This window comes from Pangasianodon hypophthalmus, chromosome 25 (genome assembly GCF_027358585.1).
Source record: "Pangasianodon hypophthalmus isolate fPanHyp1 chromosome 25, fPanHyp1.pri, whole genome shotgun sequence".
Taxonomy (NCBI): Eukaryota; Metazoa; Chordata; class Actinopteri; order Siluriformes; family Pangasiidae; genus Pangasianodon; species Pangasianodon hypophthalmus.
In genome coordinates, this window is record NC_069734.1 from 9176391 (window position 1) to 9320569 (window position 144179).

Sequence of the window (144179 nt, forward strand, 5' to 3'; positions counted from 1 at the left end):
GACTACAGGGCATCCGCATACTGAACTATATCGACGACTGGTTGATTTTAGCTCATTCAGAGCAGATGGCGGCTCGGCATCGAGATGCCGTTCTCGCCCATATGAAGGAACTGGGGTTAAGACTAAACGCCGAGAAAAGCGTGCTTTCTCCAGCTCAGAGAACCGCTTATCTAGGCGTCGTGTGGGATTCGACCACGATGCAGGCACGTTTGTCTCCTGCTCGGATCGAGTCGGTCCTCACAGCGGTCGCGAGAGTGAAAGTAGGCCGGTCACTCACTGTAAAGCAGTTTCAGAGACTGCTGGGCCTATTGGCAGCTGCGTCCAACGTGATACCGTTTGGCCTGCTGCACATGAGACCCCTACAGTGGTGGCTCAAGACCAGGGGGTTTTTCCGAAACAGAGGAAACCCGCTCCGCATGATCAAGGTCACGCGACGATGCCGCCGTGCCTTAGCTGTGTGGAGAGAACCTGGGTTCTTGTCTCAGGGCCCGGTCCTGGGAACTCCTGGTCGCCGCGTAGTGCTAGCGACGGATGCGTCCCTCACCGGATGGGGAGCGGTCATGAGTGGCCGTCCTGCCCGTGGTCTGTGGAGCGGCCGCCATCTCACTTGGCACATCAACCGCCTGGAGATGCTGGCCGTGTTTCTAGCTCTGAAACACTTTCTCCCAGACCTAAGAGGCCGCCACGTGTTGGTGCGCACCGACAACACGACGGTGGTCTCTTACATCAACCGCCAGGGAGGTCTGCGTTCGCGCCCCCTTTACAGGCTGGCGCTCCAGATCCTTGTGTGGTCCCAAGGGAACCTCCTCTCATTGAGAGCGGCCTACATCCCTGGTCATCTCAACGTGGGAGCGGACGCCCTGTCGAGGCAGGGGCCGGTGCCCGGGGAATGGAGACTCCACCCCGAGGTGGTGGAGCTCATATGGCGTATGTTCGGCAGAGCCCAGGTGGATCTGTTTGCGACGCAGGAGACATCGCACTGTCCCCTTTGGTTCTCTCTGATTCATCCAGCTCCTCTTGGACTGGATGCCATGGTACAGCCGTGGCCGAGGCTGCGTCTGTACGCCTTTCCTCCGGTCGCTCTGCTCCCGGGAGTTCTGGAGAGAGTGCGCCGGGACGGAATTCGTCTACTGTTAGTAGCCCCGTTCTGGCCGGGCCGAGTATGGTTCTCGGACCTGATTTCCCTCCTAGACGGCTCCCCATGGGAGATTCTGATCAGGAGGGATCTCCTCTCACAGGCGGGGGGCCATCTTCACCCCCGCCCGGAGCTGTGGAAGCTGTGGGTGTGGCCTCTGAGGGGGCACAACTCCGCGCTTCCGGTCTCTCAACCGAGGTTGTGGAGACCATCCTCCAGTCCAGAGCTCCCTCTACGAGGAAACTGTACGCCCTGAAGTGGAAACTTTTCACTTCCTGGTGCGGAGACCGCCGGCTTGACCCTGTTCACTGCCCAGTTGGTACAGTGCTGGAGTTCTTGCAGGCCCGCCTCTCCGCGGGACTGACCCACTCCACCCTGAAGGTGTACGTGGCGGCTATTGCGGCCTGCCACGCCCCTCTCGATGGCCAGTCAGTGGGCAGGCACCCCTGGGTGACACGTTTCCTCCGCGGTGCGCTGAGGATCAGACCTCCAGCTCGATCTCGGGTCCCCTCGTGGGACCTGGCCGTGGTTTTAGAGGCTCTCTGCAAACCCCCCTTCGAGCCCATAGAGGAGATTTCGGACCGTCTTCTGACGTTGAAAACTGCCTTTCTCTTGGCAATTTCCTCTCTTAGGAGAGTGGGGGATCTTCAGGCCCTCTCGGTGGCCCCTTCCTATTTAGACTTTGCGCCTGGTTTGGCCAAAGCATTCTTGTACCCCCGAGCGGGGTACGTACCGAAAGTCCCCTCCTCGGCACCACGGCCGGTCATGCTGCAGGCTTTCTGTCCTCCTCCCTTTAGGGAGCCCGACCATCGGAAGCTCAATTGTACGTGTCCAGTGCGAGCACTGGACGCGTACGTCCACAGAACTGCCCTGTGGAGAAAGGCGGACCAGTTGCTTGTTTGCTTTGGTCCCCCTAAGAGGGGTTTTCCTGCTTCTAAGCAGACCCTCAGCCGGTGGATTGTAGAATCCATTTCTCTGGCTTTCGAGTCCTCTGGTCTCCCCAGTCCCCTGGGGGTCAAGGCTCACTCTACCCGAGCGGTGGCGGCCTCTAAGGCCTTTCTGGCGGGTGTGTCCTTACAGGACATCTGCAACGCGGCGGGATGGTCCACGCCCCTGACCTTTGCTAGGTTTTATGACCTAGATACCCGGGCCACTCCCAGCTCCTCTGTCCTTGTGCCTTAGGCTTGCCTCCTCCTGGAGGCAGGGACTTGTAAGTCTGGCGGCGTGGGTATACTCGTTCCCATAGCGTTTCGTGACGCAGCTCGAGTTCCTGAAGGGGAACGTCTCCAGGTTACGTATGTAACCATGGTTCCCCGAGGGAACGAGACGCTGCGTCTCGGTGCCACACTTCCGGCGTCCCTGCGGCGCTTGCTTCATTTTCCAGTAAGCTAACGCGGGGCTCGCCGCTCGGGCTTTTATGCTTCCGGGTCGCTACGTCACCCCGCCCGTGACGTCTCGCCCATCCATTGGACGGATTAGACACGTGATTCAGAGCGCGGTCACGCGGGGGCGTTCCCATAGCGTTTCGTGACGCAGCGTCTCGTTCCCTCGGGGAACCATGGTTACATACGTAACCTGGAGACGTTTTCTTTAAGGACCTTTCTATTTTTGGCTGCCTTCCCTCAATTCTGACCAGTCTCCCCATCCCTGCCACCGAGAAGCCCCACTATAGAATTATACTGCCATTCTCTTGCTTCACTGTAGGGATAATATTAGTCAGTTAATTAGCAGTACCTGGTTTTTGCTTGGAGTGCTTGGAGTTCAATTTTTGTCACATTACACCATTTTTATCTCATCTTTTTCCTCATGCTCTGTAAGTACCACAAATGCCTGCCATATTTCTTTTAGTCAGGAATGACTTCCGTCTACCCATTCTACCATAAAGGCCTAAATCATGGAGTATTTCTGAGAAGGTTGTCCTTCCAGCAGGTTCTCCCATCTCTGTGGAGGTGGAGTTCTGAAGCCCAGTTAGAGTGGCCATTGGGTTCTCGGGCACCCTGACTAAACTCCGTGTAGCCCAGTTACTTCCATTTCACAATGTTGGAGCCCACTGTGCTCCTGCTTTATAAAGCTCTAGAAATTGTTTCATACCCTTTCCCAGATGTTTCCACATAGTCTGATCACCGACATCTACAGAGCTCCTTGAACTTCATGGATTGGTTTTTGGTCTGATATGCACTGTGAATTGTGGAAATTTAAATTAAATCTATAACAGGAAGAATTGTGCAAAAAGTAAAGGAGTCTGGTGCCAAGGAGCCTGAGTTCTATATGCCCCAATCATGTGATTGCTCAAAATGAATCTTAGCAAGTGCAGACAGCAATGCAGTAGTAGTTATGTAGTTTCCTCCAGGGCCAACTTCTGAACTTTTTTTTTGCACACCCCAGCAATTTAAGGCCAGATGAAAATAAATGCCAGAAGGGTAAAAGAATGTTTTCATCTCTGGCTATTTAAGGCACCATGTTCTGCTTTTTTATCGAATAAACATTAAGAACAATGATCTCCACTCCAAAACAACAGCAAACTACCAAGGCATGTGTTTTTCTGCCAGATACTAAACATGTACTTGCAAAACTAGCCTAAGGAACCTGATAAATGCAGACATGAAAAACTCAGGAAAATCTGACCTGAAACACTTTAGATGGATGATCCTTTGGTCTCTACAACTCCCTTTTTTGCCACTGGCCTGGGGAAGGTCTGTTACCCAGAAAAATAACATTCACGTATAGGTCGGCCTTGATTGTTGTGAAGCCTTAAGCCTAAATACTGTAGACTGTAATCAACCGACTAGTTCTCTTCTGTTCTTCATTTCTTCATTTTCAGTAAGGCTAGACTCAGTAAACCTAGTAAACCTCTAGCTTACATGCTGTGAACTGAACTATTTTAAATCGTGTGTATGCACGATGGTTGTTTTCCTAATAGACCACCATAATGTATAGTAGATAAGAAGCTTGAGAGAGATGATGCAAAATATGCATTCGGTTACAGAAGCTGGATGGAAAGCTGAAGGGAAATTGGATGGAAGTTCAGCTTATGTTACTTTCTGCTATTTTCAGGCGAGACAGCACCTAACTGAGTTGTCCTTATATAATAGTGAAGCCTGTAGTGCTACATAAATAGAGTAACTATATACAGTATGACTGACAATAAACTACCATGAGGGAACATTTACAGTGTCATTACACATACATGTACCTGTGAAGCTGTTCATGTATACCAGCTGCTGGATTCAGCTTCACTGCTCTATCAAAGCTAAATTAATTGGAGGTAAGATGATGTAAATGACACCTAAGACTTCATTTTTATACCAGTATAAATGGATTCCAGCTGCTGCTGCAACTTAATGGTCTTTGACAGAGTCAGTAGTAGAGTAGGAGTTCACTGTAGTGCTGCAGTTGCACAGCTGGACAAGTTCCTTTACACATTAATTAATTGAACAGAATATAATGATAAACTGATATGCAGCATCCCTCTGTTTCAGCCTTCAGTGTGGTTTCAGAATGAATTTCTTTTGTAAATTATCTGTGGCTTATTTCATTTTAATTAAACTCGCCTTGGTGTGGTTTATGAAGTCATTGGAGAGGCGATATGCTAAGAGGATCCATCCTCATTAAAGTCTATTATATGAAGAAAGTCATTATCGATGTAGAAAGATACTTGAGCTGTTAGAAATCCACTGCACTGATGAGACTGGTATATACTATAAAAGAGGAAAAGAAAAAACAGCCAAATAAATTATTTGTATCACTTACTTTAATGGTATACTGATGTGTAAGCCTCTTGTTCAACACCGATTACACCCTAAACATACTAAATAAATGAAAGTTAACACATTAATATCCAGCTGCAAGTTCTGGAGTTGACAGGAAAGTCTCTGGTGCCCCCTGCCTTCTAAGAAAAAAAAATAATAAAACCTATTTTTTCTCCCTATAGTGAAATGGTTTCAGTGTTTTTCATGGCTTGTCACTGTCAGTGGCGTCTCAGTGCTTTCAAAGCCATTATGTTAGCCATTATATTTTAGCAGGGATTGATAGTCATAAGTTAGCCATTTCCTTTTTTAAACTTTGATTATACAACATAACGATTTCATAAGGTTGATTTATTCTGGAGGCTTTAAAATAGATATTTCAAGCGGGCAAATTGTGCAAGTCCAAAATATTGAGTGGGTTATTTAATATAGCACATAAACATTAAATCATTCTTTCCCTCAGAACACAGAGTACCCAATCATTTTCTGTCAAATTTAAACATGATTGATTTCAGCAGTGTGCTTCAGTAGTTCAGTGCTTCAGTAATTACACAATTGACTGATGAGGCTTTCCGGTGTTTCTGCTTGCCATGTCTCATTGTGACATTTGTGCTCTGACTTCCCAAGCAAACGTTAAATGGCACAAAAGAAAATTACATCAATGTGCACAAACACACACCATTTAAGTACAACTTTTATTAATACTGGGATCATCACAGTGCGTTTTGTTACAATAGCAGTGACTAAAGTTAACAAAATGAAGAGAATAAATCTTACAAAAAAGGAATATTTGTCATCAGCAATAGAGGCAGATTAGCTTCAGAAAAGAAAAAAAACAACACAATAAATTAAAGTGAAAAAGGACAGAGATATAGAAGCAGAACAGAGACGAGAGCACCTGTAGTCTTACTTGACTCCATTGGAGGAACTGCGGGGGTTTTGTACAAAAAAAAAAAAACAAAAAAAAAAAACGCACACTTTATTTCTCTTCACAAGTATGAGAACTAGGAAAGTGGTTTAAGGACAGTGGCTAAAGTCAGGTCACATCGATGCAGTGTTCTAGTGGTCAGAAGTGTCAAAGCGAAAGTGTTTCTGTGAGAGAAAACCAAGGAATTTAGAGGTTTTGTGCAGGAGACAGAAAGGCGCTGTTCAGAGATTGGGCCAGGTTGCCATGGTACCTGCTTGCATCATGCTGTCTGTTTGGCAGCGCTAATGACAAGAGGAAGCATAGGTTCCACTGATGGCTGATATTTCTGAGCTTGAGTATGAGTGGGTGAGAACGAGGGGGCATTATATACGTAAATCAGGCCTTCAGCAGAAATATGATGAGCAATGCAAGGCCAAGCGGATGAAAGACATGCTGCACTTTTAGTTTGGGCATGGCTGAGTGATTCTTAGACTTCCAAAGCACATTTAACACAGGATATTTAGCTTTTTTCAGAACTGCAGCTACTCTTTTCCCACCACTGGGGAAATTAGGTCACAAGCATTAATGGCCACATCTGTCCTACCACTGTTAATCAGCTTTTGGTAAGTAAATAAATGGAAACTTGCAATGTTTATATGGATAATCTCATAAACAGGCATTTCTGAAGTAGTAATGAATGCGCTTTTGTTACACATTTCTATGTATAATAATTCAGTTATTTTCATACACCTGTGTGGCTAAGAATGTGTTGCAATTTAATTGAAATCAAGGAAATGTATGGAAGTAAGATAGTCCTAATCAGCAGGAAAGAACAAGCAAAAGAGGAAGCACAATTATTAAGAAATTCATAAGTATGTACAGATGCATGACAGCAAAAGCAGACTATCATGTAGTTTGAGTGTTGCTTTACAGACTGTAGTCTAGTTCATGTACAGTAGAATAGATTGCTAAAGTTCATATCCCAAGCCACTGAAGGATTTTGCAGAGATATAGGAATGAGTGAGAACAGAGCTTCACTCAGTCGCCTGTGCTAACGCAAGATATCAATTTTCATCAGAAGGATTTCATTAGCTTCTTAGGCAGAAACAGTGTGTAGCTCAGTCACACCATCCACAATCAGTGTGCTCTTTAAAAAGTACTAGCATAAAAAATAAGAAATAATAGTATAAAAAGATCAGTGTTTGACTGTTGGCTGCATATGAATAATGCATGAAGAAGGAATTTTAACAAGCACAGCCTATGGTGGAAATGACTGAATTGTTGAATGATGCAAAGAGGTCTGTTAAAGAAGAGGAAAAGATAGACAGGTGAGTCACCTGAGCACCGAGACAGGTGATACAGCAAGTGTGTTTTTATGCCTGTGTGTGCTGAGTGACGGTTTAGTTCAGTGGTGCCAATAGCCAGGATTCCATCCAATTTATCTGAATTAGTTATACATAGACCCTTCTTGTTCACTGCCCCTAGCAGATCTGGTTCACATTTTAGTTGCACAATACATGCACAAGTTTAATACTGCATTATTTTCTGTTGGAACGGAGTTTTGTTACTGTGATGCAGTGGCGCATGTAAGCAAATCAAATTAGAAATGGATAACTTAATTCAATATGCTGAAGAAAGCTAAAGAAAGCTGATTTTGTGGACAGGCTGGATAAACAAAGTGACTACGTCACATAAGGTTAAAAAATATTAGGTGAAATGCCTGACCAAATCATTTATGTCCACTGAAAATACAATAAACATGACTGATTTGGTCATTCGGCCATGCTGTGCACAGTATTATAAATATTACACACTGCTCTACTGTGCTCGTCTTTCATTTGTGCGCATATACAGTAGTTGACAAACAGAGGGTTGCTTTGAACAACTTATACACCAGACTCATTTTAACTGGGTTCTTTAGGCTACTGGCTAAGTGCTGAAATATTTCTGAATATACCTGCAAATGTTCTGCTTGTTGTCTATCAGTCACTAAGTCTGATGGAAACACCTTCACTGGAAAAATGGCAAATTGTCAGGTTTTGTATTTGATTTTCAAGCAGAGGGCTTAAGAAGAAGAAGAAGAAGCATGTTATAATAGATTACTGTGGGGGAGATCAAATCGTCACTCTTTGAGGAGCACAGCACTAAACAGTTTGAGATTTTCTGCTTTAACACACCTGATTCAACCACAGTTACACATATTAGAAACCTATATAGCCAATAGAGGGCACAATACTAGCTTAAGTGGTGCATACTCCCTTAAGATTTTCACCTTATATTAAAGGCCCCTAAAAAAATCCCACTGAGTCTGTAAAATAGTGTCACCACGTGAATTACACTCATAAACATGCTAAGTGGCTATTTGTTCCAATGTGTCACATTATTTGCTTACCAAACAGTCTCACCAAATAGTCTAAACCAGCAAGTTAACATAGCTGACTAAACTTTAGCGACAGATCTCTAAATAACTTCTAGAACTGCTGGACAATATGTTCCCAAACATATGACAGTTATGCTTTAGGCCAAATAGTCTAAACTAGCAAGCTAACCTAGCCAGCTAAAATTTTGAGACGGTTTTCTAGCTAACCTCTAGAAATGCTAGACGATACATTCTCAAGTGTACAGCAGTTACACATTTAAATATTGATGCAATTAAAGAAGTCTTACATTTGAAATGTCTTCCCACAACAATATTCTTATAATTTGTCCACAGATATCTGTTCATTTTACAGCACAGAGTGGGAGCAGTTATAGTGTCTGTGTACTGAATGACTTCATTAGGTATCTAGGTCTCTAATATGTATATTTATTGATTTATCTTATCAGATAATTGAGATCTGGTTAAGTTGTGCAGGAAAACAAAATTGTTCAAATTTAGCTCCTGGAATGGAATTTGACACCCCTGATACAGAGAAACAGTGAGGATGATAATTCTTTACTTGTTTTGTTCTTCTTCTTATGTCTCCATCTCCCAGTGCAATTTAATCATTCCTTCTTAGTGGTTTCATGTCTCAGTACATTTCTGTCTGCTATATTTTGCTGTTTTGCATCCCCATTGTACTGTGTCTTTCTTCTTCACTCAGTTCTCTTTCTTTCATCCTTCCTTCCCTTGGTCTTTCTCACACTCACTGCATGTGTTCATATCAGGGTCAGTATGAAATATCAGAGCAATGTAAGCATGACAAGAAATTAGCATGTTACACAGTCAAACAGTATAATAAATACTGACTTATTATTAGACATGATCTTTTTTTTTTTTCCTTTTGACTAGAAACTCTGCTATATTGCTGTCACAGACTTGACCTTTACTTTTTACCCCTTCTCCCAAACTTTTGGACAATGTGACAGATGTTATTTTAACCAGTGAGAGTAGTACAGTTACTGTCCACCTCCTTTTATAGTATATGTATCTACTGTATATATGTGATTATATATACAGAGCCATACTGTACTTCCTGAAAGAGTGATCATCATTGCACCTGGCATATAATACCAGTCTCGTGCCCCTCTCACGCCATTCCTTCTGGTACAGTCGTATACACTCTTGCAAAGCAGATAGATACACTTTTTTTTAATTCCTAAAAGACAGGCATTCCTAAAACAGAGTGCTCTATTTATGCAAAATAAATAATCCCAAAACAAACAGAAAATATTAATAAGTATTACGTGTCCATTTAGTCGCACATGTAGTGGTCATTTCGAGCGACAGAACTATGCGAGACGGCAGGGGTTATAGTGAACCATGGGAGCACAGAAGGTCACTCACAGACAGATACTACAGGACTAAAACAGTGTTTTGGCCACCTATCACCCACTCCAAATCCAAAAGGCATTCTTTCCCGTCACACTTTGAAATGGGTACTCACAGGAAACTGCTGCGTCCATGCGATATTTTATAAAATGCCACATTGTTTAATTTCATAACATGTCCTATTTTCTATATCAGGCAGTGGAATGCTCACATTATAAAGCACTGGATGTCTGTCCTTTGCCTTCTGTGTTTCTCATCCTCATTTCTCTCTGTGCTTCCACACCAGACTCTACACAATCTCTTTCCTTTCGTTTTCATATGACTACCAGGTTTGTGCCTTCATCTCAGCTCATTTACCAACCTCCAGGATTTCTAGCTGAGTCAGAGCGGTGTGGTTGGAGGCTCAGGATCTAAAGGTGAGACCACCTCACCTCAATTCATGAAAAAAGGATATATTCTCAATTTGGAAGAGTTTAAAAAAAAATCTAATCACTTACCACCCAAACTCACTCCTTCATTTACACATCTGATTCACTTTCTTTTCCACTCATTTCAATATCACGCCATCTGTAAAGTCTTTCTGTATCCGTAGGGCAGGGGTGCTCCACTATAGCTGTGTTAGGCCAGAGGTCAGTCCAGTGTGGTGATTTCTGCTCTAACACACTTGCTACACCTAGTAGGTATTTTTATACCCTCGTCTTTTTCACTTGGTAATGACTGATGCACTAAATCGGTTTTGAGCAGGAAAATGTCTTGTCTGATCTTAAAACATGCCCTTCAAACATTTCTGAGTGGGCATTCAAGCCTTCTACATCTACATTCAAAGTGGTCTCGGATATCTTCCCAAGTTATATATTAGCCAGCTAGCCAGTGTTATCCTTGATTTGACTTGATTTGTTGATTTAGCATTAACTATTATTGAAATTTATAAATACAACTTTAAAATCCACTCAGAAATACTGCAACTCATGCTAGACTGCTAACTAGCCTTAGCATTGTGGATTATGAACATTTTTATCAACAGTATTACCTAATCCTTTGAAAAATCCTGTCAGGTTTGCTTATGGTAAACAGCTAGCAAGTGTTAGCACTGAAGATTATGAACATTTATGATAGGTAGGGTTGCTCTTCATAGCCAGTTGGCTAACACATTCTGTAAGAACAGAGCCAATGCTTTTAAAAATAATGAAAAGTTTCTGTTTTTTTTTTAAAAAAATCGACCACCCTGAACAGTAGAAAGCTAAATCAAATCAGATCATCCTTGTGACAGTTGTTCATTAGCCTTTGGCTATATCACCTGCTTCTCTGTAGATCCTAGACAGCTGTGTAAATAGGCGATGTTTTTATCTAAAAATGGTCGATTGTTTAATATGTTACTTTCTTTAACAGCATGCACAAATCACCAAACTGTGCTGGACTTTAGCCCTACATGCCCTGAGTTTGGCCCCCTGCTTTAGGGTAAGCAGCTCGTCTCCTCTCAGCATTTACTGTACACAGTGCAGCTACACTGACCCCTAATGGCCAATACTGTGTCTTCAAAGTGCTTGGCTTTCCTATTTGCTTTTCTTGGCCTCCACTTCCTTCCGCTAATATCTTAACCAGAACCAAATTACCCAAGGCTTTGCCCTGTCTACAACCTCTGCACCTACTTGCATTAAAAACTATTCTTCTAATTCTGTCTTTCTTCAACTCTTGAACAGAAAGATTATTGCTCCACATTATATTGGCATTTTTTTTAGGTCAGTTCTAAAAAATACATACACCTGATATACACACCTTCAACTTCAGGTTCTGCAATCAAGATTAATTGCTTAGAAATAAACAAACAAGCTAAAAGAGGTTTGCTAAAAGAAGATCATTTCCAAAACCACAAGCTGACCTGCAGCAGAGCCCCGCTCATCTTCAGCCTGATTGACAGTCACACTGACCAATCTCAGACAGCTCTGTTGCCATTGTTTCAGCTGACAGTGTGATGTCACAGAGCTGGAGGTGGCAGTTGGGCGAAATACAGGGAGAGTCTCTTTACGAGACTATGCACCCCGACCGTCCTCCATTCATTAGACGAGCTTTTCCAGCACTAATTCCTGGAGTCCAGAATTAGGGGATGTTTGTGTTTTCGAAGATCCTTGTCCCCTAATGTCCCGATTCCTTGTTCTTGCATCTGCCCAGTGTCTTGCTAGAGCCTGACTATCCTGCCATGATGGGTAGTGTTAATAAGACAAACATGCGTCCAGACACGCTACAAGTTACAGTGGCCTGAGCCTGTTGTTATTTAGAATTTTACTTCTATTTTTTTTCTCATGATCGTTACTTACTATAACGACTTCTTTTAAACATTGAACTGAATTTTTTTAATCCTCTTCTTTTCATAGGTGGTTCTCTACAGAGTCCGCGTGGAGTGCTTTTTTTTTTAAACTGCACCTTCATTTATCTCTCTAACAGCTGTCACAATATGCGTGGTGCTGAACGGTCATTGGAGACGGTCTTGCGCAGTCGGACACCTCGACGGATAGATACCAGCATGTCCTCTCCTTCCTGCGGGGGACATTTACTCTGTGGATCGGTCTGGCCCTCTGGTGCCAGTGAGGGAAAAGGGTACTGGCCATCTCCCAGGGCTTGGGCACTGGCCACCAGCTCACCAATCTTTTCCACCAGGCTGTGACGATTAGCGGCTAGCAGCTGGTCTTCTTCTCCCGGCTGCCCGTACACACTCATCTCAGCACCCGCTGTGCCCCAAGCTGCGTTGGGCAGGCTCAGGCGCTTCGGTGAAGCCTTGACATACTCCATAGCAGCAGGAGAGGCATCATCTGCTGCGTAGAACACACACTCCTCACTGCCCACACGCGCTGGAGGCCCTGGGTAGCCACCAGGCGAGTCAGGCACGGTGGGTGTCTTAACTGGCACTATGGGTGGCCGGATAGGGATGGGGCCTGCATTGGAGAGGGTGCGCCTCACACCTGGCTTTGTGGAGGGTGTCCGGCGGATGGTGGCTGTGCCGGGAGTGCCCGATCCTCCACCCCCACTACCAGAGCCTCCCTGGGCAGCCATGGCGCTGGGCAAGCCAGCTGTGCTGGCTGGCCGTTTGGTCTGGATCATGCGGCGGTAGTTCTGAGCAATATTGCTGTGGCGTGGGATTGTGGACGATTTATCAAATTCAGACTGGCCATCAGCTTCAGCATCACCATTTACAGAGTAGCAATCATAATCAGAGCCTGAAGGGGCACAAGAAAGACAGAGGAATGCAAAAATGGAAAAGCAAACACACTTATATTTTAGTCATATCATTGCATTATTAAAATTTGACCAACAAGAGTGAATAAAAGCATTATACTCCAGTTTTTCTATCAGTTCTACAGAATATATATGTAACCTGGCATACACTCTTTCTGCATAAGTGCTTTAGTTGCTTCGATTGGAAGAATTGGCACCAACCATGGCCTGCAGACTTCTGTTCCATTTGAACACATTGCAAAGACGACAGCTGGCTACTTCAATGTGCAGTTAGCTCTGATAAGTGCACACTAGTTCCAGCAACGTGAGATACAGCACAAAAACAATATCAGTGGTCAACCACTAATGCTTCCCACAATCTGATGGCTGTCATTGGGCTTTCTTACCACTGTTTTATTTGCCAATTTGATCAACTAATGAATGTCTATGTTAGACCACAAGTCCAGTCTCCTGGACTTACTAGTGGACTCCAGTCATCCCTCTGTAAGAGGTGTGTGTGTGATAAACATGTGCTTTACCCTGGGAGGGAATAGTGTCCTCAGAGCATGACGGTGTGGTCGTCTGAGTGCTGTATCCACTAGAGTATTGAAGGGAGTCTCTGCTGCTCTTCTGCTGCTCCATACTGAGGCCACGAGTAAGCACCATGGCCAGGTCACTGGCTGCTGGGGACACCTCCTCACCATGCTGGAATATTGAATAAATATTTTCAACAAAAAAATACTGAAAAAGCATTATTTTATCTCCATTAAACAGACACATCATACACTATATGGCCAAAGGTTTGTGGACATCATGACCCATAAATGCTTTTGAACATCCCATTCCAGATTTAGTCTCTGCTTTGCTGTTACAATAACCTCCACACTTCTGGGAAGGCTTTCCAATAGATTTTAGAGTGTGTGTCACAATTCGAGGGAGTCGGACGCAAATGCAGAGTGTCTTTAATGGTAAAACAACTAATAAACAAAGACAGAAAAAGAACCAAAAAAACTAGAGCAACTAAAAGAAAAGGATGAGATTAAGGCAAGGAAAAGAAAGGGGAGGGAAGGGAAGGGAAGGGAAGGGAAGGGAAGGGAGGGGAGGGGAGGGGAGGGGAGGGGAGGGGAGGGGAGGGGAGGGGAGGGGAGGGGAACTCAACAGGAACAAAACCACTACTCATGATGCAAACATAGCAGTAACAATACAGCATAATGCTTAGCAACTAAGGAGGGAAAAACACAGAACTTAAATAGGGTACGTAATTAGGGAAACACAAAACAGGTGTGCCCAAACACAGGAAGTGAGGCAGACAACAAAGGAAGAAATTCAAAAACTGTGACTGAGGGTGCCCTCTGGTGGCCCGGAGGGAAATTATTCATAGTGAATGTGACAGCATGACTGTGGGAATTTGCCCATTCAGCCACAAGAGCATTAGTGGGGTACAGCACTGATGTTGAGTAAGGAGGCCTGGGGTGCAGTTGGGGTTCCAGTTCCAGTTTATCCTTGTCAAGGATTGCAGTGGATCCAGAGGCTATCCAGAGTGTCAGGCGGGAAATACACCATGGACACGACACCAGCCCACCACAGGGCACCATGGGCACGCATTTACACACTCATGCACACCTATGGGCAACTTCAAGTCACCACTTCCCCAACCAGCATGTTTTTGGGAGGTGGGAGTTAGCCAGAGAATCTGGAGGAAATCCATGAGAACATAGGGGGAAAGGAGAGAGATCAGGAACAAACCAGGGACCCTGCAGCAGTGAGACGGCAACACTACCTGCTGCACCACTGGGCTACCAAACTCACCAAAATGTTTTATTTCAGATACATTATATACGTTTTATCACTGTGGATCTGAAGGGATAATGGCTATGTCCTCTACAGTGAGATCTCTGAAGGGTTCCCCTCTGTACGTATCCAAAGTAATGGTCGTCTGTAGTGCACCTTAATGTCACCATCAGTTGACTAAATCTAGGGGCCTGTTGTTTTTTACAACTTCAGTGTGGAATCAAGGTGCCTGTATAGACTAGTATAAGAGTCCCTGAGTATCAGAGTTCATTAGCATCATACGTCTATGCAGCACCTTCACTGGAAGGGGAGGAATATTACTGCAATCATGATTAGACTGGCATTTTGTTAGTCTTTATGAACATTACCTTAGCTGCAATGGTGGCAGGGGTCATCCTGGGCCTCTGGGGATCATCAGGATGCACCGCAGTATAACCTTGAGACTGGGGCGATGATTCTGATTCTCTCGTCTCCTTCCTCCTCTGGAGCGTGTTGGCTGCTGGCTGCTCATGCAAGCCTGCCTTGGACCAATCCTGAAGGAGTAAGAGCGGTTATTTCATGGTAATAAACCACCTATCCATTTTCTCTTGGATAAGAAAAAAACCCGCCCACTATCCAGCAGTTTGAGTGTCCTTTCACGCAAATACTCTTGATGTGTGCATTTAGCACTGGCCTGTACAATAGGTATTAGAGTCGAGTGAACTCAGAAAGGACCGGAAAGGACGTACCATCCTTGGCCTGCTCCGTTTATCAAATCTCTTAGCACAGAGATTTGAACTCGGGATAGAGGAAAAACAAAAGGCTTGTGTTAAGGAGCAAAATGAGGTAATGAATGAAGTTAAGCAGGAAATGAAATTAAAGCAATTGAAAATAAGCATTATTCAGGACAAGCGAATTAAATGCAAAGGTATAAGCAAAAGAAACAAAAAAATATCTGCAAAGAAATTGTGCCCATGGGAACAAACCTTCCAGCAAGGAACCTTTGATGTGGGAGAGGAAGTGTTGGATCCGGGGGAGCGACTATAGGGTGGGGACGCAGGAAGTATGACAGAGAAAGGCCTGATGGAGCCAGTGTGAGAGAGAGCAGGGCGGAAGGTAGCGAAGGACGAGCCAAACTGCGGAATGGAGAGACAAGATTCAGACAGTGAGAGTAGGTAGCAATCCCATAGTCTTGTGACCCGGAAGCAGAGGCCAAGTGAGGGGACCAAATATTTCAGTGGAAAAGACAAGAAAGGTCAGAAGGCACAGAACAGATATGTCGAGGTCAAAGCATCCACTAATTCCTTACCGCACCATAACCATCCACATTTTCACGGCAGCATACTTAACATTAATAAATTGAAAGCACAATGGAATGAATATATAAGGTTTTATGAATAAATACCTTTATTTCCTATTTTTGTCTAATTATAATTCTTAAAAAATATTATATCCCTCTTTATATGTAAGAAAACATGGTTGTTTTTTCTGAAAGAAGTAACAAAAATACTTAAGTCAATATGAGGTGTTACGATTGTTAAGACAAATTGTGGAGAACTGTGATAATTAAAAGGATTGCGTTAGGATGTGCTACCATCTGAATGACATACCTACAATTTGCCATTCTATCAACACATTTACAAATGAAGCAAATAGTGTGTGAACAAAATATATAAACAAATTGTATATTATATACATATGATATTGAAATATCTCAACTTAAAAAGATTTTCTCAGCTTTGAGTAATATACTATAGATGAGATAATATTTGTGCAAATGATGGGTTAGTAGTAATGGGGAAAAAAGTGAATATAATACACCATGGATGCATAAAACTGTTACCCTAGTGCACATAGAATGAAAGATACATGCTAATGAGGTAAAAAAAAATAACAGCAAAAGAGGATGGGCTAATGGAACATGTGCTACTTTACTTTTTTGTGAATAGTTTAGTCATTTGTGAGGACCAAATATCCTCATGATGATGGGAATACATGACCTTGTGAGGACATTCAGCTGGTCTTTATAAGGAAAAGACTAAAAATTAAAAAACGAAAATTGTCCGAATGTTTCTTTTTGTACAGTTAGGGTGTTAGACTTGGCTTGACCAGCAAATGGCTTTCATACATGGCCCAAGTTCACTCGACAACTACTGATTTCAGGTGGATCAGAGATCAGCTTTCAAAAACAGCTCTCACAGAAAATCAGCTTACGTGTGAAAATGCTCATAGCACCCTGTCAATTTTTAGCTCCAGTAACACACTGGTTAGTGGAACACGCTGGTTAGTGAGTACTTACTGTTGTAGGAGAGCTGCATTCACTCACTGACTGACATGTTTCTGAGGCCTCTGAAGATGCTGAACTTGATGACTTCTAAAGAACAAAGAGAGCACGAAAACACATGAAAACATCATAGGCTCTATTCTTCCTAGTATACGTATTACTGCACTTAGTTATTCAATTAACATTGTTCATATCATTGAAAATGGTTGCATCATTGGCCTCATTTGCATTTTGACTTCTTTCATTTTGCATTTGCACTTTGCATTTTGACCCGTGAAGTTAAGCCCTGATTTACAATTACACACTGAACCATGGGAGACATACACAAACATAAACCAAAAGCTATCCAGACAAAACATTAGCCACATGTGTCATTTTTTGTTTAATACATGGTTACGTTTCCCTTCACCATAATACTAGCACCATGCCTGTCAGGTAAGGATACTACCAGTGTTTTGAGATGGTTCCTCTTCCAAAATGGTGTGCAAATCATCTAGAATTTCTATGTGCCTATTTCTCTCTTTCACCAGATAGTCCAACAGGTTTTCTGTTAAATTGAGGTCTAGTGATTTCGTAGGACAGTCAAAGTGTCCTAGAATTCTATCATGCTCATCAAACAAGTCACATACAAATCCTGAAATGCAGGAGTGTCAGTGCTGTACTTGTCAAGAGTTTGGCCAATTTTACTCACACCAACCATTATTAAGAATTTTGAATAAGCTGCATCTATAACAAATCTTCTCTTAAACTATAGTAATAGAAATATTAAAACAAGAGAAAAATGGTTATTTCATTGTTTTTGTCCACTCGCAACCACCACATTATCTGAAACTTAGCAACTATGATGAAGGCTTAAGCTCCGCCTACGTGGCACAATCACGTCACGTCATATATTTTTCCTGTTATAATGTATATGGCAATTTATGTGCCATTATGATATGCATGTCAATGTCCTTTATAAAACGTATAAACCATGCTAACTGGCCTAAGCACAATAAACCACACTGTATTTTTTAAAACCGTTAAAGAACGTAATTTTACATGTTCATACCTATCCCCAGTTAGAAGGATATTCCACAGGAATTTCCTTAAATTGTTTCTTCTTTTTGTTATAACAGTGCATGTTATTGTCTTGATTAAACAATAAAGAAATTATTTTCCAAAAAGCAGTTCTGTAAAACTCTTTCTCCTGAGTGCATCTTCAAAGTAAAATAAATATTTTAATTTTACCATCAAAAGAGAATATTTTTTTGTTCTATGAAACATGCAAATTTATGCATATTTAATTTGACAACACTTCATTTGCATAAATAAGTGTCATTTTTTATTTAAAAAAGTTCTAATATAACAAATACTTGTATGAATATCTTCAAACAGCTGTCAAAGATTGACTATGATTTTTTTTCTTTTTTTAATGACCCTATTCACCTGTATTCACCAGTGTCTTGCTTTGAGAGTAGTAACTCTCTAGTTGTGAGACTGTGATACCTGGCTGGTGATGTCCGAGGGCATGGGTGAGGGGGGTTTGGAGTAGATGTTGGCATCCTGAGAGATGAAGCCCGAGTCGTGGGAGGAGACACTGCTGAGGCGGTGGGCACCTCCTGGAGGTGGATGTGCCAGGCTGCGGTAGCGACAGGACGAACTGGGTGAGTGAGTTTGCGAGCCTCCCGACGAGCGAGAGGCACTACTGTGGGCGCTGTTCACACTGCTGCAGGGCGAGGGAGGCACAGCAGGCACAGAGGACACAGACGGGTGGGGGTTGAAGGTATGGAGGTGGGATTTAGGATGGTTTGGGCAATAATGAGTCATGCAATGGATTTCAAAAAGGTGTGAATGGCAAAAAGGATGGTTGAGAAGCATGAGAAAATATGAATGGATATATGGAGGTAAAATAATGGAGTAAGTGAGTAACAAAAAACATGACAAAGAGTTCACACCATTTCGATTGAATGTCACATGATGTGATGGGTGGGATGCAATAAGAAAAATTATAAAAAGCCAGAGGAACATAAATGGTGAGTGTGTAATGTTTATGAAGGGGATGAGAGGGGGAGGAAGGAGAATAACATGGAAGACACACAGGTTGGAGAGAGTGTAAGAACGAGAGACACTCAGGTATGAGCTGACACTGTATAGGACACAGGGCCTGGCATGGATAGCATGGCAGCTGTCCACACAGGGACACTTCCTCTACCTCCATGCAAGGCTACACACATACACACATACATGGACACACAATGGCACTTCCATTCGACACAGCAGAGCCTAACCCAGTCCAATCCTCAATTAATTTCTCTAAGATTTATTTATTAGCTTGACCTGTTAGCTGCAAGCTGAAATATTGTGAATATAATTGTTGTGCTAGAGAATTAAGAGCTATTTTGTTTTAAAATTATCTTAAATTTTCTAACATGCTTTTTCTAATATTTTATCATTTCTTTAGCAACAAACTACACAGGGATTTGTACAGCAGACGCGCCACATAAATGGATTTATAAACCGTATTAATGTTTATATCACATAGAAGACGTTTATTTAGCATTTTGGAAGGAGTCTCCAGTGTCAGCACTACTCAGTTTTCAGACACGGGAAAGTCAGGACAGAGAGTTTTGTGGTTTCTTGGGAAAATGAAATGAAAAATAAAGCTCTCTGTTTTGTCTTATGAACTTCGAGAGAAAAAAAGGAGGCTGGTGAGGGAACCACTATTTATAGTTGCTTATAACATAAGTGGTAACAGGCACTAACTTGTTTTGTGGAAGCTAGACCGCATTAAATATTACTATATGTAGATATAACACATGATCTTCTGCTATTTAATAAATAATACATGTTAAAAATTTTCATTGATACAAGAGGAAAAAAAAAACTCTGCTTTGCAACACATAACCACATTCTTTTTCCTAATTATTTTCCTATAACAGTACGGCCTGCTGTATTTCTTTCCTTGCTTACTTTCTTTATTCAGAAATCTGACACAGACTTCTTCTAAAGTATAAGTGATAAGTTTTTATACCCCCCACATTATTTCAAGAAAATTAAAAGACTACTAATAATTTAGCTTTAGGATGATTACAGCTGTGACCCATTGGATTAAATGGGCTTAATGTTACGTGCAAAACAATCTGCAGGGACATAATTTTACTACTGTTCACTACAATGCACTGAGCACTAGGCACTGAGGCAGAGTAATTTGTCTCAAAATCGACAGGCATAAACCATGTCAGGTTACATCCGCTGTAACACATTATTACAGTTCAACAGCCCACAGTTCAGTAACAGGCCCTCACAGGTAATTATGGTTTCATATGACCACTCAGGATGGGCCACTAATGGTTTGTTTGTAATGGGCACCCAGACAGGAAGAGGATCACACACTGATATGTTAACACGCATCCGAAATACAGAAACCGAATGAACACGATGTGTGGGCTGGAGCAGCAGGTAGATCAACATGCAAGCACCACTTTAGCAGAACTCCCCTCACACACAGACACCATTTCACACATGTCACTTAAAGGCAACTGCAGGTTTAAAACTGCACAATCAAAAGACGTATACATATACAACAGTAACATTCAAATAAACTCAGGAAGGCTGATCTCTCCTCGTCTCACCTGCACATGCTGCTTTTTCTAGAGCCAGAGCTACTAGGGGAGGATGGAGGTGTCTGGTAGGACCAGCTGTAGTCTGAACCTTTCAGATCCTTTATCACCTGACATGGGAAATAAAGACAAATCCCAGTATTTGTCACAGCACAGTTTCCAATAAAATATGTTTAAATTGAGTACTCTTTTTTCTGTTATGTTAAACAAAGAATAAAATACCATGTAACATAGTTCCCTCAAAAAAATCATAGTAATGTCACAGCCAAAAATCATGCAGCCATCTGATCATCACACCCCTATTTAGGCCTTTCCTAAACTGTTGCCACAAAGTTGGAAGCACATAACTATTTAGGATGTCTTTGTATGCTGTAGCATTGAGATTTCCCTTCACTGGAACTAAAAGGTCCAAACCTGTTCCAGCATGACAATGCTCCTGTACACAAAGTGAGGTCCATAAAGACAAGTGGAAGAACTCGGTGGTTTGCACCTCAACCCCATTAAAGACCTTTGAGATAAAGCACTCAATCTCACTAATGCTCTTATCTCTGAATGGACACAAATACCCACAGCCACATGCAAAAATCTAGTGGAAAGCTTTCCCAGAAGAATGGAGGCTGTTATAGAAGCAAAGGGTGCACCAACTTCACCAGGCACATATATGGGTGTGATGGTCAGGTGTCCACATACTTTTGGCTATATAGTGTACAATCGCCATAATTGCCATAACTACCATGGCATCTACAGTAAGTCTGTGAAAGTAACAAGAGGAAAATAAAAATAAACCTATTTACCATCAGGCACCATAAAGAAACCAGATTAAATATGTAATAAAACTTATTATAAACAAGTTACTATATTACATATAATAACCATTAATAAGATATAACCTTCATTTTAAAATATATTAACCATTGCATATACTGCATCATAATAAAAGAACAGTACACTGAAGAGGTTGCCCTATAATCAAAAAGACCACTGCCCATAGACATAAATCCACAGAGATACAGGAACACTTAGTATGTCATTAATTAGTTTCCATTACATTTTATGTCAATCCATCCATCCATCCATCCATCCATTCTCTATACCGCTTATCCTACACAGGGTCACGGGTAGCCTGGAGCCTATTCCAGGGGACTCAGGGCACAAGGCAGGGGACGCTCCGGACAGGGTGCCAACCCATTGTAGGGCGCAATCACACACACACACACTCACACACCCATTCACACACTATGGATAATTGGGAAATGCCATTCAAATGCCAACCCCGCAGGTGCGAGGCAACAGTGCTAACCACTAAGCCACCGTGCCCCTCACAATTTATGTATATTCTCTTTCTCACTATACCAACTTTCCATCTTTGTGAAATGTAACAACATATTATTAGTGATAAATGATTATAAAAACATTATTGGTGATATTTAGCCACAATTATACTCAGTCTTGTGCACAAACTCAGACCTCACTTAAAAACATGTGGAAAGAAAGATCTTAAAAAGACCATAAAACCTTCCCAGAATGATCTTACCACAAAATGTAACTTAGTGGCTAAAAAGAATAAAGTTTTCAGAAATAGTGCTAAAGCTCTGCCATTGCTGCACTGCCATACTGAACTGGAGGCCTGAGCATGTTGTACCTGCTCACTGGCGGGAGGCAGTTTGTGGGGATCAGTCGTTAGCACAGTGAGGTCATCAATAATAGCCTGCAGATGTGTGATCTCTCCCAGCATGGCAATTTCTCCATTCTGATGGATGAAAAGAATAACAGATAAAATAGTCAGTACTAAAGTTGACTAACATATGTTCAGTTTATTGGCTAGTCTTCCTAGTAGTAAAGACACTGCTTGCCACTTTTTTCTTCACAGTTTTTTACATTATTATTTTCCTGTTTGAGGAATACCTGTCATCATTCTGGTATTGTTTTAATATTTTATTAAGTCAAGTGCAGTTCTCTAAATGACCACTTGGAGGCCTAAGGAATCAAGTTAACATTGTTGGCTGTGTTGAAAATTGTATGCTATGCATTCTACTCATATTAAAACTCAGCCCAGTGTGTAGTATGTAGAGTAATAACTATTTTACAGGAGTCTCACCACTACAGGCTGTAAGAAGCTGATGAAGGTACAGAAGCGTCCTCTTTCTTCCACCAGAGCGCGCCGTACTGCCTGCTTCTCCGTCTCCTCCATCAGTAAGTACATATCGTTCACATCCTGCATGGCGCTGTCTAACTGAGGCTGCAGGTCTCCACGGCCTTCACGGAGGGACAGAGTGCAAGACAGACAGAGGACAGAGGACAGATGGAAAGAGGTGTAGAAAACAGAAGGAAGAGGCATGGGGACAATAAGAAGTAATAAGAATAGAGTGGAAGAGCCAAAGCAATTTGAGGTAAGGAGAAAAGGTCATGAATATCACAGTGAGGGTTTCAGAGCAAGAGAGTGGACAAGAGTAGAAAGAAAATATGACATGTGAAAACGACATTGTCATTTTTTCAGTCACAATACAAAATGAACACATACACTAATCCATTCTGACTAGCGTCTACACAGCTGATGGGAGACAAACGGACTACAGATCCCAGCACTTTCTACTCTCACTATGCAAAATGAAATCTCTGAAACATCTAAGCATGTTACTGTTAACTCATGCAAATTGCTAATTGTGGCTGTAACACTTAGTGAGGATGTATAGTTGATGATGTAGCCAAAGAGTGTTTTGACAAGCAGCTACTGATGCAAGAAGCAAGGCTTGAAGCAAACACAACAGCTAGGACTAGGCCAGGGAGTCTGAATTTTTGTGTGCCACCATATTTTTAGTTAGAAGAAAGGGAGAACACCATGCAAAGTGAAACTCTGCATTCCAGTACTGTTTTAAACACGCCCTTGTTGACTTCCCCTCACTAACAGAAAGTGCACTACCTATAATCACATGAGAAGTCTCTTGAAAACTAAAAAATAATTCAAAGAACTAGTTGTCACGTGCCGTGGTCACGACTGCCATTCATTTCCCTGGAAGCAGCTTTACTAGCTGTGTCTCCTTCTGTCCCAGCCCTCTGTCTCCCACAATGCACTGCATTTTGAATCCACCACTCTTCCTACACACACTTTTAACTGTGGATTAGCAGCTTGTTAATAAGTTAACTAATCGTTTATTGGCTCAGGGCTAGTGGAATATCCTGAAGGCTGAGTGATATGGTTAAAAATATTATATTGTGATTTTATTTTCTGATGCTTTGTATCACGGTACCACAATGTTGTGTATGATAGCATATATTAAACTCTTATTGGGGAGGGATTGATATATGGGATGAAGTACCCTGATATACAAATAATAATAAAAACAAGGCATTTTTACCTTAAATCTTTGTGAGTTATTATCTGTTAATTCTTTATATTGGGACATGACCTTGAGTGTTTTCACTTTTCAACTATGGTCACTTATTGTATTATTATTTACATTTCTTATTTTAGCTTAATAAGACAAATAAATGCCTAGTTTAAACCAATATTTATGCTAATTGCAATGGTTACATTCTCACATTTTTACATAACAGACTATTAAGAGCACTGAAATGTTGCATTTCTGACAATTCTGTGTTCCAGGGTTTTTTGTTTGTTTGTTTGTTTGTTTGTTTGTTTTGGTCCCACTTGGACACTGTCTGCATTTTTCATAAGAGTACTGAATATTCTATACTACACTTTTCTAACTACAAAATATTATATCTTCCAAAGCCATACACTATACTGAGGATAAGGAGTGATTTCACACATATAAGGTGATTAACATTTTCACCTGATCTACTTTAGAGGTGTGCCTATCTCCTTTGCTATAAATATATACACATAAGAAATAGGTTGAAGTGTTCTCCAGTTTGCAGAGAGATTTCCAAGTAAAACCCTTAACTATCCAAAGAATCCCTGAAGATTTTTTTAAACAAATACACATATTTGTACACAGTATACTACAGTATATTTACATTTGTTTACTAATTAGGTAGCTACTTAGTACTGTTAATAAAGTGATTATTTTAGATTATTGCGTATGTATACAGTATATTGAGCAGTAGGCTACTTAAAACTTGGCATGAAAGCATGAAGCCATTTTTTTTAAATATTAAGCACTTCTCTAAGAGCAAGAGGTGATGGAAAGTTGACAAAGGCGTGTTAAAAAGCACAGTGGAATGCAAGCTAGAGCTACGGAAAGAGTCACAGCTTTCTGGGGAATATCATACTTACCCTGCAGTTCTATAAAGGATGATAGATAGATAGATAGATAGATAGATAGATAGATAGATAGATAGATAGATAGAACAAGAGAAGAATGGAGGATGGAAAGGGGCATTCGGGAAAAGGACATGAGAGATGATGAGAGAAGGAGAGAGGAGGGAGAGCTCCATGTTAAGGTTAGTATAAAGAAGCCATCACAGATCATTTCACAGCCAAAGGGCTTTGGGATTATTAAAGCAAAAATCAGCCAAAATAAAAAAATCCAACCTTTCATCTTGGACTATACTATATACAACATGAAACCTAAATCATTATAAAGCATATGGCTTGTTGAGATATATACATAAGCAGAACAGCACAATGAATTCAGATATGCATATTTCCACATAAAACTGCAGCATTCCTTAGTCTTCCTAGTAACACATACACTTATCCTCTGTTCAAGAGCCCAAATTATTGGCTGCACAGATAAGAGCTCAACAAATGATGTTTGAGCTGCAGTTACACTGATGAACCACCAGGCAGAGGTGTTGCACCACAGTTTTCTTCACTGCATTCACAGGAGAAACCCAGTGAGATTCTGCAGGATGAGCTTGCACACTGCATATAAACACCTTTATGAAAAAAAGTATCTGTCCATCATGTCTAATAGACATTAGAGAAGAAACAGCATGTTCCTATATGTGCTGTTTTAATCTGCTGGACTACACTTCGAGGTGACGGCACCCTCAACCCTTTCTGATATGGTGACATTTCTGCTAAAACATTTACAGATTAGATTGTGCATAAAGAGATAATCACATGCAACCACAGAATCCAGATCCACAATACCTGCTGCTGAGCTCCAGAATTTCATCTACCAAGAACAGTTTTTATTTCATCAATCATCGAAAGCTAATCTTTTATATACTTAACATCAGTAAAGAACACATTAATTGAAGCCTCTGAGAATTTTTTTTTTAATTGTAATGGCATATATTTTACTGGAATAGCAACATACATCTTCTGCTGCATGGTGTTAAGCAAACAGTTTGTAATGTTTAAGAGTACTTTCACACTTAGAATTTATTTTATCTATCTATCTATCTATCTATCTAAAAAAGCTTTGGCCAGAGTACCTTTTGTGAAAGGATATGAAAAACCATTGCTACTGTAACAATGCTCTTACCAGTCCTAGCTAGTATCAGCTAACAACTAGCCTGGCTTGCTAACAACTCTAAACATAACCTTTCCTAGCTAGCCCTGGCTCATTACTGTAACTAGCCTAGACTGCTATCTAGATTTATTATTATTTATTAGATTTATTATAATCAGTATTAAATAAAGATTCATTACAATTGGTTTAATTCAGTGAGCAGTGTGTTGGTGTTTGCTGTGAGAAGAGAAGCTGCTTGTGCGACTTGACTGTAACCGAACGACTACGAACGTCCCAAAATTAGCAAATGTTGTTATTTTTAGTTACGTTACAATGTTGTGATATTGGCTATGCAATATTTTCAAATCAACATGTCTCACTTCAACAACTAATTTTTCACCAAGTCTCCATGTTTGCTAAAAAGGTCTCTGCTGTGACCAAAAAACAGGTGCTGGTGCTTTTTTTTAAAAGAATTCTTATTTTAGGATTACATGTGAAATGTGATTATATGTAAAGTGTGTGCTGGCATCAGGAAAAAAAAAAAAATAAGAACAAGTTTGTTAGCCAAGTGTGAAAGGAACCTCGAAAGTGTTTCTATCCCTGTAATAATCATATAAATGCAATATTATAGATCTGGCTAGTTTATTCATTTCAAGCTTCTGTTTACATCTGAAAAAATAGAGCTCGTACCTTTTCTTGCTTTCTTCTGTAGTTTCATAGTGTCTGAAGATTTCTTCTTTATCTCATGGCGAGATCGTTTATACTCTGCGGCAAGAATGAGAAATATGCCAAACATGTCAATGTCTAGTATTAAGCATTTTACAAATGTTGTCGTTCAAATATGTGCAAATTGTGCTAGTTTAAGGCACACTGTGAGTAACCTTTGGCATGGTCTTTATCCAGCTGATTGGCTGTTTTCTTCCAGTCCTCAATCCGCTCCTGTAGAGGAGTGATCAGGCTTTCCATCAGAGCACTGAAAAAAGAGAGGTGGAAGGAGATCAGATGATAGAGACTCACATTTTATTTTATCATGTTTCTCAGGATGATTTCATAGCAAAAACCCTGGTCAAAGTATGATTTTTATTAAAATGTCTAAATTTGTGACTAGTGTATGAGAAATGCTTTTTTGCACTGAAGGAACAAGGCTAATGTAGCTAATAAAACAAAACATTTCTGTAAACATATACACACAATATAAATATCTGCCTCATATTTATAACATAATATGATTTATTGTAATGCGTAAAAATGAACTGTGTAGCTGAATGTTATGGGAGCTATCGTACACAGCTGGAATCAAGATAAATGGTTGTATATTGTAGGGTAACAGTCTATGGCTGAATTTTACCAGTAAGATGAAAATTATGTAAATGATGATATAGTTCCAACTGAAAATTTTAAATACAGTTTCCCTGCTATTTTACAAAATGAGTCATTTATAAATTAGCAGCTTATGCAAATTACAATGTTGTTGGAAGAAAGTATTTGAATATTTCTGTATGTAGAAGCAAACATCATACACAGAACAAGACTATATTTAGGGTAGGTCGACCCCTTCTTTTAACAGAAACCTCATCATCAACATCATCATTTATTTTTTAACTCCGCCATTATAGACTTTGTCGATGTAAGCGGAATTTATCAGCCAGTGAGAGATGTGCATCATTGAAAAGGTTTATAATGTGGCTTTAAAGGTACTTGAGCTTCCATTCATTAACTCGTCAATGGAAATTGACAACAGATGTCTTCAAATAAGGTGCAAGAATGTGTGTGTGTGTGTGTGTGTGTGTGTGCACTTCTCTGGCCTTCAGTATCAGATTTTGCGCTGGTGTGTATTTCAGACAGCATATGTGTTAGCAATGATGCTTGAGAGCACAACGACGATGTCTGCTGTTCTGCTAGTGCATAACAGGATTAAAATATAATAAAAGTATATGCCTGGATGTAAAAATATACTGATTATGTCACAAAAGTAAAGTACATGGAGATGTGGAACACTAGAACTGTCACAAAGGTCATAGATCTGCTCTTGGAGTCCACTTGTACTACGAATATACTCTCACCATCCACTTTATTAGGAACAACTTTACCCATACACATTCACGCAGTTCTCTAATCAGCCAATCATCTGGCAGCAGCACAATGCCTAAAACGGAAATATCTTGTTGATGAGAGAGGCCAGAGGAAAATGGCCAGATTGGTTTGAGCTACCAGGAAGGATATAGTAACTCGAATAATCACTCTTTACAACCGTGGTGAGCAGAAAAGCATCTCAGAATGCACAAAACATCAAACCTTGAAGTGGATGGGCTACAACAGCAGAAGACAACACCAGGTTCCACTCCTGTCAGCCAAGAACAGAAATCTGGGGCTATCACAGGCACGGACTCACCCAAACTGGACAGTTGAAAATTAGAAAAAAATCTCACCTGGTCTCTTTCCAGGCTTCAATCTTCGGTGAGCCAATGCCCAGCAGTTTCTACTCACCATGGTAATAAAGAGTGATTATATGAATTACTACATCCTTCCTTGCAGCTTAAACCAATCTGGCCATTTTCCTCTGACCTCTCTTATCAACAAGGCACTTCCACCCACAGAACTGTCACTCCTGAATGTTTTTTGCTGTTTTTCACACCATTCTGTAGAAACTCTAGAGACTGTAGTGTTATTCACAGTGATCACACTTTTTCTTCATTCTGATGTTTGATGTGAACATTAACTGAAGCTCTTGACCTTTATCTGCATGATTTGATGTTTTATGCTGCTGCCACATGATTGGCTGATTGGATAATTGCATAAATGTGCAAGTGCACAGGTGTTCCTATTAAAGTGGATGGTGAGTGTAAGATTCCCTTGTTAGCGTATTTGTTTTAACCTCATGAAGATCTTGGTACTGAGTTAACTCAGATGTGTGTTAAAGATGGAACACTGATACAAAGTAAGGAACATGAACTTCTGCCCTTATTTTAAAAAAAAAAGACAGAACAGGCAGTGTCGTACTTGGTGAAGTGGCGTAGTTTGGCCTCGATGCTGCGGTGGCGCATACACATCCTGGTCAGTGCTGAGCCGATGTCTCTGGTGGCACCTGCACAACACACAACAGAGAAAGAGAGAACTTTAAAATGGTATTGCGCATAACTATCATCATGTACATCCTTTATAACTAGGACATAAGGGATAAAGTGTGCCATAACAGCTATACGACTCTATACAGTTATACAGTTATATACAACTATACAACTCTATACAGCTATACAGTTATATAAAATGCCTGGACACTAATCACTATTTTTAAGAGACCTTTCTGGGTGCCCCCAAACTCAGTCAAATATTTATTAGACATAATCTTGCCATTCAGTCATAATGTACACAGTCTGAGCCATAATCCAAATACTGCTGCATGTATATATGTGAGACAGAGGAGGAGTAAAATCTATAATGGTGACATATGTCAAGCTATTTTTAGCAGCAACTGAGCGTTTGGAAATTCCTGACCTCAGTATTTGGATGAGGCAGCTCTTTCTCTTCCAAAGAAGGCGGCCCGTGCCACTATTGTTTTCTCCTGTGTTTATATGACGATCCCACGTGTTGAACTGAGCGAGTAATATATAACAAAAGCCCTGTGTCTGCTTTCATTCCCACAAACCTTTAATAGGTCAGTCAGGCTGTGATTTATACATCCACTGGAATTATGTTAACATTGCAGACTGCATGAGAACAGAGTAAGACAAAAGGGAAAAACATAGTAACTACAATTTGAAACAAACCATAACACACTTCGAGACTTTTTTCAACTCATGACAAGTGATTATGTTAGTGACAGTGCCAGCAGACAACAACATTCAAAAAGTACCTAAAAAGTACCTAAGAAATCCTGTCAAGTAAGCTTCTGTTAGCACTGACTAGCACTAGCAGTGAAGATCATAAATATGGCTTAAAAATTACCTTACAAATGTAATTTCAAAATCTTTTTAGAAACCCTGTCACGTTAGCTCATGTTAGCCATCTACACTGATATTATGACATTATGATAAACATTTATAAATATTGTTTTAATAAATCATGGCACCCTAATGGATCTTAGCCAGCAGGCTAGCAAACAAGAGTAAATGAGTGAGTATAAGTAATGAATATATGAATATAGCTTAAAAGTTACCTCAGAAATTCTATTACATTAGCTTATGTTAACTATTTGGCTAGCTGTGAAGTGATATGGAAAATGGCTATGAACACCGAAGCTTGTCAGTGGCTAATTATTCACAGAGGGCCATAAAATATATCAATATGTAGACAAGTTGCATGTATTCAAATTTCAGTTAGACAGTTGTTTAAGTCAATTGGTTTCTGGAGTCCCAATTTAGATTAAGCAGATTACCTCCATGCAGTTCACAAGATTTTTCTTGAGTAGAAGCATCAAAAACAGGGTATTGAATAGCGTCTAGACCAAAATCACTTGCCTTTCAACCCCACAAAAATCAGGGATAGGAAATGTGAACTTTAGAAAGAAATAGATCTTTCTGTTTTTTTTTCTTTGCTATCAAATGTAATATGATGTAACATGATGTAGCAATTTCATGATAAAAAATACTAGTATTGCCAAATTATTGCTAATATATTGCTGTATGAATATTGTTAGTTGCAATTATCACATTAATCTCTGCAAAGTTAGTTTAATTTAACAATCAGGCTTCCACCCTCTTTAGTCAGCAGCTTATAAAAGAGCACTTGATCCAGTTTATCCTACTACTTAATTTAATCTTCTTATTCTGCATTCTAACTGTTAATTGTTCACACAACAGTGTGGCCACAAGATACTAAATCAAGGTCATGAAATTGTAATGCGTGTGATATAATGTGGAATATAAACTATACTATCATGCTTTCAATTTGCTATTTTTAGTTGTCTTATAAATTAATTAATTAATTTAAGCTGATGTGCTCTCCTATAAGGAAAATGTGTTGACTGTTTGAAGGATAAGCTGCCCCAGCACTCATCTTCTGCACTTTCAGTGTTGCTAGTAAGTATATCTGGCATAAATACTGAACAAGTGCTCTATATTTTATCTATTTATAGTTTTTCTGTTTAGAGTAGGTACTGTGGTTTGTAGGACTGAAAGGTTAAACTGCTTGCACTTTCACCGACAGGCTTTTAATATATTAAGTTTTTTTTAACCATTAAAACTGTGTTCATTTGCAATGTTGATACTAGGAAAAGACCTGGCTAAATAGAGGTCAGAGATCAGTGGACTAATGGCTCCATCAGTGCATCAGCACTTCCTGCAACACTGTAACACTCAACACTCTGCGTCATAACACCAGGGATCAGTGACGTGATTGTTGCTGTCAAATCCACTGCTACATCACACTCATACTAAATGTGCGCTAATCAAAATGTAGATAATGAAGCACTTAAAAATGACAAGGCATCCCCCATACACCATTTTATCACGGTCTACCAGCTCATCATCAGTGTTAATATTTCCTTTGTACCTTACAGGAACTTCACCGTCATGCAGATTTTCTGCTTGGCTACTCTGCACAGTCGAGACACGCACACATGCCAGTGCACACAAGAGCAAACATACACAGTCACACACAAATGGAAAGAAGCTCCATTAATAATTAACACATTCCTTCTTTGTGCCTACTGTTCTACCCAGCAACCATTCATTAATGCTGAGCATGAGGACACACACACACACACACACACACAAACACACACACACACTGCACAGAAAGCTGAAATAGAGTCTAGTGTCACAACACTACAGTACTTTTAGCAGGAATGAGAGTAGCGAGAGGATCAGCAGAGAGTGAGAGAGAGTAACAAAATGGAGGAGAGGTGGTATGTGAATTACACACTGAGAGTGTGAGTGTGAAAACAGAACCCAAACAGAAACCAAAGGTGTAAGACAGAGAGAGAGAGAGAGAGAGAGAGAGAGAGAGAGAGTCTCACACATGTTAATTGCTTTTGAATTGATTCTCTCTGTGTGTGTGTGTGTGTGTGTGTGTGTGTGTGTACACGAGTGGCAGTTCAATTACTTCATCTTTTCCTGTTTGCTGTTGTTTATTTCCTCAAAATTCTAACCCACCAAGACTGCTGACATCTGGGCAGCACATTTCCATCTCAGACTGTACTAAAAGTGTCTGTCTGCTGAATTCACCCCCTCTCTGACACAGAGACCACCCCTTGTGCAACAGAATTATACTGAAATATCCTGCAAACTATCAAAATATTGAATAATCCTGTCCTTTACTTTGCTTTTTACGCTGCTTCTATATGCATTGTAATATACAATAGTCTACCTATTATGCATGTTTTATAACCTATAAAAAAAAAACTATATTCACTCATACAAAGCAGTGTTTTTTGTACCTCTTGTACCACCGCAATTTGCAAATGATTAAATTTTTTAACAAAAACATATACCTTTTATCCATTTATAGTTACATTATAGTTACATAGCTACATTTAAACTGTAATGACCACAAGACAAGTTAGTTCCTGTTATCCTGATATCAGTCTTTCCCTCACCAGCCTCTCTTTTTCTCTCACTTGAATAGGACAAAAAAAAAGAAGTTTGTCAGTTTGTGAAGAAACCAGAATAAAGTACAAATCCCCTGTCCTGAAGACCTAATTGTGAATACTTACTGTTACAAAGCACTGATACCGAAGACTCCCTCCATAAACTTAAATAACTGTCTCCGTACAGAAAAATTAATCATATCAACAATTATAACATTTTCTTTGTTAAAAAGCAGGTGTTTTAATTAGCCTTAGATTATGTGGCACGGACACAATAAGAGTCTCTGTGAATGACCTGGCACTATACACAATAACATATTAGAACAAGCGCATTAATATAAACCTATTATTTGAATTACAGCTGGAACTACAGTCAGAGCTGCTCTTATAGAGAATTAATCAATACCTTCTGATAAGAATGAAATATTATAGCTAAAATATATTAAACTGCTTCACCAGGAGCCATATAGGAGCCACTGTCACTAGGCGGCATATATTCTCTCTTATATACGTATGTAGTATAGCATATCATATATTTGCAATATATTATCAATATATTATACAACATATTTCAACATGGTGGAGAAAAGATTTCAGCATATGTTGAAATAATCCCTCAAAATTAAAAAAAAATATATTTACAAAAAAATATATTGGTTACATTTAGTTATTGTATTTTAAGTAGAAAAACACGTACAAACCATTTTTCAAACAATGGTATCATAATGCATATATAAAGGGTTAAACAGAGTATTTACTTCCATATTTAGGTTTTCATTCTATTTCCATTAAGCTTTACAGAAATTTGGGTAAATATAATGGACAGTAAAATGCCAATGCCATTGTCACATATGTGGTTTGCATCCCAGATGACCAGCTCTCATTTATTAATCACACAAAGCCATGTTCCATCTCAGCGCATCAGCTTTGTGTCCACAGCCATGCGTAAAGTAGTTCAGTTTTCACACTTCACAGCCATGTCCATCTGTTCCAGGCATCCTGGGTTACGCTTCTCCTCCCCACCATGCTCACCCCTTATTGATTTTTCTCAGGACTCTTAGTCAGGACTGCTAAGGGAAACACAAGGACTGGGGAAGAAGGCCAGGGAGAAAAAGCCCGGAGGAGGGAACACTCACACATGCCATAACACAACCTAATATTTGTCTGTGTGTATCACACTTTTCAACTTCCACTTCCTTCTCTCTCGTACATTTTCTCTTTGCCTCTCAGATTTAAAATCACTTCACTGGTGTTAATCTACATAATGCAGTTTACTCAAAGAATAGATACAACAGCATACAGTGATACAGCTGATAGTATTCAGGAGTAATAAGCAAAAATAAAAGGTTTAACAGCTTCCAAATGATATTTCAAGACATTTTGCAGTAAGTATACATCGCAGTTTGTCGAGAACAACTGAAGAATGACTTGCATCGGTAAACATACATTATAAGTCAAAAATACTGACTGGCAGAAATGGAGCCACATTCAAACAAACCAAGCTTCACTGATATACAAGATTACTCACTTTTAGAGACTAATACTGATGGTTAAGTACCAAATGTGATCAAAATTCAAACCAGGTCGTGTTGGGATTTTCCTGGTCAAAAAATAAATACAGGTACACTAACTTGATGTGTATATGTGATTTCAGTCGAGCAGAAAATATGCAAAAAAAAAAGTCTCTTAATAAAGTAGTGTCACAGCTCCAGGGTCCTTGAATCAATCCTGAGTTCGGGTTACTCTCTGTGTGGAGTTTTGCTTGTTCTCCCTGTGTCTGTGTGTGTTTCCTCCGGGATAACCTTTAAAAGATACTAAACCATGAAGACTAGAGGTACAAGGATTAAGGTTGGGTCAAGGAGAAGTAGAATTGGGGAGTTTCTCTCAAGGTTCCTCCCTATAATTTGAGCAACTAATTGTCTAAGTTCTCAGACATCATTTACATTCTTTAAAAGTAAGGGCTCCCTGATGACAATGTAGAGACCCCGCCTTGAGAACTACTGTCTCGACACACAACACACCTTAAATACTGTCATATGGGCCTCTCTGAATAAACCCTATTATACAATTCTCTTATTAAAAATAGATAAAAGGTGATAGGTTGGCTTCTGTGAATATTGTAATGGCTTTACTTAATATAGCCGAAATTCTGAAAGAAATTCTGAGTTAGGTGGCACATGCTTGCTAGCTCAAAATAAGTTCCCACCACACCCTCCATGTATGTTAGAACACCTCAAAGTCCACATCCGCTACCATGAATACCCAAAAACATCTGCCAACAATCTGTTAACACTTCAAGTCTGTTTGTGTGTTTGTGTGTGCTTCTGAGACTGTAATTCTATGTGCAGCGTCTGCCCAGTGGTCACCGTATTACAGAAACGTCCTATAAATATATTTTTATATTTTCAGTGGAACTTCTAATTGTAGAAACGGAAGCTTGAAATAGAAATTCCTTCCTATCTGGGGCTAAGGCAATAAATATAGTTAATTTTATTCTGAAATAGCTCTTATTCTGAGTGAGATACTTACTGAAATTGCCATGGTTACCTAAAAGATAAGATTTCATATTTGGGAGTTTTCTGTAATATGGCCTTAGAATTCCTCCCATAACCTTAAAGAACACTTGGAATACCACAAGTACACTCAAGTAAACTACACCATGTACTCGGCCAATAAGCAACAGACAGAACTTGGGAGTACTTAAGCTTGTTTGGTGTTTGGAATAAAGCCTAAGAAAGAGCTTACGTACAGGTGCTGCCGTAAGCCCTTATTCAACATTATAAGCGCTAATAATACCTCTGTGTTGTGGATTAATGCACGCAAAGCTAATCTGTTGCTAACAGTGAAAGCTCAGCGCAGATGAGAACTCCATGATTACATCAATACAAATCCAGGAGCTAGAACTGAGTGCTAAATACCACATCTAGCATTCAATATACGGGTAACTGGCACTGATTAGCCGTTAACCCTGATGCCTCCAGCAAGTTAAAACCATCCGAAGGGCACAGCAACAGTCTAAGCTCCTGCCTCGTTTCCAGGGCAACAGATGGAGGGAGCGCCAAAGGTGTGCCAGTACAGAGCAGAGAAAAATCAATCAGCCAGTGCCGAAAGATAGGGCAGCTTCGGTCAGAGTGCTGCATAACGCTAACTGTTTTTCTGCCTCGCACTGCCCTGAAGCCAGGATCCCAGCTCACAGAGAATTTTAGCAGAAAGTTCAGTAATTTACCTAAAAGGTTAGGCTGTAAGCTTACAAAAATGATGTCCCTGCACTGTTCTGAAAATAAAGATAATAATTTAATAATAGTTCATTTCACAATGTTAAAGACTTTTCACAAAACATTCAGAGAACAAATTTTACACCTAAAATATTGACATGTTGTAGAACTTTTATAAACCTTACAGCAACATATTCTCAAAAGACCCAGAAAACTTGACATGGAACTTTTTAGTAAGCGATAGTTATTAGCTGCGATAATTCCAAGTTGGTTAATGTTGGGTGGTGCAGGTCTGCTATTGGTTAACAGCAACTCCATGCTGGTTGACTACCAAACCTTGCTCAGATAGGTGGTCTTGCTACTTGCTTATCTGCTTCAATTCTCTTCAGCAGCTCTGAGCTGTTTTGCCAGACTACCAAATGGACCACATTGAGAAGAGGAATTTTCTCCAATGAGTGACTGACAGAATGATTGACTGATCTCCTGTCTGTTCACTACATAACAGTATAGAACTAAAACATGAAACAGCGATAACTCTGAGAAGCGTATCAAGAAACAGTTTTTTCTTACCGGCATACCAACAAATTCCACCTCTTGCACTGCAGTTATTCCCACCTGGATGGAAAAAATCGACCCATCTCTGACCCTTCTCCAGGTCAAGGTTTCTCAGCTTCTTAAGTGATTTCTCAAATGTCTGATCTGGGAACTGGGGTCAGCCTAACTAGCATGGCCTAATCTTGTTTTAGCAGCGTGATCAATATACGCTTACCCAGACTCATTACACTTCTTCTTAGCATATGTTTAATATCAGTATGAGATTGAACACACATGAATACAAGTGCTGAAAAACTCATTAACAAATCTGTTAAACCAAAATTTGTATTCCTCTACTGAATGTGAGAGGAACATTGAGATCTGATTTTTGATTCAGAGCTCAGTTTTCGTAACTCCCATTTTTTGCTAGCCACCTTCCATTTCCCTCTCTGTCCTTACACTAATCTAGCCATCTCTTACTCTCTTCTTCTTTCTTGTCATGAGATCCAACAGAGCAGTGTGCATGCTACCTCATGACTGTGTGTTGTGGTTTTTGACTTCAAATGATGCTGGAGGCCTCCTTTTAATATACAAACACACACACAGAGACTAAAAAAGTGATCATCCACTCAAACCCAAAGTACTCCTATACAACCTGATATATATTGTTTGTGTAATAATGCATCATGGTAGTTATGTATTAGGTTAGATATTATACGACACAGTATTGCATCAAAATGAGTCATGATTCAATCTTAAGTATGATTTAAAAAATTGAATTTGAAACAAAACTCCAAAACTAAATGGGTGATTTGATCTTGGATTGTGTAATAGACACTAAAGCCACTCTACACCATTTTGTTGATGGCACTCCTACGTCAAAGGTTATACTTAAATTGAACTCTGTTAACTCTATTTAAGCATGATGGCTGCCAGGTGTATCCTACGTTCATTCACTGCATCTACTGTGCACATTATGGTGATTCTCATTGTCAGTTTCTCTCATTAGTAGGAAGAAAAGGATTATACTCTCTTTTGCTGTGACAGGATTGGTTTAATGCTCTAATATAACACATACTTTTCTGCATTTTCACAAGATACACAGCCTCCTCAACTCCTGCCATTTTCATTGTTCACTCTGATTATGAAAAATCGGCAGTAATTAAAGAAGATGCGGTTAAAGAAGTTATTCTGGTGCTATTTCAGCTTTCGCCTGCTCCGTAGTAGATGGCGCATTAGCTCCTACTGATGTTTAAAGGGTACACATAATGGTTTGCATAGCTGCTGCATTTCCCATGAGTCAAGTACAACCTCTAGCTAATGCAAATACAAGGTCGACATTGTTTGGCATTGTGGATAGGTAGATAGGTGTGCTAGGTGGAGTGTCATTCAGCTCAAAGTAGTGCTAGATATAGGACACAGTAAATACAGGTAATATTAACAACAAAACTGGTCAAATCTGGATATTTTTAAATAAATTTGTCTTAGTTTATTGATTTTTCTAAAGTGCTTTCCAGTTCATCTCTAATGAAAACATAACTAAAAGTCAGATTTATGCAGTAATTAGGAATTGAGCACTTAGGCTTGAAGTGTGAACCAAATAAATCTCATATTCAGAGTTACCCAAATCCAATAATATCCCATTTCAGCTTCCTGGAAGTGCAGTCTCATTTTACAGATAAAGCCAATGAGAGCAACAGCATTGAAGAAGTTGTTCACACTTCACACACCTATCTGTGAGAGGCAGCGATACAGCACTCTGCATTGTGATACACATCATGGTAAAGAGTTCACTCTGAACATGTACTGACAGAACGTCTTTAATGTAACGTCCCACAAAACGCAAGAGGACGACACAATCAGATCATGTCATCAGCACTTGTCAGGAGTGACCTCATCTCTTTTCAGCCAGCACACATTTACACACTAACCTGGTAGAGTGCCTGGACCATATACACATACACACTCATACTCACACACATACACACACACTGATAGAACTGGCCAGTGCAGACAAGATCTACTATTCAATCTATACCGACATTTCCAGTTCAGAAGGTAATAGGTAGTAAAAAAAAGCAACAAACAGGAAGCCTTCATGTTCTTATGCTTCATAAAACACTCACATTATACTACGACATAAAACACACACCAGTGTACTGCCCTAAAACCACAGTAACACACCCAGAACACTCTATCATTGACATCCATAATTTTCTGATTACTGCAGGAAGGGAAAATAGCTCTTTTACCACACACACACACACATACAAACACACACACACACTCACTTGTGGACCGGAATAAGCATCAGCGCTGGAGTGGAACTAAACCTGTCTTTCCCAGCAAGCACATAACCACTCAGTCCTACAATCCACCATTTTTGCTCAACAAGGACCTTTTTAGAAACAACAATATCTGATGGGAAACTTCCATCTTCTGATATTTTCTGGTTAACGCTTCAGATGTGCTTCTAGAAATTCTAGAAAACTTCAGAAAGCCTGGAAGATTCAATGTTTTCCAGAACAGTAGGCGTTTCTTAGCTATAGGCTATCTACAGGCTATCTAATGGATTTTGGACAGGAAACTAAGTAGGTTGAGTGAAGCATCTTGTTGTTCATTCAAACAAAATGGTGACAAAATTCAAACAAAATGGGATGGGCATGCTGCATCATCTGACACACCCCTCATGTGAGGAAGACAATATAGAATCTGGGTAAGATACTCTAAAAATGCAGTCTCACAACACATTAAATCTGTTTTACACAAGATGGAGTAATCTTAGTGAACTAACAAAATGTATGTCATCATTCCTGTATAACGCATTCCTACAATGATCAGTTATATTTACTAATCTAATGCAACAAAGCACAGAAATGAATGCGTCTGCTGAAAAATCCAGCTTTTTCTGACCAAAAAGATGCCAAAACACAGGCTTAGCTGGTCAAACTGGTAAACCACCTTTGCTGGCTGGTAAGGTATTTTCCAGCGTCCTAATTACTTGTCTAAATTGATCAATAAATCTTTAGATTAGATTTCCTAATGGCTTTACTGTTGTGTTGTGTTACTGTCTTAAGAACAACTTCTCTAAGATGTTGTGTTTGTAGAAGTATTTCAGAAACTGTTTCCTTTCTTCTAGCACTTACCAGCTGACAAAAATGGTCTACCAGCTTTCTACCAGCTCAGCCTGTGTTTTGGCAGCTGGTAGCTGGATTTCCTAAAACGATCCAGAGAAATGTAGCTAGATATCAAAAGTAGCTAAACTTATGAGTCTACATAATTGTTCACAATTGAAACTACTACACAGATTTTGCTTATTTGAATTTGGGGTAGAAGAGAGGGCCTAGTAAGTGCTCTGGATATACATCATTGTGACCCTCAATTACATAAACAATTTGAAAATTACAAATTAGCTAGTGAACTAAAACCACAAAAATATAGTAGCATTAAAAATGACATTCTGTATTAAATGCAGCAATAAAATGTGTCTGGTACCTTTAGCTTCTGGTTATGTATCTTTAGCGGCTCTGTTATGTATCCTAACAAGTAAATTTCAACCATTTAGTGTGGAAGTAGTGCACACTGGATGTATACTGGATTTAGAGGGCATTGTGTGTAATAATAGTGAACTGTCCAAAGAATATAATATGTCTATTGAAATTTGGAAAACACTCCAGGATAACGGCACCCTAAATAATGCACTATGTAGTAAATAGGAAACAGCGTTTCTTAGCTAAGCTACAAGTTAGGCTACTCCACAACAAATGTAGCACCACTAAATTAGCTAGTTAGATTACAAGCTACACGGAAAACGTAGCTAGATCTGTGAAGCTAGTTCCACAATTGAAACTAAATGTGTCTAATAATTAAAACAAGCTGCCTGACAAACAAAATGTTGGATTCAAAATATAACTTGGCTGAGTTAGTAAATTAAAAGGATTTATTAGTATTACTTTTCTACGACATTTCCCATCAGCCCTGAAAAGCAACCATGGTCAGTTCTGTGATTCACTACTATTTAACCAGTTTTCTAGTTAGGCTACTGATTGAGGTTGTTATTGAAGAAACCAGCTGGTTTGACATGTGTTCATGTAGTATCAGTGTCTCTTCGATGCAGTCATGCAGAAAAGGGGATACATATCCCAATTCGTGAAAGAGAGAGATATAGAAAGAGAAAGAGAGAGAGAGAGAGAGAGAGATCCTAACTAATCTGCCACATAAACACCCAATGTCTTTAGGGACGAATATCAATGAGAGTCTTCAAGCCTTCCCACTACATTGCCATAGCAACTGCAGAGAGATTCGTCTGCTTCTATTGCTCTTTCTGCTGCGCCATCCACACACACACACACACACACACACACACATATCAGTATACCATTACTGCTTATATACGACACAACACTGGGGAGGTTAGTACCTTGGCCTTTTCAACACACATGTAATCTCTGTTTCCATCATTTCAACATCTGGAGAGAAAGAGAAAGAGAGAGAGAGAGAGAGAGAGAGAGAGAGGAGGGGGGAGCAAGCTGGTGCTAATTATCAGGAGTTCCTCTGGGGGATTATGAGTTTTAATAGCCCTGTTTTATGAGTTACTTTCCTGCTGGGAGACATAGGATTACAGTGTGTATGACACACACACACTCACACAGAACATACAAAGCACAAATACAAGATCAGACTTGGATTCCCATACACAGAAGCAATAGAGAAAACCACATGGGATTTTTGGTGACGCACACCCAGACAAGTTACGCAGATACTTCAGAAAGTGGATCACTAAAGATGTACTCATGTGCCCTTTATATGTTTTTATGCTTATGTTCTATCCCCGCTAGCTATAGGGGATAGGGAACTCTATACACTAGCGTATTGCCTATAACTGCAGAAATTGTTTAGAATAGAAATGTTAGAGTATAAACAATTCACAGTATGAGAACTATCCAACTCCTCTGACTGTTATTTATTTGGTTGTTTGTTTGGTATATAGCATATGCCAATGTACAATGTAACTTCAACTTAAATTGTAGCATATCTTTGGAGACACAGTGGCGTAGCGGGTAGCATCTCATTACAGCTCCCTGGTTTGATCCTAAGCTCAAATCTGTGCAGAGTTTTGCATTTTCTCTCCATATCTGTGTGGGTTCCTCCAAGTTGTCCGGTAGTCTCCCACCTCCCAAAAGCATGTAGGTGGATTGGCTACTCTAAAGTGCCCCAGGTGTGAAAAAGTGTATCAAAGATATCATGTAGAATGAGCAAAGGCATTAACTAATGTTACTGAGATTTTTTCACAACTGAAAGGCTAGTTGACAATTTTTGCTACTGTTCTGGCATCTGGCATAAAAACTGTGCCAAATCAAATATGTGAACCAACGATCCGCTGTCGCAACCCCTAACAGGAGCAGCTGAAAGTGGAACATGATAGTGAAGGAACATCTGTGGAATCTAATATTAAATGCTTTAAATTGAATTTCAGTTTTGTTTTGTGACTGTGTTTGTTGAAAGGGGGATATATAAGTCCGAGACCACTAGAGAAAATGCTTTTCATTACAAATTATATTGACAACAGCTGTCAAAAACAGACTCAGGTAGAATCTTTGAAATAGTTTTGAATCTGAATTAGAAAAGTAGTAGAATCTTTGAAATATTTACATGAATTTTAGAGTTTCTTAGTATTTGGTAAGTCCCCTTTTTGCTTTAATGTCAGTGTGCACTCGAGCTGGCATGGACTCCACAAGTTTGTTCAGAATCCATTCTGATCCATTTTAGACCTAATCCATTGGTGTTTCGTCTAAACATATGCTTCAGTACAAAAGATTAGCCATGAGGAAAATCTGACCTTTTCTACAAAGCAGTTAAGATGGTCAATACCACAAATTTGTTTACGTCTAAATAGAAACTTAGAAATAGTGCAGAATCTTGAATATTATATATATAAGATATTGAACACTTAATTTAAAAATTCTAAAACCTTCCCAGATCTTCAGTGTGGTCTCAGACTTCTGGATCCCACTGTATATTATATACAGCTTATGAATATCTGAGAGTTTTGAACTTGTGGGGACATTTGGCTTTTTGACAAAAACTGCAGCTTGTATTTAAAAAAAAAAAAAGAGCCAAAAGATTTCCTTAAGGTTAGGGTTATATTTAGGTGTAAGTATAGCATCAATTCGCTGTATTAATGACAATAAAAGGTCCTCACAAAGATAGTGTGTGTTTGTGTGTGTGTGGTGCTATGATAAAGCATTAAACCCTACATACCTACCTACCTATAAAATAAAGTAAAGACAGTTTAACGCCCTCCAGCAGGTGGATTATGAAGAAAGGTCCATGAGGTGTTTCACATAAAAAACCCCTAGACTTTCCTGTTTTACAAATATTGTAGCAGGTCATAAGGGATGTGCTGCTGTGATGTCATTTCTTGACAGCTGACTTTCTAATTCTTTGTTTAGTGTACACAAAACTATCTGTCCACAGAAGCCTCACACCTCACCTTGGCAGGAGTGAATATGGGCCACATCTCTTCTATTGTCCAAGTCGGCACTCTTTAGAAAAAGTTAGCCATGTAAACACAAAAGTCAGGTGATTCTGAAGAGGAAAAAAATAAGATATTCATGTCCATTCCAATTGAAGAGCAACAAAATACGAACTAGGAAACTCTTCTTCAGGAGATTTTTATGTTGAAAACATTCCCAAGTCCCAAATACATTTCAGTGCTATTAATCAGGAAACATGATTGTCTGCAGCAAAAAAAAAAAAAAATGCTTTGTATACTGTAATCATAAAACCTGTGTACTATAATATGAATGAAGAATGAAACGTGACAAGGCGTGCTGTTATGAAAATAATCAACAGTGGTGGTGTGACGCAGCCTGGCACAAACTGGAGTGTGTTTCATTTCTCCTATTCCACAGTAATTTGCCAATTTTTTTACCGATTAAATTTTTTTAAATAATTCAATTAATTTAAAAACAATATACTGTAGTTTTTTAACTGTTTAAACTGATGTTTAAAAATAATTTAGCTCCTTTTATCACTTCACCTATAGCAGCTATAAACAGTCATTCCATTACCAGCCTCATGTTTTTTGTCTCTTATAGTTAATAAGATAAAAAAATGCAGCTTGTCATGTTAGCAAGAAATCACAAACTCCTCTGTCCTGAAGACTCTCGCATGGTGGAAAACTTACTGACTGGAACAAAGTGCTGATAACAGAGACTCCTTCCACAAATATTAAATAAACATCTCCTTTCAGAAAGCTTTACCATATCAACAATTATACATTTTTCTTTACCAATTAAAAATATGTTTTTAATCTGTGTATTATTCGGCTAAGATTATGTGGTATGTACGCCATCAATGAATTAGCTGCTGCTATAGAAATGATAACACAAAAGAATGAGCACATTAATATAAACCATCTGTCTGAGCTGTCTCTTATAGAAAATTAATTAATATCTTCTGACCAATCAGAATCGAGAATTCAACAGCACAGTGGTATAATTTCCTTTAAACCGTTTGTGGCACTTTATCTAAAAATAGATAAAGTACCTTGTATACAGTATACTGTGTGTAAGAAACATATTGAGGAGGCAGCCTCGATAACATTTAGTATCATTAGTATACAAAATTCAGTGTTATCATCCTGCACTAATCATAAGCCAGTGAAATGATACAAAACAACTAATGTATGCTGATGTTGGTTTTCCCTCAATTTAAGGTTGGTTTTTCATGTGTGTATGATTTAGTGTCTATAAGGTGTATAGGTCTCAATGAAACAGTGACCTCTGAGCCTGGCCTAGTTCTCAGAGCCTACTGTAGCCCTCAGCAACCCATCAGGCTTTTAAAGCATCAGCTCACACTTTATACAAGTAACTGAACATCCAGGCTACAGACACTCACACACACACACACACACACACACATTATATAAGCATTATATGCACATCTACTGATTTGTGAAAACAGCAGAATATAAAAGCAATAACAACTGTCAACATTAAGGACTGTCCTTATTCAGTAGTTGGTGTGAGCTCTACTTGCAGCTCACAATCATTATATAATCACCTAATCACCATTGTCTAAGCTGATTGAGATTATTTGAAGTGATTGTGACTAATCATTAGATCCCCCAATCATATATTTCCATATAAATATTTGTAGTGCGCAAACATGACTTTCAGTCTTAATTAGTTTCTCGAGATAATTGTATTGCTGCACCTTCATATCTTAATCATCATTATCAGTCATATGCTTTGATCTGTGAACTACTGTAGCTGCGTTTTACAAAAATTTCATTACTAGAGCATTGCACAACATGTTGTTGGCCACATTCACAGAGAGAACAGATGTGATTCTGGGCGCACGTGTTATAACGTCCCTGTACTCTAAGCACTGACTTTTTCCTGTAGTGACCTAAACTTTGGTTGAGGAGCTTTTTAAAGATGACCTAATTAGGCATTGTTGTACCTCATTATATAAAGATACACCCAATGACCTTTAGCAAGACTAGCAAGTTGCACTGCCTCACTGCCCAACTGTGTTTCTACTAACAGGATTAAAACAAAATACACCAGTTTTTAAATAACCTAGTTTTTTGGAAGCCTGGAAAGTCTTTAATCCCAGTTTGTTTGAACAGAAGTAATACACGTTTATTTAGGCTTTTTTTGCTGTCAAAATGCATATAAATCCTCAATTTTGCCTCACATGACAGCCTGTATTTCTGTTTATAAAGTTGAATACTTTGAACTATAGTGCTATACAATGTACACACCTCAGAAACAGATTTTTTTTTCTAGTTTAGTACTAAATATTTAGGTAATTCAAATTTGAATGTAATTTTTTAAAAGAATTATAAAGACAGCCCTACTCCCAACATACCATCAAGCTTTAGGTAAGTGAGATCAGGTGTTATATACTAATGTAGCCTGAATACTCAAGATACTGAGTCAGAACAGGTCATAATAAAATTTAAACTTTGATATTTTTTTCTCCTAAATCGTTTAAAGATACATATACATACAAAAAAGACTTCAGGTCATGCAAATGTAATTTCATTAGAAAAAAAGATAGAATACTATAGTTGTGACATGGTGGAAATATTACTAATAGTTTAATGTCAACTGGTTGTTTTGGTGCAACTGCTCTGTTCTTACCTAGGGGGAAAGTGGACCAGTATTCAATTCAAATGGACTAAAAGCTGCAAATGTGAAAGCTTCCAACACAATGATGATTCAAGCACTCCGTCATGTCATTTTCAAGATTTGGTTGGTTCAAGGTTTGGTTGGTCAGGGTTCAGATGCACCTGTGTATGGTTAAAGTATCAAAACAAACCAAGCTAAAAGATGTTTAAAGGAGTTTGGTCAGCATGATGATGTGGAAGTCACAGTACTGAGCCTCTCACAGTAACTGCTGAACAAGATTCTAGTATATTGAGAGATCAACAGCCAGCGGCTGACACTGGAGCCATTCATCAGCTTGTTTTCATCCCTCCTCCTAACCAACCAAGCCCTGATCTGCAGACTGCAATTCCCAGCAGCAGACAGCGCAAAAAAAATCTCTTTTTCTTTTTTACACACACCCTACACACATATACACCGGGCTGGATGTGAGTCAGCTTTGAGAACCTGGACTAAAATTGTGTTGTGTGAAGTGTAAAGTGGGGACACAATGTCAGAAAAACAGAGAAACCAGAAGCCCTCCATCAAGGAAATGCAGAGTGAGCTGACAAACAGAGTAATAAACGAAACACAAAAAGACTGTACCAGCACATTAAACAGAATAATTCATGCAAGGCTCTATTCCCAGCTCAGCAGGCGTCTCAGATTGTGCATCAAAAATACAGCAGCTGTGTGAGGATTCATACTGATGCAATGATGCCTCACAGAACAAGCAAATAACACTGACGTTTATGAGGAAAGAGAGAATCTTTGAGAATAACTGATGATTCTCCTAGAGGAGGAGACAAATAATAAGAAAATACTTCATCTAGAAAACAAAACTTTGGAAAAGACCTACAGTGGCAGAACTTTGATCCAATCACAAAGACAAAGCACATATACTGTACACAGAGTAACTTTCCAATATGCTCCAATAAGTGACTTAACATGTGTATGCTTAGTATAAAGTGTCTTCTAAACATGAGAGAACCAGGTTAGTGGGCCTGAAAAGGATCGGAGGTCCAGGTTTCTTCATTTATTTATCTTCAGTAAAGGCTTTATTCTGATCAAGGTGGTGGTGAGTTTGATGTCTATCCTGGATGCAAGGTGGGAATACACTGTAAGGCACTGCGGGGCATCATACACACACGCACACACATGTACGTATACACGCACACTCATTTACAAGGGCAAGTTATCATTGTCAATCTTCCTATATTCTTGTTTTTGGAAGTTAGGAGGAAACCGGAGAACCTGGTTGAAGTCCATGTGGACAACATGCGAAACTCCGCCGAGACAGTAACCAGAACTCAGGATCAAACCAGGGACCATGGTGCTGTGAGGCAGCATCATATGATTTCAAAACTGGGAAATGGGATCAGTGCATTCCTAACATTCCTAAGTGCTAATATTCAGTAGAGCTACAACCTTGTCATGGAGCAATAGCAAACTATAAATCACGCATTCTTAGGAATCAAAGTAATTTAACATGCAATCAAGTAACAAACGTCATCAGTAACGTCATATACCTACACCAGCTCTAAACTCTTATTAAGAGAGATAAAGTGAATCAGAGAGTTAGAGAGCAAGGGACTATGAGAAAGAGAGAGAAAATAGGTCTGGAGTGTACAGTGTCATTCTGATTGAGGACACTGATCTCCAGAGGGTCTCTCGCATTCAGCATGTTCTCCTCATCGCCAAGTCACACATGTGGAACTTCTCAGGAGTGTGTAAATCATGCCGATGGACCGCTGTCCTTTTCCCAGCACATTCTCCGATAATTTAGAAAACACACAAACACAGAGTTGTGACGCATAATGTTTCTCGCACCATGCCTTTTTATCTCAGCAGAAAATCAGCCACTTTCCACAGCCTCAGTGTGACCAAAGGTGCTTTAAACCACGTGGGGATGGTTTATTTGCAGCATAATTAACTTGCCAGGAGGGAAATAGGCATAAGCAAATTTATTAGTCCTTTAACCTTTTATCACATCCCGATTCACTTCTACATGACCTGTGGAGCCAGAAGGGTCAGAGACCATATCGTAACTCAAAGACTCAAAGCTTGAGGTGAACACTTCAAAGCCTTAGCCTGCTCGTGTTAACGTGAGCTTGAACAGATGATTGGTCCTCAGGTGCATGAAGAAAAACAGGCGGCCAATAGGAACAGCTGTCACTCACTATAGTGGAGTGAGCGAAGAAGATTGGAATCAGCTGGGCGCTGGGCCATGATAGGGAATGGGTTTGATTAGGTAGTGGTTACTACGCTCACTTGGGGCTGGTGGGGGAAGTGAAAAAGTCGGCGGGAGAAAGATATTTTACTCCCCAAAGGAGGTTCCTGGCAAAAGATGGTGATGTGGCTAAAAATACTCGAAAATGCAACAGCTGAGGCCAGATGTGCCTTATTACACAAAAAATGGGAAAAGAGAAAAATAAGGGAAAAGACAGCAATGAGAAAAGCTTCCCCTAGACAGGCCTCACCCTTCTCTCTCTCTCTTTCTCTTTTGCTGGAGTATTTCTGGAAACATGCTGACTTCATGGCTGTATACAGTAGAAACAAATCTCCCAGGACATGAGCTCACCAAGAAACAAAATAGCAGCACTGATCTGAAATGCTGCCATAGATATTAAAGGAATAGCTTGGCCAAATATCAGCTTTATATAATTTTCCACTAACTCCAATGTAGTCATTCAGAATAGACATGTTAACTGTCTGACATCCATTTCTTTAGTGTTATACTGGAGCTATAAGACTAATATAGCTAACAAATAATGGAAGTCCTTTTATACAGGCACAAATTTTCATTGCTTCAAAAGGCATGGTGTCCCATCCTTTGTAAATTCTCCATAGGGTCTGGATCCACCACGACCTTTACACTGCAAAAAATAGGGAAGTGGTAGCTCAGTGGGTAAGATATTGGACTTCTGATTGGTCATGAGTTCAAATCTCAGCACTGCCAAGCTGCCAGTGCTGGACCCTTGAGCAATTCCCTTAACCCTCAACTGCTCAGTTGTATAAATGAGATTATTGTAAGTCGCTCTGGATAAGAGCATCTGCCAAATGCTGTAAATGCCAAAAAAAAAAAAAAAAAAAAAAAAAAAAAGCAAGTGAAAATATCTTGAATATAGTCAAATTTATCTAGTATTTCCTATTACAAGATTACAACAAACCAAATATAAGATTATTAAAACCTACTTCTAGACATTTGTACTAATTCCAATCTTGAAATTGTCTTGTTCTAATATTAAGTGGTTACTGAAGATGAATGAATGACAAGGTGAATCTACATCATTGTCAGCCACATAACTTCCAACTTTCCCCTTTCCATAAATCCTACGCTAAACGAAAAATATGGTGCAGGTTGTACAAAATGGCTGCCCTCATAATGCTACAGCATTCACCTTCACCATAAAGTGTTTTTGGAGACATAGATTACTACACCAAACATTTCCTATAAATGTTCCTTTTACAGTAAGGTACAATATTCCATGTATTCACATGTATTTATGTTGCAGACAATTTCAGTCAATGTGACAAGTCAGACTGAATCAAATCCACAGTCGTGGGATTTGAACTCACGGCATTCTGGTTGCTAGTACAGAAAGTTAACCACTGAAGTATTATACATGTTGACACTGGATAAATCCAATCAAACGTTCCTTTCCTACCATCTTTCACATGCATGATCTGTAGAAAATATAAAATATCTTTAGATTTTTGATTTACCATTCCAGTTCATTTGTGTAGATAGTAGTATATACAAGAGAAAGTAGGAACTGTAAGTAATTATGCCCTCCACACACACTTTCTCCAAGTTTAAGGACAGAGAAGGACAGAGGTTTCAGCTTTGGGCCAGATGTTGAGAGCCATGACACACCTGTACAGTAGAGAAAGAACTCAGTCATTAACTGTAGAGAAAATAACACAATGCCCTCCTGTTCCAGGTACCATGTCCCTCTTTAATGCTAATATGAATTTTTTTAATGCTGCAGATCGAAGTCCTGCCATGTCTCTCTGTGTCAAGCTCACCCTTTACTAATGCTACATGTATCTCTGTGACAGGAGTTACACCATATGACCAATGTAGAGGTTCATCTTTGAGCTTTCCACTGTAATAGATCCCGACAAACCACCTGATAATCCAGATGCACGACCCCTGAGGTGATTACTCCTGCTTCATCTTAAGAGCCACGTACAATTCATCTCCCTACGGCAAAGATTAATCTCACCTGCATGCCCCAGAACAACTATCTGCCACTCTTAATTGCCTCTGGCTTGTCCATTAAAGAAAAAATCCACACTGGATGACTTGCAAATTAATCTTTAGAATTAACATGTGATTTATTTTGTAGTGAAATTCCAAGTTGACTTCTCACTGACATGTTGGCATATTTTCATTTTGATTAATGGCTTCCTACATTGCCCGCAATGCGATTGGTCTACCTGCTGACAATGGTGCCAGTGGGATTTCGCAAGAGCTTCATCTCTATCTAAAGAGAGTGATACAGCAGCTCTTTAGTCTGTCCAGCTTGCCCTCCTCATTAGTACACTTTGCTCAAACAGATCAGCTTCCAAACTTTATGTTAATACCATCGTCAATGCCATAATGCTTGTTGATCGTGTTGATGTCATCATGTCAGAGAGGCCAGGCTTCATAGCGATACCTGTGGACTGCACCAGTGAAGGCAACTGGAGTCTTTTCAAACTTAGTGTATCACACACCAAAAGTTTTGACAGTCACACAAAAACTGCAAACTCTTTTTATACAATCAAGAAGTGCCATACCACAAACCTGTCTGCCAACAGTACAAAAATATCTCTAAATACCCTATTAAAAATTCCATTATATATTTAACTGGCAGTTAGTACACTGCGTGCATAAAAATATTTGTAACTACCTTTGGGGACTTTGCAGACTTCCCTCAATGCTGTAAGCAGAAACCAGCCACCGCTGGAAATCGGCAGCCACAGTAATCACTGTATCTTTACATCAGCCACAGTTATGAAGTGGTTCAGCCGCGGTATCGCAAACATGAAGCCCAAAAGTGGTTTAGAAGGAACACTTTCTGTGTCTTCTCTGAGCAGCTCTGTAGCTGGATGTGCTGAAGTTTTGCAACATGTATAACAAATGGATGACAAATTTCTACTAGTGTCACATTTATAGCAGTATACCATATACTTGGAACTTACAACCTTTCAGACATTATCACATCATTTTAACCACATTTTTATTTAGACTGCTTCAGCAACAAACTGAATGCATGCATACAAAAGGCTAAACATCCACTAGATAAGGAGTCGTCAACTTGTGGACTGTGGTTGAGATGCAGACTCAGCAAATATTTTAGCAGAACAGACTGAGCACTTGGGGAAAAAAATGGTCTGAGACTCAAGCTTTCTAAACATGAACCATTTGCAGATCCTCTGCTGTAGCCAGTCACATGAATTTATAGAAATTATTTAGCTGAAGGCAGCTCATCAGGAAAGACTCACTTTCATAGGTTTAACCTCTCTTGGCTAATTAGTAAAGTGAAAAAAAGTTGACAATGAATACTGAATGTTTAAAGACACATATGTTCGAATGCTGTTCATAGACTTCAGTTCAGCATTCAACACAATCATTCCTCAGCACTTGATTGGTAAGCTGAACCTGCTGGGCCTGAACACCTCCCTCTGCAACTGGATCCTGGACTTCCTGACTGGGAGACCTCAGTCAGTCCGGATCGGGAACAGCATCTCCAACACTACCACACTGAACACTGGGGCCCCACAGGGCTGTGTGCTCAGTCCACTGCTGTTCACTCTGCTGACTCACAACCGTGTAGCAATGGACACCTCAAACCACATCATCAAGTTCACCGATGACACAACCGTGGTGGGTCTCATCAGCAAGAACGATGAGTCAGCATACAGGGAGGAGGTGCAGCGGCTAACAGACTGATGCAGAGCCAACAACCTGTCTCTAAATGTGGACAAATCTAAAGAGATGGTTGCTGACTTCAGAAGAGCACAGAATGACCACTCTCCACTGAACATCTGCGACTCCTCCGTGGAGATCGTCAAGAGCACCAAATTTCTTGTTGTTCACCTAGCGGAGAACCTCACCTGGTTGCTCAACGCTAGCTCCATAACGAAGAAAGCCCAGGAGCGCCTGTACTTTCTGAGAAGACTGAGAAAAGCACATCTCCCACCCCCAATTATTCTCTACAGAGGGACTATCGAGAGCATTCTGTGCAGCTGCATCACTGCCTGGTTTGGGAATTGCACCGTCTCGCATCGCAAGACCCTTCAGCGGATAGTGAGGACAGCCGAGAAGATCATCGGGGTCTCTCTTCCCTCCATTGCAGACATTTACACCTCACGCTGCATCCGCAAAGCCACCAGCATTGTGGATGACCCCACACACCCCTCTCACACACTCTTCACCCTCCTGCCGTCTGGCAAACAGAACCGAAGCATTTGGGCCCTCACGACCAGACTGTGCAACAGCTTCTTCCCCCATGCCATCAGACTCCTCAATACTCAGAAACTAGACTGAAAGAACGCACACATACACACACATAAACACAACTGTGCATCCTTCATCCTCTTTGCAATTTTTTGCACATTACATTATGCTGCTACAAATATTTATTATACTGTACATAGGCTGCTACTTCTTATGTTTGCACCTATTGCAGCAACTTATATTGCACTCTTTGCACTATTGTCAATGGATTCACCTTCTAATAGAACTGTGTACTGGTCGGCGCTGCACTGGGACTTACTATGCCCATTGTCTATCCTACTATCCTACTGTCTTGTGCTGTCTGCACATGTTTGCACTTGTGCACTTTATGTATAAATCTATGTAGTCCCTTGTAGTTAAACATGATTGTACAGAGAAATATGTGTTTATTCTCCATTACAAGTTCAAGAGAGGTCTCGAAAATGAGAAATGGTAACAAAACAAAACATAACAAAACACTTCTAACTGATGGGTCTTATTTACAGTCATTAACGCATTATGAATGTTTAAGCATTAAAAAGTTAATTGTTATCATTTAGTCATTTAAGTCTCTATCTGGACCTTTGTAAGCAAGGAATTTTATGTAACTCAACGTTCACAAATTGTACTCTATTAACTTTGCTCTAGATTATAAAACCTTAAGATAAACAGTCAAAGGTTTCAGCTTTGCCACATCCAGCTAACATTAATACGTGTTTGTTATTGTTACTGTTACCAGTGTGCTGATGGAGTCATAACATGTCTCTGAACTCTGAAGATGATTTCCAGCCATCTTTATCAAGCTGGGAGAAGAAAAGGACGTAGCCATGACCTGCTGTTTTCTCCTATCTCTTCTTTCATAAGATTATTTGCATTGTTAAAACAACGTGGAGAATAGGAAGCTATTGTGCATGTGGCTTCTGTGGCCATCTTTCTCGCGTTGTACTGATGAGCTCATAAATATCGTTTAATGTAAACAAGCGTGTCTCCTACACGGTCGCATCCTCTTCCTACTGAAGACAACTTACCAAAAACAAGCAGCCTCAATTGCTGGTTGAATTTTAAATACCAGTGGTCCTCATTTCAAGGAATTTCAATTTTAGGTATTTCATTTGTCTTGTAACGTAACCATTATATGTCTGTGATATCTCAATATTTCTTAATAATTTAGGCATTAATTGGCATAGAGAAATGCATCTTATCAAAGAGATCCATGGCTTAACAGGAAAAATGATCATGACTGCAGATCCACTGCATGATGGCATGACTGCAAATCCACTTCTAGCTTCACAGCTTAGTAGTAAATATGATTTTTGTTGTTGTCGTTTGGATTATAAAACAGCATTCCGCCAAGGTTTTGTATTTTATTTATTCACTGTTTGACATTCAAGATGAAGGTTAGCTGTACCATAACCAGCAGGGCCCATGGCTCTTATGTTTTGTAATAGCATTGCTGATTGTAGTAATCGTGGTCTTGTTTCAGATGCTACATGTCCTTTAGATAAAGGACTTAGATGAGACGTTGTTGTTCTAGATTCTTCCTATGTCTCTGAATGTTATGTGCTTGTGTGCTGCTCCATGCTGATGGTGCAGTGGTTTCCTGTGCTGCATGCATAATTGTTTTGTGTGTATGTGGCATCTGTGTTGCATGTAAGCGTGCAGCTGCATGCCCGCATGTTCTTCACATGACACACACATGAAGCCTCCAGATGGTTGCCATGGCTACGTGCCATCTGCAGCAGCCTGGCAGGGGCTTATGGCAGCACGGACCCACCCAGCGCACACACACACCCACACACACACACACACACGTGTCCTTAAAGTCATCTGTGAAGGCACATCAGGTAACAAAACTCAGTCTGTGTGTCACAACATACGGTAAAGAGGATTACCCTCAAACAGGCAACAGCATTCTTACAGATGGCAACCGGCCATCTTCGTATAACAAACACACACACACACACACACACACACAGAGATTTGTCTTACTAATGGCACCTAATGGCAGTGACATAATTATTGTGACAGTTTTAATGCCACTAATTAATCCTATGCCTACACCTAAACCTCAAGGAACCAAAAGGAATAAGCTGCAGTTTTCTTTTAAAAAATGTTTTTTCCTCACGGGGACTAGCCAAATATGCTGATAAGTTCAAAACAAAACATCTTTATGAGGACGTTTGGTCCCCACCAAGATATAAAAACACCCCCACACACAGACACAGAAATACCAGAAGCCATTTATCATAAAAGAAATAACATGATATCTGTAAACATCCAACACTGACAATTTCTAATACTGAAGAAACATGAGCTTTCTTTTCTTTCTCTTAGAGCAAACAATTTTTTACCTTTATCACTTTCTGTTGTCTCAAACAACTCAGTTCTCTTTATTTTTCCAAACAGCAGGTTATTAAAACAATTCCATCCTTAAGTATCATACACTCAACTGTGACTAATAACAAAGAAATGCTGTATCATCAAGTTCATTAAGATGCTCAGAATAAGAGTCTGGATATTCTAAACATTCTGAGACCTCACAGGGTTTTCCAGAATGCCTGTGACTTTATTGGCCTTTTGGGAAATCCACTGAGCACAGCTTTCCACAGGTCCCTCAGCAACAGTATGCTGGGTCAATGAATAGTATGCTAGCATCTGGTGAACATTTTATTAACAAGGTTCCCAAGTGATGCAACAGAAATGCTTTTGCCCTGTAGTCAGGAGATCGGGAGTTTGATGCCACAGCGCCCTGTGGCTGGGAGTCTAAGGGAGCAAAATGATCTCTGGGTGGGAGGGATAGGAGTACTCTCTCCCCTGTCAATCAAAGAAACACTAGCCAATCATGGGCATCTGTGAGGTTATGTATGCAACAAAGATTGAAAGATGTGGTGTCATGGCTTCAGATGTTTTGTAGGAGCATCAGCTGGCCTTCATTCTCTCTGGTTGGTAGCTGTTGCATCATAGGGGAGAGCTAGCTAATGGGTAGGAGCTGGCAAATGACTACATTAGGAGAAAAATCCTCCCCACACATTTTATTAACATGTTGGTCCTAGATTTAGGTAAAAGGAAATAATAATAATGAAAAATATATCAGATGTAGGAATATTAGGATGAAATTTAATTTTAAGATGGAGGACTATATGACTTCTTTAAGATGATCCTCCAGAGGCATTACTTCTTATTGTCCAACACATTTCATAGATTTGCTGAAAATCTTAATCATCTCTCAACCTTCTCTGCCCAGCAAATCACCCCACATTACCCTAAACTATTCAGGGGGATCCCTTAGAATGGCCTAACCAAGAACAGTTAGCCTGGCCCAGACCCAGCCTCCTTCAGTGAGCAGAGTGTGGGAAAAGCCTCCGGGACAGCGGAGCTTCATAATCGTTTCATCAGGCCTGAAAACCCTGAGGCCCCACTGACCTTTTCCACGTTCAGTGTTTCAAGAGCAACAGGACAATGGCAGTGTACCAGGAGAAAGCAAAAGAGGCAATTTTGTAAAAAACTATAAGGAGCCAAACACTGGTCCCTGATGCACATCTCACACCTGTAGAATGGTAGCACATATCTCTCCTTCTTTACCAATATTCTTCAAGATCTCAAGTGCAAAATCTGCCTACACTGGAAAGCCACATATACCCAGTCTACATTTAGCCCTATTTTATATATATTAGATAGCAGAATCAATTCTTGGATACAAAAATTAAAACATACAAAATAGACAAAGATTAAAATGACCTGTCAGATTGCATTACACAAATGTTGAAATAAAAAAGAAAAGCCACTCTGTATGGATACACACAAAACAGAGTCGCCATGCCAACACACCCAAAGGACCAACAACACAGAGTTGCGCCCAGACCAGGACCTTTAAAAGACAGTGTCCAAGAGTGGGAGAGAAGGAGAGAATAGTGAAGGAGGTCAAGAAGAGGGTGAGAGGGAACAGGAAAAGGAGGAAGAGAAAATGGGGTGGAGCATCTGAGAGAAAAAAAAAGCATAGGGCTGAATGAAAACAGCAAGCCGTTTCCCAGAGTAGACGATAAAGGCACTATAAATAACGTGGCTTAGCTTGGGGAAAGACAGGAAAGAGAAAACAGCAGGAATGTAGGATTAATCAGAAAAAAAGGGCAGGGTGTGAGATTAGAGCAAACAGCAAGAGCAGGACAATATGAAACCTGAAATTTAGTTCATGAGATTATTTAGTTCATCGAGCAATTATATAATGCTCCACTTCTGCTTGGAGCTTGCTGCGTTTGTGACTCACCTGCTGATGTTGTGGATGATCTCACATGGAAATCCGAAAGATCTGCACTTCCCAAAAACAGTTTATACCCACATCTCACCCTCTGACATACCTAAGAACTGCTGCTGTAATCAAAAATATTTCCTATTGCTCACCCCAGGACTTTTATTCATAATATTCTCATATTGTGGATCATTTCAACACACATTCAACACAGTTGTAGAAGAGTACTGATTTATAATCGCACTGTCCGGTGTCACCAGAAAAGGATGGGTTCCCTTTTGCATCTGGTTCTTCTAAAGGTTTCTTCCTCATGTCATCTCAGGGAGTTTGTCTTTGCTACTGTTGTCTCTGGCTTGCTCATTAGGGATCTAAATCTATAATTGCAGAAACTGGCATAAATGTCAACTGACAGTACTAACACAAGGAGAGGTAATGGAGTAAAATGTGGGCAAAGGACTGCTGGAGGTGTGCTGTGGGAAAAGAAAGCAATGCCGTTTTTTAATAACAAACTTACAGTTTTGCTCAGGGAACCAGTGAACCTCTTTAAGAACCAGGCCATATTTCTATCAGCAAGAGTGGCACCATTACATCATCAGATAGCTGGAGTTAAAACCCCTTTTATCACAAGTTCTTTGGTTGCAGACCAGCAGCATTTTGGTGCTAAAACAAAATCAATTTGGCTGAAAAGAGTGGAAACATGCAAAACTGTTACAGAATTCCTGGAGTTCCAGGTACTGGCTCCGGAATCAGACGTGGCACCTTGCTGGTGTGGAAAAGTTACTAAAAAAGGTACAAAGGAAAAAAGATTAAAGGTACTTGACTCTTACAATGAAGCTCAGATACAAAGCAAGATGCAAGATTCAGAATTGGACATTCAGAGACAGGACACCAGAAAGTACAAATGAAAACAGTCAGAGAGGAAGAATGGATAGGAGAGAGAGAGAAAGTAAAAGAAAGAAATGCAGCCATGTTCATGAAATGTGTGATGATAGCAGTCGCTGACACAGCAGTAGCAGCAGCAGTATGGAGATCACGCCTGATTGCCAACACTTAATAGTGAGGATTACCTCTAGCCTGGCCTGAACTGGCCTGTCTGTTCATACTTGGACACACACATACACACACGCACACACACACACACACACACACACACACACACACATATACAACCCACACCCAGGCTTGTGAAACTGTCACAGAGGCCATGAGAGCAGCAACTTGACAAGGCTGAGTGGTTACAGAGTTTTCCCATGGTAAGAGTCCAGTGGTCTTATCTACATGACCAGACCAGACGTTTACTAAGAAAATGTCAAGAACGATCAATGATTACTGCATCATTCATTCATGTTCACTAACCGCTTTATCCCGATCAGTGGGTCCGTAGCTTATCCCAGGAAAACTGAGTGTAAGGCAGGATTACACACTGGATGAGATGTCAGTCCATGGCAGGCCATTATGCACATACATTCACACCTAGGGGCAATTTCTCATAGCCAATCCACCTACAAGCACATTTTTAGGAGGTGAGAGGAAATCACAAAACCTGGAGGAAACCCACGTAGACACATGGAGAACATGTGAAACTCCACACAGACAGCAAAACAAGCTCAGGATTGAATCGGGGATCCTGGAGGTGTGAAGCAGCAATGCAAGCCACTACACCACCATTCCGACCCTTTAAATGATTATATTTTTATCTAAAGTCTACAAAGGTAAAAGTAGGTAAAAGTAATGGTTGGTAGAAAAATAGATTTTAATAGTACATTGCTACTATGAGGTAAAGTGGATTTGGTCACTGTTATAGTATATTGTATATAAGTGTATTGTGGCATAATTTATAGCAATTTCTGTAGGTTCTATATAATTTGTCTATATTTTGGTTTCCTTAATAAGTTTATACCTTTAAATATTCACATTCCAAAGAAGCTTATAAATCATGGACAACTGATTCTAAACAGATCAGGACTTAGGCAGTGGTCTGATGGTGTGAGATGATGCCTAACAGCTACTGAGACTTGCAACTCAAATACACACACCTACCCACACTGATATTTAAATACTGGTAAACACAACATGCCCAAAATTGAATTTAATGGAAAATCATCCTTTTTTCTTCGAAAGTCCCACATGGTGTCTGCCTCTCTCTTTCTATGAAACATCAAGGATCCCTCTTCCTCCCTGACATGGCTCTTTGTTTTTAAAAATGTGCAACAAAAACAACATTATTGTCTTTAATTAAGCTTCAGTCACAATGTTCATCTGTTCTCCCACTCTCCCACTTTCTAATGGTTTCTCTCTCTTTCTTTCTGATGCTCTCTCTCTCTCTCTCTCTCTCTGCTCTGTGAGGACACTTCCTCGTGTCACAAAGTTTCTTTGTGTCTGTGGCCAGCAGCAAGTACGTGGGAAGCAGCACAAACTGGCCTTCAAAACCAAGGCCAAAACTCCTCTCTTACTAATGAGAGCAGTGTGTGTGTGTATGTGTGTGTGTGTGCATATGTCTGTCTGTATTTGTACATGCTATAGGACTTAAAAATGGAAAATATCATTTTACGACACACTAAGTCTACTTATGTGTCTTGCAAAAATGACATGACTCCGATTAAAGTTTAAATATGGCCAGCAATCTGCACAAAACATATTTCTCTCTCTCTCTCAGTATCTTGCAACTTACAGCCCTGTGTTTTCACATAATACAGGTTCAGCCTAAAAGAGTCAGAGAGTCATCCATACATAGGGATATGAGAAACAGTTTTACTGTGTTACATTTAATGTACAGTAAGTCTACAGTGTTCAACATTTAGAGTTACTCTTTTTCTGTGGCTGAATCACAAATAGAGCATATAGACTGAATAGCAAACCTTTTAAGATTTGCCCTACCGGTTTGCTGGAGGAAATTAAATAATGAAAACTATACTTCTCTGTGTTGGATTGTTGAAGATTATAGTGAGATAGTTAGGAATACCAGGAAGTGTAAGGTTGCCAATATATTTGCTTTTATTACAGATACCTGTACCCAAGGTGACTCCTGCACATATCCTGCATTCAACTGGTATGTTAGTAATGCATCCTCACTAATTACCACTAAGAAAGGTTCAATTAATCTAATTATCAGATAAGAACATTGCTGAGTACTTAAATAAAAAAGACAACATACAGGACTACATGCTACTTCTACTGTTCATTCATATTGTTCATATATAATTACAGGCTAATTAGCTTGTCTTCAATTAATGCCAGAACAGGTTGGGACATCAAGGTCCTCCACTTCTATTCCTCATCATTCACTGTAACCCACTGCAACATTTTTCCCAGTCGCTTAGCAACACTACAAGCGACTGGGGCACCTCCATCTCTGTTGCTAAGCAACAGTGCAGAGATCCACCTCCCAAAGCGTTAAGCTGATTGGTAGCGAGCCGGCCTGGCCGATGTTCTGCTGTGGAGTGTCTCACACTCTTAGAGAAAGGTGTTATCTGTGTGGGGAAGAGCAATTTCGATGAAGAAATCACCTAGAGGAAAGATTCTGAGGAAATGTACTTTCTATTAATATGAAGGTACAGTTGTGCCAAAATTGTGTTACAATTTTACCAATGATTAAGGGTCTTTTAATGTACGATTTTTAAAAAGGTTTTGACTGCCATTAAAAGTCTTCATGCAGCTGATATAACCAGATGATTCTGGCCCAAAGGAATGTCTGCCTACAAGCTCAGCCAAGTCCCACAAACCCCTCCTCCCCCACCCGCCGTATGGATTAGTCTATCATGACATGCGCTGGGGCCATATTGAGCTGTCAAAACCAATCACATGGATGGAATGACATAGAAACCAGGAGAGATGGTACAAACAGAGTGGGGGTGTTTGATGAAATTCGCCATCTGCTGTCGGGGGGGCTTTCATTTGCCCCCACATGCTTCATACTACCCCTACAGGCCAAGGCTGCAGCATCATCAACCTCCATCAAGTGCTACATGGAAGCTGACAAGGAAATACTCAAACATATATATATATATATATATATATATATATATATATACACACAGTCTATTCCTCTCATCAGCTATTTTACAGCTGATTAAAGCATTCTACACACATCACAGTTTATCTACTGGGTCCAAAAGAGTCTTTTATTGAACTTCTGCCATCTTCCTTGTATCCATACAAGGGTCACTTGGGACTTGTAGCTGGAGGGACTACAAAGGCAGCTATCTTAATTAGCACTATAATGCTGAAAACCAAATGTCAGTTAATATTTTAACAGAAAAAATAAACATGAAAACCACTGTTGTAGTGTCTTGCCATCTTTTGCATATTCTTCATGTAGATTTGGAAATCCTGGGAGATGGCATAAAAATACACAATGTAACACAGGCACAAAAAACAAGTATGTGTTAAGAAGCTGAAATACATGTAAATAAATAATAAGTACTGGGATTAACCTTTGTGAGCAGAAAGCATTATGGGTCAGAGTGATAAAGGATTCATGAACCTAAAAGATATCATGGCCACCAGCCATAATGGAAATCACCATTTTTCTAATTAATGGTCACAGAGCGGCATGAGGTTATAACCTCATGGCTGCTAAGACAGGGACAGTGACAGGAATATACATTTCTGTGTTCTTCTGAAGCATGAAATTGAGAAGATGAGTAGTCTTCATTACAGTTGCTAGTGGATTTTGAGGAACATCAATTAACGAGCATTTGGTGATGGTATGTTGGTAACTGTTGAGTTTTTTCAAAGCATAAATATTCACTTATGTGTTCTCATGTAATAACCTGGACAATGTTTGGTCATTTTAGGAAAGTTTCAATTAGAGATTCTTTCATTCATCTTTTCTAACCACTTTATCCTGATCAGGAATTCCTGACCCAGGAACACTGTGCAAAGTGGGAATACACCTAGGATAGGAGACCAGTCCATTGCAGGGTACCATGTACACACACACACACACACACACACACACACTCATTCACACCTAGGGGTAATATAGCACAGCCAGTCCACCTAGAAAGAAACTCACGCAGGCATGGAGAGAACATGCTAACCCCAACCTCAGGATAGAACCAAGGACCGTGAAGCTCTGAGGCACCAACGCTTCCTGCTGTGCCACCATGCCACCCCAATTAGTGATGTGTAGACTAAATTATAATTTGTACATGTTTGTTTAGTTACCTGGCAACATGGTGGCACAGCAGGAAGCATTGGTGCCTCAGAGCTTCAGGGTCTAGGGCAACATGTCTATGATGTATTCATGCCTTGCACCAGAGGTGTAGGCTCCAGATCCACCCTGCCCAGGGTACTTATTAGAGATGAATGAATGATTTTTCCTTTACTTACCAGACCATTAGGCTCTGCTGTTTAACGATATGAATGCTTACAGATCCTTCTATTGCTGTACTCATTCCTCAAGGGTTTTTTGGGATCCTAAAGAGAGGTCTACTTGGAACTTTTTTATAAAACAGAAACCCTCTGTTGCAGGGTTTCACATGGAACTTTTGGGGATTCCTCAAGAGGGGCAAAACCAAAACCCTTTAGGTTGATAGTTTGAACTTTTTTAAGAGTGTATGTATTGGTTCCTGCATACTGATGAAAATTTAGAAATTCCAGAAACTGTATGGTTCACCTCAAGGAAAATGATGGCTCAGTAGTTCTGAGCTAATATCTGGAAGATTGCTTATTCAAATTCTAGGCTTGCCAGAGAGCTGGACCTTTGAGTAAAGCCCTTCACCCTCCTCAGCTGTATGTTTGGACTATATTCTGTCTCAATCATTAGTCAATTTGGATTAAATGCATCTACCAAACAAATAAGTGTAAGTGAAATACTTTAAGTACTTTGTACCATTGCTTCAGCTGTTTGTTCTAAATAAGAATGTCTGCCAAATTAATAAATGTAACTGGAGGCATCATTCCTGTCAAGCAACACTCCAGCTCTTTGCTTGATCCTGTTTTTATTGGGAAGTGTTAGTAATATTAGTGGCAGTGTGCGTGTGTGGAGGGTGTGTATAGAGCTCTGATCTCTACATAAAAACCCTCTGTCATTTAGAAACAGGTGTTCTCGAATGACCTGAGTTGGGGCGGTACGGAAAGAGCTGAGTCAGGTGCCCTGTGCCAACGGGAGGTGCCAAAAATCTACACCATGCAATAGAAGTAAAACGCTGCTTTACCTCCCCTCCTGCTGTCTGTAATGAAGGAACATAATCAAGAAGATGCTTAGTAAGACTTTTTCTTTTCCTTCTAGAAATGTGCAGATGTAGAAGGTTAACCTCTAGGGTCTCTGACCAACCTTGACAGAACGTTCTGTTCTCTCTCTTCATTCTGTTCTTCCTGTCAGTTCCTCTCTCTCCAAAGTCAATGAGACAACACTGCAGTGCCTCATGCATGACGAACAAGAGCTGCTTTTCAAAACCTATGTCAGAACCAGCCAATTGCTTGACTCAATTGATTTCTCTTTAGAGAACAACAAGCTAGTCTTTTCAATCAGAAGGAGCTTGAAGAGGGCAATAATAGCTCATGTCTGTACTAGAAAGGACTCATTCAAGGACGCTTTTGCTGAGAGAGACATTGGGAAAGTATAATTCACATGATAGGGTTGAACAAACTTCCTAGCTTTATCACTGTGTACTATGGGATGGAGTATCTCCACTTGTTTTGGAGCTGAAACACTCTTTTATACCAGTTTATACCAGTTTATTCTTAGAACATGCAGTAGGGTGTGTTTGCATAGTCAGCAGACAGGAAAATGTCTGAATAGTTCTGGGTATTGCAGTGATATGTTATTATTTTTTGGGCTCCAAGAATGAATTTTTTAAAATGCTTATGTATTCAAAGGCAGAACATCTACATTAGATTTTTTTTGACACCATGTTCTACTTTTAGACCCCAAGCATGAATGAAAAAGAAGTCCTTAACAGTTTGACCACATGGCCCTTGTTGGCTGATGTAAAGAACGGTGTCAGAGTAACTGCATATCATTTATATATTTTATTTTCACAGATTTTACTTTAGGGTGACCACAATTCCTGTACTGCATTTAAAAGAATCCAGGAAGTAACTGCAGTGATAATAGTGATTGTAGATTCTAGAAAAACAGGACATTTTGGCCAAAAGTCTGTCATCAGCTGTGCAAGCAATGTGCTTCTGAGGCTCTAGGAGGTGAAACCAGCTGATGGAGGACTGTTTTTTTCTGTGGAAAGTTTGTGTAATAGACTTAATTTGTATGACATATATTTTACATATACTATATATATCTATATCTATCTATCTATCTATCTATATATATATATATATATATATAGTGACCATACTGTGTTACCTAAAATAAAATGCTCTTTGGGGAAGAAAATGGAGAAAGTGAAATCTAAGAATACAAACAAAACAATTGAGACTGTTAAAAAATGAGACTGTTAAAAAAAGGCTTTGTAGGGTATAACCAACCCAAAAGAGAGATGTTTGCCTCATGGTTGAGACCCAGGCAACTTTCTGATGTAGAGAGACGGGTGATGATGAGAAAAGCAAATGCGATAATAATAGGTTTTTTTTTTCGTTACCAAAATACACCACAGACCAGCTAAAATGACTCATGAGCCATGACAAGCAGCATGACTTATATCGATTGGGTGACTTGGGTCTCAAATTTTCCCTCATAAATTTGATTAATTATACAATTTTTTTCCAAAAGTATTAGTTTAAAATGTAACAAAATTTCCTATTTGGTACGAAACTACACAAAACTTTTCACTGTAATTAGGCTACTTTTCATTCATGTTACAGCAGTTTAAACAAAATTCAAAAACAAATGCTGTCTTCTAATAAAGACAATCAAAACTGTTTATTTAGTTGCTGACATTCTATTGTTCAGATAAAACTAAATGGGCCAGAACCAGGCAAATACTCTACTAAACTCACTAATGTGTTTCCCACATAAGCAGCTCTGCTGTCGTGTGATTGAAAAGTACTCATTTGGCCACTCTAAGTTACATATCAATTTTCTTTTTTTCTCATTTTTTCTCTACAATTTAGTCATCTGCCCATTCGCACCAACCAGCCAGCTCTCCCTATGCTACAAAGTCATTATGTTATACTCTAAGTAGGTATATTGTTAGCTAGGAAATCAGAGTCCATTTGGGATCTGGTCTTTCTCTGTTTTGAAGGGGCTTAAATTTTAGATACATTTTGTGTGAATCCCTGGGTGAATTGTCAAATGCAAAATTTGTCTAAATATCAATAAAATTTGGTACATTATTAAAATATTAAATCTTACACATTAAAGGTTATCCTAAACTTGTGATTTTTCTTTTTGTGATTTTTCTCTGCTTAAAGTACATATAGTTATAGTATATATTTATTAATCATACTGTAATTTTTTTTAATACAGTCTTTTTTGAAAATTCGGTTGCACATATTCCTTGGTACATTTTTCACATTTCACTTTTTTTTTTAAATACTGGTCATATGTATAATGTAAGTATTCATCACTCTTTCTGTATATACTGATCTATCTCACTCTACATACTTGACTCACCATTTTTCTATTGCACCTTTCATACTGTTCATATCCACACTGTACATATTCACCACTGGAGCTGTATATAGACAGATCTTATATAAAGGTACATATACATTTTTGCCTTTCTGTTTACTGTGTGCTTTACTACTGTTGCATATCTGCTTAGATGCTATACCGAATTTTGTTGTGCTTGTGCTTGGTCCACAATGTCTGAATTTACGCGATTACAAACACTGTGTGTAGCGCTGCTGCTATTGTTTGGTCTGTCTGTTGCAGTGTAACAATTATTATTAAGCTTTAAAGAAATTAAAATCCAAATGCAATTATTTAAAGAATTTGACAAGCCTGTTACAGTTTCTCTCAGGGATTGTGCAGGTCCAGAACACTTGACGTTCTTCTTGGCTTGTATTTGCTATCAAGCTTGTGTGAAGAGTAACACCAATATGCCTACTCGAGTCTGATGCTCACATCTGGAGGAGCAGTCACCCCCCCCTGGCCACACAAACACACAATCTAAAATACAACCTGACCCAGACTGCCAGTTGATGAGCTGGCACACAGGTTGTTTTAACAGCTCTGTCTGTCTGTGAAGGGAAGCCATTTTGCCCCCCAGTGAATGAATTAGATTTATGACGTTCATTATGGTCGACTGTGATTCAGTTCATGCAGACTGGCTGTAAAGCACCGGGTGAAGAGATGGGCCAATGCCATGTGGGGTGTTTTGAACAGACTTGTCTCTGTTAATATCCATTCTTACCACAGATGACTAAAGATCTTGATATTTTGGATCATGAATTAGGGATCTTTATCTTTACTGTCTTTATACACACATAAACAGACTTCACATAAACAAGTCCATCTATTCAGAACGTGACCATAACACAGAGCTTGTGTTGTTCCACACTTCCTGGTACTTATTATACACGTCTCAAAAACACAACACTAGTCAAACTCCTAATTTTCCAGACAGCAAACACAAGTCATGATTATTATCAACAACAGCTATGAGGCTAAGGAAAGCTATACTCCTAATCTGAAGAAGAGAAGCATGATGAGGAAGGAGGGATACAGGGAAAGGAAGAGCAGTAAAATGAAAGCAAATGAGAAGCAGATTAAAGGCAGTTAAAGGCAGGAAGCGTTTGTTTCCTTCCTCACCACCACAGACCCCCACTGTGAGGATGAAGGCCTGGAGTGTGTGTGTGTGTGTGTGTGTGTTTATTTCTGCTGCACTATGGTTAACTGCTTTTTTGCCTATAGACCACATTCAGACTTGGCATCAACATCCGTCTCTATGTTATATACATTCTCTATATTAAAATGTGTATAGTGGTCGTTTATGACAGTGAATTGGTCTACTCATTCTCAAACTATTCTTTATTTATCATAGTATCTGTAATAATATGAGAATTTTAGCATTTGAGAAATAACAATTTAAGCAAATAATGTTTTTTTTAATAATACAGAAAATAATATAAAGAAATATTTTGAATTGGACAGGATACATTCCGCCATCAGATGGCTTTCTTAAAGTAAACGGTATTACACCATTTGATAGTATTGCTCTATTACAGTTAGTAAATTTACAAAATGGCCAGAAAGCATGCATGTAAATCTCCAGTCATTAAAGCTTCTGCCTGTTGGGAATGTTCTAGAAACACCAAGCTAACTACAATACAGGCCCGTTGTTATTAGCGTATATTATTTGATATTGGACAATTTGACATTTCAGTTTATTGCCCTGTTCATTGTGGTCAAGTTCCTCAGAGATGTGTTTGTGAAGGACTGATTTTTTAAATCCGCATTCACATGCCAACGCGATTAAATTTATGTATACAACTTTTTTTTGGTTTATCTCAGTTTTTACTTTCCCCTCTTTTTGCTTGGGGGATTGTTGAAAATACCTGAAATGTGATAAGCTGAGCAAAAAGCTGCACAGTGCCACACGACAAGATGACAGAATGAGGAAAGTGTTACTGACCGATCTCTGCTGTGAGTGCCTGACCGAGTGTCTGACTGTTTAATTAGGAAATAACATTCGACAGCTAAATATAACCACATCGTTTGAGTTCACATTTGGTATTAGCTCATATTCTGGATCTGAACTGACATTAGATTCCTTTTGGCAGATCTGGCAACGCTGCTACTGAAGAAACGAATTCTGCTTGTTATCAATCACCTGAGACATATGTTAAGATTGAACAGGGCCTATGTTTTCTGGCACTGTGGAACTGGAAGTGATAAAACTGACAGCCTAATGCTCCGAACTGTTTAAAGCAGAGCACTGGGTTAAAAGTTTTCTCAAGGACTAGTACTGCAGGTTTAACACATTTATTTTAACACACTTAAATGGCTGGAGGGAAATGGGATTAAAGAAGTTAAATTTAACACAAGGATTAAATGTTTGCATAAATCGTTCTACGACTGAGTAAAAAAAAAAAGTCACTAAACCTAGTCCCATCAACCTCCACAATAACAGTGAGTTTCCTTTCTTCCATTAAATGTAATTGTAGAGTCATTTGTGAAGACTTGTGTAAAGGTCAGCTATTTGACCGAAATCTACTTTTGCTAAACTTAGATCTTGTCTCTCATATTCTGCTGCCAAAGACCTTTCTTCAAAACTTTGCATCCAGCTGCTGGGATTATCGTAAATTCCCTTTCTTTCACACAGTTGAACTGAAGCTGTCTATGTTATATAACACTCTGACCTCACCTTCATTCGTCTTCTCTGTCTCTGCTTTGTTTCTGTTTCTCTCTGTCAGTTTCTCTCCGTCTCGTTCTTCCAGACTGTTTGATCCCAAGCCTAAATAGCTTTCTCCCTCTCTCTCTCTCTCTCTCTCTCTCTCTCTGTGTCTGATGTTGTTCCCAGCGTCCAGTGCAATTATTTATCAGGTCACATGATCAAATCAAAGTATTACATGAGCCTTAATAGCTGGTCCAATAAAATGACCAGACCAACAGAGATCATCTGGGGATAAGTGAGAGCAAAGCTGAGTTCACTGAAATGTCAAATCCAGGTTACATCATGTGGCTTCTTGCTCACTTAGTTCCTAAATAGCTTTCTGGAAAAGTGAAGGACAACAGTGAATCTTGACATCATGCTAAACCCATGATGAGGTCTATTCTATTCTCAATCCCACCTGCTCCTGCACTAATTTCTGTTTGCACCTGCCTGCAAAATTTCCTAATAAAATTAGTCAGCTTTTCTTAAAAAAAATGAATAAGCCAAACATTGTTATTAAGGGAATGAGCACACAAAACATTTAGCAAACTAGTTTAGGCTATAACAAGTCAAATGTGGACAGATGGAATGTGAAAATTTGCCAGGTGAAAAGCCTAATTCACTTAGGAAACTGAAACAAGAAATAAGGAATTTGTTGTATTCCATCAGATGTCAGTTTCAATGCACACTCCTTCCCAGTCAAAACTGGTTCTATCAGTATTCAATCAGTAACCCAGCTAGTGACCCTGCATTAGAGTACCGCTAAGACCTTCCAAATGCCAATGGACCTAAACCACATTTCTGTAGACTTGCATTTCTGACATTAAATATCTGCTCTGATCCATTCTTCAATTCACTAATCAGTGACCAATAGCTTTGTGCAAAGCAGGGGTTCTCAAAATATTTGCAGCCAGGGCCTCCTTTAACTGTAAAATAAATTCCATAGACTCCCTCAGCACAGATTTATTTTATGAACATAATCCTACTCTTCATATTTAGGTCCATTATTTAAATGGGTACAATAATGTGCTATTAATTAAATGTGCTATTTGCACATCTGCATTTTATCCACTGTATGTATCTACTGCATCTTATTGCAAGCTGATTACCTCTACCTGTATAATCTCAGCTTACTGCATCATAATTCTTATTTATTTCATTTAACTTAATTGTCATTTGAGTTATTGGTATGCATCGTACTGTTTATCTTTACCTGTACACTGTTATCTTAACTTATTGCATCATAACCTTATTACCTCATTTAATTTATTTGCTATTTGCACTACTTGTTGGATGCTAACTGCATTTCGCTGTCTCTGTACTCATATTCTGACAATGACAATAAAGTTGAACCTAACCTAACCTAATATTCTGGTCATTTATTGGTGCCATAGACCTTTTAATTCCTGGCTTTTCTACTGCCAGTGCACGTGAAGCCCATGTTGATATTATTTATAGCCTACTTGTTTCTGAGTTAGTGAAGTCTGAATTAAACTACTTCAAGTGACCTGTCAAGTGATAAGTCTAATATCTATTAAAATAAAATAAATTTTGATAATGATGGTTTGTGAGTTCCAGCACCGTAACAAAATTAAAAATAAATAAATAAAAGTTACAGACTCCCTGGCTATGATTCATTGGCCCAACCACTGGTGTGAATTACTATAACCCTGACCCTAACTTGAGCTAGATCTCAAAGTTAGTGTTAACAAAACACACAAAGTTTATATTTACTTTTTCAGCAGAAACCTTCCAACTCAGTACAATCATTCTCCACAGGCCATGAGCGCTATGATGCTCTGCATTCCTCCACCCCTGACTGTTTAATGAGCATTTCCTTCCATATTTCTTCTTACTTCTCAGCATCCTCCACTTGCAGTCTTGGTCTGCAGGGGAGGTCAGACAAGCCCCTCACACAGGATAAGCTCTAAAGCCTGTCACCTCATTAAAACACCGGGCCTGTCTGCATTTCTCTAACGCACTTCCTCAGCCTCATATACACACACATTCAGTAGACAGGATATATAGTCATAACCTCAGGCAGCTTAAAATGAGATGACAGAAAAAAACAAATGAGAGACCAAAGGAAAGAAGGCAGACTATTAAGGTCATAAGTGTTTTTTAGTGTTTTCTTAACCACCAGCTTTCTCATCAGCTAGTTTCCCTAAAGGATCACGGCTCCGTTTCATAACAATGACTGGCGCGGCCAAAAATAACCCACAATCTCTCTCTTTCTCTCTCTCTCCAGCTTCGAGTAAAGGCTTTGTTCTTGTTCATATCCATCATGTAGTTATTTCAAACACAACAATTTTTCAGCCTTTTTTGTCACAGAGTCTCAAAATTCTACCAATTTCAACTACAGCTCAATGGTTGAAACGTAGGCTGCACATCAATGAATCAATGAATACAGTTATCGCGGCCAACAAAACCTTCTCAAGGGAAAGCCAAAGTTACTAATGGTAATGCCTGTTTTCTAAAAGTGAACTGTAAATGCATGAGTGATCCTATGGATCACCAACCACATAATATTCTATTCATGTCCACACCCACATAAACACATCCTCACACACATAAAGAGCATCAAATTCAGAGTTTCTGCAGGGGTGGAGCCAGATAGGAGCCACAAGGAGGCAAGTGAAAGCCTGGAAATAAGCCTTGACTCATATCCATCTCATAGTGATGTCACCATTGGAGTGTTGTAAGTGTTTTGACACATAAAACATACATTTTAAAAAGACTGAGTTTTAGGCATCCAAATAATCTTTGCTGTTAAGAAATAACTTAAAGTGTTTTTTTTTTTTAGTTTTGTGGAACCACAGACAACAGCACCATCAATAGTTGTAAGTAAAAAGGAAATTCACAGAATGTTATGTAGTAGAGGCTGGAACTGACTTCTTTCCAGCCCAGACTGTAGATTTATTCAGCATACCAGTGACTAGTTGAGTCAAATGATTATACTTTGTGAAATTCCCCCTAGATTTTGTGTGCATTATGAATAATTTATTGAAGTCCACTTAACTGTCACACCCATAAAACCACCATCAGCAGTGATTGAGAAGCCACACATGAAATACAGTAGTGGATATAATAAACATGAACCAGGTGGATCACTTTCTCAGTGACTCATATTCTCAGGAACTACAAATAAACAGGCTTAGCAAATACTGTCAAAGTACAAATTGCATAAAGGGACAAGCGACAGAAGAACAAGTTTTGTGTGGTTTGAATGAAAGAGCTGGCTAATGGCAAGCTTTAATGTTTACGTGTTTGGTATTTGGAAGAGACATGGCATGATTACACACTTAAAACATTTCATGAATGATACTGCCTATGTGTCTTTAAGAAAGTATGGTCCTATGTGTATTTTTTAACAGTTTTATGCCTGTGATGAGACTCCATAAGGCTATAAGGCTCAATTCTAATGGTTTTATAATTGTAAAGACGAGTTGCTGACAGAAAGAAAAAGAAAACATTTGTCGCAAATAGCTTGGTGTGCCTTGGCCCTCCATTGGAACCTGGATATGCCACAGAGACTGTAGACTGATCTTTCTAAAATGCCTAATTCTGGAAAACTCAAATCCCCTGCTTCCCAGCAAGTCACATACACACACCGCATCGCACACACATACACACAGTCCTACCTCGTGTGTTGGTTGCCATATCTGCCACCTTTTGAAAGGCATCCAGAAAAGCCACTGCTGCAAGCACGGTGGTTCTAAGAAACGAGACAAAGAAAGTATATGAAATAATGACATTATCTTTCCTCAGCCTGCAATAATAAGGCTTGTTCTGTAATGACAGGTATAGATGGCACTCACCGGAGCTGGGCATGCAGCTTGGTAGCCTTGGCACTGAAGTCCTCCCAGACCGGATATGAACACTGCAACAGAACAAAGGTCCACATTAGGCTAAGCAGATCTGTGTTTACAAGAATCCTGATAACATTGTAATGCTTGAATGGGGACTCTATCGTTGATCTATCATAATCTCGTAACACATTTAGAGTGAAACAGGGGTCAGAGGGTTACAGCTGTGACATTTGTGTTCATGCGAATGCGTAGCATTTCAAACACAAAGCTCCATTAGCTGTAGATCAGAGAGGCAAGTGTAGTCATGCGTTGTGTGATTTACACATCCTGTGTGCGGTGTGTGTGTGTTGGGGGTGATTTGGCCTGCAGGAAGAAGAGTCCCATGATAAGGATCTGCCTTGTTACCACGGAAACAGAGAGGGCACAGTGCTCCCTGTGACGTGTTATAAAGGACAGCGGCACCTCAACATGTCCCAGCCATTACAAAAACAGTATTAAATCCAGATCACAATCAGAGGACCACACGACTGATTAGCATCTTGAATTAATTACTGTCCACAATTCCATGTAAAATCACAACTTACTGCAGTATGGAATACACTAGCCAGCCTAATCTCTTGCTGTGTGTACCTGTGAGGGAAGGAGATGAGGAGGTGTGTTTGATCAGGTCGTTCTTTGTTAGTGACGCAGTGAGTGTGCTGACGAGTGAAATTAGCCTCACTCGAGAACACAGCTGGAGGTCAGAATTCACTAATACCACCACAAACCCCCCAAACTGTGTCCTCCTCCACCTCGCCTCACCAGCCCAACACAACTGTACCCCCTCCTGCGTCGGCCCGACATCATACCCCTGTGCCTTTAACACTTTATGGGGGTAGACAGGGGGAAAGAGAGGGGCAAGAGAACAAAGAGGGCAAAAAATACCAATGATTTCCATCAAAAAGAAAGGATTGATATATGATGAGAGAATGACAGACAAAGGGGAAAAATAAAAATGGGTGAAATAAGAATAAAATGGTCAATAGGACTCATTTTGGAATAAATATATAAGTTCTGACACATAAGGACAGGAGAGAAACACAAAAATGAAGCAACATTATATGAATGTAAATAAGATAACTAGAAGGTGGGGAACAATAAGAGAAGGAAAAGGGCAGCCAAAAGAGGTTGAGGGGGGCAAATAAAAAAGATCAAGTAATTGGAATGAATCTGATATATAATATAGAGTTCAGAGATCAGATAACACCAAAAGAGTGACAAAACTAAGGGAAAAAAGACAGCCAAAAAAAATGGCACATGGAGGGTCAAGAGACACCCTCCAAATAGTGACACAATAAAAATGAAGGGAATGAAAAAAGATGTCAGCAAAGAAAAACAGTGACTAATTAAGAGAATGATAAAGCGTGGTGGACAGAGAAAGCAAGCAGTAGAAGTGACTTAAGCCCTATATGGACTGGAATAGTTTTACATGTGGAGGTGGGGTAATATAATTATTACCAGAGTATGTCTGGGTTTTTAGTTCTGTCTGAATTTTACCTACTATAAAAGAACCTGTAGAAATAACCCCAATTGATATATATCCCAGCTGAATTACCATGAATTAATATTTTTGGTAAAGAATCTGTTATATCCTTTGGGAAACAGGTTTCGCACTTTTTTTTTTTTCAGTGTAAAGACTCTAAAACCAAACCAAAACCCATCAGGCTATTGGCCGAATTTAAAACTCAGGACAATAAAAGATAGACCACACTCAAAAGGATTTGTCAGAAGAATCACCTCTGAGGGTTTTAGGTCAGTCATTGAGTTCCTAGCAATGTTCCATAGATATAGCCTACAAGGTTTCACAGCTATAGCCTACTATAATGTGCAGGCGAATGAGGAGTGTGTTTTAGTGAGGGCAAACCAAGCAACATTGTGGATGTCCATTGCGGGTTTCAATACACAGGAAGGCTGCTACAAACTAGGATAATCCATAATCACAATCAGAATAATAAACGAGGGTCAAAACCAGGAAACACAGAAACACAAGTCTTAAAACAAGCAATTATAATAAAGGTCAAAACAGTGAGTTTGCATTTATATTAAATGTGCATACATTGTAATGGCACAATATGATTTATCTCTGTGATTTAGACACAGATTGTGTATCCCATCCAAATCTATCATAATGACTTAAATCTTGTCCTGTCCAAATAGTACTTTAGAAAAAAAATGTAGAGGACAGAGATGTGGATGGACAATAGGAGACAAACAGCGAAAAAGAACAAAATATTAGGAAAATACCAGAGTGAAACATTACATTAAGAAAGGTGATAAAAATACTCCAAGAAAGATAGCAAGAGAGAGAGAGAGAGAATAAGAGGAAGAGCGCGAGATGCAGGAACAAAGCAGTCAATAGACAGTATTTTGATACAAACACTGAAATTCTAAAAAAAAAAATAGAAAATGGAGAAAAAAACAGACAAAAATGGACAAAATGGGAAAGGAGAAAATGAAAAGAATGTAAAGAAAGACAATAAACAAACAACAGGATATAGACAGACATGGCCAGAGAAGGCAAGTAATATAAAAGTTTTGCATTAAAATTAAAACATCTGACACTCTGTACTGTAATGTAAGATAAAAATAAAAAGCAAAATAGGAAAAGATAAGAATAAAGAGGTGGTAAACCAGAGCAGGACTGAACAGAGAGCACAGTCAATGGTGATGGCACTAAACTGGAGTCATCTCGTTTGATCTGCCGTCTCATTGACGCGTTTGATGTCAGACATTTCACTCTGAATCCAGAGAGTGATATTCCCAGTGGAACCCTAAACACACACCCAGACTGTTTGAAGTGCTCTATTCTGGTGTTCAGGCCTGAGGTCCATCATACTGAAGAGGGCTTGTGAGGAAGAGATAAGAGGATAGAGAGACATGGCCGACTCCCTCTATGTCCAGATCCTCATTCATACCTCATTAGCATATTCACCAAGCTAATCTCAGAACTGAGCAATCCCTCAAGCCAAGCTCATTTTCGCTCTTGCTATATCCCATCATCCTCTTTGTGTTCTCCCTGTTTCTTTCCTGATTCGCCAAACAGGCCACAAACTATTGGATAAGTACAAGAATGCGTCACACGCTCTCTGCGGAAGGAGACGGTCGGATGCACATGGATGTAAAGGAAGTGGGCTATTTTAACTTTAGCCTAACCAGGCAGAAAAAGGTATTACTAGTGCATTTTTATCAGGACAAAGACAGCCAAAAGGATAACAAATGATAAAACAAAGGCAAAGGATGAGACAAAGGCATCTCTTTTTAGTTGCTTGGCATAAAGATTTTATATACGCAAAGAGAAATATTAAAATGACTCTATATTAAATGGGAAAATGTAAAGACGCACAACAATCCATACTGTTTTTCTAGATGCTCACAGACAATTTGCTGCAAATTCAATGCCTGGATTGATCAAGCAGAGGACAGTGCCGTAAAATACAGGACAGTTTCATGACAATAGTTCTTCACAGTTCTATTTCATGTCTTTAATAGGTCCCAAAATGTTTCCAGACCAAACTAAATATTAATGCATTACAAAAAGTATCACATAAAAAATAACTAAATATTGTAATGCATCTAAATTCACAGACGAAACCAGAAAGTTCTTGGAGGAACATGACTAAGCTACCCACACTGACAGACACGTAATCATATTTTTATATCAACAAGGACATGGTCAACATGAAATATTCCACAAATATTCCAATGAGAAATTTAAAGGAGACTTTCGTGTCTGAAATACAGTCCAAGACCCAAGCACTATCTCCATCTTAACGGATACTTCCTTAAGAAACTGTACTAAATCAAATCAAATGCATCTGGCAGAAAATGTCTTCAGGAAATGGTCTTGCAGGGTGTGTTGCTGCCAATTTTTGTAGAAAGACAAGGCAGGAGAGATTTTAGTATACTAAAGAGGATAAACATGGCATAACAAAAAGCAATATAGCAGAAGAAGTCGTAAGCTGAGCTGCCTTTGTCATGACCTGGTGGTGAATTTCAATAAAAGCTCTTGGAGAACAATAGAATTATAAATGCTGAGCGATAAAATCAGATTGATTCATCATGCTGTATCGAATGACCTGGTAATGACCACCAAAATACACAAACACTACTGGAATAATCTGTACAGGAAATGGCAGCTTGAAAGAATTTATCATACCTTAGTTACCCTGCTAAGAAGCAAAAAAAAAGGGGATCCATGTAGGTTATTTTGATGGTTAATCATTCTAGGGTCCTAAGAAAGTTCTTTTTGGACCATTTTGTGAAATGAAAACCCTGTTGTTGAGTTCTATACAGAATATTAAAGATTTACCCAGAGAGACAAACCAAGGAATACTTTAATGTGCTCAATGGACTCATATTTCTTTCTCTTTTGGGTGTATATGTACAATATATGGGTTTGATTTCTGCATACTGATGAACCTTTAGACCTTCCAGGAATTGTATGGTTCACTATTAGGATAGTGATTAAGGCTCTGAGCTAGTAATCAGAGCATTATTCAAAATCAAATTCAGAAAGCCAATAAGGAACATTGTTTAAGAGTATGCATAAACACACTTCCTTGAGGAAGTGATCCTTCAACTTCCTTTGAATGATTTCCAGTTTTCTTAAGGGTGGCTACTGGGAACTATTTTATTTACTGAGACTTTTCCTTTCAGAAAGAATGCCTAGTAGACCACCTTTAGGAAGCTAGGACACCTTAATTATCCAAAGAACACATGAAAAACCCTTTAAAAAATTAACTATGAAACATTGTTTTTTGTTTAATTCACCATCTGCACATTACACTATATTTAATACACTATATTCTAATAATGTATGGTGTTATTTCAAGCTTATACAGTTGCTACCCAGGACTTTTGTACAATGCAGAATATCATCCTCCATTTAACAGAATATTACATCTACATAAAACGAGCATTTTTTTTTTACTATGAATTAATGTTTCTTATGTTTTTGCTGTATAAATCACTGCACACCCGTCTCTTGCTTCATTTGCCCATATATGTCTATAACCTCTGAAAGGACTCTACAATCGCTTATCTTCTCAAACAAAGAGCCTCTCTCCACTTATTTCTCCACTAATGAAAAGCTATTGAGCAGCCATTGCCTGGGAGTTTAAAAGACAAATTCTGTCAGTGTTCAAATGACTCATTTTCATTTCTGCTACAAAAATGAATAGCTCACTACGCAGCTTAATTTCTCTCTTCTTTCCTATTGATTTCAGGGCAATCCAGGGAAACATGAGTGAAACCACATTAGCCTGATTCCATTGCTCCAGATAGTGAACCAGTTCAGACACTCAAACAGCAGCACAAGTGAAAGAAATTGGGAAATTTCAAAGGAAAGAAAAAAATGGGCTTTGTTGCTAAAATCCTTGTTTCCCAGTTCTCAAGAAAAACTCCATGCTTAAATGATAAATCAGTGTTTGTAATTCCATAAACAGAAGCTACAGTCTTTACTCACATGATCTGGAACAGTATATCAGTGATGTTGATAACAGGGCTCCTACTGTGCATTAGGTTTCTTTAACACTGTGTTTGGCAAATCATCACTCACTTTACATTAGCAGACAGCAGTAAGTTGTTGTCAGATGAAAAGAAGACTTCGCTGCATAATTTATGAACAAGGATTCATACTGATTTCACCACATTAATGAAAACCAGTGATAATGTAGATGCCTTGTGGCGCTGGGTCTGATAAAGAGTTAGCCCCATTGAAATATTTGACATAATACATGAATTTATTCATCTTTTTTCTTCCATTCATTATTCATTACTGCTTTCTTTGTCTAAAGACATTGTCTAAAGAGTTATACGTACATTGCCAGCCAATTCCATTTTTTTTGTTTTGGTTTTGTTTTTGTTTTTTTTTTTTGCTGACTTCTGGCACAGTTCGGATATTGTCGCGAAGCTCAGATCAGATTTTTTTCACATCTGATATAGGCCACATTCGAATGAGATTCTAAACCTGAAATCTGCAATTTGACTCACATCTAAACACCTGCATCCAGTGTTCATGTTCATTTAGAAGTTGCTATGTGACGATGGGCTGACACCCAATAAATGTGCCTGAGTGCGATAGCTGGCTTCCGCCACAAGCCACCACAAGGCCGACACAACACGATTACACAGAGCATTAGCCTGGAGAAATGTTGTGATGGCACAGTCGTGTATGCAAACGGTCACACAAAAAGTGAAACGCTTCCCTATTCATCCAAAATCTCACACCCATTCTCCATCGTCAAAGATATCAACTCCATTTCACCATTCTTTACTTCTCAGCCTCCACCACAGTTCTTGTGAGCTGGAGGTAGAGGTCAGTAAAGCAGTGCTTGCCAGAGCAGCAGTAAGGAATCTTTTCGACTCATTGTTATAACTACTGTGTTGATTTGATGACCTTGGATGATACTTGGAAGAAACCCTACTTGTACAATATGATCTCTTGTATGGTGGGGGTCACGTTCAACCACTGTGATGCTACTGGTAAAAAGTTGCTGTTTTCAGCCTTGTGCATTCTGGCAAGGGAATGATGCAAACCGAATATGGGTCAGGACGTATATGTAAACAGAGATGACAAAAAAATATTGTGTCAAAATATTCATAATTTTGCATCAAGGCCCACAATGTGAATGCAGTGAGCTTGATAAAGATGTCTGCTGAACCTGACACTGCAGACATCACACAGAAGAAGATATATTGAGGAACGCTTTCCCTTTCCATTGCTCCCCTCCTCCACCTCTTACACGAATGATTGTGGAACACAGAAGAACACATGTCTTGTCTGAGGGAGAGGCACTGATAGGTTGGTGGATTTCAGGAGACATCTTATGAGCTGAGCTACTACTTTAAAGCCAAGCTGATTGGCTTTGTGCTTTTCTGGGCTGAGGACAAAAACAGGCAGCTTGTCTTAGGCTCTACATCTTACTCACTCCCATGAACGAATGAGCCTCATGTCTTTAATCCTAAACTGCCAACTTCTTTCATTTGTTTCTGTTTGAATGAGTCCATCCTTAGTGTTAGTCACTGGTCACTGAAAAAGCATAGATAGATTGACAGACCTCCCATGAATAAATGACCCAATGAATACATGTATCCTAGTGCCTCACAACAACAACTTAATGTTTTTCTAGAAATGGAGTCATGAGCATTGTCAAAGTCGTTGGGTAAAGTTGGGTCACAGTGGCATTGGGGGCAGGAATTTATGAACTACAAAGATGACAACAAAGACAGCTGATCATTCATAGGCCATCTGGAGCCCCTTATTAATAGCCGAAGCTGTGGCCGGGAAATACATGGAAACACTGACAAAATTAAGATGTACCATAGTATACTGTTCGAGTTATGTAGAGTAATAACTGCTAGAATAACACTTTTTATATAACTGCCATATATATATATATATATATATATATATATATATATATATATATATAACTGCTAGAAAATGAGCTATAAGCTTGCATTTAAAGACAACGTCTCAAGTGAAAATGAAGGCTTTAGGAATACATAATGCTAGCAGAATTGAGAAAGCTAATTAAATCAACGCTAACCAACAGCTAATTGAAATGTAGCCAGATTTGCTGCCATTTTTTGCCTCAGTATTCAAGCTGTAAAAATGACCAAACACTGCCTAGCATTTTATCACAATCTCCAAAGTTCAACAATGTTATCACAACATTGTACATGAGGACAACGCATTTTTTTTTTAAAACCTCCCCATAACCTTTCCCCCATCAGGGACAGACTTTAGGACTAATGCAGCCCAAATGCTCACTACCTAGGCAACTTCCTCTCTAATAGAACACAAGAGTAGTTGAACTGTCAGCAATAACAATTTTGTACATTGAATATGATGATAAACCTTGAATCCTTGAATCTGAAATCATGTAAACAATTAGTAGTGTATGACTTGTTGCAGCTCTAAATCAGTGAAAAATTGAATATATACAAAGATGCAGCATTTAAAAGGCAATGAAGGAGAAATGGAAGGAGAAATGTCCTCAAGGAACTCCAGGGCTATTTCCTTACAAACTTTTATTTGTGTGAAAGCCACAAAGGTCCAACACCACAGGAACATCACCACACCTCGATGTCACTGACAGAAAACTGTATTTTCACAGAATACTACAACCATTGGAATGAGCTCAAAAGCACATCCATTGATCAGCCATATTTCATCTACTACTACACAGAATGATCACTCTTTATGAGGTTTCCCAAGAGTCAGCAGACGGAAGAGACAAAATGAGTCTGACAGGTCCAACAACGCCTTAACCAAGCTGGCTCGCGTCCAAAACAACTCTTCCACCCAAGACGAGACAATTCATCTTTAATAAGCCTTCAGAAGGGCTGAGGAAACACACGCTCGAAGGATACAGCAGCCCTACACACTAAATAAATAAGTGGAAGACCATGAGTAGTCTCACTAGGATTGTCAGGTTGAGAAAAAACTGGGTGGAACTGAGAAGGGGAACACATGCTCTTGTTCACACGTTCTCCAGCCCTGCAAATAGCACTGCTTGTGTGGATACTGTGCACTCAGTAAGCTCAGGTTACATTAGAGCCAGTAAGAGCCATGGTTTCATGTGCTATTGGTGTTGATTCTCAGCTGATTTATATATGATATCCTTCTTATTGAATTTGGCAAGTTAAAAGGATGACGAAGTTGCATCGAAGATGAGTCCTGTGCAGACTGAGGACCAACCTTCCAGTCAGCACATAAATAGCTGAGCTGCCGTTGTGTGTGTGCATGTGTGCGTTGAGTGATTCTTCTCTGTACACTGGTATGCACATCTCAGCAGGAGGCTTGTGAACGTAAACAGGAGTGATATATAGCAGGTCCAGCTGGCAAACACATGAGCGCTTGCATCATTCACCTCTAGCCCGGGTGGCCAGAATACGCCCCCTTGCTCCTCAAATATTAGATTAAAGACAAGGACTTGAGGTTCTTCCCTCCTTTATGCATTAAAATCTGATTTTTTCCAACCAATCATTCAAGCTCATAATCAACATGCTGTTGTTGCGGTTCCTCCTTTCAAAGAGAGCGTCTCAAGGCAAACACATTCAAATACAGACACAAGGTCATCCACATAAATCAACACATCTGGTCTAATGGAGTTCATGTTCTCAATGGCAATGCAGAATAGAATCTTATAATATGCCCATTTTATTTGTAGTCAATACTTGTTCATCTCCAGGCATTCAATTGCATTCTCTCAAAGGAAATTTGACATACAATGGATTTAGACCACAGCTCAATATTTTGATGGGGTTCCTACTGTATTCGTCCACCAGAACAAAGGCCATCCAGACAGCATGCTGGCTGTCAGACGCATATAAGGAGTGCACAGTCATGCCCTCAGGGTGCCATCCCCCAGCAACAAAGGAACGCGGGCACTGAGCTACAGACTCCAAGAGCAAACCAGACAAACTATGCATGCATACAGAGCATGGATTTCATTCATACAACAAAGGAAACACTAGTGCTGAAATCTGCACATCCACAGAAACCAGATGGCTGATTACTCAATGTTCTGAGAAATCACAGTGAAACTGCAGCATCCAGAAAGGCATTTAATAACTTCCCTGTGGTTGTGAAGCAAGCCCTGCATTCATATAAAGAACAAGCACCAGCACAATGAACAAGCAACATTCTGTGGGTTCATCTGATTTTATGATCATAAAAAATTCCCCACATGGGTTTCAAAGAGCTTTGAAATGTCACCAAGCTTACCAGAGAGAATATGTCTGCTGATTTGTGATAAAATCTAAAAAAAGAGAGCATGGTGACTCAAGAACAGCAGATTACAAGATCAGGGTCCATGTCTGAAATATCTTAAAACATCTATTAATTGTTTATAGTATCTATCATTCTGCTATGATCTAAGATCTCGAATTTAACCACCATTCATCTCCAATATGCAGAAGGCCAAACCAATACCAATACATGGTTCAGTAATCTGGCACAAAGGTCGTCATAATAAAAGCACGACTGTGACGTTTCAAGACGTGCCCAGTGGAACACTGACCTCATTTTGGCCTCGTTTGGTGCTTCAATGCAAACACTGACCCCAGTGACCTAGTACAACAAACCTATTCCAAAATACGACAGAATGTAGTGAGTCATGTTAAGACCCATATTTTTGCAATCCAATGGTGCATAGGTGGCACACAACAAACCAGCGTGTTGCAGAAGATCGGCGTGTGTACACAGTCAAAACATAAACCCAATGGGAATAGGGAAAGTGCGGATGAAATAGAAAGATGGAGCATTCCTATTCTGAGCAGTTAATCTGGAGGAGAGGACACAGACACTCAGAACCTTGGCGTATCTGGTTCACGAGAGCTTCTAAGTCAATATCCCTTTTTAGCTCATTGTCTTGATCGCCCATAAAATGGAAGGACAGGTCATATCCAGGAGAAACCCACAGACCTACGCTTTCTAGCTTTGCAACTGCCATGTATGTGTTCCATTGTGTGTCTTTAAAACTGACACTGGACATTAAATCCATCAGGAGAGACGTCGTACCTTTTCTGTAGTGCGCAAGAAGAAAACAAGAGCACCAACCATGACTGGATGGCACAGAATGGTGAGGTTGTAGATGCTTATTCAGCAGCAGATGCGTCTGTTTCATTGGTTTTGGGGGATTTATTGCTTCCTCTTTTTTTTTTTTTTTTTCAATTCTAGTACACAGGAATGTTGATCTTTTATGGTACGTTGCAATAGACACCATCTTTCCTGCAGAGAGCTCACCTCCAACCCACATCAACCAAAATCAAGGATGTAGCTCACCATAGAGCAAATGATTTTATCAAAACTCCAACATGCGCCAAAGCACCTGCGCCTCTGTCTAGGACGCAATGCATGCATGTGCGTGATATATGCGGTGCTGGGATCTGATGCAGATCTGCAGGAGATGCATGAAAAAAAACGCACGAATGCACTGGATACTGAATGCGTGTTAATCACCGACCTAGCTATAGGCTGTAACCCACCTTCATGTCATTGACAATCGCCTGGAAGAGTCCGCCGAGCGCGCCGCACTCCTTCTCCACTGTCTCCACATTTATGTTTTCCATGATTAGAGAGGAAAAGAGAAAAGAAAGACAGAGCCCGACACGAAAACGATGCCCCTGGTATTCCCTTCGGCTTGGGATAACGGTGCGGTTTCCCCCCCAAACGAAGGACAGGAAGGGAAAATGCGCAAAGAGAGAGAAGGGATTTAAAAAAAAAAAAGACAGAACGAATAAGATTGAATGAGTGCTGAGAGTCGACTGCCTCCCCGATTTAAAGAGAAAAGAGAGATTCACTCCCTCTCTTCCCTGCGCGAGGAGGTGAAGCTCGCAGATGGCAGCGCAGGAATCACGGTCATCTTCTCCAACCGGAGAGCCGGACTGATGGAGTGACGGAGCGACGCCGGAGCGGAGAGCGCGGACAGAGCGCGTGAGGCGGACGCTGCGGCGGGAGCGCGCGCTACTGCTGCCGCTGCACCGAGCCAGGCGGTAATCCGAGCCATGGGAATGGAAAGAGGAGGTCACGTGGAAGAGGGGGAGGTGGGGAGGTGGGGAGGGAAGCGCGACATGCACGCGCATTCACGCACTGACATGCATGGACAGTCCCGCACAGACAAACACACAGGCGTACACGTGTAATTCTGTCTTTGTGGGACATGTACAGTGACTTGCCTCATAACACACAAATGCACCTATCCCTCATCCCAGACACTAAATTATTTATTGTAAATAAATAAATAAAACGCACTGACGCGCGCACACAAAAACGCACGCACTCACGCACAAGAGTACACGTCATTGTATCTTTGTGGGGCATTTGCACTGACCTGGGTAATAATATGCAAAAAAAGATTTTTTTTTAATCAATATCTAAATAAACATGCACGCTCATTCACGCACTGACGCGCGCACGCATTGTCCAGCGCACACGCACACGCACGCACGCACACACACACACACACACACACACACCTGTAATTCTATCTTTCTGGGACATTTGCACTGACGTGTAATATATACGTCTAAGTCTGATCTCAGCGACTAAAACACTTTGATAAATAAATAAATAATCATGCACACGCATTGACACACACACACACACACACACACACACACAGACACACACACACGCATGCTCAGTACAGCTCCGACATGCACGCACACACACTTGTAATTGTGTCTTTGTGGGGCATTTGCATTCACTTACATTACTTCTATTATATCTACACCTAGCTTTAATGAGTAATTGTGGCAAAGATGGAAAGAAAGAAAGAAAGAAAGAAAGAAAGAAACTTTTCTTTGGTTTAACATGCAGAAAGTTTATAATATGATAATCTTAAAGTCTGATGAGGATCTGTAATTCATGAAGCAGGCGAGTTCAGGGAGTGAGGTTATTTTTACCTATCCTGAGTGAAGGATCTCTGCATAATCAGGACAGCTTTAATAAAAATAGCATATAGGCTACAGGAACTTTATCTCACAGAGACAGACTGACTGCTGACTACCTAGCCACAGGGAATGAACGAAAATCTATCTTAATCTGAATTTTCCATGATAGACCTGTTTTATTTGTGTATACTGTATACAATGTGCTAGTTTACATCAAAGGGTTTATACATGATTTAGCTCTTAACTCTTTAAATAATGACCTAAAGAGAACTAATAATGTAATCTAATGTAATGTAATGTAATGTAATGCCACAGTTTCCTTGTCAATAAAATTAAAGTTGCGGTGAAAGGGTAAAGATAGGGAGACATTGGAGCTCTGGAAAGGGATTACAATGACAGGAATCAAGGAAACACAGGATACACAGGTATGATGCATCATCTTTTAGTCACATTCGAGCTCTCTCACTTGCTCTCTCTGGGGGGTCCACCTGCCAGGGCATGCATTGCTCAGCCTGATGGAAAGTGCTGGCATCAGCATCACAGCATCAGTCCTGCTCGTCTCCACAGAGCCCATCCAGCATGCCTAGACCTGCCACTCAAACCTGTCCTTGAATTGTGCATTTTCATCTCATCTTTCATCTCGTCACTTTCAAAAGAAGGATGATGTAGATAGTTATATGTTCTCTGTCTGACTTTCTAATTTAAATTTACTCTCACCCCAAATGCCCTGAGTCAATCAGCAAAGATCTACTCTGTGCCTGAAGCCTGTTTTTTCTCTTATTAATATCTTACTAATTCAGCTTTTCACAAATGGCAAGTGTAAATCACCAGACACTTACATCAGAAAGCACTGGTTAGCTCAGTAACACAATTTGTACAATAAAAGTTTCACAAAACAGCAAAATCAGTCCACATACATCAAATTAAACATATGGCCCAAACTGGAAGATACAGAGCTGCTGAGGTGACATGGTGGTTATTTTTAAATAAAGTATAGCCATGACTTAATTCATTGAGACCACAATTTAAGTTTCTTGCAACCATTAATTCATATATTAAGGAAATGAGTGAAGTTTCTCGAGATCTATTTAGTGGCCACTAAGTATTTATCTCTTAATACTGTTGTATTTTAAAATGAGTGAGACACAGAAATCATTTGAATTAGACAACTGTGGCCACAAGAACCTAAGCATGGATCTACTGTTGTGCCACGGATCATTAGCCCATGTCACCTTAGTGACAATTTTTAAATTGAATAGACTTTTGTGCCTGTTACCAGCAAGTAATTACCTGGAGGCCACGTATTAGATATGATATTACTGCAGCATGTTAATTTGTGGGCACAAGTTAGACAATTAGTGGTCATGACATTTAGTTACTTAGTTACTGGCCTTTTGTTTTCTTTTCTTTTCTTTTCTTATATGTTACGTTACCTTATTTAGTCAGCGTACTAAGTAAAAATAGGTTACAAAGAAAACATTTGGCTCTGAGGTACATTTATCCTGCATCTCATCCCATCCACTTTTTTTTCTCTTTCTTAGAGGAATTCTATTGTTTCTATGCTGTTCTGATACCTCCTGCTACATCACTGTTTCTTCTCTTTACCTTTTGTCCATGCAGCAGATGGACAAGAAGGACAGAAGGTCCTGGACAGGACAAAGCAGTTTAAACTGATAACATATGGTCCACATTCTAATGCAGTTTCCTTGGATAAGAGACAACAGAAAATCACACCAGGGCCCAGTGGGTCCATGGAGAGAGGGAGAAAGAGAGAGAGAGAGAGAGAGAGAGAGGGAGAGAGAGAGGCAGAGAGAGAGAGAGAGAGAGAGGCAGAGAAATATAAGGACATAGGGAAAGAACATGAGTAATGAGGATAGAATAGAAGATTTTACAATCAAAGTGAAAGATTTCACAGTATTAGGATAGTAGGACATTACAGTGTTGGAACTGATTATGATCATGAGAATGAAAGAATGAAGAAAAACATGACAAGCTGCAGTTTTTTTTGGCTTCATTCTTTTTCTTCATTCTCTTCAACTCCCCCCAACACACACACACACACACACACACACACACACACACACACACACACACACACACACACACACACACTCCAAAAATCAATCAATTGACAAAGACGTGTTTGCAGTCTATAGTTTGCTTCTTTAGGTTTGCACTGGATCTGTGGATAATCTGTGCCTAATGTAGCTGTCAGGTATAGAAAACTTATCACTACCAATTTAGTTGTGGAAACTGCACGTTTAAATCTTCCAACCTTATCTTATAGTTTCAATTTACAGCTATAACAATCTCTGTGAAAATTTATTGAGGTTATGATAGCCAATTAAGTCTGCATATAAAAAAAAATAAAGGTCAAATATCGAATTTAATTACATCCAAATTGACAGTATCAATTCTAATACACAATTTCAACTACAAATATTTTAAACTTAACAGGTACTTATCTTACATGACTGTGATGCAAAGAGATTCAAGATGGCTGCCACTTTTTTAGCTATGCAACCTCATTTTTATAGACAACACTTTGCCGTATACAGTGTCAGAAACCACGTAAGCAAGTCTTCTCAAGATCAGTATGAGGTAAATCGGTTTGAGGTAATGATTTGGATTTGCAGTTTGCAAGATGCTAAGCTAGCAGCTATAAACATCTCTTACTTGTTAGCTTCAGACACTTTTGGTGTAAGTTACTTCCTCTTCAAAAGGTCTCAAGTTCAATGAGCCCAAGCAACAGATCGAGGGTCGTCACTGACATTCAACCTCACAACTGTGTCATATCTAAAGCCATGTGACTCTCTCTGTGTTACACTGTTATATATCCTCTGTGCCTATGTGTGTATGTGTGTGTTGGGGGGGGGGTTGGTTGGCTGGTTGGGTCTTACTGGGACTCGTTTCAGTTATTGACCTTGGGAAGTGGCATTCCATCAGTCAGAGACAGTTTATAGAGAAATTTTACAGCAGCGACCATTAAATCAGTCAGCGCTGGGAAACATTTTTCACAAATCTTAATCAGATCTTTACAGAAAATATCAATATGTTGTTTTTTTTAAAGAACATTAAAAGCTGGAAGGAAGCGTAAGGAACTATAAGAAAGCAAACGCCCTCTGTCAGTCTCACCTGTGTATATCTATATGCTCTTGCTTTGTTTCAGACTGTCACACACAAGCTTCAGTCAAAACTAAATTCCAAATATATTGTGTAATTCTATCAGATTAACTCCAAAGGTCAGGCAGAGACTATTGCCAAACTGCAATCCTGGGCCCATGCCATTACTGTGGGAGAATGAAATAACAAAATGATTAAATATGTCAAATATTGATGGAACATATTTCGAATTACTTAAGCCAAAGCAAACCTCTGCATCATTTTGGGATCTTTTCCACAGCTGAGTTGTCTCAGACATGTCATCGAGAGCACATTCTCAGTTGTCTGGCTATGAAAAATAGCAATCACATCCGCACCAAGCTCACCATCGCCGCAGGGGCTGTGTAGTGCTAATATTAGCTTTCACTCCAGGGAACGGGGTCTTTATGTGTAACCACAAGCCACTAACTAGCTCTTGAGTGCAACTGCAGGGCACTTCAGTGTTCCGTTTTATTTCTATTCCTACTCGTGTGTTGAGATTCGTTTTTTCCCGAATTAGGAGCCATTAAAAAAAAGGGTACTATTACAGAGCCTGAGAGAGGGTTGTTTCAAAATAGACATGTGGTGCATATGGTAAGGTTATAGTGACACATAAAACATGCTGTGAATGACAGCTTTAGAGAGTAAGAGGAGGCGATCGCCTCCATTTTAGTGATAGGCATTTTTTGGCCTCTAGGCATTTAAGTGGCCAATATAAGCAGGATGTTTTCCGGTTTATCCTTATTCACTCACATGGACATGGCTGTAGACAAGGCTGGAGTGAAAGAAGTTTAGAGTCTCTCATACACACATACCTACATATATATATATATTTATACAGTACTGTGCAAAAGTCTTAGGTACCCTAAATTTTTTTTTAGAGCAAACTTTGTTATAGATTTTTATTTTATGACTTCTACATTATTTAGATTTCCAAACATTAGTTTTCCAGCACAAAATTAAATGTTACAAGAAAATGTTTGTATGTCAGGAAAGAAAGCAGCATACTACATAAGAGACCACTTTTCCAACAGAAAACATAATGAAGGCTGCTGGGTTTTGCTGCAAAAATAAGAAGCAAGTGTGACAGTCAATGTCACCAGAAGAACTGTGGCTACTTCTGCAAGATGCTCAGTAAAAGCATCAGCTAATTTCCAGCTCATTTCCTTATAAAACTGCACACATTGTACCTGAGACTACTAACTTTTTTAAGCAAAGGGTTGTCACACCAAATATTGACTTTGTTTCATTTCATTACTGTTCACTGCTCTTTATAGTATATTTTTAATGTAGAAATATTTAATATAATCATTTTTGAAGGCATCTTTGCTCTACAGAATTTCTTTGCATATGCCTAAGACTTTTGCACAGTACTATGTATTTTTTTCCTCTTTCAGCTGCTCCTGTTCAGCATTGCCACAGCGGCTCACCCATCCGCATGTGTTGATTCTACTACAAGTTTTACACTGGATGCCCTTCCTGACACAAACTTTCCCATCTTCCGGGCTCATTCACCCCTCCAGTGGCTGGGGAAGGTTCCCTGACCGGGAATCAAACCAGGGCTGTGGCAGTGAAAGCACCACATGCTAACCACTATTCTACCAGGGAACCAGAGTCCCTCATACATATAACTAAAGGAAAAAAAAATCAATGTATAAAGCTTCACAAAGGCAGATGAAATTTAACCACTATGGAATAGATGTTTATACATCTGTTTAAAGAGGTGCTCAGCGATTTTTAACCTAATCTCTCCTTAGCACATGTAATTATCTGTAATTAACACAGACAATCATTTTGACATTATCTCTTGTACCCAGAAAAGAACAGAAACCTGTTTACCGAAACCTAATTATAATGAAAGCTTGAGGTTGCTGTATATCACCAGCTTTAGGGACTAATCTTTATAATTAACATCTGATCTTCAGGAGCATCTAAGATTTATTTTGCAATGAAATGTTGACTTGACATTTTTAGTTTAAACTTCTTTCATCAACATGTTGGTCTACACTGCAAAGAAAAGACATCTTATGAATATAGTCAAATCTATACTGTATATTCTCTATTATAAGACTACAATAAACTAAATACAATATTATTAAACCTATTTTTTTCTGATTTTTTATTTTCCAATAGAATAAGAAGATTTACAGCTTGAGATTTACACCTTATTAGTATTATACTACTACTACTACTAATAATAATAATAGTAATAACAAACAAACAAACAAACAAACAAAGTGTCCAGAAATATGTTGAATCCTATATTTGGCTTATGATAATCTTATACCAGGAAATGCTAGATAAATTTGACTATATTCAAGATATTTTCACTTGCTGTTGTGTTTTTCCAGTGTATTTTAACATTGGTTAACAGTTTCCTACATTACCCACAATGCTGTTTGACCTGCTGAGCCATCACTTGATCTGTACCTAAAGAGAGCGATGCAGCGGCGCTTTATTCCTATAGTCTGTCCTGCTCTCTCATCTCCTCATCTGTACACTCTTTTAAAACAGATTGGGTTCCAAAGATTTAACATTCTTGCTAATACCACCATCAGAGTCATGTCATTGTTAAATATGTTTCCTCGTATTAAACACCATTGTAACTGCGCTGGCAACGCCCCCTGTGATGTCAGAGCAGCACACAACTGCTAACTTCTCACAGAAATAACGATAATAGATCACCATCCAACAAATTAGCACCAGATTCGCTAAGCATGTCACAAATACTTCAGTATCAATATGTTATTTAATGTGTTTCAGGGTGGAGTTTTCCTTTACGAGAGATGTGTCTGTTGTAGTAAATAAACAATCATGTATTCATTTAAATACTGTTCATTATATTTAATGAAGCATTCTTGGCTCTCCTAAAATGAAAGATGGATGAGAGAACCTGCTTTTCTAACCACATTTCAGCTCCACACCAGCTTACCCATCTAGCTCTTCAAACTGGGTCAGAGTGAGTCATTCCACACTTTCCCTCTCGGTGTCTCTTCTCCCCTGCAGCAGCCTGTGCTAGACACCACAAGACTGCCTACGCTTCTCACACTCATGACTGGATTCTCCCACAGGCTTCTGAATAGCGAGAAAGGCTGTTGGCAGAAGAAGAGCATGGCTGAAAACCAGCCAAGAAAAAAGCCAACGATGCCTTCTGCTACCGTGCTGCTGTAGACTAGTGAAAATGCATCACGCATGCTACATGCTACAACAGCCTTTATCATAAAGGATTGATTATTACTGTCTTATTTTTCACTTTACCTTGAAAGTAATAAATATGGTGCTGATCAATGTTGCCTTAATACAGCCTGTGTGCTGGTATTGTGTTAATAATAATTGTGGTATGGAGGATCGTGGCCTTTCACCACCATAAACAAAGCTACGGCATGTGAACTGTCCTTGCTTTCCAACTTCTTATTCTCCTGCCAAGCCAACAAAATATACTGACTGCTTTATGACACTGTCTAATAATCTTTAAAAATCTAGCTTTTTCTATCATGCATCTGCCTTCTAATACTATGGAGCATCAATTTACAGCATCTGTTTGACCTTCCATAGTTCAATAAATAAATAAATAAATAAATAAATAAATAAATAAATAAATAAATAAATGTGCTTCAAGCAAAGCATCATGAGCACCTTGAGATTTACTGATGTTTTATTATCGATTTTTAATTTCATTGATAAATTTAATTAAATTGTGCAATTCACAAAGTTATCCTATACTTCCTAATATTTTTATCCTATATTTATATCCTATAATTTTTTTTTCACTGAAGCTATGAGGCGATGTAGCTGAAAATAAAAACAAATTCTAGCTTAATATTGTTTTTGTAAATACATGAACAAATTTTCATGTCTTGGCATTAAACTGCATGTGTAGTTTTGTTTTATAATTAATTATTTCATACAATATCAGGAATAGACCATGTTTCACTTAAATTCAAAGAGAAATTATTGTAAACCCTGCAGAATTTCCAGCTTTCTGGCACAATTCTACCTGGCAGGCAGAATGAAAATTCTACCTGGCAAAAAGAAAGAAAAGTGATTCAGGCCCAGAATTGCTTCCCCCACAGTGATGCAGTATTCAGCATATGATGCATAATGATGTTTAGTTCATTGTTATGGGTTGCAGTACGTCAGACAATGTGGTAATTAGCAGTACCACACTGCTAAATCTGTGTGACAGTGCTGGATGCATTTTGAGGCAGATCTCTATAGAAAAGATCTTGGGTGAGACTAGCATTACTACTGTTAGTAATAGCATTATAACAGCAGTCCTTTTTTAGTGCAAATTCAGTCAAATGCTTACTTGTGAGGAATTGTGTTTTTTTTCATCTTTTACTTTAAATATAATTATTTATTTGATGATGACGATGCAAGTTCTGCATGCCAATGAGCCACATTTTCCAGTTATGTACATGTTATGTGCTAATAACAGGGTTTATATGGGAACATTATCATTAAATTGGCCTAATTTTCCAACTCAAGGAAGTAAATTTATGACCCATAGACCACATTTACTTTTTTGTTTTATCGATCTTGTTGAATCAGGATTAAATTGAATCTCCCATACCACGTCCAAAGGTAGACATATTTTAGCCATGTTATACATGTTATGCATCTGTCCTTCTAAGCCACATTTCACAAACTAACCCTCTCCCCAAACATGTGAATGCCAAAGTTCAATACTCATTTTTAGTAAGCACTTTATCCTGGTCAGGGTCGTAGTGGATCTGGAGCTAATCCTGGAAACACTGGGCACAATACATTCTTTACCATGCACACACACACACACGCCCTGCACCATTCACACACACACATATTCATTCATACCTGGTGCAATTCAGAGTAGCTAGTCCACTTACCAGCATGTGTTTGGGAGGTGGGAGGAAAGCAGTGAACCCGGAGGAAACCTATGCAGACACTGGAACATGCAAAACTCCACACAGACAGAGAATGCTGAAAGTGTTGCCTTTAAAAATGTAAAAGCTAAATTAAAATATAGAACAAAAATTTTTTTTTATATATATCAACCATTTTATTTATAAAATAACTAAAAATGAAGAACACTGGAATTGGGTGATTTCCATTTGAACGTACAATACAGCTTTCATGTGATTAAAATTGTATCAGGATAAAATCCAGATACAAGACACAGGTGTAAATGGGGTCATAACTTTTGAATAGCTCTGCGAAGCAAAGCTAAATTTAGACTCTCTGTCTTTTACCTATAAACTGCACTTCTACTTTCATAAGTGCATGAACTCAAAGTTTTTTGTGAGCTGAACTTCTTATCATAGTGCCTCAGAGACGTCTTAAATTATTCAGAAAACTGCCTTAGAGTGAGTAAGCACTTTCATGCAGGGGAACAGTATTTTGGGTGACTTAGCAAAAAAGAAATGTTTCATAACTTAAAACTTTGTGGCTGGATGACACTAACGTATAGTCATCTTTCCTTAAAATGACATCAATCCTTGTGCAACCTGCTCGTAAACTTATAGGAAGCACCTGCCCTCCAGCACTACACAGTTCATGTGTATCATTTGACCTTTGACCCTTTGTGAAATTCCAGACCCCTCATCAGGGTCAGCTCGTAAGTGGAAACAGAGCACAGGAAACCAGTGTGTGTGTGCTGAAGCACTGGGATGTTGGGGTAGAGGTCATTAGCCTTGGAGCTATCAGTGATTTAACACATCCTCTTCACAGTGGGATTGCAGAGGCCACGTAGCATGCACTTCATATGATTGATGTTTTCTACTACATGTGCTGTACATTCACAGGGAAAAGCAGGGATTTATATATACATATATATATATATATATATATATATATATATATGTATATATAGATATAGATACATATATATATAAAAATCAGTAGCAGTAGTTACTGATTTATATAAATCAATATTAAATTAATATAAAGCAGTAGTTTGTCATTTTATATATATATATATCTTATATACACACACATATATATATATTTATATATATACTGTATATAAAATTATTATTATTATTAGCAATAATTCATTGAAAACACAGTTTCTGCCATCTTTGATAAAGAACCTCTTCAGAGAAATTTGTCATAAATTCCTTTCAATGGTAAGTTGAAGTGGAAGTAAAGTATTAGAATATGTAATGATAATGCATATAATTTATTAGCAATATGCTTTGGATAAATAAATAACAGTTTACTAAGAGCAATTAAAGCAGTAGTTTGTCATTTTTGCTCAAAGTTGTCAAGTCTTCCTCTGACCCCACCTCCTCTGTTAAAACTATGCACAGCATGCCTCATGTATTGCCTTTAAGGCAAAGGAGCAGAGCTGAGCAGCAATACTTTGGCTTGGGGTGAAGCTAATTTCCTGCCCAGACAAATTTACAATTACATTTCATGTAGAAGCTTGTAACAAATAAATCAAGAGACCCACTGCATGGCAAGATCGTAAAATCACAATATTTCAAATGTACCTGGCAAATTATGTGATTAGAATAGGCTTAGAAATACGTTTAAAGATTACAAATGGCACCTTTAAAAGAGCTGATTAATGTTTTTAAAAAATGAAAAAGCAGAGTACATTTATTTATTCATTTATTTTTATTGAACCTATATTTAACTGTGAATTCTCTTTAGATTAGAGAAATATCTCTCTTGCAAAAGATTCCTGGCCAAAATGGATGCTGCAGTCTGAAATATGAATCAATCTTAACTTGTTGTGTAGAATATATTGTAGCAGCCAGTGAAACATTATTAAGGTAATAAAAAAATATAACTTTGTAAGTTGCATTTCACATAATTTGATACTTGGGTGATTTGTGTTTTTTTATGTTATGACTGCATGTAGTAAATGAGTCACTTGGATTAAATGTCTTTCTCACTCTCATGTACAGCAGGAATAAATGGATTAAACTGGGAACAGTAGTCAGAGTGGGTTAGACAGGAAGGACTGGCTACATTTCAGAATGACTAATGCACATAATAAGGAGGAAGCACAGGTTTGCTCCACACAGGGGGTCTCCTGTCTCACTCACACACACTCACACACACACACACACCTGTCACTAAGACGAAATGTCACCTTCACCCTGCATACACTTCCCGCATGAGTCAGCAACACTTTAATATTCTCTCACCCTACGTATTAATCTCTTTTTTGTGCGTCTAATACTTTTTGTGCGTCTTTAAACCTGCATTTCTGAATTGTGGCTGTTCATGGGAGTAGAAAAGATGATGGAGTAGCTCTGCATGCCAATCTGCATAGATAATTCTGTGTGATAGAAGGCCAGCAGATGGGTCTGCTCCTGTCCCCCCGGTGATTGACCTATCTGAGCATCATGGTGTTTTCTGCTCTTCTTTTCCACACTAGGTCTCATTTAATCCTTCCTTCTCTCATTGTGGCAATGCTTTTGCAACAGGTAGCAACTGCATCAGTACCTGTCCTCTCAGTCCTTTAGCTAGTAGGTAGAAAAGGAGGAGTTTAATAGGAAAAGACCCATGATTTTGGCCTAGACTCTACGAAAACCACCCCTCCTCTCTCTCTCTTTCTATCCACTTCTGTCACTGAATGTAGGTCTCTACACGCCTACAGCCATCAGCACCAATCAGTTCTGCCCCAGTTATTGAGGCATCATAAAAACACACACTCAAAACATGTGAATATACACAACATACGCAAACAGCAATGACGCATAATCATATAAAAACACATTTTTTTCTAAGACAGAATATACTGTATTTACACACATATAATAATATATATATATATATATATATATATAGAGAGAGAGAGAGAGGATATATATATATATATATATATATATATATATATATATATAGTATAAATCCCAGTAAGAAGTACATATATGCTTACTGTGAACATAAGCAGATTAATGTTGAGATTTGATGACATATGTTGAGCTCTATCATTAATAATATAATGAAAATAGCAAGACAGATCTGTTCGCAGACCGTGGGCCAGTGGGTATGTCTCTTTGATTGGCAGATGGCTGTGTCTGAGCTCATGTATAGATTCAAAGCCACACACTTCAGATGTTTCTGAAATATCCAAATCAGTTTGCCATCTATATAATTTTAGAAGTGAAGATTACATGAATGTTTGTGAATATGATTTAATAATCCTCTCAAAACTCCTGTCAGGGGGTCTCATGTTAGCAGCCTAGCTAGTGTTAGCAATGAAGATTCTTAACTGGATATAGCAGAGATCCTTTACCCAGGATTGGTATTGAGCTGATACCAGCAAATATCATGGATTGGATTTCAGAGAAGAAAAAGAATTAATTTGATTTGATCCTGTAATAAATGGAAAAGATTGGAATTGGAAAATATTTTTTTTGAAACTGTAAACATTTACATGTAAAGAGACATGATTGTATTTTTAGGATTGTTTTTAATTAGATTTTTTTTACTTTATTATTTTCATTTGCAATGTAAGTAATTTATATGTGAAAGCTGCTTTTTTATGTAAGCCATGTTTTTAGCTACGTATATTTTTAGTGCTTCTGTTTTTAAAAAAATCATTTTAAAGCATAGTAGGTTTTAAAGAAAAAAATTTGAATGGGTATTGATATTGGCTAATTCTCAAGGTGTCAGCAACAGTATCAATATCAGAGAGGAAAAAATGGTGCTGTGCCATCACTATTATACACATTTATGGATATGATTTGACACTCAAAGTATGTCACGTTAGCTCATGATAGCCAGATAGAGAGCATTTTCAGTGAATTTTATAAATATTTATGAATATGAATATGTATGTCAAAATGTATGCGGCGCTCCTGTGCTGCAGTCGGACTACAATCTTTAAATGCAATTTTCTCCCTTTTTAGACCTATGTAATAGAAAATGTCAAAATTTGACTATGTAAAGGCTTTCCCAGGCCATCACACACGTAATATGACACTGTATACATCACATGTGCATGATTAAACTGAGTCGCATATGAAATCATAGTTGGATTCCATGTAGTTGCCATTAATTATGCTTTAAAGCTCATAGCTGAGGGTTTCAGTACAGTGAGGTTAAGAGACTTTGTTTGTTAGAGGAACTTGGGAACACAACAGGCCAAGACACAGAATAAAACAGAGGGTCACGTGCGTCGCAAAAACTATGATGTCTACCTGACCTTTGCAGCTTTGCAGTCCAAATCCAATATATTTTAGCCATCTAGAAAGTGTTTGAAAGTTGAAAGATGATGCAACCTTCTCTTAGTCTGCTGAAAAGCCTCAGGCTGAAGTTGGGTCACACTCTTGTGGTACATTCTGAACTGCACTCAGATGACAAAGCCATTCCACAAGACAGTTGTTGTCTCAGTGTCAATAGACCTGTAAGCAAAACAAATAGCATTCTGCAATGTGTTTATACAGCACAGACATGCTATAGTCTAGGACCTGTCCATTTCTTACGTAATTTTACACTCCGCTGAATGAACACACTAAGGAATACTTTGATATCACACCAACAAGCCTGTAGCTATAAACAAAACAGTTATTTTTTTCTTCTGGAGAAAGAAAGAGTAGGAGGACCGCAAAAACGAATATATGTTGCACTCATTAATTAAATTTGTGTGTGTGTGTGTGCATATATATATATATATATATATATATATATATATATATATATATATATATATATATATATGAGGGAGAGAGAGAGATGTACATGCAAAAGAAATGTTCAAAACAGACTTCTGGAGTTAAAATAATAAACATGACAAACAAAATGTATTATTCCATCATGTATTTCTCCATTGATTTCTTTTGATCATTTCATTTTGGGGATAAAATTAATAAACCATCTTGAGTGGCTCAATATGTATCAGTAATTACTGTGTAGCTACTAGCAAGAAATTAAAGATTAAAGATTGCTGTTAGTCCCTGATGCTGTGATATGGATCATTACTTGCTTTTTTTTTTAAATAGTAAGAAGATGACGGTAAAGGTGGACGATATGGCGGGTGAAAAAGTCAGCAGGATTTTCAAGAGATAAAAATATTCTAATCAGTTGTTGAAAGTTCTGTGATGTTTGCTGACATTAGCATATTCATTTATATGGGTGGTTGGCTGGGTCGATAATGGTAGCTAAATGGTTAATTTTCAGCAGGTAACAAATCCAAAATTCGTTATTTCAAGATTTCTGAGCTTTTTGATTTCTAGACTTTGTGTGGAAAAACAAATAGAAACAATTTAAATTGAGTCACTATGTTTTCTTTTAAGTAATTATATGAAATAAATTAATTAATTTCCTATATTAGTGTGTACCATGAACCACTCACATTGCAAGTAATGACACACAACATACATGGACCAATTCACTGCAATTTTACTCTTATCTTATATTCAGCCTTCAGATCCTTTGTGTGTGGCTATATCTTTCATTCCTTTGATGACATGGAGGGTTTCAGAGAGCCCCTGAAGTAAGTGTGTGTGTGTGTGTGTGTGGGTGTTTGGAGAGGGACATCACGGCTGGAGATGTAAGACCCTCTTACCATCTCCCTCTGGGATAGATTAGGAGGTGAAGACAGACATATCGCTCTCTCTATCTCGCTTTCTCCTCCCTCTGCTCCTTCTTACACATACACGATTTTGACAGGTCTCATATATTCATGTATGTCTTAAGACTAATCAAAATTCTTTATAATAAATAAATCATGAACTGAGATTCTCCCAAGAGTCAACTGTGCATAATACACATTTAATTAGCATGATACACATATGTGCTGCTGCTGAGAAAATCATTAAGCAAGGCACTCATCTGATAGATCACAAGGTGTAAGTGAACTGCTTCTCCAAGGCAACTAACAAGCATATGGTTAAACGTGTTCTCATACAGATGTTACTCTGGTCATGATACTGACATGTGATCGTAATACAAGAGTGTAATGGGCTCAGGATATAGCCTCCGAATATGAGCTTGGGTCCAGTTATGTTCCCATGTTCCCATCTTCTTACCATACTTCCAAAAGTGTGTGTGCGTGTGTGTGTAGTATAGTGTTATATATATGTGCCTGAACTCTCACCATTCTAGTAATCAGTACATATTCCTAGCTGCTGAGCTACTACTGCCTATAATGCAGTACCCCTTGTGTATTTACTAATGGCTCAACCACACACACACTTTGGCATTCAAAGATTTATGGGTGATGGGTTAACTATCCTCCTGAGATTTGAAGGAGAAATGCAGACAATCTGACTCAGTAACAGACAGAATGAAAAGCAGACGATAAGCGATGCTATAGCCAGCCAAAATTGGGTGATTTACACTAAAAACAGGTTTTTCTTTTCCGCATTTACAGTTAAAAAAGCAAGTGCTAATGCTTAACATGATGAGGAATTATTAAAGATTCACATTAAAGCTTTTTTTCTTTCTTTTACTGTTTTTTTTATTTTAGTGTGGTTATAGTGTTAGTGATAGCTAGTCACGCCAGTTATAGCTAGTCACACCAGTAGAAAAATTAACACCGTTCCCTGGATCGCAGTTGAAATACAAAGCAGGAGCAGCGTAGGGGAGCATACGACTTCACATCAAAAACATCATAGGATGGATGAAAAAATAAATAAATGGATGAATGAATGGATAGATAGATAGATGGACGGATGAAAAAGGATAGATAGATGGATAGATAGATAGATAAAAGAATGGATGGAAAAAGAGATAGATTGATAAAAGAATTGATGGATGGCTAGATGAATGAATGGATGGAAGAAAGGCTGTATGCATGATGTAAAGAATGCATGGATGAACTAAAGATGAAAGAATTGGTGAATGGATGGATGAAAGAAGCAAAGGGATGGTAGATGGATGGACATGGAAGAAAGGAAGAAAGAGTAGTGAACAGTCCCTGTGCTGTAAATACAATACAGAGAGAGAGAAAGAGAGAGTAAAAGTGACTGACAGAAAGAGAAGCCATCCATCCATCTATCCATCCATCCATTTTCTGTACCGTGTATTCTACACAGGGTCCTGAGGAGACTGGAGCCTATCCCAGGGGACTCAGGGCACAAGGGGGGGGACACCCTGGACAGGTTGCCAACCCATCGCAGAATAGAAGACATTAAGGACACAAATACAAGAGACACCACGGGGTCTACTTTGTCTTTTTTCCTGACAATTTACATGGTGGTGAGATGAAAAATGAGTACAGTGAACTTCCCACCAGTCCATACAACTCAAGAACGCCTCTCAAGAGTTGAACAAAAGGATTGAGAGAAAGGAGGAGAAATGGTTCACTTGTTCCCCACCTCTTTACTCTCTCACCCCGTCCCCTCAGCCTCTTTCTCCTCTCCTGTCCACTCTGTGAGTGCAGCGTCTCTGTGCTAATGAGCCTAAGACCAAGAGCCCATTCTCAATGCATCTCAATGTGAACACCATTCTTTCTTTCTCTTTCATTTTTGTCTTCTCTCACCTTACCTCCCACCTCTGCTCACCCCTTCTCCTCTCATATCCCATTAGTACGCATCTCCCCATCTCCCTATCCAATGTCCTTCAGTTTACCCCATCCTATCCCTTCCATATCCTCTATCCCAACCCATATCCTCCATCCCTTCTTATCCTCCCCATTCACTCCCATGTCCTCCAACACATTCCATCCCATCCTGTCCTATATCCTCCATCACATCCGTTCTCATCTCCCATGTCTTCCAACCTAAATAACCCTATCCCCTTCTTCCCAGCTCCTATTCTCATTTTATTCACACTTGAGTAACCACTGGATGGTGGACCAGTAGAAGATAAATAAGTAGCTGTATTCATGCCACAGGTTAATAGGCAACTTGACACATAAACATCATGATATTGTGCAAGTGTCCTTCAACAGTACCTACAAATGTCAACCCAGGCTTGCTAAATGATACCATTCTGTTTCTGGCTGTCATGGTCCAAATTAAAGGTCTCATTAAAGAGACTCCTGTTCCACAGTGGAACCTTGGGTAACCTTGGCCTGTATGTGCTTTATATAGCTACCCCAGGAAGCTGTCTGCTGGAGTAGTGTGTGTGTGTATGTGTGTGTGTGTGTGTTGAATTGCATCAAGACTAAGGATATTCTTCAACATCCTATCACGTTTTTTTTTTTCGAAGTCACAGCAATGTTTTTAGTGCATGCAAATTGATAAGGTAAAGCATCAATCATTAAGACATTTAGAGGAGTTTTTTTAAGCTTTAGAACAGAATGATTCTGCTGTAACCCCCAAATTAGAAGCAGGTCAGACAGTTTACTTTGCCCTTATGTGGGTACAAATTATTTTCTCTTATTAACATGACTCCTTATTTTTGCTTTCAGTCTGAGAATGCCACTTGAGATCTCTTGGGTTCTCTTTCACTCTGAGTTACAGCATTACAGATCACTCCTTTGCTCCGTAAGAGAGAGAGCTATTTTACAGTTGAATTGCTGACATTAGAGAGAGAGAGATAAGAGAAAGGTTATAGGTTGGTTATTGCCAGAATGAGGCATCACTGCTCACTTTAGTGAAATGAACTAGAGAATGGAGCTCACTCAAGTCCCCTTGAGCTGATCAAGTCACACTTGTGTATAAACCCTTCACATGTTGAAATCTTGACATTATACAGAACTATATATAGTTCTGAATACTACACTGTTGAACTGATATATGTTTCTCTATTTGTGCTTAACATATGCACAAAAAAATTTAGCATTTGGTTTCACCCTAAAGTAAAAAGACTAGAAAAGAAAGTCTGTTTTCACTGTCTGCATGTAGACGGTGGAAAAAAAGCATGTTTTTGAAAACGTTGACATTACAGTGTAAATCTGCGGATGCCAATTGCGTTTTTGGATGTTATGAACACGCTAGGACTCCGTTTACCATGGCTGCTGACCAGGTTGTTTCTTGGTGGTCAGTAATTTCTTATTTTATAAAGTGTTTGCACTTTTGCTGTTTGAATATTACACCCTCATGTGAAGGCGCCAGACTCGGGTGAACCACCAGTGGGTGGGACAATTTCTAGATATCAGTGTGGCTGAAGTGTACATTTCTGCTTTTCACCTTCTCTACCGCTCAATACATATGCTCTTAACGTTATTCTTGAGGCATCTGACCAAACAGTTTGTGACATTATCTCCACCTATGGGGCTGGCATGTGTGTTTTTGTGTTATATAAAGATATTTTAAAAAATGTAGGGCTAATTATTTATTTTCAAAAATATCCCTATATGTCTGGACCTAAGAAGAGGTACTGGGAGAAGAGAAGAGAAGAGCTACACTCTTGAAAAAAAAAATAACAAGAGTTTTGGAGACACACCCCTGCAAGGAGACACTAATAAATGACTGGAAATACTGGGAGGAGATAGAAACAAGACATTCTGATTAAAAAGAACCAAGGAGCTCTCTAGTCATCTAGAAGTAATGTTAGCATTAGTAAGCGATGAGTAATAATTAACTCAAGTTTCTAGACTTAGTCATTGACAATGCAAGCTTCTAATGTCTAGCACGACACTGTGTCATAGCTTCTCAACTCCTTCCAGCTTTGAAAGCGTTTTTATCGTTGTTGATGTGTCACTGCTTTTGTTGGATAAAGGTCTGGCTAAACAGTTAAATCAAGCATTAATCATATGTAAGGATTGTTTTACGATGTTGAAATATGACTGAACTAAAAAGCTCAAGTTTCAGACCTTCTTGACACTTCTACAGAAGTTTTACTCACATCCTTTTTCAAAACTCAGCTAAAGTATAAATTGAATATTTGTTTTGACTGTGGTCTTCATGTTTTGGTACTTCAGAGTAGTTTTGGCTGTACCATACTTGGTGTGCTCAGATTTCTGTTTCTCTGCTGAACTCAACGGGTTTCCTTCACTCTTACTGTGATCTTGGCATGGTGATTCAGTGAGCAGAGTGGCTGCAGTGTTACTGCATTTGGTTGGGCTCTTCATTTGTGGTTTCTGCAAGCTTCTGCATTCTCTGTGGTCATATTTCCTCACAGTGGGGGTTGCATCCAGTTGGCGCGAGTGTATCTCATACAAATACACACACTCCTCTTCTTGCTGTCATTGTTTCAGGGAACGTGACAAACCACAGACGGCCACAGACGATAAAGCAACTGCTAAGGCAAGAAGGACAGTTAAGGCTAAGCAGCCCTGAGCTGAAGCCAGGATTTCCTCTAAACATTATTCCAGCCTCTTCTACTCTCTTCATTGATCTGTTTCTTTTTTCATTTCATGTCTATCTGTGGTATATGGATTCAAAGGCTACAGCTACAAATGATTAAAACAACCTTAACATACAAGTGTAATCAGCAAAGAACTAGACCGACAAAGCCTGAGGACAAAATCGCCTTCTACACACACACATCCCAAAGACTAACCAGGCCAAGGAGGCTGTGCAGTCTCCATGACAACTTGCTGGAATGTTGGGGCCATCATCAGCATGCTTGGCTACATCTCTCTCTCTTTCACTCATGTTTCCCTCCTTTCACTTAATCCCTCCATCAAAACATTCAAGAGTCTTCATTTTAAAATGACTACACACTGCATTTTAGGCACAGGTGCATTTTTCATTATGTGCAATGACACCAATTAGCTAAACTATTTTAGGTATTATGTAGTGCACCAAGACCTGGAAAGGTAGCAAGGAATGAAATGAGTGTGAAGCATCAGTGGATAGGTGGTGCATTCTGCATAATGCAGATCAGGATCAAAGACAAGAAATGAGAATTATCCTCACATTTTGCAATTTTCTGAACACCTCTAAAAAGCTGGCCATCTTCAATTCTAGACCAAAACTTATAGCTGTATGATCAAGCAACAGGGTTTTATCACCATTTCCCATTTATGCTTTCAGGAAACTGGCCTGGTACACTAGTCTTTGAGAATGACCTTTCAGGATACAGGGGTCATGGCTATGCAGGATGGGACCTTGGATGAGTTAAGGTTTGGGTAAACCGGTCTCTTTGGCCCCAAGATCAGAGTCCATCAGTTCTCCAGTAGGGGTTGAGACCATGGACCAGGACAGGCAAGTGTAATCCTGAGAGATGGTCATAAACCGGACTTTGTGGAAAAGACATTGAGAGAAAGCACAAGTCGTGGCATTGTTTCTCACTATTGCTCTATCCTGGCAGCACAAACGATTTTATCATGCCTTGCTACAGCTTTTTCTTGGGGTGGCACATCCTGACGGAGCCCTCCCTCTTTCCCACGCTCATTTAGCTGGCCTCTATTCTAAGCAGAGAGCCATGGTTAAAGAAATAGAGCTGAACTTTAACCCCATAACCCATAGTTTCCTAGAAGTGCTAAAGTTTACAAATACGGGGGAAGGCGTTGTAAGGAGGCACATCCACCATTGAGCTTTACTTCCGTTTTAGTTACTTTCACACCTCCAACTTAACAGCATAGAGTTTTTGGTCTGCATTGTTTTTCCTTGAGGCACAGTGGAAGTATAACAAACTCTTGTGCTTTAGACATTGCAGCACAGGTTATGTAATGGACAGTGAGGGATGACCTAATGAAAGGTGCTCATGTAATAGTGGGAAAGACTAAACCCCACTGCCAGCTATTCTTTTTCTCACTTTTCAGAAAGGCTCCACTTGACCCCTCATGCTGCCTCTTACTGGCCAGAAATAGACTAGCAAGGAACACTTCATGCCCCAGGCTGCTCGGAGATCTCTCACACTCCATTCTTTAGAAGGTAGCACACAAGGAGGCCTTAGATGCAAATCATTTTTGTGGATGCACAACACATGGCTGGAAAGTGACTAGTTTCCCTCCAAAGAAATCTACTGAAGTTTGATAAAGAGATATGATCTTGGAATAGCCAAGACTCCAGTCTCGAGTTGAAAAGTGGATTTGGCTCCTTCCATGCATTCATCTTGTATGATACAGCAGCGTGGGAAGGATGCTCATGTGGTATGTGGGGATTTAGCTATTACAGATCTAGTGGTGGGCTTGAAGAGGGATGGAAAAAAAGCAGTAGAGAGCTTACATAAACCTTGATACACTGCATCCTCCCTGATGATTCACACCAACTCAACCTCTACAACATTCCAGCCCAATGTACCTGCACCTCTTAGCATTCTCTTCCTGTAAAATACCACTTCTAGTCTAGAGTTTTGGAAGCAATGCATGCTGGGGGAGGACATCCCCCAACTGTGGAAGAGTTAAAAGCCAGGTACACACTAATCACTTCCAGGTTTGGTGAGCCTTCTTGAAGTAACCAAAATATTCTATCTATATATCCCACATCTTGGTATGCCAACCCACTCAGACCATCTGGGCACAACATTGTCTAAATGCTACAGCTGATCCCTTAGGGTCTGCACTGATACCCATGTTTCCATAAAATCAGATATTGAAAAAAGGAACAATTGAAAGATCAGTAGATATTTTGTAGTTTTTGCATTTTACCAGTGGAATTAGCCCCTAAGCCTAAAACTAGTTCTTGAGTGGATTTGGGTCAAGCATTTTCTTAGTTAACATGACTCATGTTTTCAGCATTGAGAGCGCTTTTTTTTTTGTACAGCTCCCAGGATGCAACCCAAGAAGTCACACTATTCATTCTTATGTTTTACAAGTAGTTTTAATGGAATTAAACAATTAAAATGCAATAACTATAGCAGAAATTGTTTGTGGTTCATGTCTATAATGGGGTAATCAGTCCTTTGCTGCAGTTAGCAACCATTTTGGCCCATTCTCTTACAGAGAGTAATCCAGATAACTCCAGAGTTCACATACTTTTTCTGAACTGTAATGACTGCAAGTAATGAAGCATGTAAAGAACAGCTCACCAATTCTTGAACTAAAGTTAACTCTGACCATTATGAATGTTTGGAAAAGAAAGTACTCCTTTCATCACCTACACTGCTCGATATGGCTGCTTTGTTAAAGTTAATAACCACTAGTCTACAATGGAAATTTGTAGAAAACTTTTCTGGCACATCTAGCTACTTGTTTAGTCAGTCATTATAATTGTCCCAAAATAGAGAGCAGTCAGTTGTGCATTATTGTAGAATGAGAAGGCACCACCACCTAGTGGACATTAGGAAAAGTTCAACCAAACTAGATCCAAAAAACTTCCTAGCCATTTTTAAAATGACAAAGAAACTGCCCAATATTTTGTAAGCCAATGAATCACCATTAGTTTTGTAGTTTTAATGATCATAGTCATAAAATGCATAGAAACCAAACTAAAGCAATATGAATGCTTAAACACCTTTATTGTGCCCAATCAAAAAAACTGAACTTCACAGCTGTAAGTACTCAAACTCAGCAGACCACAATGAGGTAGAATAAAAGACAAAGCAGCTGGGCTCAAGAGCCTCAGCAAGGAATCAATGTGGAGAAATGACAATCCAGGTTCCAAACACAATCTTTGATCTTTTGATATTCCAGAGGCTGGAAATAAAGTGACATCTGCATTTGGTCTACTAAGGCTCCAATGGTACATTCAAGTGAAGTTTAGAGTTTTACATTCAACAAGCAGCTGTTTAATCTGAGGTCATGCCCATAGCAATACCTGCTGATGTTCAAAAATAAGTGATTAAAAACCTACCCCTTTCCAAAGTGCAAATTAAAAAGTGCAACAATAAAACTATGTGCAATCTATGGCCATTCACATTTCTGATTGAGTTGATCCAAAAACTTGATGCAACCCAGTAAAAGCAATGCCTCTGGATGGCATGCACTAAAAATTATCTGGGTTGGTGATAACATTACACCCAAATCCCTTGTTCCACTGAACGTAAAGCCGGACAAGGGAGAAAACTCTCCAGAAAAGTTGTGGAGAAAGGGAAAAAAAACTGAGCAAAATTAAAAAGCCAATAGGTAGATTTCTGTTCAATCTTCTTTGTCCTGACTTAAAACCGTTTTATGTAAAAATTAGTAAAAAATAACTGCGTAAAATGTCTGGAAGATGAAAGTTGGGCTTCATGTATCTGTGGTTCTAAAGTAAAAAACCCCAGCTAACTGCAATGGGAAAAGCAGCTAGGAAGGAGAAACCAATTTAAAGGCACTGTATGGCTTCGGTTAGTTAAAGAAACTTGCATGACTGTTCATGAAGAAAGAAAAGGTGGGGAGAGAGGGAAAGAAAAAAAAAAAAAAAAAAAAAAAGCAAAAGCAACTTAAATTTCCAATTAAGAGAGAAAAAACCCTTCTGAACCATGGCCTTATTCTTCTCACCCCAAAAATCCAGGGGGACTTTCAAAATGTGTGGGGGCCCCTGCAACCCAAATCACTGTGCAAAGTGCCAAAGTGAACAAGCCAAAAAAAAAAAAAGTGCCAAAGTGAACTTTCTACAGCGCTTGCGCAAACCCACACTGTCGGGGATGCCTGCCGCAGGCCTGGCGCTGGAGCTGGCCCGGAGGCGTGGTGGCAGCGGTCCAGGCAGGAGCACGATGTTGCCATGTTAAGCAAGGCCTTTAGCTGGAGTCCCTATTCTTCTGGTTGCGCATTAGAGGGCGGTGGTTGCTCAGGATATCCATGGAATGCTGCCAGTGCCAGCACGAGCGACAGTAGTACTTGAAGCAGGCCTGTGTATGAAAAGTAGATAAAATCAGTGGCAGAATTCAGCCTAATGTTCAAGCTCAAACTTCACACTGATTAATAATTTCCAGACAAGCTAGGTTTTTTTGTTCTACAGCAAAAGCAACAAACAGGCCTGTTGAAATTAGGCTAATGTAACAACTTCAAATTAACAGAGTGTTTAGAAATTGTTCACACCCTATGTGCTTAGTGTTATGTTTGTGCCAAGTTGAATGCAGTAAGTTGAACAGTGGTTATTTGTTCAGGTACTGGTCTATCCCACCACCAATAAGTTTTTTGCAACTAATGTGCACATGTACTAGGGCTCTATCCATCTGAGAAACACTGATGTTTACCTGGTCTCTGCAGAAGAAGGGTCCAGGTTGACGGCTGCACACCTGACACATGGAATCCTCCAGATATGGGTCGATCTGAACCTAAAATGGACAGATCCACCAGTTACTCAACAAGAAGCACTGGACATTTAATATTTTAAACACAGACTTCACAAATGTAAGCTGAAGTATTTACAGTCTTTAAGATGAATTTATAGACTATGACTAATGCAGTAAAATTAAACTGTCGTGTACCTTTTTTGTAAATTTGGGGGTCTTGATTTCAACAAATGCAGCACTGACAGCCTTCAGGTAACTGCGTTGGTTGTTAAAGGTTACACGACCAGACCCTGTGAAGGGAAAGAAGCACAAGCCCTTTAAATCTGAGGGGAACAAGTCACAATCCAGATTTCAGTCCTTTGGTCATTGTTCAGTGTCTGGTATACAAAGGTAAAAAAAAAAACAGTAGGGAGCAACAAGCACCAAAACTACCCCTGGGTCCACACTGGACTTCACAGTTGTAAGCAGCATGACAGCCTGTTCATACCACATGCCCTACTGGCACAACAGTCCACATTATCAAGAAAATGAATGGTACAATGTACCCGTCAATGAAACATGGGAACAACTTAAGTTGGACCAGCTCAAAATAACATGACCGGGGGACTGAAACATCTGATTCACCTCATGACCTCCTTGAACTCAAGGATTTCAAATAAATTTCCAGTGTATAAAAAACAAAATGTGACTACTTCAGTAAAATTTCTATGGCTTTTATGCTTCCAGATAGAAAGACTCCATGCCAGAGCAGAGTGGCATCTTACCAGTGAAAAACAATATACAAGACACAAATTGTATTGCTTTTCATTACTGACAATGATGAAAAGCAATACAGCTCGGGTACTGTATTCCACTTTCACTCATGTGATTATTTTTCTATCTTAAACAGAATTGCACAGTAAAATGTGTGGACCACTTTAAAAGGTGGATCACAGTCATGTGTGATACTTTCGATATTTCATTCTTAAAAAGCAATCCCTTACAAGTTACTTTAGCAAAGAGATCAAGTATGAGAACAAGGTTTTGCTTTGTGAAGTTCATTAGTGAAATACTGAAAATTTAAGGAAATACAACTTGGGTATTGTTTTTCATATTCTTTCACCAGCACAGTGCTCTGGCGCAGAACCTTCTCCATACACTGAAAAACAACTCGGCCTTAATGTTTAAGAATCTCACCAATCGGGTACTTGTGCTTGTCTGTGTCGATCCCAGCATACATGACTCCTCCAAACAGGTCGTTCATAATGCTGGCCAGGGCCTCAGCGTTGAGCATGCCATGCAGAGCTCCTACAAACACTGTGTTACTGGGGTCTAGCCTCTGAGAAGGGCAGCGGACATAGTTACTGTCTGAGATCACCCATGGGATCACCTGCACCTAGAAGACACAGGATGAAGCGGCGTTATCCACTAGAAGATACACCAATGGGCGAAAGTTTTGACATCGGACTACCACACCCATATGTGGACCTTTCCCAAACTGTTGCCACAAAGTTGGAAGCACACAATTGTACAGATGTCTTTGTATGCTGCAGCATTACAAATACCCTTCACTGGAACTAAAGAGTCCAAACCTGTTCCAGCATGACAATGCCACTGTGCACAAAACAAGGTCCATGAAGACCTGGGTTGTCAAGGTTATTGGGGAAACTGAACACCTGAACCCACTGAACACCTCTGGGATGAACTGCAATGCCGACTCCTTGCCCAACACCAGTGCCTGACTTCACTAATGCTCTTGCGGCTAAATGAACAAATCCCTACAGTCATGCTCCAAAATCTAGTAGAAAGCCTTTCCAGAAGAGTGGCAGTTAATACAATAGCAAAGGGGGTGTGAGAAGACATCTGGAATGTGATGTTCAAAAAGCATCGTCAGGTGTCCAAACTTTTGGGCATATAGTGTACATCTATATGATCAGCTATACAATATTATTAGAACAATGCAACACTTGTAAAGACTCGTACTTCCATTTCTGCACTCAGCTTGACTACTCTCCTGCCGGTTTATCTTAAATTCAGATGTGGCAATTGCAAATTCTATGGTTCATCTATTCTAGGGCCAGTGTGGCAACATACTGTATGGCTCTTTTCAGACAGCAAGTGAATAAACAGCATGCAAGAGAGGAAGAGGAAAATCAGCTAAAAATTAGATTTAAAATTTAGAACTTGAATGAGAAAAATGGTGTGGCAGGGCCATCTTCCTTCCAATTTAGCATGATTAAACAGCAGCTAAATACAGGCAGAGCAGGTTGATAAAAAGCATCTTAATTTGTGGGAATTATGGCTAACCAAAGCAATAACCATTTACAAAGTGAACCAATATGGCAATGCTTACATCCTTACAGCGCATCCTCCTGCTGGACATTTTGAAGTAGTACTCGCTGTAGCCCTCAGGATGAAGCAGATCCTGAGTGCAGGCCTGCAGCAAAGCACGCACAGACTTCTCCGACTCAAACACCAGATACACATAACCTACAACAGACAAGTCAGTCACTGCACAGACATGGAACTCCTTGCAAACTGAAAAAATAAAGCCACTCATGCAACAATCACTGGCAAGAAGACTAGTAACTTAAGTTAAGGGATGAAAGTAAACTTTACATATACACTCTTAGAGAAGGGGGGGCCACCACACCGCATGCAGGTTTGACAAGAGCAGATGACATGCTGTGTTTGCAAAATCAATTATACAAAACCCAGGACCTCTCACCCAACTGCCAGTGCAAACCACCTCCAAAGTGCTGGAACAAACTGAATAACCTACCCACTGCATTACCTTTGGGCATATTACCTTTAGGAGGGCAGCGAGGATGCTTGCCATCCTTACCAGGCCACTCCACACTCAGTGGGCCATAACAGTTAAATGTGTTAATCAAGCCAGCTGAAGGCAGAAAGAGACCAGAGGGAGAGAAAAAAAAAAAAAAAGTCATCAACAAGGCTACACAAAATACAAAATTAGATACATGTTTTACAGGTAAAAACCTCACCCTCAGTAATGTCCCAAGGAACTCCTCCGAGGAAGACCTTGCAGGAGTAAACAGGGTTTTTGTAATTTCTGGATGGAAGCTGGCCGCTCCATGTGAAGGTGGCTTCATTAATTGCTGGTATATAAAGGCAAGATCAGAGTCCATTGCATTAATTAAAAAGGCTAGACAAATAGATAAATCCACTTTACAACAGGAAACTGAAGTTACATTACACTGATTATATCTACAGGGATCTGCTGGTTGAGTCTAGTCACAGACATTAGTGTGTGAGGGCAGACCATCTCATGATCAGCAGAGAAATTACACACTGACCAGCTTAGAACTTCATATAACCTGGAAGTGCATGCTGGTCAACAACTTTTAAGAATGGATAGCATCAATGAGCAATAAAAAGTGGTTAGTAAAAAACTTAATACAGGAAGTAGATAAGAGGCACTGGCTGGAAATTCTCTCCATCATTAATGAAAAATGTAGAGTTGTACAGGCAACTCAGTTGTGCTACTGACCTCAAATTCAAAATCTACCACATGGACAAGTCGGGGGGGGGGGGGGGTGGGGGTGTTGCACTAACTAATCACACAAGACTTCCAAGCTTGTTTGCAGCCCAGGTTAGTAGGAAAAACATGTTTGCAAGATAGTGGTGGGGTAAACCATGACCCCTAGTCAGCTCCATATATTTAGTCAGCATAAACTAAACCAGTCAGTCAGAAAGTGCAAGCCTTTATAACAAGATTTGAAACCACTTAGCATACCTGCAGCTTGTCTGTGAAGGCGAGCCTCCCTCTCGATGCTGAATGGGCCATCTGGAGTCTCAAGCAGGTCCCAGTTGGGCCAGACAGAGGCTCCAGGCCAGCGGCTGGACACGCTGCTGCCTGGGGGAGCACTGGGTGGAGGGGTCAAGGGAGAACTGTCATGATCCATACGCGAGCCAAGACTAAGCTTTATTGGGTCTTTCTGCATGCTAGGCATGAAGGGCACAGAGGGGGAGATCCTCAAAGAGGACTGCACAGAAGAAAAGCAAGGATTACACAAATAGCAATCTAATTAAAAATTAATCTCAAAAATGGCATTATGGTAAACATTGTGTATTTTAAGCATGGAAGCCATGCTACCAACTCACCAGCAGATCAGAAAGATGATCAGAGCCAGAGCTGAAGCCACTGGTCTCAGAGTCCACAGGGCTGCTGGAATGGGAACCCAGCAATGAACGGGAGTTCATGCGTGCCAAGGCTGGAAACTTCTCTAGGAAGTCTGAAGCTCCTGTATTGGGCTCGTTCGTGATTAGACCCTGAGGCTTATTCAGGAGTTGGCCCAGTGGGCTTCCCAACATCCCGAGCACTGCAAAATAGCATTCATATTAGTGTAAATACTTATCATTAAAAGTCACTGTGGTGAAAGATACCGGGGGGCGGGGGGTTCAAGAAATGGATATAGGCGTTAAAAACATAAGAGCATGCAGAGCTCCTCACTTAGTGCTCTACCACTACTAGGAATAGGCAGGGCATGAGGCAGGCAGGGAATCTGACACAGCCTCCACACCAAGCTCTGACTCGCTTTTTAAGCTGTGTTTTGAACCACTGTTTAAATTCAGCCTCGGTAATCACTACTGTGAAAATAGTTTAGTAGCTCAGACATGAACCACACACCTCAATCTATGGATCAAAAACAAAGTGAAATGTTTCACATTAAACATTTATTTTAAATGTGCCAAAAAAGAATTCATTTTAATTAAATATCACAAGCACACCCATTGTTGGCAAGCCCTTGTTTACAGGAGTATCACTGTCAAGTGTCAATTTTAATAAATGTAACTAACAAAACACTGAAAATGATGGAATACATACCACAGCAGTGTTGCACTTTTAATATTCAAATACTGGAAAAAAATGCAAAAAAAATAGCTGAAAATATTGAAGAAAAAGAGGTTAGAAAACACATTACTCACTTGAGGGGTTGCTGTTTGGGGCTGATGACTCTGAGTCATGGCTGCTCCATGGCCTCTCCCAACCAGATAAGCTGAGGGACTGCAGGCCCAGGCCCAGCTCAGTGACATCGGGCAGAGCGCGAGATGACTCCTGCCCATTGCTGGGAAAAAGCATCTTGCTCCGGACAGCGCACAGATCAGAGTCCGCACGCTCTGTTAGTACGACCGAGAAAGAAAAAACAAAGTATGTGTATGCTCTGCATCAGCTGCTGGGTATTAAAAAGACACGCAGCTCAAAAGCAGCCTCTACACTCTACTGATAAACACTGATTCCCTCTAAGCTCTGTCACAGAATAAATCTGCAAGCTGGCAAGCCGGACTGCACGAGGCCGCTGCAGATGCCATGCAGCGACATGTGACCGAGGTGCCGATGCCCTCACACTCTGCTGCGAATGATCAGCCCACGGCCCCCAAGACACCACCGAATTCCTCTCAAATTCTCCTGTAGGCTAACAATCTGTGCGGCCTTCCCCAGGGCTGCTGTCCTTGGACTGAGGCAGTGGAAATGAGGCGGGAGCTGCAGGCTGGGGAGAAAAGGAGATGGGAGAAATGCCTGGCGAATCACAGAATGGTGGCAGCCAGAGGCTGCGTGATCAGAGGCTGAAGGATGGAAGCGCTGCATCGCTCCCTCTGAGCTGGATGCCATCCAGCAGCTCCAGGCCTGATTCAGCAGCATCAGCGCATGTCCCGGGTGCTTGACGTTGCATGACCAATGCAGCACTAGATGGGGCAATTTGCATACTTGAAGACCAAGTGTATGAGGGGGAGAGGGGGAGGGGGAAAAAAAAAAAAAAAAAAAAAAAAAAAAAAGTGCAACTAGTCATGCAGAGTGAGAAGGTATTAAGTCAGGGTTCCTGTTCTTTTTAGGAACTTCTTTTCCAGGACCTCTATACATTACTGTTATCTTATAATAACTAATCTGCCAATCCTCAAAGACTATAGAAACCTAGAACTTGCCTTACTGAAGAACACAAAGAACCAGAAATTTCAAAACCGTTTGAAGACAAGTTTCACTAGAACACACATGCAACAAACAAGGCAAACAATGGCCAAATTTCTCCTTAATATGCAATTCATGCATATTAATAGCCCAGATTGACTTCTTAATATTTCTAAGACTCATCTCTCATGGATCCAGAAAACTAATCTATTACAACCTCTAATACACCTGGAAACCCAATGCTCCAGTTACAGGTTTATATAAAGCCAAATCTGCACCAAATAAAGTACCAGTAGTAGTGTACCATCTTCTCGCTTATTCCCCCGCTTTAGCATGCATCTTTTACACGGGACGGTTTGGTATGCATTTGGTATGCGTTTAATTAGCTTTTAGAGTAAAGCTATAAAGTGGGCCTATTTAGGTTCAATTATGCATCTTAAATTTTTAAACCTACACTATTCACTTTCCCAGGAGAAAGATACATACTAAAAGGTGCAAAGGCTGCATAGCAGGACGCCAACTCAAGTAAAAGTACAGTTTGGTTGCTTTATTTCTTAGAGTTAATAACGTGTCATTGGCAAAGCTGGATTTATCAGTCCAAACACGGCACTAAAGGAGTTCTGCTATACATCCTGCCAGTAAAGTTTCAATCCAAACTACAGCTAACCCTTTCCACACAAATTTTATGGTGTGTTTAATAGCCAGCTCTGGTTTTGAGCACTTTACCCAACAAGGAATCCCGCTTGGTCTTGGCACTGGGAGTGGTGCACACCCCGGTGAGGTCCAGAGAGTTACCCAGCATGGTGTTCATCCTGCGAAAGATGTCTGCATTACTGCATGTGGACAGGGCTGGTGTCTCTGAATCCCAACGGTTAAGGGCTCTGGGATTATCTCTCTGAGAGAAAGACAGAAAAATAACATTAGACTCACAGAAATAAAAGGTATCAAACTCTACTTTCCCTTGGTGCCTGGGTGATCCCAACAAGGGGGCATCTTTTGTACCTTTAGCATATATAATTTGTATGAAAACATGAATAGTGTACTTTTAAAATAGTTGAAGGTAAATAATTGGACTTTAGGGTGGACTTGGTGGACTGGTGGACTTGGGGAAAAGATAAATATTAAGAGCTCCAGGTCCCTTGATGGAGCCACCACAGGAAACAGGAAATGCTAGTATAGTTGAATATTTTCTTATAATGCACGTTAACTTCTGAAAGACTGAGGCGTCTGACAAGGCCATGGCGTTTGAAACCTTTTTTTTTTATTATTACATATATCCAGTAAAATGAACAGAAATTATAAGAACGAATCAATATAGTGGTCAAAGGCTATGAATATCGACATGACTGACACCACAAACGCTTAAACTGGGAGCTAACATCAAGCAAAAATAAATAAATAAAAGCGCCCACTTGGTGTTGTCTTTTATCGAAACCAGACAACATTTCTCTCTCTTTTTTTTTTTTTTTTTTTTTTTAAAGAAAGAAAAAAAACTCACCAGAGAAAACGCCATGGTAGAACTACGAAAGAGAATTTATCTAAAACACCAACAGACTTTCCGTCACTGTAAGGTGTACTTAAGCCCTCTGGAGGCAAATCAGCCCTCATTAGGAACATCTGCTCTCTATCTGTGTGGACGTTAACTCGCCCTGACCTCACGCTGCTCTGATTGGCCTAGCAGATTGACCAATCAGAAGCCGATGCGTAATTGGAGCCCCACATAGGATGCACGTGCACGGCTAACGATAAATGGTTGAAATTAGCGGTGTTTCTATTGGACTGTTATAAGTGACGTTTTTAACAGTGTTTGCGAATTTGGCAGGGTTTTAAACTTCAAAATAGTCAAAGCAATGTGTCAGATCTTTTGAGTTAAGAATAAATGTACTATATAGTGACTAAAAAGACAATAGCTTCTCCAGCATATCTATTGCAATAGGAAGTCATTTAGGAGTCATCCAGGTTATTTTCAATATTAATGCAACTTCCTGTTTTCCTTTATCAGCTATGCAGGGAGGGGAAACCAGGGGGTGTTTGAAAAGGTGTGGTAACATTCATTTCATGGGGTTCCAAAGTTTAGAGAGTGTAGTTGAGCTCCTTTTCCTTCTGTTCCCTCACCTCTTTGTTCCTATAAGTTGATTTATATTATGTATATTCCATTCCATTGTCATATATATATATATATATATATATATATGTGTGTGTATAGAGAGAGAGAGAGACAGAGAGATGCATATAATCAGTCTGTGTTCCAGTTGATCCCAAAGTTGTTCAGTTCTTCCACTCCAACCTTGGCAAACCATGACTTCATGGAGCTCGCTTTGTGCACAGGAGCACTGTCATGCTCAAACAGATTTGGACCCCTTAGTTACAGTGAGGGGAAATTATAACGTTACAGCATACAAGACATACAATTGCGTGCTTCCAACTTTGCAGAAACAGTTTGGGAAAGAACCACATATGGCTGTGATGGTCAGATGTCCACAAACTTTTGCCCATATAGTGTACATATAGGAACCCAAGGAACCCAATGCAATTTGGGCTACTGTATATTTTTAGTAGTTTTATACTTTTGGTGAATTATGAATGTTGTTAACATAAGTGAAGCATAGTAATCTTGATTTACTGATATTACAGAATACCTGAAATTATCCTCCACTGTGTCTTTAACTGCCTCAAGCCCATCCTAACCAACTTGTGAGTTCAAGTCCCACAAGTTGGTCAGGTGTTGAATAGTGAGCCTGCAGCCAGAAACATTAATTCTATTGTCCTGTCCTTAGTTGTTGGGCATTGGCCATCTGCATTCCTGAGATATGAGCTTACAAGCTCTTGGTAACTGTAATGGTGTTGGTCACCTTTGTTAGACATTACAGGAAGAGACTCCGAGACCTGAGTGCTGCTATTCTTTCCAGGACAGGGATCACAACATAATTGTAGGGGAGCCAATAATTTTGAAATGAGTGTTTTATAGAGAGAGAAAAAAAAAATGGAGGGAAAAACCCATTTAAAATTATCCAATGACCCTGTATGTAAATAAAACAAATTGAACAGTACTGTTCCCACACTGCTGGCACCTACATGAAACACTGAATTAGGCATTATCTGGAATTGACAGTGTATTTGCTGAATCAAAACATTCTTAGTACAAGTACTTAAATTCTGATGCACTTGCAATTTTATCAACTTAATGTTTTATCCATCAAAACCAGTACCTTTCATAAACCATCTTAGTTTGTTGTTTCTATGGCAGGAGGTCTCAAACAATTTGGAGCCAGGGACCCACTAAACTTTTACGTATCTGCAGACACCTCAGTAAAGATTTGTTTTATGAATATAATCCAACTATTTAAATATTAGGAACATTATTTAAATGTGTATTGTAATATTTGGATTTTATTGGAGCAATAAAGCTTTAAATTTTCCACTGACAACACAATTTTTAAAATCAGTTACCTTTAAGTTGATATTTATAGGCCTAATTAATTTAACCTCAGCAGCTCTTGTAATCAAGTCAAAAGAAGCTAATAACTGCAAATCACTTAATTCTTTAGAATTCTAAGTTGTGATTTCCATCACTGTAACCCAAAAATAGTTACATATGCACTTCATCTCTGATACCTCAAAGTAACCAAAACCATCTTTTCCCCATTTCACCTCTAGAGGGCAGTTTTGCCCACCAAATTCACTATAGCAGGAATCAACTGGGCTCCTGGAGATTGAGCTTCAGCTGCAGTCTCTCCAGAAGTGGAGCCTGGCTATTTGCGTCATTGGGTTGGATGTTGGCTCTTGATTCCCCCTCCCTTTATGCACCGTTTGAAGTTTACTCTTCCACAGCACTCCTGATCACACTCATGAAAGTGCTTGATAATTAACTGATGACATGATTAGATGGTGTTGAGTGACGAAACCTTGAAAATCTGCAGGGCAGTTGGTTCTGAGAATTCCTGATCTAAAGGGCACCACTTAGCTTGGACATAACACAAAAAACAGTATACTGTAGAACCCCACTCCTTTACTCAAACAGACAAGAACATCAGTGTAATGCATTAACATGTTTTAATACTGTATCATACAATTTTACAGACTTTTTTTTTACAAATAAATTTCTAATGTCAGTATTGACCGCATGTACTATAATCCATTAAAACCCCTTCATGCATCATTTTTATCTTCATGCACCATCATCCAGCATACATCCTTCTACAGCAATCTAATGTTAACAGTTAAATCTGCCACCCACAGTGTTAGACGTCTGTCAGCATGACAAATCTAACAAAGGAAAAACACAGTTCTACGACTGTTCTACAGGATATTAAATCAGTAAATATTAAACAAAAAAAAAATAACTTAGATTACTTATTTAATTGCACACTTTTCTCCCCATATAGACTACTTTATACTTGGATTGTCTGTATTTGGCAAGGTCAAGCTGTCTTATATGGAAACGTTTACAAGCTTAGACAAGATGGCACATTAAAATAATAGCTCACACATAGTCACACCTTGCACAAGCTGTCTGGGCACACACCCAACCCCTCTAAACTGAGCTGGCCACTATTTCATATCCAACACAAAGGACTAAAGGTAACAAACAAAACATTAGATTACACCAAGACAAGGAGAAATACATATGACAAGGGGGCACAAACCTATTTGGTTCATGAACCCCCACCCCAAAAATAATACTTAAAAAAAAAAAAAAAAAAAAAAAAAGTCAGCTGATTGGCTCAGACCCTGAATTGGAAAAACAAAGCAAGCAGCCTTACACCTTCATTGCTTATTATAAACTCCTTATTCAAAACATTTCATAACAGAAATAAGGCAAGTGCTAGTATGGTTGTACCATCTGAGCCTCCTGTTCAGCAGAAAGATGGAGAGATGTTTCCACAACCCAAAGAGCCAGCCTAAATCAAGTATGGGCTGCAAAAGATTCACTCCATTAGAAGTAGATACCATCCTTCATATCTGTAAAAAAAAAAAAAAAAAAAATTAAAGCCTAAAGACTCTTCATTTAAAAAATAAACAAAAAACTTTTTTTTTTTTTTATAAAACACCACACATTATTGGATACACACCATCTTTAACAGAACTGCCTTGATTTCCATCCAGGTTGAGAGGACTCAGACGTTGCTGGATACCAACGCATCTTCAAGGAAAAGAAAATTAAAACAAAATCAAGACAATTGCTTGCCAATATGCTCTGCATGCACAGTAAGACGATAACATAAGCTTTGCCAATTTTATTAAAAAAAAAAAAAAAAAAAAAAAAACCTTTTAGGCACAAGGAAAACCAAACTAGTTGCAAATATTAAGCCACTAAATACTTTTCTCCTACCAATTATTACACAGTCCAACTATAAAACCAGTGGAAAAAGCAAGAATTTCAATTCTTGCAACTATTCTACACTAGACAGGATGCCAGTTCAACACAGAGCACCAAGAATACATACATTCATGCCTAAGACAATGTAGAGTAACCAATCCGTCTACTAGTATGTTTTGGGGAGGGTGGATTAAACAGAAAACCTGAACTCAGGACTGAATCAGAGACCCACTGCCTCATCATTCACCCAGCATTTCAACTGTTTATTAAACCCTATAAGCACTCTTCAAACCATGAAACATAATACTTTAAGTTACGCCTCATCAGCTCTATGACCCCTGTAAATGTATGGATTATCAGACTGGGGAAGTCTTCTTGGCTTCAAACATTAAGTAATTTTTTTTAAACGAGTGGTATATACAAATGCTGTATAAGTAACCATCAGTTAAAAGGCCAGCTGTAAGAATAACTGGTCACTCTGACTGTTTGGCAACTCTATCAACAACGTATAATCAGCTCTTGTATGAACTGTCTGCAAGAGGAGAGCCAAGGGCATGGGAATTCTGCACAGTGTTTTGAGGCACTCTTAAATGGCATCTTCACTAATACTGTATATTTTAATAGGAAGCCCTGCTGTCATCACTTCCCCTCACAGAGCAGTTACACAGTTGCACTATCCTACAATATAACGCCAATAGAATATAATGAGCAAGCTGTTTCACCTCACAAATCCCATTTAAGGCACCGTTATCTGTAATGTATAAAAAGTGCCACAACTGACAGTAATTTGAAAGTTTAGTGCACAGAAACCAGTATTTAATCCAGACCAAAAATACTACCTGATGCACTATTTCATTTAGGCACTACATGTAAATAGAGTATTTTTAAAACCACTAGATATCACATTAGAAGCTGAAAGATTTACATTTATGCAAATGAGGCTTTGTCCAATTATACATATTTGCCTACTTAAAAAAAAAAAAAAAAAAAAAAAAAAAAAAACAATAAGATAGTCAGAATTAAAATTTATTTCACCGTGAAGACACTCAAGGGTGAAAAAGGTTTGTTGGAATATTTTGTATTGTTTACCATGTACTGTTATTCATTTTATACACACATATATAATCACATACAAACACATGACTTTGTAGATGCAATTTAACCAATGAAAATCTGAAAAATTATGACCAATTGTTGCTTCTACCTGTAATGTCTTGCCTTATAATTCAAATTGAACCAAAATGTGCAGACCGGCACAAATGCATTTTCTACTAGCACTTGGAAGTTTGAAAGGTCACCTGTGCGTGAAGGGCCGCGGCAGCTGCAGCAGCAGGGTAGGTGAAGGCAGTGTGGGGCAGCCCGGGGCTCAGCTCTGCTGTGTACAGAGGGTATGGAGACCAAGCCTCTGGAGATGCAGGAATCAATGCTGCCCCTGTCAGGTCATCTGAGGAAGCACAACAAGCCACACCACACGCCCATATAAAACTCGAATCCATGCCCAATCCGAGCTCGAGTCAGATTAAGCCCAAAACCATAATACTGAGTGAATGAGAATATTTATACTTTTATACTTTCAGCTTTCAAATTTGTTCAAGTCAACATTTCCTTTTTATTCAGAACATCAGAAAAGTTAAACATGGTGTGAAGTGGAAATATTGAATGTGTAAAAGTCATTGAAATGGCAGTCAGTGCTCTAATGATGCATGCATGTGCTGGAGGTGAATTAGTTTGTTCCTCTGCTATAGGCGACAGTGTTTGCATGTGCAGTGAGACAGCTATCACGTGGCCGTACACTTACATGGGTCCCGTGCTATGAAGTGTGCCCCTAGAGCTGGGTGGATATTTGTGGGGTTCGGCGTGCCCATCAGCTTACTCTTTGCCATCTTCGTGTTGGCTTTAGCAAACTCTAAACGGAGGGTCTGCGGGTTCTCAGGGTCAAATCGAACACCCTGGAGACACAAGGTGGGGGACAATGATAGGAGTGGGCTGTGCCTGATGATCTGGCAGAATGTGCAAGAGTGCACTAAGCTGGTGTCCACATGCAGGTGAAAGATTCTTTGACTCGACAGAAAAGCTAGAGTACTACAATAGATACTGTACGCTAGGGCTGGAAAATAGGTTGTTAGTCCAGAGCGAAATATGTTCAATATCTTAGTTAGGTAAAACATGTCAAGTTTGCCAAAAATAGCACAGCGAACAAATCTCAGGCAGAACAGCAAGTAATCGGTGTGGCCCATTTTAAACGTGAACTCGATGCTCTACTCCCTGCCAAGGCAAAGCTTTCCATAGTGAGAACTCTGAAGGGTCCTGCTCTTTAAGGCTGGCCAAAGCCAGTGTCCTAATGTCACCTAACACTCACCCTGACACTCATGCAAACAAGAGAAAAGAAATACTGAGCAGATGGACCACAGCTACTAAAAAAAAACCCTGATAGTGCCATTAGATTCAGTTTCCAGTTAGTTCACTTTGCCTGAACCTAGCTGGTCATGTCTGAATTTGTAAAGTAGACTATGGGGGGGTCAGGTGTAGTCATATAGCTGTTAGCACTTATTCATCAAAGTTGTGCGTGATCAAATCTGATTATAAAACAGGAGTAGTCAATTCCACAAACAGCTTACTCATCACAAATTTCTTCTGTATGTGTGAACCTCTCTGGATGCACTACATTTTAACCTTAAAAATGCTCAATTTGCAGTCCCTAAAAAAAACAATATCAATATTTAGCACAGAATCAAATGGAGTAGCAGCCTATAGGTAAAAATAGCAAGCGTATTACACATGCAGAAACCTCGTACAGAAATGTATTTAATGGGGTTTAGGGTCAAAATGTAATTGGTAAATGTGAATCAGAGTTGCAGTGCAGACGTGGATCTTTGGCAGCTCATTAATCCTTCAGTTGAATAATAGCCCCATTTGGGTCCAACACACACCAAGAAAGAGGGGTCTTACGCAGATGGCTGTTCAAAGACTCATGGACTCATCACTTCTTATTCTGTTATGTTACATAATTTCATAGCACAACAGATGTTATTTTATTCATTTTAGTAGGCTGCTTCAGTTGTTTGATTCATTTTTTAGCCACTTTGTATATACAAAGTAAAAATTTGCTAATTTGTTCAGGAAATAAATTTATTGACTGACATTTCAAAATAAAAATTTAATTAAATCTGACCCCTTCTAAGAAGTTCTACAATGAATAAAAACCTACTTATAGAACATTTCACACTGGCTGGTGAGGTTAGAAAACTACCAAATTTCAGGCTTAAACAGCTTTATACAAAACCTGTACTCTTCTGTAACTGTCAGATGCTCTTTAATACCATTAATGTCCATAAAAACAAAGGATTGCAAAGAAACGTACTGAACCATTACTTCCTCAATTGAATGCACACTGTCATTTGATCATTCTATTTCAAGCTCTTATTATATGCACACCTTTTGCACCATTTTGGGCCTTAAAGAACATCAACCTTGGACATTAGCTCCTCAAACTCAGTTTCACTAAAACTTTCAACTTGGATAACTGTAGCCTTCTGAATACTTTAATTTTATTGGAACACATCAGGTTAAATTAGGGGGCATTATGTAAATATGTACACATGGGTCATGTAAAACAAGGGACTAATGAGTAGTAGCTTGAGTCCACATATCTGAAGCTGATTCATCAACTGTACTCAAATCACCATTGGCTCAGTAAACGAAGTGTATGCATGTTAAACTGTAGCCATGCAATGTCAATTTGCTTTGCATTGTAGCTTACATTAATGTGGCCAAATTAGCTGAGCGGGAATTGAATTTCCTGCTTCTGCACACAATCTATTACTACTAACTAATGTTTGTATGATTCATACTTTAACATGACTTACAATAATGACCACTGCAATTTTTCCATCAACATTCAAAGAAACTGGCATCAACAAGTCAATGGCTTTCTGTTAGTGGTCCTATTAAACAAGCGTTCAACAATTTAGTTCGGAACGACCCTACAAATGGCCACTGTGAGAATTCTCCCTCCAGAGTTCACTGCGTAGGCTTTAAAGGTTGTTTGGACCACACCGATTGCATAACTTAGACAAGATTGCATAACTTGTAACATAACTTCAGCCCTTTTGTATTCCATCAAATTAAAACTAGTCATAGTAAATGCAAGTATATACACAATATGTAAATATCTAAAGCCCACCAGTAAATCTACATTTGAGGCATCACAATTAAAACATTAAACTTAAATTTTAAAAGCAGCACTACAAAATTGATGCAATGTATAGTAAACCACAGTGTGTGCATGGTCCTACTGCACATCATCTGACAGATCATCAATAATTCAACACATTGCTTACAGATGACCAAGTGCTTACATTTAAGGCGTTTTTTGCTGCTTCAGCACCAGACCGACTGTCAAAGGTTACAAACCCAACAGGCTGGAAAAGAAAGGAGAGACAATTCAATTTTGCGCTTTACCCTGAGGGTAGAGAAAACACCAGCATTACACAAAAGATGAACAAGTTGGTGTCCAAATCTACCATAATAAAATTCCAAAGTTCATTTTAGACGCCAATATAAAAGTTAAACAAAAACTCAAACTGACGACTGAACATTATACTGCACATACATACTGCCATATCATCTCACCTGCTTTGATGTTAACTTGATCAGAGAACCTTCATAACCCTGAAAAGGGGGAAAAGATCCAATTAGAAGTCATGAAGTCACATCCTCTTTGAGAAGAAGTTTCTTTAGCATTTCCCATAAGAAGCCAAGCCAATCTGTACAATTTCCTTGACCCAAGTGGTGGTGATTAAACATATTCCCTTCCAATTAAGCATCAGGTTTATTCACCCCATGTAAATCAGGAGCAAAACTGAAGGTAGAGCCCGTGCTGTAGTAAATTTAATTACGTTTCATGACGAAACTGGACAGAGTTGAAAAACGGAATAGAGTTAAGCAATTAAGTGACTCATGCAACCCGATTTTAATGTGCCCAAAGTCATTTTAGTACAATTATAAACATTCTAGTCAGAGACGACAGCTGCAGAAAGTAATGCTGCAATTGGTTATGGGAAAAAAATGTACGAGATCAACTTCCCTGTATCCATTCTTACCTTAAATGGTCTAAATAGGAGGTAGAGTTCACGAGGTTTGATGTCTGTTGGCAGGCCACTTACAAAGAGTGTTCGGACCTAGAGAGAAGGTGGAGGAAACAGTCTGAATATGAGATGTATAGCACTGATTTTTAGAGCAGAACAAACCAAGCTGCAAAGAATACGAGCCGTAGTATTTGGATAAACTCAAGTTGGAGAAATCACCCACTTTAGACCTCATGCTTAACCTTGATTAAAGAAATCCTTGATTTGTAAATTAAGAAATTAAAAAAAAAATACAAGCATCAAAATGGGAATTATAATGGCATAGTATCCAAAAAGACTAAACTACACTAGACAATTTTACGATTCCTTTAAAAACAATGATTAGCCATAATGCATAGCAACTTATGAAAAAGATAATTCCAATTGACTGAAAAGATCAAAAGATCAAAAAGAAGTCTCCCCTAGACACCTTCTAGAGTTAAGCCACTAATCCATATCTAGCATGCACTCAAAAAAAAAAAAAAAAAAAAAAAAAAAAAAAAGGACAGTTCCAGTTCAGAAACCATCAATCTACTGTAAAATGGATAGTAAGATGAGACAAAACAAAACCATTCTAAAACTTGACTTCCAGCCACCTTCATAAGTCTGATCTGAACAGAACAGTGCAAACTTCAAGCTCAGTGGGAGGCTCTGCTCTACAATGGACTGCTAGTGGACAACAAAAACACAGCATGATGGGGTTTCCTTCCTCTGGTCCGCAGCTACGAGGTCAACAGAACAGAGCCATTCTTCACCTAAAAACAGATCATAAAACTCTCCCACTCTTCTACTCTGAAGCACTGATGCACTTTGAGAAGTTAAAACCAAGCACCATTTTACAAAGTCTTGATGATGTATAGCAAGACTGCATACTTTTCCCATTCTTGGAAGCTACAGTACAGGATTTGAGTGGAGGAGGCTCCATGGACTAAGCTTATAAATCTTTAGCTCTCCTAAAAAAAAAAAAAAAAAAAAAAAAAAAAACAAAAACAGTTTAAATCTGAGCCGCAGTATGGACTCAACACTGCACGGGCATAAACTATGGAAACTATAGAAAAGCAACAGGCATGATTAGAAAGTTCATCAGAATTTATGTGCATTACTTCTACATTGCAGTCTAGTATAATACCAGGGTTGTTGTTAATGAAGTAAAAACCCTAGTAAGGCTGTGACTGCTGAAGTTGGGGAGTAAGGTTGATTCCACAGAACCAGTGACAGTTTGAACAGAGTTCATTACTGAAATCAGAGCCGACTGCAGCTGCTGTTCTGTATTGGAAACATGTAATTAGCCACTTCAATTAAATGCACAAAAAAGGGCATGGACATCCCATCCAAGACCAATATTAAACTTGCACAGAAAGAAGGGAAAAAAGTGAAGATGGAGGCTAAAGCAGCTATGCAAATATAGTCAAGATAATAAAATTGCCAAACTTGGTAGACACTTGGATTCAGGACTTGGATATGGTTTTACGCGCACAAGGACTTATTTCTGAATGAAGGAGAAGTGTTGAATCAACACGCAAGTGTTTGTGTGCCACAAATGAAGAAAGTTTAGAGGGTTTTGCCAACAGCTACAACCCTAAGCAGTTGTTACCAGCTCATTTTTCGTTACAGAGAAAACAAATGCGCTCGTTTGGCACAAAAACCGCAAAACTCCGACTTTGACAGAACCAAGAACTTACCTCCTCTTCAACAACGTTGTTGTTGGGCTCGGAGTCGGATTTGACACTCATTCTGGTGGTTGGAGAACTTTTTTTAAAAAAAAAAAAAAAACACTCAGAGCAGACAAACTTTTTTTTTTCCCCTTTTCCGATGTTGAAGTGCATCCAATGTGCCAAAGTGCGCGCTGGTGGTGCGGCGGTGCCAAACCCGAAACTCAGCAGGTGAGAGAAAAGGAACTGAACGAACTGAAGGTGAGCTGGTGGAGGGAGGAAAAGGTGGAAAAAGTGCACCGTGGGGATAAGAAAGTGGAAGAAGTGGCGTCTCTACTGCTGCTCACATTTATAGCGTTTTAGAGGTGCACAGAACGGGAGCACATGGAGAACCCTGTGCCATGTTGCCCTCTGCGCGCAAATTAGGTCAGCAGTGAAGATGTGAAGGTCTTCAAAGGCAGCAATCACAGACAGAGAAGCTACAGCTGGTGTACATGTACCTAAGCCCAGCCCCTGCAGGGTTGCCAGATTGGAGTAATTCCTTTTCAGTCCTAAACACTTTTTAACCATTTAATGTATGGTGTCCAAACTCGTAAATCATTGATTTAAGGTTCGTTTTGGAAATATATCCGACATAAATCGCCTCCATGCCACGCCAATGTTATACAGATTATTATCCTGATTAGGTCTTGTCCCATCACCCCCTATCCAACATATGACACTGAAGGTCATATGCAGCACCTTTCTGTCTCTGTCTTCTCAAGCATTTCTGTCTAACAATTTCTAAAAAAGGTGCAAACAAAAAAAAAATCATATAACTTCATAACTAGGCTGCATAATTACTATAATTGTTATATTTCAGTAATTTCTATAATTCTGGTCATCAGAGATGTAAACAGTCTTGAGCAATATTTTAGACCTAACATACTAGTGCATAAGTTTTCACACGACAGCAGTAATTTTTTAAGTTTTTATCCCCTTTTACCTTTACTTTTTAGAAAAATAAATCTAGTCAAAATTTATTTTCATTTGCATGCCATTTTGAGTAAGAAAGCTACATCTAAAAACCTTCATGTTTATATGCTTATGAATTGCTAGAAACCAATTCTAAGCTGTGTGTGTGTGTGTGTGTGTGTTTTATGGTTCTTAAGTGTGTTTTCCAAATAAAGCAACATTTCGAATCCACTAGTGCAGAGGTCCTCAAAATCTCCTGCAGCCAGGGACCCCTTTAGCTGGACAGAAAGAAAGAAAGAATGAATTCAGAGGACTCCTTCTATATACTTTATTTTATGAATAATTCCAATATTAGGCTTATTATTCAAATGTGTACAATAATATTGGCTGGCTAATTATTGGAGATATAGAGGTTTTATTCCTGACCATTCCATTCCACAGTCAAATAGGCTAATAATCATAAGATCTCAATGATAAATACAACTTTGGCAGTGTTGAACTGTGATTTTCATTACTGTAACCATATAAAAAATGACTGATCCCGCTGTGTGGGTGGAGACATACCAGCACACTTAATATCCACTGTCTTGCCCACTGGACGCTGTGAGACAAATTACTTCCTGTCACTGAATTAAAAAAAAAAAAACATGATGATTTTTATTCAGCCTGGACCCACTAATCATAATGTCTAATACTGAATGCAGTATACTATAAACAATCACAATTTGGCAGTTCACACATATCCCACTTGCGAATATGGAACAGTTTCGGTTTGAATGAGTCAGGGCTAATTGTGCTTTAAAGGCCACACTGTTTCCTGACATTGTCTGGAAACACAATCAGAGCAAAGGTCTTTCTGAAAGGCTAGAACATTTGCCTTTTTAGGGATTGACTTAATTCATCTTAGTACTTTATGTCTAAATAAAGGCAAATTCACTTTATCACACATTTGGAGATACTATTTATGAACATATGCTCATTGAAGGGAACTCAGTCACTTGGAAATGTTTTGAGAATGAAATAATCTGATAACTTGTGCATACATAATTTAAAAAAATATATTTTTAAAATGCTAATGGAACAAGTGAAACATATATAATACTGGTGTACATGCTCTAGATATTTTAGATGTTTGTGCGGTTTCAGGTGGTTTAAAAATAAAGCACAGCACCCAAAGCTAGAGATAATCATGCAGTTTGAGATAGGATTATCAGTGTAAAGCTCTTGAAAAATGACATGTGCAATGATTAGGTGGGTGGAACTGACTGGCAGAGAAAGCAGCGCTGATATTTCTGGCAGTTATACTAGATATTGTACAAGGAAATATGATCAGACACTATCCAAAAAAAAAAACACTTTAGAAATCAGTTTTGTTAATGATATCTTTGACATTCTTACATTACGTTATGGTTATTACATCCGAAATTCATTAGTCTGTCCTGGAAGATACAAAACACACGACAAGCCAATGAGGAGAAGTTGTATTGAGGTGAACCGAAGCACCACTGTGGCCACAGGTATTGTTTCTCCATCAAACTTTCATTTCCCATCGACTGCTCATTACTGGCACTAAATCTCCAACACACAAACGGCATGAGGTGAGACCCGAACCCCTCCAATGAGGCCTTCATGCTCTGTTCGAGAAGAGCAGGCCCTTTGTTCCAAAAGCCACCTCGTCCTGCACTCCTCCACCCTACGCCTCACTGAACCCATCCCATCATATCAGCGTCACAAAGCTCCACAGCACTTAGCTTGTGTTCCCAGTGTCCCCTGCGCCTCAGTGCACATCCACCATCGGCTGAAACGCCGGATCTTCCGACATCTTCATAAAAAAAACAGATCTCTATAGTCGCTTTGTTAAAGACATCTTTTGAGTCTTATATTTTGAATACTATTTTACAGCATTTAAGCATTCTCTTGTCATTTTAGTGCTTCATTTAATTTTGGTGAATTTATTTCATAATGTTATGCTTATGCTTATAGCTGATCAGCATTTCATTATCATTAAGTTAGGAACCCATGGTGTAAAAAAGAAGGTAATGTTACACAACAGCGCTTGAAGAAGTGGATTTTAAAGTGTGCTCTTGATGGATTCAGCAAGTAGCCAATACACACACAAGCTCACACACTCACATCTCACACACTCACCAATCTCTTCTCCGTAACATCAGCATGATGGCCAACTGCGATCTGTGTTTCTTTTAGCTTTGGCTACAGTCAATCTGTCACTCATGACTGAGGACACACAAACACTTTGAACAAAGCGCTAGAGTTCATTGCTTCACTCTCAGGGCCACTTCCCAGTAAAAATAAACCCACTGCCAAAATTAGCCATGTTTATTGTTGATAGGGAAGTCAATAAAAATAAACACAAACTGAAATAAAAAAAAAAAGCTGTGCTTGAAATAATAGCTGATTTGGGGGAATTTTTACAGCTTTAGGTTTGTCCATATTGTATGTGTTTTCATATGAATACAGAAGCAACACTGACAAGTTTTGGGCCTAGGTTCATGCATTCTGCTTAATATCTTAATATCTCACTAAGAATCTCACACTGTATAAGCCACATATGAGAACATTCATTCTCATTCATTCGTTCATTCATCTTCACTAACGTGCTTTATCCTGGTCAGTGTTTGCAGTGGATCCAGAGCCTAATCCCGGAAACACTAGGCATGAGGCGGTAATACACCATGAATTGGATGCTAGTACATCGCAGAGCATCATGCTCTCACACATTCACACACTCATTCACACCTCAGGGCAATTTAGAGTCACCAGTCCACCTCCTGGCATGTTTTTGGAAGGTGGGAGGAAACTGGAGAAACCTGGAGGAAACCCATGTGGTGAGAACATGCGAAACACTGCACAGACTGTAACCCTGGATCTGGATCGAACTGGTGACCCTGGAGCTGTGATGTGGCAACGCTACCCACTGTGCCACCATGACACCCAGAACAGAACCTGTTTCCCAAAACATGGATTAATAATGGTTTTAAGCTCCAGCCATCACTGGTTCAGGTTTAGGTTTGAGATGGTTTTATACAGAATTGATTTCTATTTTTATATATTCTATTGAGATGTGATAAACATAAGTCAAAAGGGCTAAAATATGATAAGCTGAGATAAGCAAATTGAAAACTAATTTAAACGTAATTGTGGAAAAGATTTACACAACCTTGTCATGAATCAGTACACGATTAATTACCTGTTCCTCCCATGCTGTGAGATGAATAAATATGTGATTATTGCTTTTATGCATATCCAATCATTGTGAATGGCACAAAAAGCATGATGGTTAAACATCGCTCTCTGCTTGGTCCCCAGATTGTACCAGTTGGAGACATGACTACTTCACTAGATCTATTATTGTGCAAGTACTTCGAGCTTCTCCTGCCAGCTCTGTGCATCCTCTGTACACTGAGTTTGAAAAGCAGTCAGGAAGAACTAATCTTATCAAATATTGAACAGAAGTTTGGAGATTCAGTGATGCGTGTAGCTGCTAAAGACTGAATGAAGGTGCTGTGTTAGAGCTTAACTGGGACAGGAGACTTCAGGCAGATGACGAAAGCAGCAACATCCATGTCTAATACATGCTTTATTTTTTAACATCCTTATGTAGTTAATTACTTACCAGTGAATATTCCCTTGACCTAAGCCCTACATTGCAATTAAAAGTAAAATTGTATTTTAATATATCAAATATATATTTATTTCAAACATATCTGAAATATAACAAATATATTAGAAATATAACACATGTTAAAAATATAAGCAATATTTTTAGCAATAGATTCACAAAGCCCTTCCTACTAATATCACTTCTCGGTTTCATCTTCGCAAAATCCAGTTATTTCTGTCCTTTTTTCCTTTTCTGGGTAATATTTCATTTCAAAATGCCCTGGCCATCATATAATAATATGACAATATAAATATAAAGAGTTTTATATTCCTGCTTATATTCACTAGTGAAGCTGACTCAAGCACATCATTTCATAAAGTAATAATAATAATAATAATAATAATAATAATAATAATAATTTTACATTTTTTGAACAATTTAAGTTTTAGAAAAACTTTCAAAAAATTTTAAATGGCCATTATGACCATCATTCAACCACAACATGCAAGCTTCTCTAACTGGTAGGCGTTGTAAGTAGCAATCCAATAATGATGAATTTTTGTGAGCGGTCACTCTAATTAAGCCTCTTTTCTTTTTTCCAGAAGGAGACTATAACTTTCAGGAGGAGGGGATTGATAAAGAGTGGCGAAACATTCCAGAGTTGTACATGGGATAGAGGACTGGAGGCTCAGGGCATTGACCTGTAGTCCATCATCTCTACAAAGCCTTGCTTTAGTCACAGAAGAAGATGAATATTTGATAGAGATCCTCCCCCTTGAGTGGGCCTGTCGGACCGTGTTTCTCTCCATAGCTGCACACCGTGCTCTCTGCGCTCTTAAGGGGACACAGAGGTTTGCATAATTCACATCCCAAATGCTGTGTTTCTACATTTTATTACTAAATCTGTAGTTTAGACAGTCCAAAGGTCTGAGACCACTAAGGAGAATAATTATAGGGAAAATAGTGAAAATTATTACTATTATTATCTTTTAGTAATATAAATAAAAGTAGTAGCACTGATAATGCATAATACAAATTGAGGTCTAACTGAATCAATGTAAGGTCATTAAAAGAAAACAAAATGTGTTAGAGGTGTATCTCAGCCACCATGAAATGTAAATGCTGTTCAAAATCTAAAAATTGAATACAGAAACATAGTTTAAACATTTTAAAAGATATAACTTCGAGTAATTATAGGCCAGGGAAAAAATGTATTTGCTTTTGATAAATTATTATAGCTATTATTTAAAAAAAAATACATTCAGCATTAATAAACCATAAATGTTAACAAAGTAATAAACACTTGAATGAATAGATATTTTTAATTAATCAAATTAGCCAAATAGAACACCTGGATTAACCAGTGATCTACTCCATGAGTCTTTTATGTCTCTTATTATTAACTAATGAATGAATATATTTGGGGTGATGAATGGCAAAAATCACAGTTGAGGCTGAAAGGTGGGTGCCAATATTTACGCCCCGAGACCTAAGTTCAGTAGTTTATCAGCATTTAGTGACATGCTGTAACTGAATTTATGCTAAGATTATCTGGACCTTTTTTGTAGTCAATGGTTGGATAAACGTTAGCTAATTACCTTTAAATATAATTTGTTTAAAGTTATTAACATTACTTACAGTCATAATTTGCTACTTTTTTTAAACATTACTTTAAACATGCTTATTGTGTATAAGTTCTGAAGTTAATGTTTTGTTAATGTCAATTATTCCACTAATCCCACTAATAATCCCATTTATGACAGTTTATAGCTGCTATAACATAAGTGATAAACACTTGTTTAGCAGACAGTCCACAAAATTAGATGTAACCATAGGTAAACTGCTGTGGTATAAGAGGAATAAAACACATTGGGATGTGCTGTTATAGGAAAATAATCAACTTTGGGGTGGTAGTAGTAACTTTGCCTCAAGTCAGACAGCATCATATCATCCCATAGTTGATTATTTTCCTATAACAGCTTGGGCTGTCTTGTTTTATTCGTTATCTAATGCAAGGAATAATGTTAGTGAATGAAATTATTTTTTTTTAAATGTAAGCCTTACTCTTCAAGCCGTACTCTTCAAGCATCATTTTTGTGTGCAGATACGTTTGAACAGAAAAACATCAGCATGTGTTAGATGGAGGTCTTGTATCACTACTTTCATTCTAAAATTAGAACGGCTAAAATGCGGGTTCTAGTTGACATGGTTTCAAGCGGAAAATAACTGGTAGCTTAATTACTCTACTTACTTTACAGTAGCGACTTCAGTACTGAATATGTCCACGAACAAAGGTGGATTATGAACCCACGAGGCTTTATAAGTGACTAACATACACTGCAGTCTCATTGCAAGCTCATTATATACATCTTGTTCTTTTGTCACTAAAAAAAAAGAAAAAGGAAAAAGATTTCTACTTGCTGTTCAAAATTGCCCCACTTGTCTTTTTGTGTTTACGAAGCTGCAGCCTCTGCACTTCATGCGGTAGGAAGATTAACTCTGAAGAACAAAAGCCGCATTGATGAGCTGAGAGCCAGCGAGGACAGCAGCTGACAGCAGCAGTGTGGACAGACAGCAAGACAAGGAGACATGACCACTAGAGACCACTGAGTCACAGGTGCTGGGATGGTCAACTAGACCACGTATTCAGCTTTCCATTTCATTCCCATGATACAGCATGTTTGAAGACATCATTACAATGATGAAAGCAGAACAAATTATATTATAGAGGCTTTTCGATGGAAGTGTTGATGTAAATATAACATTTACAGATGCTCCAAATACCTCCTGCTTTTTTCCTAATATCATTGGATTACACATTTTTGGCCTGGCTATTCAAGTAACATTAATAGGGTCACATTTTAGGATGGTGGACCTCTGATTTTCTGCTTGTGAAAACAGTTGTGGCTCACATTAACCAGAGTAACACTCCTTCAAGGGCTGTGGGAGACGCCGTCCCTCAGGGAGGACACAAAAACAAAACAAGACTTCTGCTGAGAATGTAAAGTGAACTAATAGACCCTGTGTTATATGACTCCCCTCTTAGTATAAGTCAACATGCATGTTTCTGAGACAGGACACGTTAGCATTCATGTGCATTCATAATGACGCATAACATAGTAATGGTAAATCATGTAAGATTGAAAATAATTAAATATTTGAGCTGCATAAAAATGCAAAAAAAATATTGCTTCACAAAGAGATTTAGAGCAAGCTGTAAATCGCAGACCTTGGCTTGATCATTTTACATCTGGCTTAATTTACAAAAAAAAACAACAACAAAAGTGACAAAAGTGTTTGAAATGACTACCATCTCATTTTATATGTACATAAAAAAAATAAACATTAAAAACAGATTTCTCATTATCCTCTGCTCCAGGAACGTTCCTTTTCCTTCATTAGTTAACCAAGGCCTCAGCACTCTGCCTGTGTTTGGATGGTGCAGGGGGTGCTGCTGTCATCCAAAGAGCTGATACACACCACCTGCCTTGGCCTCTTGTTGACCTCTTTCCCGCCCCCACAGCAGAGGAATTCCACTACCTTCCACTGCCATGTTTACCCCAAAGACGTTTAGCCAGAGCTCCTATCTGGCACTGATAGGCCGAATGACCACTCCTCCACTCCTCTCCATCTGAGAGCAGGCGTCCAGTGAGGGCGGTTCTTTTCTACGCCATGCTAAACCACCATTTTCAATCTCTCACTGCTTGTAACATCACTGCTGAAAGGTGTTACAAGTTATGAACAATGTCCAGTTTGATTTATTTTGATCTGAACTCGCATAATTCATGTTAGTTTGTTTTATGTGTAAATAAGAGACCATCAGAAAGCTGAGCTGCCAAGAGCTTGTCTTCCTTCATCTCCTCATCACAACACGGACTTCAAACAACAGCCGAATAACATAATTCACTCAGTGCTCGCTGAAGAATTTCCTTTGGAAAGCATGTGCGTTTTCTGTGATTTGATTTACACTGAATTATTGTGTATGACTGCAAATGTTTAAACCAAATCTAATGACCTCATCATGCCCATGACTGTACTGGTCGTAAAAACTGTGCATGAGCAACGTGCTTGGTTTTGTTTAATTTAGCACAGCTGGAGCTACGCTATTGTCGCATATGCTAAATTTGCAATATTCTTTCTACACTTTACACTGTGCAACAGGCCAACTCCCTTCTGCTTCTTTGTACAAACCACTCTTACGTTTTTCTCAAGTCGCACTATGACAGTAGTTTTGCTTTGTGTAGCCATATTGTTACATCAGTATTATCAGGTTGATTTTGATAAAGAGGAATTCTGAAGTCAAGCATCAAATTTTTTGACATCTCTGTTAGAAAAACTCATAGGTCATATAATCAACTTCAACATGACCTGCAGTTCAGTACTGCTTTACATGAACATTATCAAAATCCTGAAATATCTAGAAAGCCCATTTACTGACCAGAAATGAAACATATAGAAGGCTGAACAGCATTTGGTGTTATGAGATGGCTGTTTTTGTTTAAAACTACCTCAATATCAGTAAATAATTAACAGATATGCTCTTCTGGTACCGCTCACGGTACATTAAAATCATTAGTTGTCTGTTTAAACATCTCACTTTATCAATATGATAGTAATTCTAAACTTGGTATATGTATCTAGATTAGAAAAAACAGAGAATAATTAGTATTTTTATTGTAATGCTGAGTACAGAAGGACCTTTATGATACAACAGAGAAACTAAAGCGGAATTATATGTAAATGTATTATTGCTATATTGTGATGTACTGTATGTAATATTTATGCACATGACTCAAGTAAATTATGTGAACAATATGATATATCATATTATGAGAAAAATAGAAACACATGCCCTACTTATGAAAATAAATGATCTATCACCTGTTATCACCTGTTGAAAAATAATTTAAAAAAACTGCATTTGAATAGTCAGTATGTGAAAAATGTGTGAATACATAACATACAGTATGTGCCCAAAGTGTAAAATCACAAATGTAAAGTTTGTGTGACTTTTCTGTAAGGACAGCTTTCAGACATAAAAAAAAATACATGTCCTATATAATTTTAATGAATATTTATGAATGTTTAAACAATAATACGGAATAAGTGGACTATAACCAGCTTAATAGCACAATGTCATGTAATTTGGTTGGTTGCTATTTCACATTAAAGGTGGAAAAAGATCTGACATGATTGGTCTTGTTTTCATTTTTTTATATCATAAAATCCTGCAACTTTAACAGAGGTGTGTAGACTTTTTATATCCACTGCAGGTAGTTAACTGTTAGCTAATATTTATTGCTAACAGATTCCTAATATACTGGAAAGTTAAAACAGTGCAAGAACATTAAATATGCTGAACAAAAAAATATGGTTTGCACAATATTCAACTAGTGCATTTAACACAATTAAATGATTTTTTTTTTCTTCACTTGTATGCAGTAACTATAACCACATCCATAACTAGCTATCAGGGTAGTTTCCTCTCATGTAGCCATCTCCAGATGTCAAGTTCAATACGGAAACTGTGACTAATAATTTAGTGGCACAATGCAGTCTACAGTGCATAAAACTGGCACTCAAAGACAAACCAATCAGCAGTGATGAGCTGATCTGACCTCAAGCCAAATTAGCTTTCTAGCTGCATCAATGTTAGCTGATTGCTAAGGCTACACCTTATCCGGCTATAAATAAACACTTAATGTTAGTTTGATTTTATCTTGCAGTGTGTAACATCACTCATTAATAGCATAGGACAAGCATGATAAAGCGCATTATAATCTATTGTATTGATGGCACAGAATCATGTAATGTAATTCATGAAATCAATAGGTAACTTAGTTTACAAGACAAGCTAATATTATTTAACTCAATAAAATTAACCACTCTAACTGGCGTCAGAGCAGTTTATGGAAAAATGGACGAATAACATAATGGAAATTAGAAATTAGCAATGTACTGTGTGGTTTTGTGATATATTAACTGTGACACAGTCTGGTAATGTGGACCTCAATCAAATTTTTATCCTGGTTACAACCCTGACCATAATAAAGTCTACTGCTTCAGGAAAAGCCTGCCACATCCATATTCTTCTTTCACTGAGTTGTTGTTTGATTGATTTGGGACTTTGTTTCTGATTTATGTTTCCATTCATACAACTTTAAATTGTCGGGAGAAATATTTGGATGCCCTTGGAATCATACTGCATGGGTTAAAACTCAACCCAAATCCCACAGAGTAGTCTTAGAGAGTCTTAGAGAAGTGCTCGAGAAATGCAATGTAGACTTTGAAAACAGGAAAGTTCAAAGACACAGAGATTTTATAATGTGTGAAGTACAGTAATGAGTCAGGCAACACAAATTCCATTGCGGTGGATTCTTGGCTTGGACATAGTTTGGGAGAACATGGAGCCCCTGAATAATAGAGGGGATTTTACAGTCCAAAAAAAAAAAAAAGGATAATTTGTGGTTTTGCAGTTGGTGACAGCTGCCTTTAATCAGAGTGTCCGCTAAGACCTTAATTACTCATGCCAAATGGTTTATGCAGTAAATGCAGCCATATCGAATGAGGAGTGTAATGTAACCTCATAGTGAACTTGATGTGCCAAATAAAAAAGCTCTCATGTTGTAGTTTGTGCTAAGGAGAGGTTCTTAAAAAAGCTAAGTGACATATAACACTTATGTAGTGCTCTGAAATGCATATGAGAAATGCCAGTGAGTCACATGAAATGCATTCTTTATTTTTTATGCAGGCCTTTTCTGCAGTCGAGCAGATTATTGCTTTCTTCGGATGCACTTAATTAATACATTTTATGACTCATGTTGGAGTGAAGCATTTTGGAGCACCATCTGCTGTTTCAGCTGTAGCATGACATCGGATGTCCACTTCACCAAATCTAACTCTTTTCTTTGACGTTACATCTCATGAGGTTCTTGGAAATGCAAAGCAGCTCATATTAGTCAAGTGACCCATTTATTTCTGTCAATAATTTTGTTAAATTTCTTTCTAACATTTAGTTAATTCATTGAAGTATTAGCCAATATTACATTTACTCTTTTCACATCATATTTTATTAGCTATGCATTCATTTCATTCATCTTCCGTGTGCTCTTTATCCTGTTCAGGGTTGCAGTGGATACACAGCCTATCCTGGGAACACCGGGTGCAAGGCGAGAGACAGACGCCTGTCCATCAAACGGCTCCATGCATGCACATGCTCACACTTAGAGGCAGTTTAGCACAGGCAATCCATCTACCTGCATGTTTTTGGACAGTGGAAGTGGAGGAAACTGGAGAACCCATAGAGAAACTCCACACAGACAGTGACACATGATTTTATGGGTAAAATAAAGGAGAATGTCACAAATGATCCTATCTAAAAGCTGTAAAACGATATTTGTGAGAACATATGAAAGAAGCTATAAAGCCAAAGAAAGGGAACACAAATTAGTATCCCTATTCTTATTGCTGTTTTACAATTCTTGCCTCTTATAATAATGAAGAGGTATCTGTGAAACTGAGAATGCAGAAAAATAGTGGAGATTTTCAAGAAAGGTGTATTGATGTATTTGTTTTAATATATAACTTTTTTTTTTGTGGCAAAAGTATTGCACATGTGGCTCTTTAAGGCTGCCTTTATTCTTTTTTTTTTTTCCACTTTCAGTTTTCTATAGTTTCCTGAATGTGGCACACAGAACCCATGAAGTAGCATGCTTCAGTACTGAGTGTAGAGGAAAACTATTTGATCCAAGATTCTTCAGTTCTTCTGTTTATCATTTCTACTGCAGAAGTGCATGTTAACTCCACGCAACACTGGCAATGTTTTATCTCCAAATCACCAAAGATATGAGCCCAATTTCAAACACTAATTATGATAAAAGGAAAATAATAAATGGTCTGCACCATCTTCCGCCCACGTTATCATAGGTTGTGACATGTTTTACAAACTATTTTTTATTAACTTTTTTTTCTATTAACTTTTCAAACTCACTGCCTACTCTCTCACCTTTGCCAACTGAAACTGACTCACTCCTCACTCTAATCTTTTTATTTAACTAATAATAAAAATGTGACAGATTCCTGAAACACTATGAGAGATGTTTTGGTGATACTATTGATGACTATCTACTTTCCTCTACTTGTCACTGTTTTCCCTTTTTTTTTTTTTTTTTTTTTTTGTCTACACTCTATTTTTTTTTATTTATTTATTTTTTTTACATGTTACAGGTTTTATGTAAGTGCTCATTATTGTTCTCCTGAAGGTGTTTGTACAGTACAATTTCTGTTTCTTCAATTAAAAAAATTATTTATTTATTTATTTATAAGATCCTGTCTTCGAATAATAGATGATAGATATTCTCAGATGTGATATTCTCAGTGTGGTCCATTTTCATAGTTTATGTTACCACAGCAATCCTGTAATCATTATAAGAGTCTAAATGTAATAACAATACAGTATATAACTGCAAGTTATGTACTGTATATAATTGTGTATGTGACAATATATATACATATATATATGTGTGTGTGTGTGTGTGTGTGTGTAGGGCAGAATGGTAAGCTTTGAAACCTTTATAGAATTTATTCAAAGAAAGCTCATTAAAAATAAATGGGTTTAGCTGAGCATATGCCAGGTTCATTCTTGGTTATTATAAGCATGATATTCAGAATGAGTCCCAAATGACTCCCTATTGTTCATATATGATATTAGTAGACTATATAGTGCACTTGGTTAGTCATTTAGGATACAGCCATGTGAACTTCTCCGAGCCAGTGACCGGCTGCTGCTCTGTACTGTAATGGCCCGGGTAGCTGTAAACACTCCAATGTCGTTTAGTTAACATATTTTGCTGCAAGGTAAGACATTTCATTGTGAATAAATGTACAATGGTGTAGTTTTTGAAGGAACTAGCCAATAAGTCAGGGTGACAGTTTTTAGGTCACATGCTGGCTAGCTAGTTTCTCTCTTCCTCTCATGATACATTCACATAGCTAGCACTGGTTTAGCTACCAGCTAGGAACACACTTACCTGCTCATAGCAGCTTTCATTTAATTATATCTGGGTGTGTAGAAAAAAAAGATATACACACGTTGTTACACACATGCTAGCTTCATGCTAGGTCCTTGGTGTTATTGCTTAGCTCACATGTCATCCGTGTGCTTCCTTTTACTTCAGGATTTGCTAGCAAGGTGCTATGCTAATTCTTCTTTATTGCTAGCTTGTTAGCCGGCTAAGGTTAGCTACGAAGACAAGAATACTTCTCTAAAGTTTTAGAGCTGTATTATCAGATATGTTGCCCTTTTTCCAAACAGAATTAAAATTATGGGCAATTTACCTGCTAGCCAGCTAGCCAGCAGACTACCGTACTAAACAGTATACAGCAGAAAGTGCATATTATTCTTCCATAATCTTTAGTACGCAACAGGAACAAGACTAGAAATGGCGTGTTATTTTTTACGCACTATTTAGTACGCTAGTATGCGATGGACAAGGGCATTGACTTTTCTGCTTTTCTAATAATAATAATAATAATAATAATGTAGATATTGTAGTTTGTAGTAATAATTTTAAGTCAATATAGTGTTAGTATGGACAGATAATAGTAATAATAATAATGTAGATATTTTAGTTTGTAGTAATAATTTAAAAGTCAGTATAGTGTTAGTATAGACAGATAATAATAATAATAATAATAATAATAATAATGATGATGTAGATATTTTAGTTTGTTGTAATAATTTAAAAGTCAGTATAGTGTTAGTATGGGTGTGTGTGTGTGTGTGTGTGTGTGTGTGTTAAATTAAACTTACGCTCACAACTTTGCACTTTGGCACTCTTAAGCAAGCTGTGTGAAGCAAAGCTATGAATGTTAAGGATGTACTGATACTGATCTGATACTGAATATCACTACTGGATCAGATTTGAGGAGTAAAACACAACGGGATGTACTTTTACAGGAAAATGATCAAAGCGGGGTGGTGTGATGCTGTTACCATGCCAAAGCTGATTATTTTACAGTAAGGGTACTGAAGTGTTGCACTTGAGCAGTGTTATTCCTCTTACACCACAGCAGTTTGCCAACGATTGCAATTTTTTATCTATTGATGAAAGGCATGTCGTGCTTTTTAACTGTTTGTGGTTTCATGTAATGTTGTGTAATATTTGTCTTTGTTAAATGGCGACATTTTTAAAAGTCTGTTTATTATTAGCCATGGTTTGAGAATGAGTTATATTATTAGAGACGATAATGTGCTAGAATGGGTGCTTTAATATAAAACAATCATTTGAATTACAGCTTGCACTGTTGTCAGAGCTGCTGTAAAAAAAAAAAATAAATAAAAAATAAAAAATAATCACTTTCTGACCAATCAGATTTGAGAATTCAACAGCACTTTAATGAATATTTTTAATCAAACATGTCAAAGGGTCACAAGTAAACGTAGTAAACCTCTACATGACTTTTCTCAGGTGGACAGGCCTGAGGCCGGCGCTCCGGGCAGAAACCATGCAGCAAAAGCGGAACATCCAAATCATAGAATGGGAGGACTTAGACAAGCGCAAGTTCTACTCTTTCGGCGTCTTCATGACCATGACCATCCGTGCTACGGTCTACCCTGCCATGCTCATCCGCACCAGGCTGCAGGTTCAGAAGGGAAAATCTCTCTATAGCGGCACCTACGACGCCTTCCGGAAAATCCTGCGAGCCGAGGGGATTAGGGGACTTTACCGCGGTTTCATGGTGAACACCTTCACGCTCATATCAGGGCAGGCGTACATCACCACGTACGAGCTGGTAAGGAAGTATGTCTCCAGTTACTCCAAGGACAACACTGTGAAGTCGCTGGTGGCAGGAGGGTCGGCATCGCTGGTTGCCCAGAGCATCACAGTCCCCATCGACGTGATCTCTCAGCAGCTCATGATGCAGGGTGAAGGGGAGCATCTGACACGCTTTAAAGTCAAACCAAAAGCGGCATCTGGAGCAAAGCACAGAGTCACTTTCGGCCAGACGAGAGACATTATAGCTCAGATATTTGCAGCAGACGGGTTCCGTGGGTTCTACAGAGGATATGTGGCGTCTCTTCTCACATACATACCCAACAGCGCAGTCTGGTGGCCTTTTTACCACTTTTACGCTGGTAAGTTGTTGAACTCCTCTGGGGCTTTTCACACACGATATACTTAACCCTGGGTCATGCTGTAACCACGGGGAAATGGAATCCTGGGTTATCTAGTTTCACATTTCACATTGCTCATACTTTACCCGGGGTTAACAGTGAAACCTGGGTATTCATAATCTGACGTTTCACACTGCATATACCCTGGGTTAACATTCTTATTTGTCAACCATGATTGGATAAATATAGCGCGCGACCTGTTAAATAACGGCTTGTCTCATGCTTTCGCATCAGAGAGAAAAAGTGTCACCGCTTAAATCCTCCTTGGCTGTTTTAAACCACCTGAGATGCACAAAGGCAAGAAAACAAAGACAAAAAGACACAGAGGGGCAAATTATATGAATATTTGTTTGACTTCCTTTTAAGCATGGAGAGACTTGTGTTTGCATGTACAACAGTGTAATTTCTGATTGGATGTTTGTTGCAAAGCATCTAGCTGTAACATTCTAACACTGCATCCTTTCACACTGTACATGTTTGGCACTGCAATGCGGGGTTAACGCCGCAAAAACAACGCTAACCCTGCTTCGGAGCAGGGTAACCCCTCTCGTAATTACAGGTGTGAAACGTTCCTCTACCCGGGGTTAAGCGCAGTGTGAAAAGCCCTTCTGAGTGGTTGGTTAGTACTGATAATGAATGAGTTTATATGAGCTACGATGACGTGATTATGTTTAAAATCATTATCACACTTAAGTAAGATTGCTTTTTGGTCATATTAATGCAGTGTGAATTTTAGATGTTAAACTTAGCTGTAACTAGATTCCAAATGATTACATTTGCAACCACAGTTTGCAAATAAACAGGTAAAACACACAAATGGCACATAGTCAATTGCCACATAGTCAATAAAAATCAATATCATTTAAAAAAAGCTTTTGATTTGATTCACACCCAGAGTGGCCTCCACTGTTTTTACTCCTTTTATAAGAACTGTATCCTGTTCTTGATGTGTGATATAGTTACAAGTCTACACCTGTGCTCTGAAGCCGTAACCTTTTAAGCTTGTGGTTTCACTCATAACTATAAAGGGCATTGCACACCAGCTGACTTTGTGCTTATGAAGACAGATTAATGAAATGTAGCCAACATTCTTGTCACGTGCTACAGAGAGGAAAGGCAAGTTCCATTCCATCCTTCAGTTTTGTAATCATGAATGTCAGTAGTTATTTATGTAATAAACAGAACCTGTTATGTTGTACTTGTGTATATGAAAATAATAATCCCTATGATGATTTCAGTTTGCCCTGGAACACTTATAATTAGGCATGCACCTGTCTGACCCTGAGGATCTGAAACAGACTGATCTTAGCCTGAAAAGCTTTATCTGAACTGTATTAGGAGTATTTTCTGATCACATCCATATTTGTCGTGAATGTGTGTGATGAATTGTAATGCAGTGTTAAGTGTCTTTTCTCTCGTTTTAAGCATAGCAATAGCTGAAAGAAAATGGTGGTAGCCTGTCAGCATTCTCACAGCAACACCCATTAGACAGCGTTTGTCCATATTATACTGAAAATGCAGAGGGGGATATCAGTGTATCATGTACATATATGTGGATATAATGTAATTTCTGCTTCTCCACAGAACAGCTCTCCAAAATGGCACCGAGTGACTGCCCACATTTAGTACTGCAAGCCATGGCTGGACCACTAGCAGCTGCCACTGCCTCCACCGTCACCAATCCAATGGATGTAGTCCGAGCCAGGGTTCAGGTAATTCACTTGTCTTAAGCATTTGGACAGTGAAACTTTTTCAGCGTAGGCTCTGGTTACTAGTGTATAGAATTTTAAGTGAAACAGTGACTGTGAAGTGGGAATGGCCAGCTTTAAATGGAGGGTGTGGGATTATGTGAGATAAAGCCATAGGTACACACATTAGACACTTTGTGTCCTTTTGCTATTCCAGTATAGAAAAATGTCACTGTTGTATCTGGAACTAATTTGCCTAGAAACACATCACAGTATGGACTAAGATAGTATGATGCATTATAGATGAATTACGTTATAAAAACAGGTCCTGTGGCGGGATGTATGGCCATTTTTGGCATTTAGGAATTTATTCAATTTGCAGACAAAACCTAATGCAACTTACAAATGATGCAGAGTCCATAAAGCTGATCTGTTGGGGGTTAGGAACCTCGTTTAAGGGTCAGTCGTTCTCTCTAGCATGAAACTTCACCTGCTGAATTTGTGATTATTCAGTAAAATGAACACACTGTGTCTACACTGACAGGTTGAAGGCAGGACGTCAGTCATTGAGACTTTCAAGGAGCTGCTCAGAGAAGAAGGATTCTGGGGGATGACCAAGGGTCTCTCTGCCCGCATCATATCCTCCGCTCCTACAGCAATAGTCATGGTGGTCGGCTACGAAACTCTGAAAAAACTGAGCCTCCGGCCGGAGCTGGTCGATTCCAGACACTGGTAAAGGAGCGGTTGTGTCTCAGCTGTCTCATCAGTGACTTCCTCTGTCCACATCATTCATTTCAGCTTTGGTACTTTAAACATGTTGCCTCATGGCTTTTCAGTGTGTCATTGATGTAATTTTATAATTGACGATAAAGGGAATGTTTAATTTGTCATTACTGTCATTGAATATGATTTAAGTGGGAAATGCTGCTCAGGTCTGACAGGAAATCTGCTTGCTTGAAAACTGTAAAATATTTTATTGGGTAGAGGGGAACTTTTATTGTGTATTTTAATTTATTTTTTGTTACAAACTAGGTATTTGAGATCGTTTTGATTTCAGTGGGGTAAAGTTTATTTCAGGATTGTTGTAAGTGGTATCTGCTACCTGTCCTTTGCCACTTTGTGTTTACTACTGCACTGGATAATGCTCCCCCTGACATTTCTTTCTAATCTATATTTCTAATCATGTGAAGAGTGTCATTAATTTTTAAAAGGAAAAAGCATACTACTTGCACAGGATGTGTGAGGAAATATGCGAAGTGTGAGATCGTAATGCTCTCAAAATGTACTATAAATATATAACCTGTCAAACCTTTCCTGTGTGTGTCACTCAGTTTGAATCAAATTACATTTAGCAGAAGTAATTTGCAGAAGCTTGTGTCCAGAGGGATTTAAAAGTGAGGCAGAATTCAATCCAAGTATGTAGCTGAGGAACTGAGGGTTTAGGGCTCTGCTTATGGGACCAACCATATCGTAGGTGTAGAACTTTAACTATTGAAATACCATGGCCCTAAACAGAGCATTAGGGAGTAAAGATGGTACATTAGTGCACTTGACCACCGCATAACATCTGAAAAATGTAGAGTCAGTGTTTAGTCTAGTCAGTGTTTCTATCAAAGAGTATATCAAAGATTTTACATTTTTGGTTTGTTATAGCACTTCTCCAAATATCCAGTAGAGGGCACATAGACTGCACTTTGAAAATTTATTCAAACCAATTGCAATCCAATCCCAACTACTTATTGCACGCTCAGTACAGTAGTAATAGGGTGTAATTATGCTGGTTCAGCACATCATTAAAAACTATTTTCATTTGGTTTTCATTTTAAATTGACAAGCTTGAGTGTATACCTCTGTTAAAATTAAATCTAATTAGGCGTATTAGTCTATATTTAATGAGTTCTAGGGTATCTTCTAAGTGCATGAATAAGCAACTACAGATAGAACGTCTTCTCGCCACACCTGATAGAAAAGCAGCTCCTTCCAGCACCCACTCACACACAGACGACTGCAGCTTCAGTCTCTGAGCAACTGCACACACTCCTGTGGTGCCGTTTTATGAAATTGCCTCAGTCAACTGAATGAACTTTCACTCCACTCTGATTTAGTGCTCTATGGGAGAGCGGGGAAGTGAGCGTCCTCAAATCCGTACACCTCATTGTGTGGATAAAGTGGCAGGCTGTTGGAAAAATGCTTCATCCTTGGGTCTCAGACAAGGAAAGAGCCATGTGTTTCTTTTTCAGCTAATTCACAATGACACAGAGTATGGAAAAATGTGGGAGAAAAATTTGTGATTATTTTAATGTTGTCCCAGTGT

General features: G+C 39.1%; 4 protein-coding genes across 11 annotated transcripts; 1 reads left to right on the forward strand and 3 right to left on the reverse strand.

Moving 5' to 3' along the window:
* Positions 1-5557: 5557 nt before the first annotated feature.
* mtss1lb (MTSS I-BAR domain containing 2b) lies at positions 5558-82514 on the reverse strand. Of its 4 annotated transcripts, none has more exons than XM_026937508.3 (15): positions 82000-82514; positions 70975-71036; positions 70798-70871; positions 28769-28853; positions 26650-26741; positions 26459-26533; positions 22504-22661; positions 22048-22155; positions 20418-20515; positions 18292-18424; positions 16819-16893; positions 15506-15655; positions 14909-15073; positions 13289-13454; positions 5558-12751 (listed from the first exon to the last, which is right to left on the reverse strand). In XM_026937508.3, the coding sequence occupies exons 1-15, from the start codon at positions 82081-82083 to the stop codon at positions 11985-11987; spliced, it is 2292 nt and encodes a 763-aa protein (XP_026793309.3). In that variant the 5' UTR covers positions 82084-82514; the 3' UTR covers positions 5558-11984. The 4 variants fall into 4 exon arrangements, with proteins under 4 accessions (XP_026793309.3, XP_026793307.3, XP_053085343.1 ...); XM_026937506.3 differs by having other exon boundaries at positions 18292-18511; XM_053229368.1 differs by lacking the exon at positions 15506-15655 and having other exon boundaries at positions 18292-18511; positions 82000-82513.
* A 22188-nt stretch (positions 82515-104702) lies between these two features.
* cpeb1b (cytoplasmic polyadenylation element binding protein 1b) lies at positions 104703-113969 on the reverse strand. 2 transcript variants are annotated; one of them, XM_026937431.3, is made up of 12 exons: positions 113826-113969; positions 113054-113222; positions 111349-111540; positions 110524-110741; positions 110156-110405; positions 109404-109517; positions 109208-109297; positions 108752-108888; positions 107596-107794; positions 106615-106709; positions 106381-106461; positions 104703-106032 (listed from the first exon to the last, which is right to left on the reverse strand). In XM_026937431.3, exons 1-12 carry the CDS (start codon positions 113838-113840, stop codon positions 105922-105924), a joined length of 1671 nt encoding a protein of 556 aa, XP_026793232.1. In that variant the 5' UTR covers positions 113841-113969; the 3' UTR covers positions 104703-105921. The 2 variants fall into 2 exon arrangements, with proteins under 2 accessions (XP_026793232.1, XP_026793231.1); XM_026937430.3 differs by having other exon boundaries at positions 109193-109297.
* Positions 113970-116363: 2394 nt separating this feature from the next.
* rbpms2b (RNA binding protein, mRNA processing factor 2b) lies at positions 116364-124902 on the reverse strand. 3 transcript variants are annotated; one of them, XM_034299831.2, is made up of 8 exons: positions 124456-124902; positions 122750-122827; positions 122280-122318; positions 122006-122068; positions 119446-119596; positions 118946-119091; positions 117400-117470; positions 116364-117244 (listed from the first exon to the last, which is right to left on the reverse strand). In XM_034299831.2, the coding sequence occupies exons 1-7, from the start codon at positions 124597-124599 to the stop codon at positions 117405-117407; spliced, it is 687 nt and encodes a 228-aa protein (XP_034155722.2). In that variant the 5' UTR covers positions 124600-124902; the 3' UTR covers positions 116364-117244; positions 117400-117404. The 3 variants fall into 3 exon arrangements, with proteins under 3 accessions (XP_034155722.2, XP_034155721.2, XP_034155723.1); XM_034299830.2 differs by having other exon boundaries at positions 116364-117289; positions 124456-124901; XM_034299832.2 differs by lacking the exon at positions 124456-124902 and adding an exon at positions 123370-123530 and having other exon boundaries at positions 116364-117289.
* A 12813-nt stretch (positions 124903-137715) lies between these two features.
* On the forward strand, positions 137716-143177 carry slc25a44b (solute carrier family 25 member 44b). 2 transcript variants are annotated; one of them, XR_004577197.2, is made up of 4 exons: positions 137716-137857; positions 139471-140138; positions 141767-141889; positions 142410-142547. XR_004577197.2 is itself a non-coding variant. In XM_026937438.3 (4 exons), the coding sequence occupies exons 2-4, from the start codon at positions 139508-139510 to the stop codon at positions 142599-142601; spliced, it is 951 nt and encodes a 316-aa protein (XP_026793239.2). In that variant the 5' UTR covers positions 137716-137857; positions 139471-139507; the 3' UTR covers positions 142602-143177. The 2 variants fall into 2 exon arrangements, 1 of the variants encoding a protein (XP_026793239.2); XM_026937438.3 differs by having other exon boundaries at positions 141762-141889; positions 142410-143177.
* Positions 143178-144179: the final 1002 nt, after the last annotated feature.

Coding starts and splice junctions, on each gene's coding strand:
- slc25a44b (XM_026937438.3), top strand. CDS start 139,508: ATGCAGCAAAAGCGGAACATCCAAATCATAGAATGGGAGGACTTAGAC. Junction 140,139..141,761: donor TTTTTACCACTTTTACGCTG/GTAAGTTGTTGA, acceptor GCTTCTCCACAG/AACAGCTCTCCAAAATGGCA. Junction 141,890..142,409: donor TAGTCCGAGCCAGGGTTCAG/GTAATTCACTTG, acceptor CTACACTGACAG/GTTGAAGGCAGGACGTCAGT.
- cpeb1b (XM_026937430.3), bottom strand. Junction 111,541..113,053: donor CAAGCGGGATTCCTTGTTGG/GTAAAGTGCTCA, acceptor TCGTACTAACAG/AGCGTGCGGACTCTGATCTG. Junction 106,033..106,380: donor CCTTCTTCTGCAGAGACCAG/GTAAACATCAGT, acceptor TTTCATACACAG/GCCTGCTTCAAGTACTACTG.
- rbpms2b (XM_034299831.2), bottom strand. CDS start 124,599: ATGCACTTCAACATCGGAAAAGGGGAAAAAAAAAAGTTTGTCTGCTCT. Junction 119,597..122,005: donor CAGCAAAAAACGCCTTAAAT/GTAAGCACTTGG, acceptor TTGTGTCTCCAG/GGTGTTCGATTTGACCCTGA. Junction 117,471..118,945: donor CCGCGGCCCTTCACGCACAG/GTGACCTTTCAA, acceptor TTTTCCTTGAAG/ATGCGTTGGTATCCAGCAAC.
- mtss1lb (XM_026937506.3), bottom strand. CDS start 82,083: ATGGAAAACATAAATGTGGAGACAGTGGAGAAGGAGTGCGGCGCGCTC. Junction 71,037..81,999: donor CGATTGTCAATGACATGAAG/GTGGGTTACAGC, acceptor GTTCTGTTGCAG/TGTTCATATCCGGTCTGGGA. Junction 12,752..13,288: donor GGACACTATTCCCTCCCAGG/GTAAAGCACATG, acceptor GTGCCCCTTCAG/GCTCTGATTATGATTGCTAC.